Source organism: Mastacembelus armatus, unplaced genomic scaffold (genome assembly GCF_900324485.2).
Source record: "Mastacembelus armatus unplaced genomic scaffold, fMasArm1.2, whole genome shotgun sequence".
Classification (NCBI taxonomy): Eukaryota; Metazoa; Chordata; class Actinopteri; order Synbranchiformes; family Mastacembelidae; genus Mastacembelus; species Mastacembelus armatus.
In genome coordinates this window covers 83,686-205,581 of record NW_022872941.1, presented here as the reverse complement: position 1 = coordinate 205,581, position 121,896 = coordinate 83,686, and the positions used below count along the sequence as shown (strand labels likewise).

General features: G+C 41.8%; 3 protein-coding genes across 12 annotated transcripts; 2 read left to right on the top strand and 1 right to left on the bottom strand.

Moving 5' to 3' along the window:
• The first annotated feature begins 1,106 nt into the window (after positions 1 to 1,106).
• man1b1b (mannosidase, alpha, class 1B, member 1b) lies at positions 1,107 to 33,447 on the top strand. 6 transcript variants are annotated; one of them, XM_026311765.1, is made up of 15 exons: positions 1,115 to 1,396; positions 1,986 to 2,050; positions 2,172 to 2,284; positions 17,852 to 17,960; positions 18,490 to 18,596; positions 18,891 to 19,024; positions 19,109 to 19,218; positions 19,835 to 20,014; positions 20,493 to 20,641; positions 22,155 to 22,343; positions 23,115 to 23,305; positions 24,746 to 24,866; positions 25,205 to 25,399; positions 26,144 to 26,275; positions 30,058 to 33,447. In XM_026311765.1, exons 3-15 carry the CDS (start codon positions 2,186 to 2,188, stop codon positions 30,262 to 30,264), a joined length of 1,923 nt encoding a protein of 640 aa, XP_026167550.1. In that variant the 5' UTR covers positions 1,115 to 1,396; positions 1,986 to 2,050; positions 2,172 to 2,185; the 3' UTR covers positions 30,265 to 33,447. The 6 variants fall into 6 exon arrangements, with proteins under 6 accessions (XP_026167540.1, XP_026167550.1, XP_026167573.1 ...); XM_026311773.1 differs by lacking the exon at positions 1,986 to 2,050 and having other exon boundaries at positions 1,132 to 1,198; positions 1,319 to 1,396; XM_026311755.1 differs by lacking the exon at positions 1,986 to 2,050 and having other exon boundaries at positions 1,107 to 1,198.
• Positions 33,448 to 33,677: 230 nt separating this feature from the next.
• Positions 33,678 to 45,714, bottom strand: dpp7 (dipeptidyl-peptidase 7). 3 transcript variants are annotated; one of them, XM_026311840.2, is made up of 13 exons: positions 45,532 to 45,714; positions 45,191 to 45,317; positions 44,972 to 45,111; positions 43,423 to 43,586; positions 42,418 to 42,553; positions 42,185 to 42,266; positions 41,805 to 41,971; positions 40,995 to 41,055; positions 38,167 to 38,285; positions 35,903 to 36,059; positions 34,608 to 34,690; positions 34,455 to 34,525; positions 33,678 to 34,359 (listed from the first exon to the last, which is right to left on the bottom strand). In XM_026311840.2, exons 1-13 carry the CDS (start codon positions 45,616 to 45,618, stop codon positions 34,248 to 34,250), a joined length of 1,506 nt encoding a protein of 501 aa, XP_026167625.1. In that variant the 5' UTR covers positions 45,619 to 45,714; the 3' UTR covers positions 33,678 to 34,247. The 3 variants fall into 3 exon arrangements, with proteins under 3 accessions (XP_026167625.1, XP_026167631.1, XP_026167639.1); XM_026311846.2 differs by having other exon boundaries at positions 34,608 to 34,672; XM_026311854.2 differs by lacking the exons at positions 34,455 to 34,525; positions 34,608 to 34,690.
• A 34-nt stretch (positions 45,715 to 45,748) lies between these two features.
• Positions 45,749 to 84,819, top strand: noxa1 (NADPH oxidase activator 1). 3 transcript variants are annotated; one of them, XM_026311817.2, is made up of 19 exons: positions 45,749 to 45,995; positions 46,688 to 46,743; positions 47,172 to 47,214; positions 47,420 to 47,496; positions 48,459 to 48,633; positions 50,145 to 50,227; positions 50,616 to 50,724; positions 57,580 to 57,714; positions 63,352 to 63,459; positions 65,690 to 65,749; positions 65,823 to 65,860; positions 66,023 to 66,161; positions 66,311 to 66,379; positions 66,760 to 66,820; positions 68,754 to 68,851; positions 71,692 to 71,852; positions 72,126 to 72,234; positions 82,812 to 82,935; positions 83,097 to 84,819. In XM_026311817.2, exons 5-19 carry the CDS (start codon positions 48,460 to 48,462, stop codon positions 83,201 to 83,203), a joined length of 1,575 nt encoding a protein of 524 aa, XP_026167602.1. In that variant the 5' UTR covers positions 45,749 to 45,995; positions 46,688 to 46,743; positions 47,172 to 47,214; positions 47,420 to 47,496; position 48,459; the 3' UTR covers positions 83,204 to 84,819. The 3 variants fall into 3 exon arrangements, with proteins under 3 accessions (XP_026167602.1, XP_026167594.1, XP_026167612.1); XM_026311809.2 differs by lacking the exon at positions 47,172 to 47,214; XM_026311827.1 differs by lacking the exons at positions 45,749 to 45,995; positions 46,688 to 46,743; positions 47,172 to 47,214 and adding an exon at positions 46,830 to 46,894.
• Positions 84,820 to 121,896: the final 37,077 nt, after the last annotated feature.

Genomic DNA, 121,896 nt, shown 5'->3' with positions numbered 1-121,896 from the left:
TGTGAGAAGACTGTTAGAAAAAGAACGAACTCCACAGGGATGGACATTGACCACATGGAGTGTGTCCTGGAAGAGTATCTCCCACCTGGTCAGGATTCAGCCCCTCCACGCAAGGCAGGAGGGAAGACTGTGAGAAAAAGAATGAACTTTGTTCTTGTTCTCGCCAGGACATTTCTTACTCCACGAGAAACTCAACTGCCAAATTTCTGAGAGGTCCCTCCCACTGCAGCTTACGTCGTCGTGCTAAGCATTGTGGGAATCTGACAGAAACTAAGAAAGAAATAAGATATCGGATATCGCCATGTTTTACGTCAGACGCTCTTCTCCGTACACAAAGTATCCTCTATCCACAAATTATTTGCCATTTGTGTGTCTTCATATGCCTCACAAGATGTGTTATAAAGTTTTACATACTTCCTCACTGCCTCTGGCAGCTGTTCCTCAAAACTATCCACTGCTATGACAACCGGCAGCAGAAAAAGCGGGAAGACAACACTTCCACTTTCCGCATTAACCACACCGACTTCAAATTTCTGACCAATCACACAATAGCTGTCAGACAATTCAATTCAATTCAATTCAGTTTTATTTGTATAGCGCCAAATCACAATACAATCATCTCAAGGTACTTTATCTCTGCTTGTATTTAAATTCATTGTATCATTTTAATTTGTATCTCACTGTATCTTTGCGATGCCACTTTAAAGGTGCTATATAAAATAACGTTTATTATTATTATTACATGCTATGAAACAAAATTTGATTGCAGCAGTCACAGGTAAACTGACTTGTTACAGTGAACACAGGTTGCATTTTGGGGCCTAATCATACATATGATCAAATACCCTAACCTCAAGCTTAAAAATATTAATTATGGTAAAATTATACGGTTATGAGTTACTGAACATGTTCATGATATTGCTTAGTTTTGATGTAGTCTATATTGTATGTTAAAACATGTACTTTTCAGTTGTAAAATTAAGCATACATGTAATAAGTATATTTAAATATATAAATCCCGAGTGTTTTGAATTTACCTCTTTTTGGAACAATATCTTCAAGCGACCCATGTCTATACTAGTGCTGAGATTTACAGTATTTCGAGAAGTCACTGAAGGCACCATGGATGCAACTGAATCATGTTTGTTATCAGAGAGCAGCATCGCATTTAACGCTACAAGTGAATGACGTTTAACTAGTAGGTTTCTCTTTTCTAGATTAAAATGAGCACTATCTGTAACATACATCTGGTTAATAGTATCTGTGGAGTGCTTTAAACATGATGAGATCCCCGACGTTATTTTTTGTTAACGTTTAGCTAACCGCTAGCTAACACCCTGAGTGCTGTTACTCTTCTGGTGGCCAACTATACTGGTTGCACATCAGACTTTCTAAGGTAACGTTAATGTCAGTTACAGGTTTTAATTTTCCTCTGTGCCCTTTCAGTCCATACATTAGCGACACATTTTTCAAAGAATGTGTAGCTTGTGTACCTGTACCTTGAATTTATTTTGCGATTATTCATCGGTCATATCGGTTGCTTTAGGCCTCAAACCATGCCGCGGTCCACAGTGAGGTTGTGAATACGCCAGAACATGACTTCGAACCTGTGAGGGACAGGCGACGTAGCCGCAAACGTTACACCGCAGCCTCATAGCAGTTCACCCTCGGTGTGAAAAGTAAAATAGTGTTATTCTTACGTTTCATTGGCTTGAAAGTAGGCTTATTCTGTTGATTGAATCTGCTTGTTGATTAAGCTTGGCGTTGTATGGTGACATTTACAGATGTCTGGTTAAATGCTTAATACTTAGCTACATAGTTAACGTTAGCTGTACTGTTACGTTACTGTTACGTTTCAGTAGAGACACGAGCTTTCGCAACATATTAACGTTGCCAGTATTAAGTGTGTGAGTTTAACCTGGCTTACAGCAATTGAAGTTGTTACCATGTCAGGTGAACCTCTGCTTTTAATGTGTCACAGTTAGTTTGTAACTTGGCTAACGTTAATCATACCACAACTACACCTATCTCTGCCTGCCAGGCCCATATGGTAAGCTAGTTGCATTTTGTTCGCCTGTAGCTGGTGTTAATACCAGTTAATACCTATGTATGCCATTTCCATACACCTGTCCTCTCGCTCAAAGTGCACTTCGATGTGTCTCTTTCTCCAGGACGGGGTTCCAAAATGCACCCACAATCACAACAGGACTATGTATCTATAAGCTTTGCTGGACAAGGATGTTACAATAACAATAAGAAGTGGAGGAGGCAGTCCTGGTGGAGGGTAAGTGGGTCGTGTGGGTCAATTGCTCATAAAGGCTGTTCTCTTCTCACAGTTTCATGCTGCTATGGTTGTTCACCCTTTTACCACCTGACATCATTTCTTGTGTCCTACTTTTTCTAGTGCTGGGTCAGGCTAGCGCTTTCCACTACATCTATGGAGAGTTATTGTGGATCTGATTAATGATAATGATTTGCTTCTTTTCTGTGCTGTAATGTAAAGATGGGTGTTTTAACCCTTTGTGGTCTAAGGGTGTTTTGGGGCTCTGGACAGTCAGGAATGTGGCTGAGAGGGAATTACTTACTGCAATGCAATGTAGATGCAAAGGTTCGTCATCTGAGTCGCGCTTTTCCTTTGAGGTAGTGATGGGACGCTCGAGCCCGTCTGCTCGATACAGTATCGATCTTTTGAACCGGAAGTGTCGCTGAGCAGTGTTTCGATCCCTACTTCAACATGCCCAAAATCACGTGACCGCTGCGAGCGACGCCTCGTTACGTCACATGACGTGTCGAGCTGCTTTGCGGGAATTTTGAAGGAGCTGAGCTTTTCAATATGCTTTTCAATAGGCTTTAAAAGGTCTGAGTCACTGCTCAAACCGTGGGTTTTTTGAGAGGAGGAGATTAGGAACTTCCGGCGCTGGTGCGAGCCGGCTGCTGGTTGCAACAGCTCCTGCGTCTTATCACTCTTTCTAACTTTTTTTATCTTGTCGTTTTTGCATATTTTTTTCTATATATTTATTACATAGCTAAGTTCTACACAAATCTGGCATTTTCCGAACAATTATGCTGCTTGGATCCAAGATTTCAGCCATGATGTGTGTTGGACCCTGTGTGCCCTTTGTTTACACCAGGGAACAGCTGATCGCGCTGCGGAGCGCTGTAGTTAGGGCTGGGCGATACAGCAAAAAAAATAATCACGATATAATGATTCATATCATTCGGTATCGATAATTATTATTTTATTTAAATTTTTTTATATTTAACAATCATTTATAAATGAAGTAGAAAAAAATGTTTGAATTTAACCACTTTATTTTAATTTACCAACATTTCTAAGGCACATAGTTTTAATAGTCAAAAACAAAAAAATGTAAACAAAAATATCTTGTCTCTTATATCTTATAATAAAATAAAAATAAGTGTTAGAGACTTAATAAATAAAATGTTACAAAGTGTGTGCAATGGTAAAGTGTAAACACTGAACAATCAAAGCAAACGTTGAGGTAGATCAACATCTGTAAAATGTCAATAATAACGATACACAGTAAACCTCAAACTCTGTAAACAAAACAAATTATGATAATCAAATCTGAGCTTTCAAGCAGAGGAACCAACCATCATTATTCACATATACATTGCAACATTACAAATTGTGAGCAAGAAAGACAAGTTGGTTCACTCTCTCTGGTTTTAATGCTGCCCGATTACATGTGACTACATTACCCCCTATGCTAAAAATTCTTTCTGAGGGGGTGCTGGTGGCTGGGATGCACAGGTATTTTTTTGCAAGCTTGCTCACTCTTGGGAAGTTGCGCTCATGTAGCCTCCACCACTCCAGTGGTTCAGACTCACTGTCAGCGTCAGGGGACATCAGGTAGCTTTCCAGCTCACTCTGTACCCTTTGTCTTTCAGTGAGAGGTAAGGCATCTGCGCTAGCGTTTTGACTCTTAAAGAAACTCCCTAAAGACTTCCTTTGCTTCTTCATACTCAGTGGTGGAGGTGGTTGTGGTTCAGCAGCAGCTCCTCCCTCTGCACCAGTTGCTTCTGTTTCACCCAGAGCCTCTTCCTGGTGTAGGCCTTGGTCATCATCCATAATTTCAGCCAGTGCCCGTGTTTTAATGGCTTCTACCTTGTCTGGCTTGATGTATTGAGCTTTGAATCTTGGATCTACTAATGTTGCCATGTCAAGTAGGTGATCAGTGACCTGGTCTGCATATTTTTCATCAAGGTATGCCATGATTTTGGTTTTAAAGTCTTTTGTGAGTTGAGTGTCCCGTTCACTAGCACACAGTAGTTTTGTTCTCAGCAGCTGGAGAACAGGCTTCACATATGACACAGTCACATATGACTCCCCAGAAAGAGAATCTGTGAACTCCAGTAAGGGACTTAGTGCTTCATGCACAGATTCTAAGACATCAGTGTCCTGCCAGGTAGGAACCAAGTGTCGGGTGCTTCTGTCCGAAGCCAGGACTTCAGCAATAGCCTTCTGTTGTTCCAGCACTCTTGCAACCATTTTCTGGCGTGAGCCCCACCTGGTGGGTGACTCTGTGACAAGCTGATGTTTGGGGAGATTGAATTTTTCCTGAGCTGCTGCCAGATCTCTCTTTTTCTTCCATGAATAAGAAAATGCTGCAACCACTCTCTTACACATACCAACAGCCCTTTCAACTCTTTTGAAAATAGAAACTGAAAGAAAAAGAAAAAGAAAAGAAAGATGTCAAGTATAAGCAACTTAAATATATACACAAAATACAAACAAAATTTTGGGAGGAAAATAAATATGAAAGAGTAAAACTGTAAAACACAAAAATAATAAAATTACAGTTTAATTATTAAAACCCTGCAAGGAGTGCAAGAATAATTGTCTATGTTTTAACTGTGTATTTCTAGTTAATTTTATATTCATATTAGTGTTCCTACAAACACATCCAAAGAAACTATATGTGGATGATGCAACTATTAACAACTCTACTCACCGATAGCTGAGTGTAAGCGGTGGCCAAAACACTGCAACCGAGTCCAGTTGTTGAGTGAAGCGGCTCTCACTAAATTCGCCCCTCTGTCAGTCGTGATGCAAACTTGGTTGCTTTCAGACCCCATGAGAGCAGCGCATCAGCTAGGTTTTGCGCAATAAATTCACCCGTGTGGTCTTCGGGAAAATATGCGGTTTCCAAGCATTTACTCTTTAGATTCCAGTTATCGTCAATGAAATGTACACTTAAGCTAATGTACGGGTCACACGTGCGGCTTGTCCAGATGTCTGCGGTCGTTGCAAAATATGAGACGGTGGACAGCTGCTTTTCTACACTCCAAATAAAGTGTTGGAATTTTAGTCTGTGTAAAATACTTGCGGCCCGGGACAACATAGCGGGGATCAACCACATTAAGAAGTCTTTTGAAGCCTGACTTTTCTACCACGCTAAGTGGTAGCATTTCTTTGGCAATGTAGTATGCGATCGCTTGGGTTATATCATTGTATCGCTTGGAGGATTTTTCATAAGGCATTGTTGCCGAGTACCTCTCTATCGTTGACTGCTTCTGGGCTGTTTTTTGATCCGAGGTGGAGGGACGACATGCTTCAAATTCCAAAGGATGGAAGTGGTTGAGATGATGAAATAAACTACTTGTGTTTCCATACTTGGCCGGGACGGTTTTTTTGCAAAGCTTACACACAACATTGTTCTGGTGTTGGTCGGAAGAAAAGAAACCAAAAAACTGCCACACAGGCGAGCTGATACGTCCTTTTTTATTCACAATCTCCTCACTGCTGCTAGGCACGGCACTCATTTTCGCGTGTTGTTCTGCCCTGAGGGGGCAACCCAAACCGAGAGCAACGCAGCGTGGCTGCTTAAGCTTATTGGCTGTTTGCTTGTCACTCATAGCACGCTCATTCATGGGAACATCTGATAGGCTGTTGAGATTCAGCCAAGGAGCGCGCTCAGCCAGCCGCATTTTAGTAAAATTATAGCGCTTCATACCGAACTTTTTTTTTATCGTTATCGACAATGGTGTACCGTCAATAAATACTGATACCGTTTTATCGCCCAGCACTAGCTGTAGTGTTCCCCCAGGACAGGCATGTGATCCCGGCGGAGGTGCTTAAGGATAAGGATTTCTTTGGATAACTTTTATCTGCGCGCGGACAGGACAGGGGACAGTGGGAAGAGGAAAGGAGGAGGTCTGGCTGTGTTTGTTAATGTCAGATGGTGCAAACCAGGACACTGTACAGTGAGGGAGCAATTGTGCAGCAGAGACATTGAACTGTTAGCAGTTAGCATGCGGCCATACTACCTGCCACGGGAGTTTACGCACGTCATTGTGATAGTGCGTGTACGTGCTTCCCTCTGCTAACGCAGACACAGCCTGTGACACGCTGCTCTCCATCACTAGCAGGCTCCAGACACAGCACCCACAGGCCCTCTTCCTCATCTCTGGAGACTTCAACCACACGTCTCCCACATCTGCTCTGCCTACATACACCCAGTATGTCACCTGCCCCACCAGAGACAATAAAATACTGGGCTTGTTCTATGCCAGCACCAAGGAGGCATATTCTTCATCCTCTCTCCCTCCCCTGGGGAGAGCTGACCACAACATTGTCTATCTTCATCCTGTGTATAAACCTGTTGTGCACAGGCAGCCTGTGGTGCCACGTGTGGTGAAGAGGTGGACTACTGAGAGCGAGGAGGCTCTGAGGGACTGCTTTAACACCACTGTATGGACAGAGCTCTACGACCCACATGGGGAGGATGTCAACGCCATTACAGACTGCATCACGGACTACATAAACTTTTGCTTCGAAAACACTGTACCCTCCCGGACTGTACGATGTTTTTCAAACAGCAAGCCATGGATTACCCCTGATATAGAAGCTCTACTGAAGGAGAAGAAGAGAGCTTTCAGATCAGGGAGCAAGGAGGAGCTGAGGACTGTACAGAAGGAGCTGAGGAGGAAGATCAGAGAGGGGAAGGCCAGCTACAGGAGAAAGATGGAGGAGCAGCTGCAGCAGCAGAACACCATTGGAGTGTGGCGGAACCTAAAGACCATCTCAGTTTTCAAAGCACCCCATGCCCAGGCTGAAGGGGATCTGCAATGGGTTAACGATCTAAATCTGCATTTCCTTAGGTTTGATCAATCACCCTCTCCTCCCCCCACGCAGCTGCAGGCCTTCTCCCCGGCACCTGGACAATGCCCCACTCCCTCAGCCTTTCACACCTCAGGCCCACCCCATCACCCCACCACTTCAAAGCTCCATGGACTCACCCACCCCTCCAGCACACTACCCCCCACCCTTCCTTGTCCCTCACACCATCCTAGGTGAGAAGTGAATGGAGGAGAATCAAGGCTAGGAAGGCAGCTGGACCAGATGGCATCAGCTCCAGGCTCCTTAAGTCCTGCACAGACAAACTGTGTGGAGTTATGGAGCATGTCTTCAACCTGAGCCTCAAGCTGAGGGTGGTACCACAGCTCTGGAAGACTTCCTGTGTGGTACCAGTGCCCAAGACACCGCACACTAAAGACCTCAACAGCTTCAGGCCGGTGGCTCTCACGTCCCATCTGATGAAGACACTGGAGAGACTGGTCCTGTTCCACCTCCGCTCCGTGGTGAGCTCAGTGATGGACCCGCTGCAGTTCACCTACCGACCCGGCATCGGAGTGGAGGACGCCATCATCTTCCTGCTTCACCGTAGTCTGGCACACCTGGAGAAGCCTGGCAGTGCTGTGAGAATTCTGTTCTTTGACTTCTCCAGCGCATTCAATACAGCCGGTGCTTTTAAGGGAGAAACTGGAGAAGGCTGGCATGGACTTTGACCTGGCGGAGTGGATCCTGGACTACCTCACAAACCGACCGCAGTTTGTGAGAGCCCGGGACAGTGTGTCTGACATCCTGACCTGCAGTGTGGGGGCCCCCCAGGGGACCGTCCTGGCCCCCTTCCTCTTCACCCTCTTCACTGCAGACTTCAGACACAACACAGACAGCTGTGTTCTCTGACGACTCCTCACGGACGACGATGACGTGGAGTACAGAAGACTGACGCAGGACTTTGTGGACTGGTGTCAGCGGAACCACCTCCTCATCAACGCGGGGAAGACCAAGGAGATGGTGGTGGATTTCCGCAGATGTTGGTCTACTCTCCCCTCATCAGTGAACATCCAGGGAATAGACATTGAGAGAGTGGACTTTTATAAGTACCTGGGTGTTCATCTGAACAACAAACTGGACAGGACTCATAACACAGATGCACTGTACAGGAAGGGCCAGAGCCGACTCTGCCTCCTGAGGAAACTGCGGTCTTATGGGGTGAAGGGGGCACTCCTGAGGACCTTCTATGACTGTGTGGTGGCATCAGCCATCCTGTATGGTGTGGTCTGCTGGAGCAGCAGCATCACAGAGAGGGAAAGGAAGAAGCTGGACAAGGTCATCAAGAAGTCCAGCTCTGTCCTAGGCAGTCCTCCGGACTCTTTGAGGGAGATGGGGGACAGACGGGTCCTGGCTAAACTGACATCTATGCCGGACCATGAGTCTCACCCCCTGCAGGACGTCCTGTCTGCCCTGGAGAGCAGCTTCAGTGATAGACTGATTCACCCTCGCTGTGTGAAGGAGAGATTCCGCAGGTCTTTCCTTTCTGCTGCTGTCAGACTCTACAATGATCACTGCTGTACATTTGTCATCCATCTACTGTAATCATGTACAATAGTGTAGTATAATGTAAATCACATCAGTGCAATATACTGTAGTCACTTTACCTGGTATTTATTTATATATCCAGTGATGTCCATATACTGTACATACCCATAGACACATATTGTATATACTTATAGTCTTTGTAGCGTCATAGTTCTATTCCACTCAGTACTTTTTTAATATTTTTAATTTCCTATTTATCTCAAATCTTGCTACTTCTGGCTCACATGTCAGCTACATCAGTGCCATGCGAGTGGGTCTTCTCCAAAGCTGGAGAGGTAGTGATCCACAAAAGGAGCAGATTAAATTAGATCATTAAATTAGATTAAAACTGTAGAAATTATTTTTCTAAATAAAAATCTTTGAATCCACACAAATGCCAAAGTCACTGAAATACCCCATTTATAACATAAAAAACGAAGTTGCATAAGCACCAGCATCAAAATACTATCAATACAATTTTACTATTACACATATTTGCCTCATCAAGGCTGCCTGTTGTACAAACATCTTTAAATATTGCATTATGCAAAGACAAAAACAATGACACACTGTTACGACCGGCCTAGGGGTTACCGGTGCGTTTCCTTCCGAAAACTCTACCGCTCTCAACAAAAACCCTCACGACTACTAACTCTTAAAGAAAAGATATTTATTTACAAATAACAACACAGAAACTGAAACAACGGCGTAACCGGAAACTACTAACAAAAACGCTATAATAGCCCTACGTTCTCTAATAAAGAAAATCAACAAAAGAAAAGAAAATCACAGGGTTCCTTTCCCTGGACTCCTACCCAAAACAAGCAGGGGAAAAATGAAAACAAAAACACCTAGACGTCTTCTGACCAGTTAACAAAGAAATAAACAGTGCACGCTATGTACAGGGTGTGAGTTATCAAACATCCTTGTCCAAAATAAACTCTACAAACTTTTCTTCACGAAATAATTTACAAACAACTTCCAAATGTTTTCTCCCAACGACGGTCACGACTCTAGCTGGCTTGGGCGCGGTAGAGATCAGAGAAGAGCTCTCTCTTCCGGGACTCGGTCGCAGCTTCTTATCGTCATCCCGGAAGGTTGAACCAATCAGCAGCGTCAGGTCCGCTAGACCCGACCAATCACGAACTCCACTGGTCCACGCCCCTTTCCTTTCACACTCACATACGCACCTACACAGGCTGGGGAGGAGAGAACTAACAACCACACATACCACAAATTCACACATAATGACCCCTAGGGTCATAACACACACCTTTGACAAAATAACTTTTATTAAAGCCTCAGACAAAGATAGAATGTGAGATCCATCAAAGCCAGCCAGCAGATGTCACTCTTCTGACTGTATCAAATGCTTCGAAGCAGTGTGTTGTTTTCAGGGCAGTTGTCTCAAAGTGGTTCAGTGCTTCATAAAGCTTCGATTTTCCCATCCCATAAAGCTTCCCATCACTACTCTGAGGACAAAGTAAACTCTTCGTCGCTGTCTGGAACCATATGAAGCGCTTCTACCCCCGTGTACTGTGCCATCATCCAAACGTGCAGATGAAACTATGATGAAACTTGACGTTTTGTCATTTCTCGGGGGTGTGTACATAATTACCTGGCTCACCTCAGATTATTTCCATATGAACAGTGAGCTCAGTGACAGTGACAGCTCAGTCACATTAGCTATAATGAGGTGAGACAGGAGAAACCGTACCGCTCCTTACTTTCATATGGATTAAATAAAAAGTGATTTGTTTTCGACTTGTTTTATTTACGTGTCTCTGAAGAGAAGTGACAGAGACAGAGAAGACAGAGAGCGCGCCCTGTCTGCTTTCTTTATTTTACAAAAGCACAGCGATTTGTTGTTATGAGTGTATACAAACAAAACTAGACCCTTTACAGATTCAAATGATACATTGCTCTTACCTTGGGCCTTTGCTATTTTCTCTGTATCTCCTGCCTCTTGGCTCCATTCTTAGAAAGCATAAAATTGACACATAGGCAAGGATGCCTACTCCATACAAACTCTGGTTGTTTGCCTAGAAGAAGTAAAAGCCTGGATGGCGGTTAACTTTTTAAATTTTAATGAAAATAAGACGGAGGTAATAATTTTTGGTCCGGGTGGCACCAGTGGGTCTTTTCCTTTGGACTTGGGCCCTCTGGCACAATTTGGAAAGCCTGTTGTCACAAATCTGGGTTTTAGGTTAGATAACGATCTTAGACTGGACAGTCAGATCGGTGCAGTGGTAAAATCCAGTTTCTTTCAGCTGAGACGTTTAGCGAAGATAAAAAACATTCTATCAAAAGAGCTCTTCACAACTTTAATTCATGCTTTCATTACAACTCGGCTGGACTATTGTAACTCTCTATATGTTGGTGTTAGTCAGTCCACATTGTCTCGTCTACAGCTGGTGCAAAATGCTGCCGCACGCCTTTTAACTGGTACACGAAAGAAAGAGCACATTATCCCTGTGTTATCCTCACTGCACTGGCTGCCTGTTCATTTTAGAGTTTATTTTAAGATTCTTTTATTTGTTTTTAAGCCTTTAAATGGACTTGCCCCTCCCTACCTCTCTGAGCTACTACACTTGCACTCTCCTTCCCGGCCGCTCAGATCGGCTGGGCAGCTGCTTCTGGAGGTGCCGAGGACACAGCGGAAGCTCAGGGGGGATAGGGCTTTTTCCGTTGCAGCTCCTAAACTCTGGAATTCGTTGCCATTTCACATCAGACAGGCCTCTTCACTGCCCATTTTTAAATCTGCTCTCAAGACCCACCTATTCTCCTTGGCTTTTGATCCAGCATGAGTTGTTGTTTATATTCATGTTTAGTTGTGGCTATATGTTTTAATTTATTCAATTATTTATTAACTATTTTAATTATTATTAATATTGATTAATTATTATTAATATTAATTATTTTTAGTATTTCAATTCTTGTTATTGTATTTTATTCTAGTTGGATTTTTCTTATGTTCAGCACTTTGGTCAGTGGTTGCTGTATGTAAAGTGCTTTATAAATAAAGTTGACTTGACTTGACTTACCTGTACGATCAAAAGTAATTTACAGTATCTCACAGAAGTGAGTACACCCCTCACATTTTTGTTTATCATATCTTTTCATGTGACAACACTGAAAAAATGACTTTACTACAATGTAAAGTGGTGAGTGCACAGCTTGTATAACAGTGTAAATTTGCTGTCCCCTCAAAATATCTCAACACACAACCATTAACCCTCTGGGGTCGACGCACGCGCCGGCGCGTTTTGACGCATCTTTTTCTGATAAGGCCGAAACAAACTTAAATTACTCCGTCAATTCTGATCGTACAGATAAAAGAAGTATATCATTCAAATCTGTAAAGGGTCTAGTTTTAGTGGTATACCATCATAATAACAACAAAACGTTGTGCTTTTTTTAAATAAAGAAAGCCGACAGGGTGCGCTCTCTGACTTTTCTGTCTCTGCCATTTCTCTTCACAGACGCGTAAATAAAACAACCAGAATCTCAGCGAATACTTGGCTCATAAAAATAAGAATTATATGGCTAGAAAGCTTGAAATGTTTTCTTTTGAGTGAAACAATTCAAGTCAAAAACAAATCATCACTTTTGATTTAATCCGTATGAATGTAAGGAGAAGTCCGTTTTTTCCTGTCTCACCTCATTACAGGTAATGCGGTCCCGCCTTGTACACTGTCCACTGTTCTCATGTAAATAATCTCAGGTGAACCAGGTAAATATGTGCACGCCCCCGAGAAATGACACAAAATATCAAACTTCATCATAGAATTTACTCACTTTCTCGGCCCGTTTGGATGATGGCGCGTTACGCACGTGAAGCGGCGCTCCTTACATTCCACACAGAGACAAATACTTTAGCTTGTCCTCAGAGTAAAAACACTGATTTTAACTCAAATGAGGATCGTTTGGCTCCTCATTGTGTTGTATTGTACTGCACTAATCCGTCCCATCTACATTGACTGAAAGGCTCATTATGCGCGCCTTTGTCTGGACGTTCAGTGCGTCTTTTGTGTTCTCAGTAAATCACATGACTATTCATCCTCAGACACACCCTCTTGCATATGACCTTTCTGGACAAAAAGTGTCTTAGAAAATTTAAATCAGTGTATTGTTTTCTGTGAATGTGTGAACAAGATGACATTCACAGCACTCTGAAGTAAACACTTTAGCCTACAACATGCTGGTCTCCAAAGTCTTGTGAACCAAAGTTCTGTTTGTGTTTTATGGTCTTATTTCAGTGAGTAAAAAATTGTAGTTTTTCACTAGCCATGCATAACCACTTTTTTCTCAAAAACACAATAATGTATAAACTTGAAGCTCACATATTATTGTAGCCAATTTTGTGCTGATTACAGTGTTATTAGACTTTAGACATTAATATGTTTAAAAAACACTGAAAAAAGCACAAATGTCAGGACATGTCAGAATTTGTCCAGGCCCCAAAAACCCCCTCAGACCCCAGAGGGTTAACGTCTAAACTGCTGGCAACAAAAGTGAGTACACCCCTAAGTGAAAATGTCCAAATTGGGCCCAATTAGCCATTTTCCCTCCCCTGTGTCATGTGATTCGTTAGTGTTACAAGGTCTCAGGTGTGAATGGGGGAGCAGGTGTGTTAAATTTGGTGTTATTGCTCTCAGTCTCTCATACTGATCACTGGAAGATCAACATGGCACCTCATGACAAAGAACTCTCAGAGGATCTGAAAAAAAGAATGGTTTCTCTACATAAAGATGGCCTAGGCTATAAGAAGATTGCCAAGACCCAGAAAGTGAGCTGCAGCACGGTGGCCAAGACCATACAGTGGTTTAACAGGACAGGTTCCACTCAGAACAGGCCTCGCCATTGTTACGCCCCAGCCTAGGGGTTGCCGGAGCGTAACACGATTGTGGAGTTTTCCTCCAAACCTCTTCCACTCTCAACAAACACGAACTAGACGAACTACATTTAACAAGAATATTTATTCTGTTGAAAACACAGAATACAAAACAGAATGTTCAAAACAAACAAAACGCTAATTTAGCCCTACTCAAATAAAAACGCTCCGTCAGCCCTACGATATCAAACAAACGAAAATCAATAACAGAAACGCTGCAATAGCCCTACGATCTCAATCAAAAGAAATAACACAAAATCACAGGTCGCTAGCCTGGAAACTCCTAAAACAAACAGGAGAAAACAAAACACAAACGTAACCTAAATATCTAAGTATTCCTAATCTAAATAACGAAAATCCTATCGATACTAAACTTACAAAACCGAAACAAAAATCTAATCACTAACTAATTCACTCAAAATCGAAATCTTTAACAAATAGCTGGGGATGGCAAAGGTGGGAGAATAGCTCTCTCGAACAGCAGTCCTTGGGCTTCTTATAGTCCTTCCGGGAAGTGTTGGACCAATCCCGGAAGTCCAATCCACGGGCGTCCTACGTCCACGCCCACTCCGTCCTCCGTCACACCCACACACATACACACACACGTAAAGGGGGAGGGCCAATAACACACAACCACCCACACATAATGACCCCTAGGGTCATAACACCATGGTCGATCAAAGAAGTTGAGTGCATATGCTCAGCATCATATCCAGAGGTTGTCTTTGGGAAATAGACATATGAGCGCTGCCAGCATTGCTGCAGAGGTTCAAGGGGTGGGGGAGCAGCCTGTCAGTACTCAGACCATACGTCGCACACACTGCATCAAATTGGTCTGCATGGCTGTCGTCCCAGAAGGAAGCCTCTTCTAAACATTATGCACAAGAAAACCCGCAAGCAGTTTGCTGAAGACAAGCAGACTAAGGACATGGATTACTGGAACCATGTCCTGTGGTCTGATGAGACCAAGATAAACTTATTGGGTTCCGATGGTGTCAAGCGTGTCTGGCGGCAACCAGGTGAGGAGTACAAAGAAAAGTGTGTCTTGCCTACAGCATGGTGGTGGGAGTGTCATGGCCTGGGGCTGCATGAGTGCTGCTGGCACTGGGGAGCTACAGTTCATTGAGGGAACCATGAATGCCAACATGTACTGTGACATACTGAAGCAGAGTATGATCCCCTCCCTTTGGAGGCTGGGCCACAGGGCAGTATTCCAGCATGAAAAACGACCCCAAACATACCTCTAAGATGACCACTGCCTTGCTAAAGAAGTTAAGGGTAAAGGTGATGGGCTGGTCAAGCATGTCTCCAGACCTAAACCCTATTGAGCATCTGTGGGGCATCCTCAAACGGAAGGTGGAGGAGTGCAAGGTCTCTAACATCCACCAGCTCTGTGATGTCATCATGGAGGACTGGAAGAGGATTCCAGTGGCAACCTGTGAAGCTCTGCTGAACTCCATGCCCAAGAGGGTTATGGCAGTGCTGGAAAATAATGGTGGTCACACAAAATATTGACACTTTGGGCCCAATTTGTACATTTTCACTTAGGAGTGTACTCACTTTTGTTGCCAGCGATTTAGACATTAATGGCTGTGTGTTGAGGGGACAGTAAATCTATACTGTTATACAAGCTGTACACTCACTACTTTACATTGTAGCAAAGTGTCATTTCTTCATTGTTGTCACATTAGATATAATAAATTATTTACAAAGATGTGAGGGGTGTACTCACTTCTGTGAGATACTGTAAGTTTGTTTCGGTGTTATCAGGAGAAGATGCCACAAAACACGCCGGCGGGTTCATCAACCCCTGAGGGTTAGCCATGATGAAATATGTAGAATTTACTCCAATAATTTGTACATCAGCTCTCCAAGTATCATAAAGGACTTCATTCCAAGTTCAAGTTTCTGTTACTTTATCTTTTCATTAAAGCAACCCTATGTAACTTTTGCTCATGGTTTCCCCCATCTGGTTGAGAAGCGCAATTGTCTCTTACCAGTTTCGTAAATACTGTCGTCTGTTTGGGCTTGTGTCCGATCACTCTATTTCTTTTCTTAGACTTCTCTGACAAAACCCTTTCTGGTTTCTTGGCGGGCTTTGCCATGGCGTTGGTTTTGAATATACCATATTAGATATTTTCGTCTTATAGCTGGCTGTTATCTATAACTCAGGCTGTGAGTAAAACGTGACGTATGCCATAAAGCAGGTCGCACTCTTGTGCTGGCAGCAGATGGCGGGGCAACTTCCGTGTTCAGGTAGGCCCCGATCACGAAAGTTGCATAGTGCTGTTGCAACCCACTCAAGCTGCAGTGGCGGTAGAATTGAAAGTGAAAATGGCTCGACTGCATTTAACCCACCCAAAGTGCGCACACTCAGCAGTGAACACATAGTGGGGTGGCCAGTGAGCAGTTGGGGGTTCGGTGCCTAAGGTATGAACCCTCTGGGGTCTATGAATGCGCCGGCGAGTTTTGACGCATATTCTACTGATAACGCCGAAACAAACTTAAATTACTCCATCAATTCTGATCGTACAGATAAAAGCAATATATCATTCAAATCTGTAAAGGGTCTACTTTTAGATGTATACCATCATAATAACAACAAAACGCTGTGCTTTTATTAAATAAAGAAAGCCGACAGGGTGCGCTGTCTGTCTTTTCTGTCTCTGTCATTTCTCTTCACAGACATGTAAATAAAACAACCAGAATCTCAGCGAATACTTGCCACATAAAAATAAGAAACATATGACTAGAAAGCTTGAAATGTTTTCTTTTGAGTGAAACAATTCAAGTCAAAAACAAATCATCACTTTTTATTTAATCTGTATGAACGTAAGGAGAAGTCCGTTTTTTCCTGTCTCACCTCATTACAGGTAATGCGCCTTGTACTCTGTTCACTGTTTACGTGTAAATAATCTCAGGTGAACCAGGTAAATATGTGCATGCTCCCGAGAAATGACATAAAACGCCAAACTTCATCATAGAATTTACTCACTTTTTCTGCGCGTTTGGATGATGGCGCATTACGCAGGTGAAGAAGCGCTTCTTATATTCTACACAGAGACAAATAGTTTAGTTTGTCCTCAGAGTAAAAACACTGATTTTAACTCAAATGACGAACGTTCGGCTCCGCATTGTTTTGTATTGTGCTGCACTACTCCCTTCTCAGCTACATTGACTGAAAGGCTCATTATGTGCGTCTTTGTCTGGTCGTTCAGTGCGTCTTTTGTCTTCTCAGGTAAATCACGACTTCATTCTCAGACACACCTTCTTGCATATGGCCTTTCTGGACAAAAAGTGTCTTAGAAAATTTACCTCAGTGTGTTGTTTACTGTGAATGAGTGAAAAAGACAACAACATGCAGGTCTCCAAAGTCTTGTGGATCAATGTTCTGTATTTGTTTTATGGTCTTATTTCAATGACTAAAACATTGTAGTTTTTGAGAGAACAGTGCTTATGCATGCTTAGTGAAGAACACAATCATGTATAGACTTGCTGCTCACGTATTATTGTAGCCCATTTTGTGCTTATTACAATGTTATCAGACTTTAGCCATTAATATGTTTAAAAGACACTGAAAAAAGCACAAATGTCAGGGCATGTCATAATTTGTCCAGGGTCCCAAAACCCATTTAGACCCCAGAGGGTTAAAGGTGGAGAAAGCACTGGCTATTAACCCACCCCACCGACGATTCCTGCCGGTCCTGGGACTCAGACCCGCAACTTTCGGGTTACAAATCCGACCCCCTATCCATTAGGCCACGACTGCCCCAATTCATTTGGTTAAGATTTGTTCTACTGAAATCATTTTAGAGACGTTATTTTAAGGTAGAAAACTACATAGTGTTGCTTTAAATATATAGGTGAAATGAGATCCCACATATTTGAGATATTTTCCCAAATTAGTTGGGGTGGGGAGCTGCAAATAACAAAATTATCTCTTGTCCATAGTATTTAATCATTACAGGCTTCAGTGAGCTAAGGTCTGTTATTAGATAGGTAGTCAGTTATGCACATTACTTAAACACAAGTTATGGCAATTATTTTATAGAGCACATTTAAAAACATAACACTGATCTTCATTGCTTTATAGAGAAAGTAAATTACTGGGTTATTTGATTGCTCATTATAATAAATGAGCATGGCAGCACTATACTTCTGTTCAGAATTTTGCAGCAGATCTAGTTCACAGTGAATAAGTTCACATTTTGTTGCAGAAAAAGCAATTCTACATGACTTAAGTAGAGTTTGCAACATTCTCTATCTCCCACTCTTCTGCGTTCCTGCAGAAATGGAAACAGTTATCCAGGCTGCAGCGGAGCCTCATCCTCTTCATCAGCGTCCTCCTTTTTATCTGTGGAATTGCTTCCTATCCTACTGTTACAGAACAACTCAGAGGTAAGGCTCTTTAAACATCACCTATTATATCCATACAGACTGAGTCACTGGCATGTCAAAATGCTTCCAGCCTGAAATATAATCTAAAAGCTGTAGGAAGCTTTGTCTGACACAAAAGTGATAGTTCACCGTTCAATGTGCAGCAATAAAATGCAAATCTGGATGACGGGAGAGAAACCTTATCTGTGACTGCAGCACAAAACTCACCATCTGACGCAGCATCTGGATTAGCCAGAGATTGCTACTGTTGACAGATGAAGTTTTCTTTGGCCACAATTACTAAAGGTATTTAGATGAAAAAAGAGCAAATTTGATGAAAAGAACATCTTGCGATCTGTTAAGCATGGGGTTGGAAATATTCTATTTGGAAGTTGTGTGGCAGCTAGTGGTACTGGAAAGACCACATAAATAGTAAAGGAAAGAATGGATTCAAAAAACTTTATTCCAACTATTCATCAGTTTGTGTGAACTGTATTTGTGACTTTTAGTAAAACTATCAAACTAAATCTGTTTATCTTGGTGTGTTGAGGCCTTACAGATGGAGGACCAGACACAGGCAGTAACAGTGTCCTGAAACCCATAATCCCCCATGTGCTACCTCAGGGCCAACCACCATTGCCAGAACAACCCTCTCAGGTTTCTGCATCTCTGCTTCTGTTCAGTTGTGCCCCCTTCAAAAATGTGTTGTTTTTTTTGTTAACATATTTGGTTGTTTGAGCAATGGTTACTCTCTTTAAATGAAAAACACTGTAATTTGCTGTAAAGTGCTGTTTCTATGGTTTTCTCATGCCATGTGATAATGTCATGTCGTATTTTATAATGTAACATGTACATTTGCCTATATTACAAATTCTGAATCAGATTTTCTTTAACAGTTTGCTCACATGAAGTAAAGACTTGAATTAAAATTGTTTATGCTATATTTGCCAGAGAAAATTATCTAATAAGAGAGGACCGCCTGTCCTACAGAATCGTCTTCAGAAGAAAGGAAACACTTCAGATGTCACAGTTGAGGACAAGGTAGCTGACGTTAAAAAAGAAGGAGAAGAGAGAGTGGTCATCAGGTGAGAATTGGAGTGTGGGCACGACTAAAGCTATTTTCTTTTTTTTATTATTCATTCATTTTTGAATCCTCTGATAAATTCCAGCTGGCGTGGTGCAGTGATCGACACTGACCAGGCCACAGAAAGCACCAAGGATGGTGAAAGTAAGGAGCATTTACCTACACATCAAGAAACCACATTTTCAAAAGAGTCAGGTACCTACCGCTTTATTGTTGCCACTGTTTGTATTATTTATGAAATAGTATTTTGAATTGAATGAAATAAAACAAATGCATCTCCTTAAGAGGCTTGACTAGTGTTTCAATCTGACTTCCCAAAATGAAGCATTTCTGTCCTCTGTAAGGCTGGCTATACACTAGAGGATTTTATGTCCGATTACATGCCTGATTTGCCCCCTCCAGTGATTGTGAGGGCATGGCCCAGTTTGAGGCTTGTTGCAACTGAGTCTTTGTCTAAACAATGCTCAAGTGTGTAGTCAGCATGATTATTTTACTACTCCTGATCAGGTCAGAGCCTGGTCAGGGAAGTTCCAATGGAATAGCAAATGTGTGGTCACATTTATTTATGCGAGTATCTGTGAAATATCGTGTCTGTGGAATTGCCAACGTGAAATCGTTAATAAAAACAGCAGGTGTGTGGTCTCTTGGTTTTTTTGAGTCCTCTAGTGTGTGCATTTAGAGGATTATAATATTAAAAATCGGTTGTAACTGTTAATATGTCTGTGGTCCTAAGCAGTTATTTCTTTTTGAATCACTCTGTGCACTTGGAGGTGATTGTACACAGACCTCATGTGTGTATTGTTTTTTACAGAAGCTAGCTGGCTGGAGGAGGTGCGAGAAGCTTTTAGACATGCATGGAAGGGTTATAAAGATTTTGCCTGGGGCCATGATGAGCTCAGGCCCATGTCGAAGTCCTACAGCGAGTGGTTTGGCCTTGGTTTGACGCTTATTGATGCCTTGGATACAATGTGGATCATGGAGCTTAAAGAAGGTAGGTTGGATTTTGTGCTTCCAACTTCTACATTTTTGCCTCTTAAGTAGATCCTTAGTGTAAAAAAAAAAAAAAGTATTGTCACATAAATCACCTAATACTACACTAAAAGTAAGTTCTTCAAATACTGAGCTCTCATCTCCTGCATGCTTGAAAGATTGTTCTGAGCAGTTGGGAATTTAAATTGTATCAGTATGTTGTGGATGTTTCAATCGCTGATAGTTTCTCCACAGAGAGATGAACACGTCCTCCGATGTCAAACTATTACTTCCTCATAGCATCAAAGTTCAGTCAATTAAGTCAGTTATGGCTGAAGTGAGGATTGTGATGGCAACAACAAGATATACAATATAATACAATATTTCATCATTTTGAGTTTTCATTTATTTTAAGCTTACATTTATGTAGTAATTTCATGTTATATTTGTTCATGTATTCAGGGTCATTTTGTACTGATTCTTAAAATATTGTGTTGCAGAATTTAAAGAAGCAAAGGCATGGGTGGCTGCAGAACTCACATTCAACAAGAACGTAGATGTCAACCTGTTTGAGAGCACCATCCGTATCCTGGGAGGTCTGCTGAGTACCTACCATCTGACTGGAGATACGCTGTTCCTAGACAAAGCTGTGAGTCCACACACATGCACTCATTTCGAAACCTTTATGCCCAGATCTGAATGAAATGTTGCAAGCATATGTTAAGTGCGTTGAAGTATGTAGGCAGCAGCACCTCATCCATGTACTGCAGCTGCTGATAATTGTGCGTTCAAACCTGTTAAAATACTTGTCTTTGTCTTGAGCATCCCTGTCATGTAAGACTCTTTACCAGCTGTAGATATTACATAGTATTCCAAATACAAACAAACAAATTTTCAAAGGGCTGATGCCTTAACGTTAGTGAGTAATAAGTCCTTTAGAATTTACATACATATAAACATGTAAACTTAACATGTAAGCCCCTGAAGTGTTTCCAACTGTTTCAGGTGCTCTTCATTGCCCAGATATATTCCTTTTCTTTCCGTTTTGTACAAATCCATTTATCAAAGTGATTTAAGCAACCTGATAGTTTTCTATTAACATTCAGAGTTTAAAAATGCAAATACAACATTAACACAAGTTGTTGGCTTCATATGACCTTCGTATTCATAGAAAAAAGTCAGAAAGCATCTTCAAAAAAAATGCAAATTTTACATCACACTTGTGATATTTATTCCTATAAACCGAGATATTGATTGAGATATGTTCTGTCCTACATCCAACAATCCGCTGTTTCTGACTTTGCTGAAGAAGATAGGAGTGTTGGAAAATAATAAAGGATACCTTTATGGAAACAACTTGAATGAGAGTCACCTTGAATGATGCAGGAGGGAGGCCTCAAGCCAATTAAAAATGTCAGATTTACAGTTTTTGTGTGTCTGAGTTTAAGGGAGAAAAAGTCAGAGTTCTGTGAATTAAGTCAGAACTCAGAAAATGTTTCTTAGCGACTCCTATCCTTTTCCATATATTTACAGTCAGATTATTAGGATATATGCCTAAAAAAAGAACATCTTCACATTTGATAAGATTGTAGAGCATAGTGCTTATTTTGGGCATTTTTGCTTGAAGAATTATTTAATGGTTACAATTGAGTGAAATGATTGCAGATTAATTTCATGTTCTGTTAATTTTCTGATTGAATAATCATACAGTACAGTCTAACGCAGGGGTCTTCAACTCCTTACCTCGAGGTCCACTGTCCTGCTGGTTTTCCAACTATCCCTGCCCTTACAGTTTCTCATTGGCTGAACACACCTGATCCAGGTAATCAGCAGTGGGTAGGGCAGGGATAGTTGGAAAACAAGCAGGACAGGGGACCTCGAGGACTGGAGTTGGAGACCCCTGGCCTTAAATTTGCACCTGAAACTGGCTATAAGCAATAAATCAAAGGCTTCAACTGTCACTAACAGAAGAACAAAACTATACAGGCCCTTGCTGAAAACAGCAACATAACTCAGAGTGGCAGACACGAAATGCTTGACACAACCCATGATACTTAAAATCTGCAATCAGTCTAAAATTTAGTCATGGTAAACCTGTTTTGTGATTTTTATTGCTTTTCAGCTAGAAATATCTGCATTTAATCTGCATTGTTCCTGTACAGAAAGACATTGGCTTTAGGCTAATGCCAGCTTTCAAGACACCATCCAAGATCCCCTACTCTGATGTGAACATTGGGAAAGGTACCGCCCACCCCCCCCGCTGGACCTCAGACAGCACTGTGGCTGAGGTTACAAGCATTCAATTGGAGTTCAGAGAGCTCAGCCGCCTCACCCAGGAACCACAGTATGAGGTGACCAACTGACAGAGAAAAAACCTGATCAATAAGTTTAAAGATTGGCACTTTCATTCAGGTTTTCATCCATGCTGACATAGCATAACGTGGGATTTCTATGTAGTCGTGATAGATACCACTCCCCATCAGCCTGTGCTATTTTCTTTCTAGTATGTAGAATAAAATTAGCATTTCCCGAAGATTGTTAATATTTAACTTACTGAGCCCATTGCTTCAGTCCTGAAAAAAAGCTGAAAACATAACTGAGGCTGATAAATTATTGCTGAAGGTGGCAATGTTTCTGCTACTGTGGTTATAGACATTAATGATCTGGAGAACTCTGTGTGTAGACTGGCTGTGTTTCTTTAGTTAGATCTTGTATACATTGATTCAAGCCCAAGAAATCTTTTTAGCAATGTCTAAGCAGTAGGGGCAGCACAGTCCGAACTGAGGAAAGGATAAAGGATGCAATGGCCTGAGGCTGGCTGACGGTTCACAGTCTAAATACTATCAGTTCACTTTTTGATTTTGAATTAATTAATACTATGCTTAATCAAAAACATTTTTCATTTAGGCATTACTGTTTTGTTGTGGTTTAAAAAATGTATTGAATAATTTGTTCCTTTAAAATTTTGTATATAGTAGAGAGATGATTTGTATTGGTGTGGTGGTAAGGGTTTGACATTTAGAATATGTTATTTTACAATTTTGGATTTTTTTTATTGCCAAGTTAGTTTGAATCGTTAAATGGATGTCGTCAGTCATTGACCCCTGTATTTGGTTTTCCAGGCTGTGGTGACTGACGTTATGAAACAGATCCATAAGCTGGAGGGCAAGCTTGATGGTCTTGTGCCAATGTTCATCAATACAAACAACGGACAGTTCACGCACCAGGGCATCTACACACTGGGAGCCAGAGCCGACAGTTACTATGAATACCTGCTGAAGCAGTGGATCCAAGGAGGCAAAAAGGAGAACCAGTGAGTGAAGCGAGTAGATGCCCAGTATTTTACATTGACGTGAATGATTTTAATATTTTGAAAAGACCATACCGCTGTTTTCTGTCCAGCAAATACTGTCTACCTACAACTTTTAAATTAAATAAAATTTAAATCAGTAGCTACCAATCTTGGTCGGGATAGTCAATGCCTCAAAAGGAGTGTTTCCTTTTTCCATTCCATTTTCCATTTCATTTTCTGCCACTTATCCGAGGCCGGGTCAGTGGTCTAAGCAGGGATGCCCAGACTTCCCTCTCCCTAGACACTTCCTCCAACTCTTCTGGGGTGGTACCAAGGCGTTCCCAGACCAGCCGAGACACATAGTCCCTCCAGCGTGTCCTGGGTCTTCCCCGGGGCCTCCTCCCGGTGAGGCATGCCCGGAACACCTCCCCAGGGAGGCGTCCTGGGGGCATCCGGAACAGATAACCGAGCCACCTCAGCTGGTTCCTCTCGATGTGGAGGAGCAGCGGCTCGACACCGAGCTCCTCCCGGGTGACCAAGCTCCTCACCCTATCTCTGAGGGTGAGATAGGGTGTTTCCTTTTGATCCATGTTATTTTTTGTTGCTTTGTTATATGCTATCAATTTTAGAGCCAATGTTTTTGGAGTGTTGGTCCCACAACATTTGTCAAGTATTTTTTATTTTATTTATTTTTCTTACAAGTGTAGTTATAACCTTATGTTCCTTCACACATGGGATAATGAGCCTAATTAATTCCATGGAGTGAGCTGTACTGATTTTAGCTTGAAAAGTAGACACACACTGAGTTCATGTATCAGCCAGGATAGACAGAGGAAAATTTTCCATTAATAACAAAATGCAGGAACTAGTGAAAAATTGCTAACTACAGTTTTATAGAGCCTATGCTGACATCTTCAAAATGCTTATTTTATTCAATACCAGTCCAAAGCACCAGAGGTTTGCTTTATTGTACCCTGTATCGAAAAACAGAGCCAACCAATCCACATTTGAGAAACAGGAACTGCCAGATGATTGGCATATTTCTTATAATAGGTAATTTTATGTCAGTGGAATAAACGACTATTACAGCACTGAGTATTCTTCCTACAAATATTGATTTCAAATGGGCCAGTGCTGGCTTTATAGTCTATTACTACAAATCAATCAGCGTCATGTGTAGAGATTAAGTATTCAGACTATTCAGTCAAAACTGACAGCATTTAGTTACAGTACTGTGGCTGTCAGTAGGACTGATAAAAGATTAATATACTGGAACAACAATGCCCTGCAGACACTCAGCATTGTCATGTGATGGATGTAGTTTTTCTCAGTGTGTTTAATAAATTGATACACAGAATGCAGTTTCTGACGTTATTCTGTGTGCGTGTGTGTGTGTGTGTGTGTGTGTGTGTGTGTGTGTGTGCGTGCGTGTGTGTGTGCGCGCACGCTTGCTTGCTCTAGGCTCTTGGAGGACTATCTGCAGGCAATAGAGGGTGTAAAGAAGAACCTGTTGCAGAAGTCTTCCCCAAATGGCCTTACCTTTGTTGGAGAAGTCTCACATGGACAATTCAGTCCTAAAATGGTCAGTAATATTCAAAATCTGCATAAAATTACAGTAGGGTGCATTTCAATGCTTCTTAAAAACTGACTTTAAAAACTGCCTACACTAGTGGACACTTCACATTTGAGACATTAAGGCAAAAACACTTCTGAAAACATCTTTACATTTTGGACTCTGAGCTGAGTGTTTATAATGTGGTTAAATTATGATTGCTGGTATTAATTTTGTCATTCATCTAAGAGATGAAGCTGACTGATTGATTAGAAAGCTACACATATGAACTAAAGGAGTCATCATTCATTTAGAAATTAATTATTGAGGTTAGTTTCAGGCATTAACACAGCTGTCTGTTAACTCAGGACCATCTAGTGTGCTTCCTACCAGGCACTCTGGCCCTTGGTGCTCACAATGGTCTGCCTGCTGATCACATGGATCTGGCGAAAGAGCTGATGGAGACCTGCTACCAGATGTATGTCCAGATGGAGACGGGCCTCAGTCCAGAGATTGTCCACTTCAACATGTATCAGGGAAGCACCCGAGACATCGATGTAAAGGTAGGAACAGACTGTGTTACAAGAATGGATACACAGACTGTCCAATCCAAAGTATGCAGCAGTAGTTAAAATATAGTATATCACCAAATCACAATACAATCATCATCTCAAGGCACTTTACAAAAAACAAAAAATCAACTAGTCCCTTATGACCAAGCACAAGGCGACAGTGGAGAGGAAAAACTCTCTTTAACGGAAGAAAAAACCTCCAGCAGAACCAGGCTCAGTTTGGGCGGCCATCTGCCTCGACCGGTTGGGGTGAGTGGATAGAGGGGAGAGAAAAGAACAGCAACAATAAACAACAAATAGACACTGTGGGTTGGTGGGGCCAGTAACTGCATATCAGCAATATACAGCTCCAGGACCAGGGACACCTGCAGAAGGTACAGAGAGAGAGGGAGAGAGCACAAAAAAAGTGAGTGTCAGAAAGCGTTAACATTTGAGTGCACTATATAGTTCATTATGTAGTGTTCCACTATATTAGGGTTAGGGAGTAGGGTGGACATTTGAACACAGCCCAGGTAAGAACATTGCCTGTATGCCTCAGAAAAGTAAATGTGACTCATATCTGATTGTGTACATACTTATTTGAGGATGTCAGAGAAAAGGCTCTGTAGCAATGGTAGGAAAACAACAGAAATGTCACAAACAATCCTAGAAAGGTTTAGGAAGAGATTATGAATTTAGCAGATATTTAAAGATGTGGCTTATATCTTACTATTTGTATCTTCTTCTCTGTGATAGCTTGCAGACAGGCACAACCTTCTCAGACCAGAGACTGTGGAGAGTCTCTTCTATCTGTATAGGTTCACCAAGGACCACAAGTATCGGAACTGGGGTTGGGAGATTCTCCAAAACTTTAACAAGTACACCAAGGTCAGTAAAATGTTCTCTGTCTCCATCAACGATGAGTGTTGAAGGTGAGCTTCTGTAGGATCATATTAACCCTCTGGGATCTAAGGGTGTTTTGGGGCCCTGGACAAGTTTTGACATGCCCTGACATTTGTGCTTTTTTCAATTTCTTTTAAACATATTAATGGCTAAAGTCTGATAACATTGTAATTAGCACAGACTGGGCTACAATAACATGTGAGCAGCATGTTTATACATGAATGTGTTTTTGGGGAAACAGTGTTTAGCATGGTTAGGGAAAAACTTAAAAAATTTTTAGTCACTGAAATAAGACCATAAAACACATACAGAACATTGGTTCACAAGACTTTTGAGAACTGGATCTTGTAGCCTAAAGTTGTTTGCTTCAAAATGATGTCAATGAAGTCATCTTGTTTGCTCATTCACAGTAAACAACAATACACTGATTTAAATTTTCTAAGACACTTTTTGTTTAGAAAAGACATATGCAGCAATAATCATTTCATTTACCTGAGAAGACAAAGACCTACATAATGAGCTGCATGATGAGCCTTTCAGTCAGGAATGTGGCTGAGAGGGAATTACTGCAATGCAATAGAGATGCAAACGTTTGTCATCTGAGTCGCGTTTTTCCCAACGTAAACAGACAAAGTAAACTCTTCGTCGATGTCTGGAACCACCCAAAATGTTTCTTCACCTGCGTAGCGTGCCATCATCCAAATGCGTGGAAAAAGGGAGTAAATTCTATGGTGAAGCTTGATGTTTTTTGCCTTTTCTCGGGGGCGTGCACAGAACTACCTGGCTCACCTCAGATTATTTCCGTATGATCAGTGCGAGGCAGGATCATATTAGCTATAATGAGGGGAGACAGGAGAAACTGTGCCGCTCTTTACTTTCATACGGATCACATATTTGTTTTCGACTTGATTTGTTTCATTTAAAAAAAGCTTTCTATGTATATATTTCTCGTTTTTGAGGCAAGTATTCGTTGAGATTCAGGTTGTTTTATTTATATGTCTGTGAAGAGAGATGACAGAGTAGACAGAGAACGCACCTTGTCTGCTTTCTTTATTTTACAAAAGCACTGCGTTTTGTTATTATGAGTGTATACAAATAAAACTAGACCCTTTACAGATTCAAATGATACATTGCTCTTACCTGTATGATCAAAACTGACGGAGTAATTTAAGTTCGTTTTGGTGTTATCAGGAGAAGATGCCACAAAATGCGCAGGTGCATTCGTTAAATGCTGGTCTGCTTATGCACAGCTGTCGGGGGTGTCTCACATGAAAAAGGTTCGGTACCATGTCATTAATTCATTTGACATAGCCACAGTTAGCATACATGAGCAGGAGTGATGATGTGGAATGTTAAACAGGAAATATTTGGTGTGATAGTCTCTCTTTATACATTAAAATGTCAGGCGCCAGTATGAATACTGTAACAGTATTAACATTCTTTTTGTTTCTGTAGACAGTGACTCCTCACTGTGCTGCAGTGAAAAGATACTAACAGTTTTCTTCACAAGTTTCTGCTGCAAAAACAGTAACTATCTTCAGTTCATATGTTGTTTCTGTGCTCAATAAAATGTTTGGACATCCACAAATTTTCCATTTCAAAGCAAGGTGTGTATTCGAGCGTATATGACGCTCAGTGCAGCCAAGATGGAGGTGTGTGTTTCCAGTAAGTGAAACAGGAGAGGGAATCCCAGTTTAACAGGTTTAATCGAAAGGATGTTTGTACAGTATTGTTCAAAATAATAGCTGTACAATGTGACTAACCAGAATAATCCAGGTTTTTAGTATATTTTTTATTGCTACATGGCAAACAAGTTACCAGTAGGTGCAGTTGATTCTGCTACTTCACAAGCATGTGGTCTATAATAAACAGAAGAAATACAAAGAAAACAGTTGTAAATATATCAGTAAACACAATATTCAGTTATTAAATAATATATATTAGCATAAATGATTTAACTGTGTGCTGATTTTAAATAATTAAGTAAACAATGAAATGCAGATTGCACGATCAGAGTATATGCTCAATTAAATTCAATTCAGTTTTATTTGTATAGTGCCAAATCACAATACAAATCATCTCAAGGCACAAAAAACAAAAAATCAACAAGTCCCTTATGACCAAGCACAAGGCAACAGTGGAGAGGAAATGAGCAGCTCAGTGCACAGATGGTCCTCGGGCAGTCTAGGCCTATAGCAGCATAACTAAGGGATGGTTGCCTGAAGGTTGCCTCAGGGTTGCCTGAAGCCAGCTTTGTCAAAGAGGAAGGTTTTAAGTCTAATCTTAAAAGTACAGAGAGTGTCTGCCTCCTGAACCCAGACTGGGAGCTGGTTCCACAGGAGAGGAGCTTGATAGCTAAAGGCTCTACCTCCCATTCTGCTTTTGGAAACTCTGGGAACCACAAGTAGAGTCTTACCTGTTTTATGATCATAAGTTATTTTTCTATAAATAAAGCTTAAAAAATAAATGGCCCAGGGTTTAATAGGTTAAAGAATAAGAAAAAAATGTGCTGCCAGGTTTTTCCACTTATGTGCATGTCATGCCTGCCACAGACTGTTCAGTGTAGTTTGACTTCAAAGTACTGAAAGGGGTCCACCCAGGGGCGTCATACAAGGTAGAGCTGCTACTGCCTGGAAGTCTACAAGCTCCTAATGTTATGTTAGTGTTTTAAACCTGACATGTTGACTTACAAAGTCATTCAATCAACACAAATGGGAAGAAGCAAAATGATATAACCTTAAATGCTCATTGATTGAAGGGCTTTAGAGGACTACATTCTGTTTTCCTTAAACTAACGTCACGTTGCACTGAAAGCCCAACTCTCACCGCTACGGCACTGATTGTGACATGTTTATACTTAATTCCCTACAACTTCGATATTTAATTAAGTAACTTGGCACATAATTTAAATTAGTTGTGATGTATAGCCTTTATTTGGCCGCTGGGTGGTGATCCCGCAGGTGCTGTATCAAATTTGATGGTTTGGCAACTTGTTTACAGCAGGTTTTGCAAACAGGTGATCAGTCATCTTCAGTGATGCCCTGGTCATTCTTGGTGTACCCAAAATGCTCCGACCCTGCTGATTACAGGCATTTCTTTGGTGGAAATAAAGCTTCGATGTTTGGTTTCTCTGCCATAGTTAACCTAGTGTATGTAGCCTCCATGTCCAGTGACATGGCTGACGTCTTTTCGGTCCAAACAGTGGCCTCTGGAGTGATTTACAAAATCCCCCACCTCAGCTTAGTCCTGTCAAATTAAAATTTACAATGATAAATGTGTAGATTTGCTGGGATGCATGTGTCCACGGGTGTGTGCAATGGTTTGTGTGGCTGAATATGTTTGTTTGTGTCCCAGTACATGTGGAAATGTGCAGCTGTGTTTACAACTGCTGCTCCGGTTACCGTGGAGATGTATAGTGTTTCAGTGTCTATCTCTTAGATGCACATTAACCTGAAAAATTCCCCCACATCGGCTTCCCGGCTCCGAATCCTGCTGTCGTTTGAAGGGCTCCCTGTGAAGCGGACCGCGGGAGGCTCAAGGCGGCGGTTCGCTGGGGAAGGTGGTTCGCTCGAGGCGAGGGCCGCTCATCGCCGCTTGCGGCTATATTTATTCATGTTTTTTGTGGCTCATGGCAGGTCCACTCCAGTGTGTCATAATTTAAGCAGCCAACCACATACTTAAATGATACTTCTTCTAAAACTATCATAGTAGTATATGTTGAATGGAATGTGTAAATGTGGATAAATGCCTTTTGCATTTCCTCTCAGGTTTCCTCTGGTGGCTACACCTCCATCAATAATGTGCGTGACCCAGACTACCCGAGCCCCCGAGACAAGATGGAGAGCTTCTTCCTAGGAGAGACACTGAAATATCTATACCTGCTCTTCTCAGATAACTCCAACCTCATCAGCCTAGACAAGTATGTCTTCAATACTGAAGCTCATCCTCTGCCTATATGGCTTTCCACTGTGTGATTTACACACACACACACACACACACACACACACACACACACACCTATATACATTGGAATTCAAACTGCAGCCTGCAACTGCACATATAAACTCAACAAACATCTCAGGGTTGGTCTAACACCAAGGTGATTACTTTTGATTACTTTTTCTCTCAGTGACTGAACATTGTCAAAATAACAAACCTGAGCACAGTTGAGTCAGTTGGTTGTGATGCCCTAAAAGCCAGGAAAAAATTATGAGAATCTGGTTCATTTTGTGGCTTTATCTTTCGTATTTGGTCATTACTGTTGAATGGACTTGTGGTAGTGACAGAGTTTATACTGGAACAACATGATTGTAACATGAAGTGAAACTGTCCCATTAGGGTAAGGGATGTTCAGTTTCTAACAAATATGTGCCAGATGAAGTTCCTCTGAAACGTTATAGTCTTTTACCCCTGCACTGTATTTGGGTATCTTCAGACAGTGGAGAAGTTTCATTTAATCCATTCTCATACAAACTAGTACCAGTTGGTTGCCTTTGTAGCAAAATGTTTCCTGACAGCAATCACCAGCTGACTGAACAGAAACCATCCACTGTATGCTGCATCTACAACCTGAGTGAACTCCTGACAGGTTAACACATGGGTGTTATCCTTGATGTTATCCTTGTTATCCTCTTATCCTTGGATAAGAGGAAAATGTTCATTCCTCGTTGCGCTGGAAATAGACAATGAGCATTTGGCCAGAACAGTTCTCAGATACTGAATGCTTCCAGGGCATGAGTGTGGCCCCAGTCCATGTGTTTATTTCATGCTGCATTGACATCATATGAGAAATGGTGGTTTATAGCATGAATATCTCCTTTTAGTTAATTCAGGTCAGAGGACAAAGATTAATATCTGAATAATGACCATGCAGTGAAAGAGTCTGCAGCTACAAAGGCAGATATTCATTATAGTAATGATGGGAGATCTGGTCATGTTTATCAATGCATAAGCAGCATTCAGTACTCAGTAAAGAGTACTTCAGCTTTCAGTACTCTGTAAAAGTACAGAAACATTGTTACCTATAGGCTATAAGGCTATGTTACCTTTGGTTCCTGAAAAAGGCCGATACTCCTATGAAAAGAACAGTACAGTAATGTTATATCTAATTATAATTTACCAAGCCTTTAATATATATTAATTTGGACCTAATTTATAAAGTGGTATCTAGTGGTATCTTTCTGGTAGGATGAGGTCATTGTGGATAATGTTTTTGTGAATTTTCATCAGTGTAATGAAGTACCTGGACTTGGCATTAGCCACAGTCAGTCTCTAAATTCCCATGTGGTTATTTTATCTCCATGTGATATATATGCTGCTGTGTCTCAGGGGATAAAAAGGGCTAGTAGTTTGATCCTCTGCTCTAGAGTGTGTAGAAAAGTACACATCACCCAGATCTTACGCAATATAGAATCTTTGTCGGGCTATATGGCTTGATAATCACAAATACAAAATGAATGCCCTGCTGTTGTTCTAAGCGTTCCATTGATTATTCCTCTATGACATGAATGCAGCATCAGTCAGTTGAACTTGGTGTCATTCCAGTTGTTGGCAGGCAGAAGATTTACTTCCTGTATGAACTGTGAAGCTTTTGTTTCATTAGGAGAGTAATGGATTCTTAGCATAAATGCATTGAATGTGTTGGTGTGTTTTGTTGCAGATTTTTTTGTGATAAGCAGCTGGTTTTTACACTTCAGTTCATCTTGTTTATGTTATACTGTTTGGCAAGGATGTTGTATTTTTTAAGTTCTTTTAAGTTAAAAATGAATTGTGAGATTTTAAATATAAATTACGCATAATATATTAGTTGGTAGTATATATTTAAAGTTGTAATTGCATCTGTCTTAATTAATAAAGCTCTTTTTATTTAGTTTTGGGAGTACTAGCAACTTAAGGGCAGTTTAGGGTCATTCCTTTAATTGAAGTTGTTTACAAAGCTCTACTTGTAATTTTAAGAATTTTATGGATTTTGTAGATCCTGTGCATCTTTCCTCTGAGTCTCATGTGTGCCTTTAATGTTGCATTCAGACTACATGAGAAGACTATTAATGTCCATTTCTGTCCATTCAAGTGATTTTTATATGTGCATATGTTGCTGATTAACTACTGTATATGGTCATTGCGATAAAAGCAGATATAACTATTTTAAAGCAAAACACTGATAAGGATTGTTATTTTTCTACCATTCCCTGAAAGTAATCAGTGGATTTACATAATGCTAACCTCCATGTGTGTTTGTACATGTGTTTTAGTCTTTCCTACAAGGGCTCCATGATGCATTTCAGCATAATTTCTGAGCCAAAGATATGCTGAAAATTTAATCAATCCTGTTGTTAAGTTAGAGGTCTTACAATGAAAAGCCATTTTTCATGTTCAGGAAAACAGAAAAAAACAAAATAATTATTTTCAGTGCCACTGATACAAGTGTCACTGGTGTTAACTTTGAACACTGATAGTGATATTTTTAGGCTAAAGTGAGTGATGAGAGCTGCAGACTGCACACTACAGACACTTACTGCTGTGATAATACAAGAACTTAGATTTCATCACTGACACCCAGATTTGCCAAGTCTTCATGTTCACAATCAACAGACATCAAGTTATTTTACAGTGCTGTCACTAGAATCCACAATAAAGTGGAATTAGACCATCATATGAAGTATAAGAGATGACCAAGTTTAATGTAGGTTTTACAGATTTAACGGTGATGTATTTGTACAGTTAAAAGTCATAGAACTGGTATATTTGGAGGTGTGAGGTCCCAGTAATCATTCCTTTACAGACCTATTAAGGCTTTATGAGCACTGGGATATTCTTTTCAGAAGTTTGCTATTCTGTGAGCATAAACTGCCATTTGGTTATTGAATTGATATTGCCTATTTGACTGTCATAGAGAAAGTTGGCAGTGTATTACATACACCAAGCAAAGTTGAATCAATCTGAGGTAGTCCTGCAGTAATTCATGAAAGTTATATTGTTTTGTGTGTGTGAAGATCATTCTGGAGGCTCCTGTTTGCGCTGCTGTTGAGTTGTACTGTGTTACACAGAGGTGTGTAATGCAGCTGGGAGCTAACAGAAATGGGGCTTTAGCTAACTGTACCTGATAAACTGTCACTTACATGTACAGTGTGTAGTGTATAATATCACAGAGAAACATGTTGTATTTGCAAAAACTGTTGCAATAACAATGACAGTGTAGACCGACATATTCATGTTAGACGTAGCCACTACTGGTACCAGTTTAAACTGTGTCCCATTACAATCCACTGTAACAGAATACAAGCTATGTTTTCTGTCAGGAAACAGAACACTGACTTAAAAGCCATCATTTTGGTCCTTTGTGGAGTATGTTCAGCTGTACTGAGGTTTTGATGTACCAGACTCTATGGGACACTTAATGTTTTTTTAATATTAGTAATTGGGATCCTTACATTTTTCAAAGACTGTGTTGTCTGTTGCCTTTATTTCAAAATCTCTCAAACATACAAAATGTATTGCTGGTGTATAACCAACACTGAATCTGCTTTAATTTAGCATAAAATGTAAAAATTAAAGATTTTTAAGACAAAAATCATTGACTTCTGTTTGTCTGAGCTATTGATTTGACATTGTCTTGTGTTTGTACCCACCGATCAGTCAGTCAAGAAAATGAAGTGGCAACAACCTGAAACTGAAATCTCACTGACTGTGTACAGTTTGGTAACAACTCCTGATGTGCATTACATTGTGAGACAGTACTGGACAGAGTCGACACACTACTAAATCGAGCCAAAGCCAAGCAAATCATTATGCAAGTGGATATTAAGGTTAACTTGCAGAAAGCAGGGGAGTCACTAACTTAAGTACTTTCCGTACAACAAAAAGGCTCAATGTAGTTTTGAAGTGAACATGAGTTATACATGTCTTGGAAATGACAGGAAATAAATGTTTTTACATAAATCAAGTCTGAAGTTGCACTTTAATGGAACTGCTTCAGTCTGTTCCTCTCCATCTTCACCCACTTTGCGATGATGTGTGCTTCTGTCTTCCTGGCAGTGATTACTGACTCTGGATCAGCCTCATTAGATTCCCTGTATAAAACAACAAAGAAGTGTTGTTAGGTTTTGCTTTATAAGTTCGAAAGATGACTATCCAACAGCTTGAAGCCAATAACAGCCTGCTGCACCTCAGATCCAGGTGATGGGCTCCTCCAAGGATGTTGATAGCCATCAGTGATGAGCTCAATGATTGGCGCACCTAAACAGCAGAATGCTGATAAACCCAGACTCAAAACAGTGACTTCACAATTCACTGAAGTGTACAGAGTTTAATCTCTTACCCCTCCATTTGCCCATGGATCCAGATCTCCATTAGAGAAAATAATGTTGCTGGCTGAGGAGAGGGCTGCACACCAGAAGACAGCTCATTAGAAATGAGAAAAAAAAAACTATGTACATACATATTAAACTTAGATTTACAGTGGACACAGAGACACTCCCTCTTTGCAATAAGTTCATAATCCTTCACAGAGCACACAGTAATAGTTCGATACATTTTTTGACTTTAACAATTAAAAACGCATTATATTATTTGTGTAGCACTTGAACTAAAAGTCTCTATCCAGGCCTGTAGATGCTGTCATTTTGTGTCCCATGTGTGATAAATGCCAGGAGACCAGTACAACGCACCACCTAATACTGTTTAATGGTTAATAACGGTTGTCAGAAGTAAGTGTATTCCACAATTCATATCAGACCATATTTTAAGACTTTAAAGCTTCACTCTGTTTTATGACCAACAGTAACAAATAGTTGTTAGCTATAAGTGAACCTTTCGATGCCTTAACGCACTCCAAATTAAAACACTTAGATGACACATGATCAAATTTAGAAAACAAGTTCTCTAATTTGACAAGCAAAAAAGAAAACCAAATAGAGAAATATGCTATAAAGAGATTGATAATGTAGAATGATATTCATATGTGACTTTGTGTATACTTAACAGATGTAGTTAATATTTGGTTGACAATTGTTTTATGAATAATTTTGAGAAATAAACAGAAACCACTTAAAATGTGCTGTGTCCAGTACGCCAACAATGTACTCTCAACTGACTGGAAATGCCGTAGGGTTGATCCTACTGATTTGTTTATGTGAAAATGAACTAATTCAATAAACCATCTCAGCTTTGCTCAGTCATGTGAAATATTTGCACTTCATTAACCAAGTGTGTACTAGAGATGAGCCCCTCATGTTTCCAGTGTTAAAAGGCTTTTAGTACTGTGGCACTTAGCAGAAATACATCTGATGTATTTCTTTTGAAATTAATTCAATTCAATTCAATTCAATTTTATTTGTATAGCGCCAAATCACAATACAAATCATCTCAAGGCACTTTACAAAAACTAAAACTAAAAACCCAACAATTCCCTTATGAACAAGCACTTGGCGACAGTGGAGAGGAAAAACTCCCTTTAACGGAAGAAAAAACCTCCAGCAGAACCGGCTCAGTTTGGGCGGCCATCTGCCTCGACCGGTTGGGGTGAGTGGATAGAGGAGAGAGAAAAGAACAGCAACAGACCTCTAGACCTCTAGATGCCACAGTCTGGTTTGTGCATTATTATAAAGTGCTCACCATCACCCCAGAACTGAATTTTGAGCCAGCCTGGTCGTGGAACCACGGCCCAGCGTTTGTAGCAGTACTGCTTACGGTCACTCTCAGTGAAGGGCATGGGAGGAAACATGTCTGTCACACCATTGCTCTCGAAGCACAGATTGATCTCTGTGCATGCCTGCAGCAAGAATAGAAGCAGAAGAAGTGTTAGAATCAATTGTTAAAATAAAGCTTTATTACAGTCTCTTTCATTTCAAATGTTTCTGCTGTTATCTCATTCAGTCATTCATTCAAGTATGAACAAAATCAAATCAAAATGTAACTATCCACTGGTCTGAAAGTTGTAGGTTTCCTGTTAAGGAGTTATGACGGGGGTCTCCCCAGTTTGGCTGTGATGTGTATAAAAGGTACTGTATGCAGCACATGTCACTAAAGGTTTTTGTGCTTGTATTTGTATGACTAAATCTACATTAGTACTGTTACCAACAGACTCAGGTGGGTGCAAAAACTTACTACCAGCTTTCAGTGCACTCACAGCAACACACTTTACCTCAGTTCCTAACAACTCCTGAGTTAACTGATAGGATCCTATACAGCAATTCCAATCTGACTACATACAGTGGGTACGGAAAGTATTCAGACCCCTTTAAATTTTTCACTCTTTGCGTCATTGCTGCCATTTGCCAAAATCAAAAAAGTTCATTTTATTTCTCATTAATGTACACTCAGCACCCCATCTTGACAGAAAAAAACAGAAATGTAGAAATTTTTGCAAATTTATTAAAAAAGAAAAACTGAAATATCACATGGTCATAAGTATTCAGACCCTGTGCTCAGTATTGAGTAGAAGCACCCTTTTGAGCTAGTACAGCCATGAGTCTTCTTGGGAATGATGCAACAAGTTTTTCACACCTGGATTTGGGGATCCTCTGCCATTCTTCCTTGTAGATCCTCTCCAGTTCTGTCAGGTTGGATGGTGAACGTTGGTGGACAGCCATTTTCAGGTCTCTCCAGAGATGCTCAAATGGGTTTAGGTCAGGGCTCTGGCTGGGCCAGTCAAGAACGGTCACAGAGTTGTTCTGAAGCCACTCCTTTGTTATTTTAGCTGTGTGCTTAGGGTCATTGTCCTGTTGAAAGGTGAACCTTCGGCCCAATCTGAGGTCCTGAGCACTCTGGAAGAGGTTTTCTTCCAGGATATCTCTGTACTTGGCCGCATTCATCTTTCCTTCAGTTGCAACCAGTCGTCCTGTCCCTGCAGCTGAAAAACACCCCCACAACATGATGCTCCCACCACCATGTTTCACTGTAGGGATTGTATTGGGCAGGTGATGAGCAGTGCCTGGTTTTCTCCACACATACCGCTTAGAATTAATGCCAAAAAGTTCAATCTTGGTCTCATCAGACCAAAGAATCTTATTTCTCATAGTCTGGGAGTCCTTCATGTGTTTTTTGGCAAACTCTATGCGGGCTTTCATGTGTCTTGCACTGAGGAGAGGCTTGCGTCGGGCCACTCTGCCATAAAGCCCCGACTGGTGGAGGGCTGCAGTGATAGTTGACTTTGTGGAACTTTCTCCCATCTCCCTACTGCATCTCTGGAGCTCAGCCACAGTGATCTTTGGGTTCTTCTTTACCTCTCTCACCAAGGCTCTTCTCCCACGATTGCTCAGTTTGGCTGGACGGCCAGGTCTAGGAAGAGTTCTGGTCGTCCCAAACTTTTTCCATTTGAGGATTATGGAGGCCACTGTGCTCTTAGGAACCTTGAGTGCTGCAGAAATTCTTTTGTAACCTTGGCCAGATCTGTGCCTTGCCACAATTCTGTCTCTGAGCTCCTTGGGCAGTTCTTTCGACCTCATGATTCTCATTTGCTCTGACATGCACTGTGAGCTGTAAGGTCTTATATAGACAGGTGTGTTCCTTTCCTAATCAAGTGCAATCAGTTTAATTAAACACAGCTGGACTCCAATGAAGAAGCAGAACCATCTCAAAGAGGATCAGAAGAAATGGACAGCATGTGAGTTAAATATGAGTGTCACTGCAAAGGGTCTGAATACTTATGACCATGTGATATTTCAGTTTTTCTTTTTTAATAAATTTGCAAAAATTTCTACATTTCTGGTTTTTTCTGTCAAGATGGGGTGCTGAGTGTACATTAATGAGAAATAAAATGAACTTTTGTGATTTTGGCAAATGGCTGCAATGACACAAAGAGTGAAAAATTTAAAGGGGTCTGAATACTTTCCGTACCCACTGTACATGCATTAGGTATCAGTGAATGCTGAGAATACCTGGTAGTCCCAAGCCAGGCTGTCAAATCCCAGTCCACACCCAGTGGGATCAGCACACTCCAAATACAGACTGTACAGGTCAAAACAGGTCAGCTCCCCTGTAGCATTGTATACAATCCCTGCAGAATGCAATAATCAAAAGTTAATACAATGTGTGGTTATAGGAGTGTTATACTGTATTTCAGGCTTATTTTCCACCATAATTTGCAAATAAATTCTTTAAAAATCAGACAATGTGATTTTCTGGATTTTTTTTCTCATTTTGTCTCTCATAGTTGAGGTATACCTATGATGAAAATTACAGGCCTCTCTCATCTTTTTAAGTGGGAGAACTTGCACAATTCTTAATACTTCTTTTCTACTTATTTATTTTTTGTGTTTTGATGTCTTGTATATACTGGTTAAAAAATGAAGAGAACACTTAAATCACATGTTGGAATACATGATGAATAAATTCTTCAGTTTGGAACTCTTTAGGATGAAATGACATAACAGTCAATAGAAACCAAAATAATCATAATCTAATCCTAGAGGGCTGTATTCACAATAATAATGACAATCAAAGTGAAAAATCTAAATCACAGGCTCATCTCAACTATGAGAATTTCTTCACAGTAAACTCATAAAGTGACTCAGAAGTGTGTATGCCCCCTCTTTTTCATGGCTGTATGCACTCCCAACAATATGTGGGTATGATCCTGATGAGTCAGCAGATGATTTCCTGGGGCGTCTTCCTCCCAGACCTGAATCAGGGCATTAGTGAGCCCCTTAATGGTCTGTGGTGGTACTGGTTGGTATCAGATGCATCAGGGTCAGAGGAACATGAGGACCAGTCAGTGACATCAATGCCTTCATTATTCAGGACCTGCCTACACACTCTGGCCACATGAGGCCGAGCAGCGTCCTGCACCAGGACGAACCCAGGTCCCACTGACCCACTACCAAACTGATGGAGTCTGTTTCTGACAGTCTGGTCAGAATCATGAACACCAATAGCCTGATGGAGGTCCAGCTCTCCTTGCATAACAGCTGGTCTCCTGGTATCTCCTCCATGCTCCTAAAACTGCTGGAAGATACAGCAAACCTTCTTGTAACTGCACATATGGATGTGCCATTAGAGTAATTGGACTACCAGTGCAACCTGATAAGGGTGCAGGTACTGTCTCATATTACCAGTAGTGACAAAGACACTAGCAAAACACAAAACCTGAGAAGAATCAGTGACGAGAAGAACATCACATGTAAAACCATTCCCATCCCTTATAAGGGGTTGTCTTGCTTTTGTCTCTCTATTGCACCTGTTGTCACTTTCAGTTGCACCAAAACAGGTGAAACTGATTCACAATCACTTGTGCTTCCTAAATGCAGACTGATATCGCTGAAGTATAAATCACTTGGTGTTATACTGTGATGATTAAGTGTTCCCTTCATTTTTGAGTGGTTTATATTGATTTATGACAAAGCACATAGAGACAGAGCCACAAATTCCTTGCAAGTCCAACATACTTGGCAATAAACTCTTTTTTCACCTTGTCATTATGGGTTATTTGGTATAGACTGATCAATTTCAAATTAAACCTACAACACAGTGTGCATGCTGTGTAGCGGTCTGAATACCTTCTGAAGCAACAGTCTGACTATGAGTTTGCTAATGTCAATAGAAGACATCTTTTTCGATAGTGATTGGCAAATGCTATTGGCTGTATGCTCCAAGAACATCAGAATATACACCAATCTGCCATAACATTATGATCACTGACAGATAAAGTGAATAACACTGATTATCTTTCACTGTGGCACCTCCCAGCATGTTGGGTATATTAAGCAGCATGTGAACATTAAGTCCTCAAAGTTGATGCATTGGAAGCAGGAAAAACTGGAAAGTGTAAGGATGTGAGTGGCTCTGACAGGGGCAAAAGTGTGGTGGCTAGATAACTGGGTCAGAGCATCTTCCAAAACTGCAGCTCTTGTTGGGTGTTCCTGGTCTGCAGCGGTTAGTGTCGACCAAAAGTTGTCTAAGGAAGGACCAACAGTGAACAGACAACAGGGTCATGGATATCCAAGGCTCACTGATGATGAGGTTAACCTACTGTTGATTAAACTTTCAAATTTCATTTATACTTTTTTTTTTTTTTTTTTTAAATTCCATTTTATTTGAACCTTTGTTGTAATAAAAATAAAAACAATGCACACTGGTCTCTATCTCGGGTTCCCCCCACAAGAACTGAAGGAAAAGGAAGTCTGGGCATCCCTGTTTAGGCTACTGCCCCTGCGACCCGGCCCTGAATAAGCAGAAGAAGACGGCTGGATGGATAAAGAGAAACATTCAGTGGCTGTAGTGGCGATATCACAACTAGAGTGGGGAGAATGTTGAATTTATCCTCATGATTGCGGTTTCCACTGCTTTTGATGTTTTTCACTAAATGGTAGATGAATGTGGGATCTTCCTAACAGTATAACTATGAAAGCAAACATTCACAGAAGATGCACAGTGAGCTGCAAAGTGACACAAGTGCTAACCTACTGCTTCATTGACTCCTGTGTATACTGTGTTAGGCAGGTGGTCATAATGTTATAGCTGATCGGTGTACATCTGTATGTAAGCTTGGAAACATGAAGCTGGCCACAGCCCTCTAGTGTAAATACTGCCTTAAAATACTGTAATCATCGCAAGGGCTTACTTACAACCCCTACATTCTTTCAGCAATATCTATAAAAGATTCCAGTTTAATGACAGTTGTCATTTTGTGCTAATGATAATTTTATAGGAGCTATTTCCTCAGATGATGCACACAAAATTCTATGCTGCTTTGGAAGAGGTCTATTACCTGCAGTGTTCCTGAGATTAGCAAGCAGGTCGTATCCACTCAGCATGGTTTCACAGGCCACCTGGAAAGCAAATTCATGTTATCCACCACTGCATGCTTCAAGCTCTGGTCACTCTGGTCATATCTTCTCTTCTATCCTCATTTTTGCTTATTGTTTCCCTTTTATTGACTATAATAAAATACCAGACTATCCCACAACCTACCTGTGTTATAAATTGATATATACTTCTAAAATCTTAGAGCTCATTTCCCCACACTGCATAACAACACCAATTGGGGACAGTAATCATTAGTCAATCAGTACTGGAGTTCTTAATAATTAAGAACTTAAAAAAATCTAATAGTAATTGTTTCACTTAAACACATACAGTAACTTAAGCCTTTAATAAGGATACATGAATGTATTAAAGGACTCTTTATACATTCAAATTGCACAGGACATATATATATATATATAATAAATAATAATAATAAATTCTTGTTTTTTGACAAAAGACAAATGTAGTGAGTAGGACATTTTACACATTTAAACTCTATAAACAAGTTCAGTAATGATTTGTCAAAAAGTTTTACTGACATTTTTTTGTTACTTATTGCTAGAGTATATACTATGTTACAGCCGAGTGGTTTAGCAGCTGGATTCATTTTTATTTGTGCAGCCATATTGAAGAAGCTATTGCTTCAAAGTTTTGTTTACATATTTCTCTACTTGAAAAGATTTTGTTGTGTTTTCAGAATAGTTTGAGTACATGTGATGCATTTTAGACTTATAATAATAATAAAAATAATAATCCTTCAGACCACTTGTACCTTGACAGGGTTGGCGGGCATGTTACCCATGAATTGAGTGCTGTAGGGGTAATCCAGCATGGCCATCAGTGTGAAGGCATTCCTCAGCAGGCCATTCAGCTGGTGGATGTCTTGAGCAGAAGTTGGACGCTTACACAGAGCAAACTCTGACTGGATGCGACTATAATCTGGTAGTAACAAAAAGAGTAGGTTTGAATTCCCTCACAGCTCCATGATCATGTTAAGTCCTATGGCTCTACTTATAAATGAAAAATCTCTGTTGTTTATAGGCTGTACTGCTGCCTTAACAATGCAATATAATCTAACAGTTCTTGTGTCAGTTCTCTACATACAACTAAGACTATCTTCTCATCACAAAGAACATTATCATACAGAATTACCTTGGCGTTTAGCTAATTCTTTCAGCTGACTGAATGCTCCTCTCACAGCTTCTGAGCAGGCAGGCCTAACACTCTGAAAATCCTTTCAAACACAAATAAAAATGATCAACCTGCATGTTTCTGTAAGTTTACACATTATTATTTATAGTGTGACAGTATGAGATTGAAAAAAAAAATCCTTGGATAATCTCAGCACATGTTAGAACCCTTCTTAGGTGCATGCAGGGACTTACAGCTGTGACATCTTGGAAAAACTGCCTAGAGTCTCCCAGCCCTGCAGTTGATAGTATGGGGGCACTGGCAGCCAGAGCTCCAGTCACGATGTTAGGATACTTGAGTCTCATATAGACTGACAGCATTCCACCGTAACTGCAGTGAAGAGAGGAACTGCACTAACTACCAGACTACCATCAGATTACTGAAAGCAAAGGGGAATGTGTCACAGAGGTAAGAGTGAAAGCATAAGTATTAAAAGGACTTCTGAAACCCCACACTCTTTGTTATGTCTGGTTTGTTAGAGTTGGCGTCTGATTTACCACCACACACCAACCTGGATGTGTCTGAAGGATAGGATCAAAATTTTCTGAACAACTATATTTTCATGTTTAACTTGAAGAAGTTCTTTTGTAAAAGTGTGGCCCATTGAATAAAGGTGTGTATACTGTGCACAGACATGATTTGCTGATTACACAGTTGATATGATAATTTATGTCATATCTAAGATTTTAACATCTTTAAAATATATAAACAAGCCATTTAACTGGAAAAAGAATCATAGACATTTTCTCACATTTTGAAACTAACTACTGACAAAATAACGGACTGAGAAAATAATGAGCGGATTCATCCCAGTACACCAACTGCCAGATTATTAGGAATAGTGATATAAAACATTTTCAATTTTTTGGAAGAGTCAATACATAACATCTATTCAGAAGCTAAAATATGGTAGTTAATACCAGGTGCATGCATTTATGCATCTTTTCCATAAAACTGATTTGTGCAGCATGGCTTAAACAGAAGAAAGCAGCAGGGTCAAAGTTGTCCACTAAACTTAACTCTAGTATATTTATCACTTTTGATGAGATTAGTTTTTCAAGGGCACATAAAAAGAATAACATATAATCAAGTTTCAAGTAAAGAACCAGCTGAAATAAAAAATAAAAATAAAAAAAAACAGAAATACTACAGCAAGTCACAGACGTGGACGACACAAAAGCACTGTGAACAGATCTTACCTGCCACCGAAAACGATGACAGGACAATCTGCAGCTCCCAGCTGCCCTTTCAGCTCAGTGATCATGACACTGTAGTCGGCGAGGGCCTGCTCCACTGTCAGCAGGCTGACCTGAGGGATTCTGAAGGAGTCTTTGCCAAACGGCAGCGATCTGCCATAGTACCTCTGTGAAGTGAATCAAAATCTTCCACTGTCAGCAGTCTTACAGTACAATTGTGAGCAGAATAAAACTTTTTGACTTTTGGCTGCCTAAGTGAAAAACAAATGCTGCATAAATATTTACTAAAACACCATATATGATCTTTTCATTACTGTCACATTCTCTCCAAATATTATTTTCTCAGCTGGGAGAATATGATTACATTTCATGACATTGTGCTGGTATATAAGATTCTTCATGGTCTGGCTCCACCTCCTTTGCTAGAATACATCCATCTGAAAGTCAATGTCAGTACTCGAGCCCAAAGTTGTGGTGATGTGTCATTGTGCAAATGTGATGTTTCTCCTCTATGTTATCTGTGCACATTTGCATGAGTGCTTGATTAATCATGTTTAATGTTTTGTGTTTTTTTTTTACATCTTTTCTATGTATGTTTGAATTTTTGTGAAATGTTTATGTCAATTTAACACCAACCTGCCGTGGGACAGCAGATGAAAATTAGCTTGTATGGCTAAATCTGGCATATTTACATGACTTATAGTGTTCATGTTTATTAATATGTATTGTCCCAGTTTAAATAAATAAATCATAAATCATATTGATTAATCCACCAGTAAAAGTATTCCCCAATAAAAGCACTGGCTCCTCCCATTTTAGTAACAAAAACAAAATCCTTTAACCATGTATATCCACACAAGAATTTGGACTCAAATCTACAATCACCAGTCGCCTTAGGGAGTAACTTCAATTCTTAACTCTGTACTTCTGGATTGTTTTAAAAAAAATATGTCTACAGAAGGGACCAACAGACTTAGAGCTGAGTATCACATTCTTGGTTTTTGGTCTGTTGGCAGTAAGAACAATCCAAAATAATGGCAGCCTAAATCCTGAAGTAAGGCTGTGTATCATGAGCACTGACAGATTGAGAATTAAACTCATCTCGTCTTTTTACCTCTTTTTAAAATTTAACAAAGTAAATCCAACTTCAACATTCAAAATATGGCAAAATTTGATTTGAATTAGGAACAAGTAAAGATGATTCCAAACTTCACTGATTTCAGCTTTCAGGTCTTCCACTCCTCAGTGCTGCAGATTTCTATTTTGTTTGTAATAGGTACACCTCCCATGTATTTAATGATGAAAAGACCTTTTTCCCTATGTGTATTATGACTATGAACAAAAAAAAACTTGGTTGGGAGATTCCATGAAAATCACTGAAATTATCACTGTATTTCTCTGACATCAGATGACTACGTTTTGTAGGGGTAAACTAAATGGATGTTAAGTGGAAAAATCACTTTAATACACTCTTTCACATGATTGGCTAATTCTACTCAGCCATGACAGTTTACTTTTAGACGGAAATGGTAGAAATGTCTGCATTTCTTACATGTTCAGCAAATATGACCAGTGCACCCTGCTCAGCAGCCAGCTCTGTGATGAATCCAGAGTTGAGGGCAAAGGCCCAGATGTTTCCCTCATTACCTGTGTAAAAGAAAATAGGACCAGAGCCTTTCTTCCAGTACTTATCTAAAAGAGAGAGAAACACAAATCGTAATGAGTCGTGCTCACATACTTTGTCATACCACTAAGAGGAAATTGGTGTTACCTGTGATCAGATAACGCTGACTGAATGTCCTGTTCCCAATACCGTTAAAGTTGAAATGATCTAGAGTCTGGTTGAAATACTTCTCTTGGAACTGGGGCTCTGTCTTGAATCCATTATGTTCAATTGACTGTAAAATTAAATACAACCAAACTATATCAAAAAATAGAAACTTAATATGGCATGGTAATTTGAACACCCTACAGTACATACAATGACAGAACGTATCACTATAGTCAGGCTATCTTCTACCTTTTTACCCCAACCTTCAGACCTTCAGTTTACCTATCACTATGCAGAACGTAACAGAAATGAAATTTTAGAAACACCGAATACAACCTTACCTGAAAATAACCGTATGGCAAACGGCAGAGCCCCTCAGTCAACAGCAGAGTTAGTGTTAGCGCGAACAAAGCTCCCGTCTTACTCATATTGCTGAGAAATTCAGAATAACGAATTCTCTTTATTAGTCTCCACCATGCCTGCGATAATCGCCTGTGTCACATGACTTATGTCATGTTCTCTGTTGTGTTTAGGTGCACCTCGTAACATCTACAATTTTTAGTAGGCAGTTTAAAACAGTAAAAGAGAAAAGAGAATCTAATCAAAAAGCAGAACCAATGTTTAGCTTCTTTTGTAAGAGTAACATTTGTATCAGTGCATTGTGGCAACAGCTAAAGATGAAAACCAAAAAAATATTAGGTTCTGGAAATGTAACTTTTATATAGATGCAGTAAGCAAACGGCTTCAGCAAGTGGAGGAATATATTGAAGCGGCCATCGGGGGCGCCTGGCGCAAAGGACTATTGGTAGGGGGAAATTGTTCATTTTTTGTGTTTTGCATGTTATTAGTGCTATTATTGTCAGCGTTCTAATTATTAGTTATGTAGTGAAGTGACAGAATGTTGATTTAGGGTTAAGTTAGTAGTTCCAGTGTGTATTTGTATATGTGCTATGTAATTAGTTCAGTAGCACCGTAAGGGAGGGGGACTGCTGTGGTAGAGGCCACCACGGGTTGTTCAATTCAATTCAGTTCAATTCAATTTTATTTGTATAGCGTCAAATCACAATACAAATCATCTCAAGACACTTTCCTGAAACTAAAAACGCAACAAATTCCCTATGAGCAAGCACTTGGTGACAGTGGAGAGGAAAAACTCCCTTTAATGGAAGGAAAAACTTCCAGCAGAACCGGGCTCAGTTTGGCCGGCCATCTGCCTCGGGTTATGTATTAAGTAGAAGAGACTATGGGTCTAGGTTTTGTAATAAAAATAAGTGACTGCAGGAATGTCTGCTGAGCTGGTAAAAAATAGATTGTTTTGTCAGACATTATTTTCATCTGACATAGCATAGCAATGGAAGAACAAGATCTAAATTTATTTTGAATAGGTAATCGTGCTGTGCTGCACTTTGTGAAATTTCTGTGATGGGCAGGGTGGCAGTGATACAAATGTTACTCTCACAAAATAATCTAAACATTAATTCTGCTTTTTGTTCACAGTGGCTGGAGTACTGCACCTCAGCAGCTGAACACAACCTGTACAACAGGTTGGCCCAGTAGGTTAAGTTTTGAAAATAACAAATCGTTGTCTAAACATTTAGACCATTTCTATATCTATCCACCAGTACTATCTCAGAACTGAGGAGCAGTGATTTCTGGAAAGCAGAGCCATTTTCTCCTGACTTCCTTCTCTGACACATTTCTTAAGTGAGGTCAAAGTTCACTATGAATAGATTGCATTCAGTACTAATCAGCAATTCTATGATGTAAACTCCAGACAGTAACTACAGTTTTGCTACAATGTATGACTCAGTATAATTTGGACTGCTATTACTACACCAATAATAGAGGATTTTACTGTCATAAAGTTTGTGCTCTTGATGCTTTATTTTTGCTTACAGTCATGGGGGGTTACCACAAAGGATAACAGAAATTTTAGAAAATGTAGGTGATAGTTTGCTTTTCTGTTATTACACTTTCGCAGATATAGTGGGAATAATTGCAATAAATTCCTAGATCAGTACAAGGTAAGTTTGACTTAATTCAGTTATTGAATTTAATTAAATGTTACAGTTGTCATCCTTACGTGCCACAATGACAAGTGAATTCCAGAGCCTGTATGTGTCTGTGGATTCTATCTGGGGAATGTGGATGGAGGACTTCCTTGTAGCAGTAGGGTGGAGATGCTGGAGGAGGCCTTTTTCACTCACTCGCACTTCCCTGTTGGCACAGTGTGAACGGCAGCAGACGCTGAGTCCGGAGCAGAACACTGAATGAACTCTCACCAGCCTCCCATTCAGGAACAAAAGGTAAGCAGCCTGAATGTACATGTAGAACATTTATTAACTTTCACTTATAAATGACTCAGTGTGTATGAACTGAATAACATGCGTGAAATGTGCTAGGTAATGTACAAGGAAGTATTCCAGTAAAAATTGTGCAGAGTGTTTCAGATTAACATCAATGCAATTTCTCTGTTGGTTGCTCCTTTTAAAAAATTTTTAGTGCCTTTCCCATCCATCCAAATCTTTTTCTACTCTCTCTTCTATCTTTGTCAAAGTATGTAATTTAAATTTACACTTATTTTCTTTTGGTAGGTCTGGCCATTTCATGTTGTATTTCTACACCACAAAGTTTTAGAAGGAAATGTTTAGTTTTTACTTTGTATACACTGTTGCATTTAGCAGACAGCTGTAATTACTGTAAATACAATGTTTTATCAAAAAATCACCTTATTCAATTTTACAGTATGTGAACCTTAACTTAGACCAGCTGTAAAATCTTGCCTACATGGTAATAGATCAGTAATGATAACCTTTCATATTTTCAACTACAATGAAATAGCACAGGAGACTATTTTAAATAATGAGTACTACCACTACTTACTTTTGATATTTAATTTTAATGTAGAAACTTCACTAGCCTTAGCTAATACATTCATCAAGATCACTGGCCCTTGTGCTATCACTCGTGAGCCCTGTGTCTGATTACAGTTTTCCAGAATCTACACTGACACCACTTCACAGACCTCTGGCGTTCTCTTCAATTTAATTCAATTCAATTTAACTTGATGAATAGCTTTTTAAGTTTGCACTTAAGCATAAAACTGAAAGAGTTTTACTTTTATGTCCGAAATAGCACTGTTAGAAATTTAGAAATACACAGCCTGATGTGAAAATCATTTGCACTCTCCAAGATTTTTGGTACATAGCTAAACAAAAATCAAACATACTGTGTTGTATAGTTATTTTAGCCTTAATTTTGTTTTCAGAATGCTGTACACTGAGTTACTGCAGCTGTGGGATGAATCAGTGCAGGCTGTGGATACCCAGGACTGGCAAGGAGCCCTGGCTAAACTTGAGCAGATAAGGGAGCCTACAACTCGTACTCTGTTCAACGCTGCCTCAGCTCATCTGGCTCTGGGACAGCTGGAGCAGGCCCTGAAGGTCTCTGTGTTGTGTGTGTTGAAGGATTATGGGTTGAACCTGAAAATCCAATACTGTGAAAGGACGTCATTCAAACTACCTCAGACACCACAATTACAACTTTCAGTACAATTGATGAAGCTTAAAAGCATCTTATAAGAATTTTTGAATTATAACTAAAGGCTTAATAAATGATTAATAAATCTTTTACTGCTTTATACAGATACAGTAGTTATGACGAGATATAAGTAATTTATGAAAAGAACTCCAGCATACTGGGCCTGTGGGTCTGTGTGGAGTTCACTTGATCACTGCATAGGGTTTCTCTTGGTATTCCAGCTTCCTTCCATTGTCTAAAGACATGCGTTTTGGGGTAAGGCACATACACACACACATTTTTTAATCTACTAGTGGATGAAAACATTTTCAGGGGTGATGAGTTCCTCTGTTTGTGGTGTCATAAAGGTTGATAAAATCAGTGCGTTAACAGAAATGGATAAAGTTTTAAAATCATTTGTGTGAAAGAACATTTAAAATTTATCTGCATTAGGTTTTGTTAAATGTGCTGCATTATCTAGAGACTGGAGTGTGTAAGTTGTTTTCTGATTAATGCCAGCTGAAAGGCTACTTTCTGAGGAGATTGTGTGTGTGGATTTGGTATCCTAAAAACTCCAAACTGAATGGACTGTAACAATATTCTTCAGAAGGTTAAGGGAAGATTGCATAGCTTTATATAATGAAATTCAAAAGTTAGACATCACAGAAAGCCGGGAACTGAGAAGCAGAAACCAGGTTTGTCATAAGTGGAAGAATTTTTGCCTTTAATGTTTTGTATGTATGTATACACTGTGGGAAGGGACTTGTACATTATATGGGCAGATCTGGTACTTTAGCCTACATAATAGCCAAATACAATGCTATATCATTAAACTCTCAGCTGAGACTAGACAGTCATAGATGCACAAAACAACTTTTGCCTGTAGTTTTGCAAATTATAGCAATCAAAATAATTCAGCCCATTCATATTTGATATGTGCAATAGAAACTTTACTATTGCTAACTTATAAAACAAAAGTGAACAAATGTTTTTAAAAGAGATAAAGTACATACTATTATTAGTCTATTACCATTAATTTATCATGTCCTTATCACAGGTAATTATGGCTAAGTCTGTAGTCTTTGCACCATCATTGTTTTTTACCCCAACCTATACCAGACCTGTTCAGCTTTATCCAGATCTAGATTTTCTTGGCTCCAATACCTTACATAGATTTAAGGACCTGATATCTGTGATAAATCATTAGTGCAGTTATTGGATAGAGTATCTTACTACTGGAATGTCAGAGCTCAACCAGCAAGACCTGCCTTTTAAGAAAATTACTGGACATGTCTCAGATACATTTCATAATGCATCAATGTAGATATCACCATTGCTGAATACCGACACTGTAATGGAAGGGAATGCAAAATGGAAGTATATTGTCATACTTCAGTGTCCAGCCTAAACTTATATTTTCCCCTGTGATGGCTAGGCTTTAGATCTCACCATTGCCAAGGATGAACGTCTTGCTGTTGGCTTCTTTCAGAGAGCAGCAGTGATGATGCAGGTTGACAGGTATGAAGCAGCACGCCATCCAAAATACTGACTTACTGTCTACACTACATTGAAGAGTGACAATGTAACATTTTAAACTACAATGACATAACTATGTTCGAGTATGTCACAGATAAAGGTGATGTTTTTAAAAGTGAAGGGAAAATCAGTGCACGGTCATTCTGTAATTGCCAGTTATGCCTGCAGAGGCTGGTGAAAGATCCAGTTTGTGACATAATTCCTTTGGACACTGAACTGAACTGAACAGTCAGGCTTATGATCACACCTACAGGCTAGAAGTTAAAGAAAAGTCAGTGTAGTCTGATGGAAAACAGGAGGGTTCTTTGATATAGACCTGTATTTAACTACAGTACATGGTTCTTGGCTTTCTACATAACTCTCTTTCCAGGTTGGAGGAAGCTTTGTCAGACTGTATCTGGGCCCAAAAGCATATGAGAGGAAACACAGTCATTGACTACAGACAGCTGGGCCTGCGATTCAAACTCTACAGCTGGCAGGTCTGACATTCAGCTTCAGCACACACACTCTACACTACACGCCTGCAATCACACAGGGAAGTGCACATTACAGGGGAAAAAAGAAAATCCAATCCCATGAAGTCTGTCAGTACTGAGGAATGAACACAGAGAGAAGTATGCTTGTCATCAACTCCATTGTAGAGTTCAAATGTCAAACACACCTGTGAGCTAACAAAGTTTCTTTGTTAGATGCTGAAGAAGAGGTTACAGATTACACATATTGGAGCTTCCCACAGACAATACACCTGTGCTAAACTGTGGTGAAGGTACCATGCTGAAAGGCTGGTTGGGGTGAGTGGATAGAGCAGAGAGAAAAGAACAGCAACAATAAACAACAAATAGACACTGCAGGTTGGTGGGACCAGTAACTGCACATCAGCGATATACAGCTCCAGGACCAGGGACACCTGCAGTAGTGTGAAGATTCCACACAAGCATGCATTAATGATGGCAATGATTCTGATAATGATGCATGCATAATGCATCATCAATTCCTTGTGACTAGTGATGTTTATAGACATTCCTCTTATTTTATCTACTGATACCATCAAAGTTCTTAGAAATAGGCAATTGCAAACTGTTACTTCCTGAAAAAAAATCTTCAGTAGGCATAAATAAAATGTGCAACCAATAAAGACAACTTTTATAAGTGTATGAAGACTGATGCAAATACTGAATGTGGTGCACTTGTATAAAATGTCAATGGAAAGTTGGGTGGATGTAAATGACCAGAAGCAAACAAATCCTGGGTGCCACTGTTATGTGTTGGGTGCTGTGCTGGAGAGAAGAAGGAGAGGTAGGACCCAAATGCAGGACAACAAGGCTTTTATTTCCCGGGACAATCTCCGGGCTCAGGATAAACACAAATATAACCGGATGAAACGCTTAACTGGAGAATCTCCGAACGAAACGGAAACCAACACAACTCATCATTCGGTAACATTGATTAATGCTTCAGCAAAGAACAAAGGAGCACAGGAAGTATTTATAGGAGGCAGAACAACAGGTGAGAGTGATTACAGTGATTAACAGATAAAGCTGCCGGGGATCAGTGCAGGGGAAAGAGGAAGTCTTTTCAAAGTAAAAGGTTCCGGCAGGAAGTCCCAAAGGGGACTCATGACAGTAACCCCCTTCAAGGGTCGGCTCCCAGACAACCACAGTCCAGACCAAGATCGAGGAGAAACGTGCCAAAGGGCGGGTGGGAGGAAAGACAGTCCACAGTCCGGGGGTCTGCTCCCATACTGGCCCGCACGCAGGTACGGACCTAGAGGACCACCTTCAGGGTAGTTGGGCGAGGGAGATCACTCTGAAGGTCGACCTCTTCGGCGATTGAAGATCCGGGGCAAGTCTAGATGATGACCTCTGAGGCGGATGAAGGTCCGGAGCCGTTCGGGAGGACGACCTCTGAGGTCTGAGGGCCTCTCAGGCTGGAGTGGATCCTGAACCGTCTTGAAGACACTAGCCAAGGCACTGGAGGCGCTGGCCAACGAGACGGAACTGCAGGTGCTGGCCGAGGATGCAGCACTAGAGACGCTGGGGCGAAGAGGCTACTGGAGGCGCTGGCCGACGAGACGGCACTGGAAGCGCTGGCCGAGGAAGCGGCACTGGAGGCGCTGACCGACGAAGTGGTACTGGAGGCGCTGGCCAAGGAGGCGACACTGGATGTGCTGGCCGAGGAGATGGCACTGGAGGCACTGGCCGAGGAGGCGGCACTGGAGACCCTGGCTCGAGCTGCTGCGGCGCTGGAGGGAGAGACTCTGGTGGCTGTGGCACCGGAGGGCGAGACTCTGGCAACTGCGGCTCTGGAAGCTCGGGCTGCTGCTGCAGCTCTGGAAACTCCAGAGGCCCGGGCTGCGCTGACTCTGGAGACTCCAGCTCGGGCTGCGGCGGCTCTGGAGGCTGAGACTCGGGCTGCGGCGGCTCTGGAGGCTGAGAATCGGGCTGCGGTGGATCTGGAGGCGGAGACTCGTGCTGCGGCGGCTCTGGAGGCTGAGACTTGGGCTGCGGCGGCTCTAGAGAGTGAGACTCGGGCTGCGGCGGCTCTGGAGACTCGAAATGGGTGCCTTCGCCGCGATGCAGAGGGACTGGAACACGGGAAACTGAGGTGAACAGCTGGCTGAAGATTCAGGTGAGGGGCCTGCTAGAAACTCAGGTGAAGAGCTGGTCTGAGACTCAGGTGAGGGACCAGCTGGGAAATTGGGTGCCAGGCTGGCTGGAGACTGAGGTGATGAGTTGGCCATAAATTGAGGCGAAGAGCTAGTCGGGGACTCAGGGTAGCAGCCTACCTGAAACTCCTAGGAGGGGCTAGCTGGAGACTGAGGAAAAGAGCTAGCCAGAGACTCAGGAGAGCGGCCTGATGGAGACTCAGGCGAAAGGCTGGCCGGAGACGGGAAGAAAACGTCAGTCGAAACGTTGTCGCCAATGCGCTGAGGGGCTGAGACTGGGATTTGTCTCTTTGTCGAAGCTGTCGGTCCAGAGGTCCTGTCTGCTGTGGTGCTGGGTACTCGACTTCTGCGGCGAGAAGGCAGTTCTGGATTCCAGCGGCGGGGAGGCAGCCCTGGACTTCAGCGGCGAGGAGGCAGTAGGCTCAGTTGGGGTAGAAAGAGAGTGTGAGGCAACCCAGAGTGAGAGAGATGGGACTCAGGAGGCTGAGAGAGTAAAGGCTCAGGCTGAGGAGGGTGACACAGATCAGGCTGAGGGCAGTGAGGCGACTCAGGCAGGGGGAAAATAAGGGACTCAGGCTGTAAGAGTGAAGACTCAGGTTGAGCAAGTGAGGCCTCAGGATGGGGGAGAGAAACCCCAGACTGAGGGAGGAAAAACCCAGACTGAGGGAGAGGAGCCTCAGACTGAGGAAGTGAAAACTCAGGCTGAGGTGGAAGGGCCTCTGACTGAGGACGAAAAGGCTCAGAGTGAGGAAAACACTCCTCAGGCTGAGGAAGTAATAGCTCAGGCTGAGGAGGAGATACCTCAGGCTGAGGGAATGAAACCTTGAGCTGAGGGAGAAAAGCCTCAGGCTGAGGGGAAAAGAGCTCAGACTGAGGGGGAAAAGTCTCCGACAGAGGGGGAGAGGACTCAGACTGAGGGGAAGGAACCTCAGGCTGAGGATGTATGTACTCATTCTGGGGGGAAGGGAGCCCAAGCTCAGGGAGTGAGACCTCAGACTGAGGGGAAGAAACCTCAGGTTGAGGAAAAGAGTACTAAGGTTGGGGGGAAGGAGACCCAGACTGAGGTAGAGAGCACTCCATCTGGGAGAAAAGAAGCCCAGGCTGAGGGAGAGAGACCTAAGACTGAGGAGAAAAAACCTCAGGCTGAGGAGGAAGGCACTCAGGCTGGGACAGAGAGGTGGTAAGCTCAGGCTGGGAGAGGAAACACTCAGGCCCCCCAGCTGGAGATGGAACTGACCCCGTACTGCGTCGGCATCGTCGTCAGGTAGCGGGCGTGCTGCCAGCTGGGATGGGAGCGAGGTCCCATGGAGCCCAGGGCTGCGCCTTCATCTCCTGCCAGATGGTGCGCACCTCCAATGGTGTCAGCGACTGTGGAGCTGGGGATGGTTGTGGAGGAACCTGGAACAGGGCGAGAGAGCTGCACAATTCCCAGGCTTCGTCAATGGGAGCCCACTGATCCGGGCACTCCTCCAGGACCGATCTGATGGTGGCCACGTGGGACAGCATCTGGTCAGCCCCGTTCCTAGTAACGAAGCTGGGCGGGTAAGTGAAGCTCCGGGTCAGTGCTGAGCAGAATTAAAAAATCTCCCGGTAGAACTGAGCATTCAGAATGACGCACGACAGGGTTTGTAAGAACCCCAAGATTAGCCAGTCCTCTTTCTTTGTGTCCGCTAGGTCCATAGCAGGCTGAAGCATTCTGTTATGTGTTGGGTGCTGTGCTGGAGAGAAGAAGGAGAGGTAGGACCCAAATGCAGGACAACAAGGCTTTAATTTCCCGGGACAATCTCCGGATAAACACAAATATAACTGGACGAAACAGTTAACTGGAGAATGTCCGAACGAAACGGAAACCAACACAACTCATCATTCACTAACATTGATTAATGCTTCAGCAAAGAACAAAGGAGCACAGGAAGTATTTATAGGAGGCAGAACAACAGGTGATTGAAAACAGGTGAGAGTGATTACAGCGATTAACAGATAAATCTGCCGGGGATCAGTGCAGGGGGAAAAGGAAGTCTTTTCAAAGTAAAAGGTTCCGGCAGGAAGTCTCAAAGGGTACTCATGACAGCCACAAACTGAGACAAACACATGTCCACAGGAGCTGTTTCTATTTGAGCAGAAGTTCTTCTAAGACCTTTTTATTCCATTTCATGATTAGAAAGCTAAAGCAAAGTGCCAGAGTGCAAGAAAATAAAACAACAAACTGATATGCTTACCATTATTGTCTCAGCCCAGTGTCCAATTTCATGAAACCTGATTATTCAATATGTGCAAACACCCCCAAACAATACAAATAGCTGAGACACATTTCCCTAAACTACATAAGAGACACGTTTTCCCTTTTTCTTAAGTACTTAGTGTCCATCAGTGATCAAAGCTGCAGTCACAGTAAGCCATAAGAACACCATTTTAAACGGGAAACAGAGCAGGAGCTACAAGCCTGCTTTGAATGCACTGACTGGAGTGTTTTTGAAGCTGCTGCCACAAACCTGGACGAACTTACAGACTCTGTTACATCAGTTTCTGTGAGGATATGTGCATTCCCACCCGGAACTTCTTAACATACAACAACGACAAACCGTGGTTCTCTGGAAAACTCAGACAGCTTCGTCAAGCCAAAGGAGATGCCTACAGAAGTGGTGATCGTGTCTTGTATAATCAGGCCAGGAACACACTGAACAAGGAGATCAGAGCACCTAAGAGGAGCTACTCCAAAAAGCTGGAAAACCAGTTGACAGCTAATGACTCTGCTTCAGTGTGGAGAGGCCTGAGGACAATAACCAACTACAGGACTTCATCCCCCTCCTCAATAGGCAATTAAACTCTGGTGAACGATCTGAATGAGTTCTATGGCAGATTTGAATCACCCCCCCACCCACTCTGATTGTCTCCCAGAGCGACCTTTAACACCTTTAACCATTAACCCCCTCTCCCCCGCTCCTATACGTCAGACCAGTGTGGACGATGTGTGTCAACTCTTCAGGAAGCAGAAGAGAAGGAAAGCACCAGGACCAGATGGGGTTTCACCAACATGCCTCAGCACCTGTGCTGACCAGCTGGCTCCCATCTTCTCTCTGATCTTCAACAGACCACTGGAGCTGTGTGAAGTCCCTGCATGCTTCAAACACTCCACCATCATTCCCATCCCCAAGAAGCCAAAAATCACAGGACTCAATGACTACAGACCGTTGGCTCTGACATCTGTGGTCCTGCAGTCCTTTGAAAGACTGGTGTTGGCCCACCTGAAGAACATCACTGGACCCTTCCTGGACCCCCTGGAGTTTGCCTACCGATCCAATCAGTCCGTGGATGATGCAGTCAATATGGGGCTGCACTACATCCTGCAACGTCTGGACAAACCAGGGACTTATGTGAGGATTATGTTTGTGGACTTCAGCTCGGCGTTCAACACCATCATCCCATCACTCCTCCAGAATAAACTCTCCCAGCTCTCCGTTCTTGACTCTACCTGTCAGTAGATTACAAGCTTCCTGACAGATAGGCAACAGCTAGTGAGGATGGGGAAATTTACTTCTGGCTCCCGCATCACCAGCACCGGCGCCCCCCAGGGGTGTGTTCTCTCCCCACTGCTCTTCTCCCTCTACACAAACGACTGCACCTCCCGTGACTCCTCGGTGAAACTCCTGAAGTTTGCAGATGACACCACTGTCATTGGTCTCATCCAGGACGGTGAAGAGTCTGCATACAGACAGGAGGTGGAGCAGCAGGCTTGCTGGTGCAGTCACAACAACCTGGAGCTAAATACACTCAAAACAGTGGAGATGGTTGTGGACTTGGTTGTGGACTTCAGGAGAAATGCCCCCACCCATCCCCCTCTCACCATCATGAACAGCACTGTAGCATCAGTGGAGTCATTCAGGTTCCTGGGCACCACCATCTCTCAGGACCTGAAGTGGAGCTTGCACATCGACTCCAACGTGAAAAAGGCCCAGCAGAGGTTGTACTTCCTGTGCCAGCTGAAGAAGTTCAACCTTCCACAGACACTGCTGACCCAGTTCTATTCAGCGGCCATCGAGTCCGTCCTGTGCTCCTCCATCACTGTCTGGTTTAGCTCCACCTCTAAATCAGACATATGAAGACTTCAGAGGACAGTTCGGACCTCTGAGAAGATCATCGGTGTTCCCCTACCCACCCTCTAAGACCTGTTCATCTCCAGAGTGAGAAAAAGAGCTCAGAAAATCACTCTGGATGCCACCCACCCAAGCCACCACCTCTTCCAGCTCTTACCCTCTGGCCGGCGCTTCAAAGCTCCAAACATCAAGACAGCCCGGCACAAAGGAAGCTTCTTCCCTCAGGCCATCCAACTCTTAAACTCGTAGTTCTCCACCATTCCCTTCTACCACCTGCACTATGACACTGGCACCTTTTTGCTCTTTGCACACCAATTAGTTCCCCTTACATTCTGTCTTCAGGTTGTCTGTGCATATTTCTTTGAGTTTTTTTGTAGCATTTGTTTCTGTACCATTTATGTTTACTGTTTGATCCGTTGTAGCATTTGTATTTATGTCTGTTTGCACTGGAGTACCCCCCTGTACCTAAACAAATTCCTTGTGTGTGTGTGCACACACTTGGCAATAAAGCTCATTCTGATTCTGATTCTGATTTTAGAGATTACAGAATTGTATGCTTGTCACATGCCCCTTAGGTGTTATACAATGCTGCAGTGGTGTACTGTCGGATGGGCCAGTGGGAGCAGGCCCGAGAGGTCCTGCTGTCAGCCTCTCAGGAGGGAGGAGCCAGTCGAGGGGGAAACATAGAGGTGGCTTTGGATTGCATCCTGGTAAGTGTTGCATCTTTCACAAGGGCAATATGAAACAGAATTTGATGGCAAATTTCCAAACTGCCTTTGCATCATTTATATTGTATATCTTTTTTGTTTGCATTTCTGTCATTGCCATATCTGATGCCGAAAGAAGGACAGAAAGATGAGTCACAGAGCTGACACACAGAGACAAATACTCACAATACCGACAATTTAGAGACACCAATACATCAATTAGCCTATCCTCAATCTTATTCATTCAATTCAATTTTATTTGTATAGCACCAAATCACAATACAATCATCTCAAGGCACTTTACAAAAAACAAAGAGAGAAGGGGGGGGGGTTAGGGTATGGAAGCTCAGTGCACCAATGGTCCTCGGGCAGTCTAGATGGTCCTCGGGCAGTCTAGATGGTCCTCGGACCCTAAAACCAATAGAATTGGTTTTAGGGTTAGTTACACTGTGAAACGTAACAAGTTTGATTGAGGCCTCATGTGATTCACAGAAGCTTGCTATGTCAAACTTTATTGAATAAATGGCGAAATCAACCGTAAAACAAACCGGATTACAGCTTTTCATGAGGAGGACGATGGTTTTATGGATTTACTGTATAATAATACATCTTTTGGACTAAAACATGGATGCACTTTGTTCTATGGATTCTAACGAACAAAACAATATGCGACACTCCATTTGAGTACACGTATGAAGTAACACGAAGAAACTGCAGTCGCTGTGAATATTCATTCCTAAATTGCTTTATACCATTTGAATCGTGAGACTTTAAGCTTTTATTAGGTATAAAATTTTTTAGACTGTATTCAAACTTGTGTGACGATCTTTGGTGAAATATCTGGACATACAACTTTCGGAGCGGATCTGATAAAGCTTGTATTATGAAAACTGGTCACTTTTAAACAGATTCAATTAGTCTGTTTTAAATGCCGTGGCAGACAGAGACGTACATGTACTATTTATAATCAACCAGACAGAGAATCAACTACTTAGTGTACACATATACTGTATATAGTGAAAAAAAACTCAAGATCCAAACAAAAGATCCAAGTTGCATCAATTTCATCACAATTTGTAATGTGACTCAGAAGTGTGTATGGCACCTGCTTGCCTGTATGCACTCCCAACAACATCTGGGCACGATCCTGATGAGTTAGCAGATAGTGTCCTGGGATATCCTCCTAGATCTCCATCACAGAACTCCTGGAAAGCCTGGGTTGGTGGCATTGGATACACCAAAACATAAAGTCTCATAGGTGCTCACTTGGATTTAGTTCAGAGGAACATGAGGGCCAGTCAGTGGCATTAATGCCTTCATCATCAAGGACCGGCCTACACACTCTGGCCACATGAGGCTGAGCAGTGTCCTACACCAGTGTAAGGTCTGACAGTTGGATTTCATCCTTGTACCTCACAGCAGTGTATTGTTGGCTATGACATGGAGGTCTGTGCTCCCCTCCAAGGACATGTTAAGGCCATTACTGACCCTCCACCAAACCAGTCATGCTCCATGAAGTTATAGGCAGCATATTGTTCACCATGGCATCTCCAGATGTTTTCACTTCTGTCACATGTGCTCAGTGTAAACCTGATCTCATCTGTTAAAAGAAAAGGGCACCAGTGGCAGACCTGCCAATTCTGGTGTTGTCTGGTGAAGGTCAATCAATCAAGCTTCACAGTGATGGGCTGTGAGTACAGGTCGTACTAGAGGACATTGGGCCCTCATGCCACCATCATGGAGTTTCTGATAGATTGGTCAGAATCCTGATGGAGGTCCAGCTTTCCTGATGCAACAGCTGATCTCCTAGTATCTCCTCTATGCTCCTAAAACTGTGCTGGAAGATACAGCAAAGCATCTTGTAACTGCACGTATGAATGTGCCATTGGAGTAACTGGACTACCAGTGCAACCTGATTAGGCTGCAGGTACTGCCTCATGCTACCAGTAGTGACAAAGACAGTAGAAAAACACAAAAGGGAAGGAGAAAACATCATATATAAAACCATTCCCTTTTTGGGTGTTGTCTTGCTTTTGTCTCTCCCTGATGTTTAAATCACTTGGTGTTATACAGTGATGATTTTACACACATATACAGTGGGTACGGAAAGTATTCAGACCCCTTTAAATTTTTCACTCTTTGTGTCATTGCAGCCATTTGCCAAAATCAAAAAAGTTCATTTTATTTCTCATTAATGTACACTCAGCACCCCATCTTGACAGAAAAAAACAGAAATGTAGAAATTTTTGCAAATTTATTAACCCTCTGGGGTCTGAGGGGGTTTTTGGGGCCTGGACAAATTTTGACATGTCCTGACATTTGTGCTTTTTTCAGTGTCTTTTAAACATATTAATGTCTAAAGTCTGATAACACTGTAATCAGCACAAAATTGGCTACAATAATATGTGAGCAGCAAGTTTATACATTATTGTGTTTTTTAGAAAAAAGTGTTTATGCATGGTTAGTGAAAAACTACAATTTTTTACTCACTGAAATAAGACCATAAAACATAAACAGAACATTGGTTCACAAGACTTTGGAGACCAGCATGTTGTAGGCTAAAGGGTTTACTTCAGAGTGCTGTGAATGTCATCTTGCTCACACATTCACATTCACAATGATTTAAATTTTCTAAGACACTTTTGTCCAGAAAGGCCATATGCAAGAGGGTGTGTCTGAGGATGAATAGTCATGTGATTTACCTGAGAACACAAAAGACGCACTGAACGACCAGACAAAGACGCGCATAATGAGCCTTTCAGTCAATGTAGATGGGACGGATTAGTGCAGCACAATACAAAACAATGAGGAGCCAAACGATCCTCATTTGAGTTAAAATCAGTGTTTTTACTCTGAGGACAAGCTAAAGTATTTGTCTCTGTGTGGAATATAAGGAGCGCCGCTTCACGTGCGTAACACGCCATCATCCAAACGCGCCGAAAAAGTGATTAAATTCTATGATGAAGTTTGATATTTTGTCATTTCTCGGGGGTGTGCACATATTTACCTGGTTCACCTGAGATTATTTACATGTGAACAGTGGACAGTGTACAAGGCGGGACCGCATTACCTGTAATGAGGTGAGACAGGAAAAAACGGACTTCTCCTTACGTTCATACGGATTAAATAAAAAGTGATGATTTGTTTTTGACTTGAATTGTTTCACTCAAAAGAAAACATTTCAAGCTTTCTAGCCATATAATTCTTATTTTTATGAGGCAAGTATTCGCTGAGATTCTGGTTGTTTTATTTACGCGTCTGTGAAGAGAAATGGCAGAGACAGAAAAGGCCGAGAGCGCACCCTGTCGGCTTTTTTTATTTAAAAAAAGCACGTTTTGTTTTTATTATGATGGTATACCACTAAAACTAGACCCTTTACAGATTTGAATGATATACTTCTTTTATCTGTACGATCAGAATTGACGGAGTAATTTAAGTTTGTTTCGGCCTTATCAGAAAAAGATGCATTAAAACGCGCCGGCGCGTGCGTCGACCCCAGAGGGTTAAAGCAGAAAGTGACATGATTCAAATGGTATAAAGCAATTTAGGATTAAATTATCACAGCGACAGCAGTTTCTTAATGTTTAACAAGAGTACAAATGCTAGAAAAAATGCTACTTCTTACCTTTGCTGATGTGTACAGATCCACACAGGTATTGAAACAGCAAGTGTTGCATATCATTTAGAATTCAGGGACCATAGTGCATGCATGTGTAACCGGTTGCATTAGAAGCCTCCCTGTGCCTGGATTGCCAGTTTCTGCCCCGCCATCTTGAGTTTCCTCCCGGGCTTTGGTCACCACGTACGGCCAGTTGGTATAGTGGTTCCCGATGTATTTGGGGAAATTCTGGGTTGTGTTGTGTTGTGTTATGGACAAAATGGTGACACAGGGCTCTTGGTTGACTTTTCATTTATTCCCGGTACCTGGTACCCAAAACAAAACAACATTAAACCACCTCCAGTCAACACTCCACCTGCACCAGCTTCTCTCCCACTGATCAGAAAAGGGCGCAATGAGCATGCTCACATATAACACAGAACATGAACTCAATTACAATTTGACATACCTGGTACCCAAAAAAACAACATGAAACCACCTTCAGTGAACACTCCGCCCGCACCAGCTCCTACACAAAATGTACGAGGAAGAGTTAGCTTGAGCTTGATGAAGCTCTTTAGCTAGCGACACTTTGCCAGTAAAAAGTTACCTTACAAACCTTTATGCATCAACACACCCATATTATGGTTAGCCACAGACAGAGTGATAAGAAATTAAATAACCACAGACAAATAGCCGATAATAACATTGAACCATTTTGATTTGAACCATTAACTGAACAGAGGAAACCGGCACCCAGTAGAGAAATAGAAAGAGGTGCCCTCTGTATTTACAGAGGGAATACCACAGGAGAAGAAAGAGCATTTGCCGCGAACTCAAGTGCGAGCCCTAGAGGCTTGGAGGTATTACTAGCCAGGTATGCTACATTTGAGGTTAAATACAGATTTTGTGTAATTATAACACTGAGTGACTTATAACCCGGTTACACGTTTTAGTCCAAAAGATGTATTATCCTTGAGTAAAAGCCATAAAACCATCGTCCTTCACTTTTCAGTCCTCAAAAAAGTTTTTAATCCTGTTTGTTTTACGGTGGATTTTGCCATTTTTTCACTACAAACAGACAGTGGATCTACATTCATTAGGCTTCTGTGAATTACACGAGCAGCCCTCAATCAAACTTATTTGTTGTTTTACAGCGTAAGTCAGTACGAAAACCAATGGGAGTCACGACTCAGAACAAAACCCACCCAGAGGGAGAGAACAACTTCTAATGACAGTAAAATCAGCCAGTCGCATTGTTTGTCAATGATGACTGACAAATGTTGTAGCCAATGAAAAACCCTTTCGAATGAGGCATACTGTATGGGGGGCAAAGGGGAGTGGGGATGGCTCGCAGCCTTAATGTCCTGTCTCCCTGACAATGCTGGGCACGCAGCAGGCGCAGCTATGGGAGGAAGGGGTGTCATATTTCATACTTTACAGTTTGAAATAATAAACTGTTTCCTTTCCTTTTTTGATACCAAGGTCATCAATACAACCCTTAAACTATAAAGACAACAGCTAGTTTAATTTGGGTATTCCTTGTGCACAAAAAAGGAGGAGCAGGTTTTAAACTTTCATTGCAGTCTCACTTTTTTAAATGAAGTATTATTGATTTTTTCAGCAGACGTTGCCATTTTTGATTTGTCAGATGCTTCTTTAGGGGTACCATCATTTTTGTACAGGCCAGTTTCATTAGTTTGTTTTTTTTTAATGCTTCTGTTGAACCACAGTTCAAAAGCAATGTCTGATTTTCATTATTTAAATTTCAGTAAATTTCTTTTTATTATTATTATTATATTATTATTATTATTTTCAGTTCAGTTTCAGTTATTTCAATGACCATTGTGACATTTTTCCTTCTTTAATGGAAGGCTACCACGTGACATTTTGTCCACGTGTGTACATTGCTCATATCAATATCAAAATAACTTAACGCACACACTTACATGCACACTGCATATATGTGTATTATAGTTCACACACACAAACACTATATTCATTAATGTTAAATTAAAAGAGCACTTTAACTTTTCAAATAGCAGGAAGAGGTCCTTGCTCCTCTCTTTGTACCTGAAGGTACGGTGTTTCGTCCCAGGAAACAGGATCTGGAGCAGCTGCAGCAAAGAGACTTCCTGGGCAAAGCAAAGGTAAAGTACTGTCCGTATTGTGAGATACTATAAGAAGCTTGAATTACTCCACATCGCTCTTGCCACTTTTATAAAACTAATGAAGAGAACCATTAAAATTGTGCAGAATTCAATTTGCCACTTAAAGAAACTATAAATATTCAATTCAATTCAATTCAATTTTATTTGTATAGCGCCAAATCACAATACAAATCATCTCAAGGCACTTTACAAAAACTAAAACTAAAAACCCAACAATTCCCTTATGAGCAAGCACTTGGCGACAGTGGAGAGGAAAAAACTCCCTTTAACGGAAGAAAAAAACCTCCAGCAGAACCGGGCTCAGTTTGGGCGGCCATCTACCTCGACCGGTTGGGGTGAGTGGATAGAGCAGAGAGAAAAGAACAGCAACAATAAACAACAAATAGACACTGCAAGTTGGTGGGGCCAGTAACTGCACATCAGCGATAAACAGCTCCAGGACCAGGGACACCTGCAGAAGGTACAGAGAGAGAGAGAGAGAGAGAGAGGGAGGGAGAGAGCACAAACTAGGGGAGAGAGAGAGCACAAGGTTAGTAACATTCAATGGTGGAATAGCCTTAAAAGTACAGAGAGTGTCTGCCTCCTGAACCCAGGCTGAGAGCTGGTTCCACAGGAGAGGAGCTTGATAGCTAAAGGCTCTGCCTCCCATTCTGCTTTTGAGAACTCTGGGAACCACAAGTAGGCCTGCACTCTGAGAGCGAAGTGGTCTATTGGGATAATATGGTACTATGAGGTCTTTAAGGTATGAAGGAGCTTGATTATGAAGGGATTTGTATGTGAGAAGAAGGATTTTAAATTCTATTCTATATTTTACAGGGAGCCAATGAAGAGAAGCCAATATAGGAGAAATATGATCTCTCTTGCTAGTTCCTGTCAGGACTCTGGCTGCGGCATTCTGGATTAATTGGAGGCTTTTTATTAAGATATTAGGACATCCAGATAGTAATGAGTTACAGTAATCTAGCCTTGAGGAAACAAACGCATGGACTAGTTTTTCTGCATCATTTTGAGACAGGATGTTCCTAATTTTGGAAATGTTGCGCAGGTGAAAGAATGCAGTTCTAGAAATTTGTTTTATGTGTGAGTTAAAGGACATGTCCTGGTCAAAAATAACTCCAAGGTTTTTTACAGTAGTGCTGGAGGCCAGGGCTATGCCATCTAGAGTAGCAATAATTTTAGAAAAGTTATTTCTGAGATTTTTAGGCCCAAATATAATGACTTCTGTTTTCTCCGAGTTTAAAAGTAAAAAGTTACTGGTCATAAATAAATAGGATTGGAACCACTTTAACGCTGTTCCTCTGATACCAATCACATGCTCCAATCTCTGTAATAAGATGTTGTGGTCAATGGTGTCGAATGCTGCACTAAGGTCTAGGAGGACAAGTATCGAAACAAGTCCATTATCTGAGGCTAAGAGAAGATCGTTGGTAACTTTCAACAGTGCTGTTTCTGTACTATGATGTGCTCTAAATCCTGATTGGAAATCTTCAAATAGTTCATTCCTGTGTAAGTGGTCTGATAGCTGCTTAGCAACAGCTTTTTCTAGGATTTTAGAAATAAATGGCAGGTTGGATATTGGTCTATAATTAGCCAAGACTCCTGGATCAAGACTAGGCTTTTTGAGTAAGGGTTTGATTACTGCAGTCTTAAAGGCCTGTGGTACGTAGCCTGATACTAGAGATAAATTTACCAAGTCCAATAAAGATGAGTTCATTAATGGCAGGGTGCCTTTAAGCAGTCTAGTCGGGATGGGGTCCAAGAGACACGTTGATGATTTCGATGAAGCAACTACTGATGTAAATTCAGAGAGATCTATAGGAGAGAAGCAGTCTAAACATAACTGAGGTCCTACAGATGATTCAAGAGCTACTGTAGTAAAAGATTCATTTATTGCAGGTATAGGAAGCATCTGCTGAATTTTATCTCTAATAGTTGTGATTTTATTTGTAAAGAAACTCATAAATTCATCACTGCTGAGAGCTAAGGGAACACTGGGCTCAACGGAGCTGTGACTTTTTGTCAGCCTGGCTACAGTGCTGAAAAGAAACCTGGGATTGTTCTTATTTTCCTCTATTAGTGATGAATAGTATGCAGTTTTGGCTTTACGGAGAGCTTTTTTATATGTTAGTAGACTGTTTTTCCAGGCTAGAAAAATTTCCTCTAAGTTTAAATATCATATTTAAAATATCACGTTATGCTGCACTTGCAGGTGATTTGCTCCGTCATTCCCAATGATGACTTTGGAGGCTTTGAACCGCTGAGGCTGCAGGTAAGACACAGTTTTAAGTATTATATGTTAATATATTATAAAGTTTGTTAACTGTCACTCTCTTCATCTACAGAAGCCTGGGTTCTATGAGCCCAAGGTGGATGGGGCTCAGTAAGTATTATCACCAATCACACACACACACACACACACACACACGCACACACGCACACACGCACACACGCACACACACACACACACACACATTATAATAACACCATGGATGTTGAAATATGAAAATATGACTGCCATAATTGTCTTTTCACTACCTGTCAGGGATTCTCGATACATGCGTGTGCAGACTCCTTATATGGCTCGGGGTCCAGGACAAGTGACTGTGCCAGGAGGGGCCATGGTGTTTTTATTCAGGGAGGAGGACAGGGATGGCATGGCAACTGTCATATATGATGGACAGGTGAGGAGAGAGAGGAGCTAGATCTTTAGTGAACCAAATCAAAACAAGGCAAAATTTCTCTGTTTTATGCCTATACCATAAGAATAACAAAGATGTTTTATTTAAGTGTCAGTGCCTTGATATTTATGTGTCTGAGTTTTGTTTTTCAGAGAGGACTTTTGCCAGTGTCCATTCTTCAACCTGCAGATATCAAGACATTCAAAGGCAAAAAGGAAAATGTAATTTATTTGTCCATGGAATAACACATTATAACCATATTTCAAGCTGGCCCTAAGATGAAACACAGACTAGACTTCAATTTAGAGCTTCAATGGCAGCACTTCACAGATTGCTCAAAATTAGATTCATGCTGTGCTGTGCTTCTCCCTCTAGACCAGGCAACAAAGTGTTAGGTCAGAGAAAAGGGATGCAAATCGTTTTCAAAAAACACTGCTACAGTTAAAGTCCTTAAGCCAGAACAGTTACAAGATTACTAGGCTCCTTAAATGAAAGATACACTGTAAGTGTCCCGCTTGGAGAAAAGTTCAATGTTTTTTTTTCTCTTTTGGAAATAAACATAAAATTACAGTTTTACTGACTTTACTGTCATTTTCCACAGAGAGTTCCCAGTGGGATCCCGCTCCCACCTGGACTGAAGCCACCAACCCGTCCTCCACAGGGTAAAAACTGATCAACAGCTTCTGGGTCCTTCTACTCTACCTTATCTAAAATCCTCGTTCCTCAGTAGAGTAAAGCCTCTCCACCTTCTTTCCTCTAATATGCTCCAGCAAGTACTTCTCCATTCAAAAAATTTCTGATGTGTACCATGTAGTACTGTGGCTCCATCTTTACTAGGTGCTTGTGATATTGGCATTCATGTATTTTGAGATTACAGTTGCAAATGTGCTTCAAAATGAAAAGTTTTTTAAAGTAGACTGCTGATACCTTATGTGCTTTTTGATAATATAATTATTAATATGCTATAGTATGACATACAACCAAGGCTCCCCAGGCAGCATTAGGGGACACAGAGCAGACTGACTGACTACATGATCTTGCGTGGACAGATCTATTGTCAGACTTTCCTGATGAAACTTTGACAGTCACTACATGTTGATGTATCTTTATTACAGGAACCTGTTATCATGGACCGAGCAGTTAGACAGAATTCAAGAGATAATTTTCAAAAGAAATGGGTTTTAAAATGAATTAAATACAAAGGAATACTCAACATCAAACAAATGGGCCCTAAAAGAGGTCAACACAAGATAAGTGAACTTAGTGGAAACCACAAACTGAACTACAACAAAGGTTCCAACTACTAACAAAGACAAAACTGACCTCCCTAAATGACACACAGGGGACCACATATATACTGGCTGGCCAGACCAATAAGGGACACACCTAGGGGTAGACAGAAAACAATAACTAAAGCAACTACAATAAACATTAAGTCAGTTTGCTGCAACTCAAAACTTAATTACATTTTAAAGATACTACATTAACATAGCAGATAAACTTTCAAATGAACTATAACAAATGAACAAAAGCATCTCCCCCAAATCACCCCGCCCCATTAAGTGGTATTGGTATAGTCCAGGCCTAGTTGGAGGTATTTAAGCCTGTTGTGGGCATCAGCCCAATCTTTTACCTGGATGGCTAACAACCGTAGTCCAGCAGACCGGGAACTCAAAACATAAGGAGACATTCTATTTATAAGTTAGACAAAACAAACTTTAACATTGACAATACAAAATTAATCAAATGTGCATGCTTCAGTTGATCAATTATGAATGCTAAAATTCAAAATGAATATTGAAATAAAATTGTTTTTACTCAAATGAAAAGGGAGGGGGGCTCTTCAGTGCTATTCAGCCCAGATCCAGCACACCTACCAGACCTTGTTGACAATGACGACACTGCCAGAAAAAGCCATCCTCACCCCCAGCTAGCCTGCCAGAGTCCCCAGACCCTTCTGCCAGAGCCTCTTGCCTCCCTGCCCAAGCCTTTGGCCTCCGGCCTCCCTGTCCCTGAATACTGTTATAACCATTACTTGGACTTCCCGGCCTGAGGACTCTTATTTTGCATTTAGTTCCTGTCCGTCCGTCTCGTGGTCCTCAGTAGCTTTATGTTAATCATTCCTAATCAGTTTCACCTGTCCCTGCTCTACCCTTTCTTTCTCTCCTTTTGTGTCTATATATACCAGCCCTGTACATTTGTTCTTTGTTGGCTCATCCTGAATGTTTTGCCTGAGACTTGTTTGACAGTTTGTTAGCCTGTGTGCCTGCCTGTCCCTGTCCGTCGTGTTTCCCGTGTCTCCCGTTCTTCCCCCCATGCACATGCAGTTAAGTTTTTCCTTCAGTTATCTTTAGTTTCAATAAAGCTTTTAGTTTTGCAGTCTTGGGTCCTGTTTACCTTTCATGTGAACCACACAACAAAAACTGAATGTAAGCTACATTATATGTTATTTTTAATGTCGGCTTAAGCAAAAAATACAACTCTTAAGTGATACCTTAAAACTGCTTAAATTCTTTAGCAGACACAAAGAACACAGCATCTACTCATTCATCCTTGTATTTCTCATCCTGTACCTGTGCCCTGTTTTTCCTGCAGTGCCTTTTATCTCAGACACTCCACCTCCATCCTACACTACTGCCACCCACACACAGCTACCAGCCTCAGAACCTCCCAGGTACACAGCCAGCGAGCAGGTAATATCCCCCTCTAAAAAGCCACATTCATGTTTGCAAAGCTGAAAGGTGGAATTGCATTGCAGTTCTTTTACCTTGCACATCCAGTGCATGACACAATACTCTCCTTTGCTATGTACCTGATCTAAATTTAGTAGGAATTTGTGGACTTTAGAAGAAACTGCTTTGTAAGCTTGAGCATGGCAGAGGAAATGTTGATGTGTCCTAGTGATGGGCAAGTGAAGCCTCATGAAGCACTGAGGCTTTCCTGACAATTGTGCCGAAAAAGATTCAAAGCTTCGAGACTTCAGTGACGGTGACATCTGGTGGACAACTGAAGCCATAGCAACCTCTAAAGAGCATGAATGAAGCACTGGCACTGTTTCAATCCCATGACAGCAACAAAAGTTCAGACCTCTTGGGATCAAAATGATCCCAAACTTTAGAACGTCGCTTATTGGTGGGACTCGCCGTGAAACTTGCCAAAATACTCTCTCTCACTCTCCAAATCCTGAAGCAGAATGATGCATCTTATATAGCTGGTATGGCACCAAACCACTCAAATCTGTCAAACCTGTCAAGCTGTCATTGGCTCAGAATGCATTGAAACGCCATGAGCCAATGACACACACTGAAAGACTATGAGCCAATGAAAAGCTTTGAAACACTTTGGAGCGATGAAGCGCGAAGCGAAACAGCGATCATCAGTCACGTGACACTGGTGTTTTGATACAAGCTCCGACACAGTGTTTCGAATCACTCCGCTTCAGGAAGAGTGACACAAGCTCCGAAGCCTCGGTATCATTTGCCCATCTCTAATGTGTCCTGATTAAGTCACTATGATGCTCAGAGGATGCTAAGGTAGTCTGCATTTGGATATCCATATTCTTTTGTGTCTCTGCATGCCATAGTCACCTGAAAAGATTGTCAAATAACTAATGAACTTCCTTCCACATTTGCCATGAAATAACAGTTTCTCTCTGTCAAGGTTATTTAGGAAGTCTTCACTTCAAACTGATTAGTAATAATGCTTTTTCATACATAATGTGCTGCTCTTGACACCTCTTTTCTGCATGATGTACAACATACAGGGAATTAGTCTTAGTGACATTAATGTAGAGGCTTGATGAAGTTTCATAGTACTGTTGTCACAGTCCCACTCTGCTTCCTGTTCTGTCTCATATTTTGTAGCGTTTTCTGTCCATGATGTTTTCTTTAATTTAGTTTTTGACCTTGCCTTGTAATCAGCCTGATTGTTTTCACCTGTCTTTTGTTAGTGTCATAGTGTTTCTGCATTTAAGCCTCAGTCTTCCTGTCTTTCATTGTTGGTTTGTCTTGTTATTTGGTTGTGTTCTATTTTTTTTCTCCTGGACTCGCACTGTACTTTGATGGAATTTTAGATTTCTGGATTTTCCCTGTTAGATGACATTAAAGCCTGGATGGCTCTGAATTTTTAACATTTTAATAACTCGAAAACTGTGTTGGCGTTTGGTCCCAGTACTATTAGAGGGGTCGCACCCTCTAGACCTGGGACTTCTGGCACAATATGCCAAACCTGAAATCTTAAACCTAGGCTTTAAAATGGACATTGATCTTCAGCTTGATAGCCAGATCCGATCAGTGGTCAAGTCCAGTTTCCTCCACCTGAGGCAGCTGGCCAAAGTTAAGTACTTTCTCACACCGCAGCACTTTGAAACAGTAATCTACGCCTTCATCACCACACGGCTTGATTACTGTAATGCACTTTACTTTGATGTTATTGTCTTCCATTTCTCAAGCGCAGCTCTTACAAAACGCTGCTGCATGTCTTTTAACTGGCACACGGAAATATATTTCCCCAGTTTTATCCTCGCTTCACTGGCTGCCTGTGCACTTCAGGGTTCATTTTAAACTTTTTAAATTTGCTTTTAAATGTCTGAATGGTGTTGTCCTGCCCTACCTCTCTGAGCTCTATGTGCATACACTCCAGCTGCTACTGAGTATACCAAAAACCTAAGCTGATACATAAGCTCAGACGGGACTGAGCTTTTGCAGTGGCAGCACCCAAACTGTGGAATGAGCTGCCCTTCCACATTAGACAAGCCTCCTCAGTACCTATTTTTTAAATCTCTTCTTAAAACTTACCTGTTTTTGAATTATGTTTTTAACTTGTACAGGACTTTGGTCAACTTCAATGGTTTTCAACAGTGCTAAACAAATAAAGTTGAGGTTTTCACAGTTTACTCCTGGTTTACTGATACATGTTGACAGGATTTCACATTAGGAACTATTATTACGTCTACTAATTAGTACTATTTGAACAGTATCAGAACTGTAGGAACAGTAGAAATGCTAGCACATGTGTTATGCTAACTGGTGGTGTCGGTGGTGAAGGAAAGAAGTGTGAGGACCCAAATGCTGGACACAGCAGGCTTTATTCCCCTGGACCGTCCAGGGCTCAAAAACACAAAATATCCTCCGCTACTCGGCGGACAGGCAGACAGGACAGGAACACTCTTCACACTTAGCATTGGTAATAGTAATCGTAATGTTCCAGCGGGGAACAAAGGAACACAGGGGATATATATACACAGAACTGAAGAACTAATTAGACGCAGGTGAACATAATCTTACTAATGACCAAACGAAACATAAAGCTACCTAGAACTAATACAAACAGAACCGGAACACAGGAAACTGACCAAAATAAAAGATAAACAGGAAACAAGGCTCGGGCCTAACAACATGCACTACTAATAATAGAACTATCACTATTATTGCTACATAACAGCTATGTTAAAAGTAATTAACTTGGCTAGATTATTTTTAAATAAAATGTTAAAGATCTTCCACAAACAATTTATGTTTCTACTGGTTCTTAGAATACTGGCTCACCTCAGGGAGCAAAGGAAGGCTCTGTGGTGGTGAAGGTCCACTACACATACACAGTGGCTGTCTCTGTCCCTGCAGACTTGCAATACCACGAACTGAAGGAACGAATTGCACAGAAGCTTGGGCAGTCTGCAGCTCAGTTGCGTCTCAGGTAATGTCTGTCAGCTTCAATTTCAACATGTGTTGCTTCATTTTTTAAAAAAACACTTTACATAATCCAATCCATCACATTAATCCAATACCAGCAGAAGAGGATTGGCACAGAATTATCATGGAATAAAAAAAATTATAGTATAATGTCATCTTTGATGCTTGTAATCTGTTATTTATTTTTGATCCTCTGTATGCTCAGGTTTTCCCAAGTGATGCACTCAATTTCTCATCGATTGCCCAGCTAACACAGTCCCTCTTTATCTATTATTAGATATAAGAAGCATGGCTCCCAGGTGCTGTTGCCTCTCTGTGATCAGGACGAGCCAGGCCACACTGTGCAAGAGGTGGCCGAAGCCGGTAGAGCCACCCTGTGGTGCCAGGTGAGGATTGAACCTCAGTCATACACACACACACACATCAACTGACATCAGTTGGGAGGTGCATTAGAACAATTATGGCATAAGACATTTTAATAGTTTTTTTTTCTTGTGGAATCATTTTCTCCGATCACTTTTCCTAACTTCTTGAGCAATTTAATGTGTCCTGGATTTACTGCATATCCCTTTACTCTGGCCTTGACTCTAAAACAATTAACAGAACAGTTTATAGCTTGTAGATGACAGAAAATATATATATATTCGGGATTAAGATTTATTTTCACAAACACTGTTAATAAAATGGCTTATAAGCTAGTTTGTTTGCACAGTTTTATTGTATTAACAACTAGTTCCATGAGACCTCCCTGGCTGAGAACAGAAAAGAGATGACACATACACAACTTACTGTCTTACCTCAGAGACTCTAAACACTGATAGCTGTTCTTAGTGTTTGGAGCTCTTTTCTGGAGTAAGACCTACCTAAGAAACATATCTCTGTGGTGGACCCGTTGTGCCCCCAGGCTGAGTAAACCTGGTTCCCTGTTGCCAGGAGTGGGTTTGCGGGACTAGTTAGAAGACCTGGGACGTCGGGAAGTTGGCTCCTGGGAGGAGGCCATGTTTTGTCTCCTCTGGTGCCCCTACTCCCTCTTCCTTTCCCTTTCAGCTCAACACAAATATGTAGGGCCTTGGCAGATGGAGAGAAGGGGTTTGATGGGTGGGGCTGCCTTAGGGCAGTTCTGCCCTCTGCCTGCCCTCTTGAATGCCTGTCCCACAATTTTAAATGCATATGAGACATGGAGGGCAAGAAGAGAAGTGTACCAGATCTCCACTGTCAGGCAGCTGTAGGAGACCTGTGCCACAGCTGCCTCCTCATTTTAATTGCACCATAGGTCATCATGCACCTCACACTCACCTCTCCACACACAATATAGAACACTCTACATGGCATTTCATGCACCCAACCCAACACAAGCACAAATCCCTGAGCTGTTAGGTGGGGTGGGGTTCCCATCTTCTACCCCTGCTCTGGCGTTGGGGCTTGGCTGCCTGGGGAAAGTGGTGGTCCCGCCCTGGGGTGTTGGCCCTGGTTTGGTAGCCGGTCCTCCCTGGACTCAGGGGACCATCTTTTCAAAAAAGCTGTTTTTTTTTTTTTTTTCTGGTTATTGGAGACTTTCGAGGTTGACATAAAAGCATGTATCGTTCTTACTCTTCTCAATGTGCCGTGGGTCCCTCCCCTGTCCCAAAGCACTCCCAGACAGCCCAGTCCTCCTGCAGCAGACAGTCCCTCCCAGCTGCAGTCGACCTTGAATATAGTTATTATAGTCATTATTGTTATTATTACTATATTATTAAAAACACTGTATTGCACTGTTATCACTGACAATAGTAATGTCTCACATATTGTTTACATAGCATAAGCATTGATAATGTTTGTATTGTGTGTGTGTGTGTGTGTGTGTATATATACATACACACACACATACATATATGTATGTATATATATATACACACATATATATATATATATATACAGTGGGTACGGAAAGTATTCACACCCCTTTAAATTTTTCATTCTTTGTGTCATTGCAGCCATTTGCCAAAATCAAAAAAGTTCATTTTATTTCTCATTAATGTGCACTCAGCACCCCATCTTGACAGAAAAAAACAGAAATGTAGAAATTTTTGCAAATTTATTAAAAAAGAAAAACTGAAATATCACATGGTCATAAGTATTCAGACCCTGTGCTCAGGATTGAGTAGAAGCACCCTTTTGAGCTAGTACAGCCATGAGTCTTCTTGGGAATGATGCAACAAGTTTTTCACACCTGGATTTGGGGATCCTCTGCCATTTTTCCTTGCAGATCGTCTCCAGTTCTGTCAGGTTGGATGGTGAACGTTGGTGGACAGCCATTTTCAGGTCTCTCCAGAGATGCTCAATTGGGTTTAGGTCAGGGCTCTGGCTGGGCCAGTCAAGAACGGTCACAGAGTTGTTCCGAAACCACTCCTTTGTTATTTTAGCTGTGTGCTTAGGGTCATTGTCCTGTTGAAAGGTGAACCTTCGGCCCAGTCTGAGGTCCTGAGCACTCTGGAAGAGGTTTTCTTCCAGGATATCTCTGTACTTGGCCGCATTCATCTTTCCTTCAATTGCAACCAGTTGTCCTGTCCCTGCAGCTGAAAAACACCTCCACAACATGATGCTCCCACCACCATGTTTCACTGTAGGGATTGTATTGGGCAGGTCATGAGCAGTGCCTGGTTTTCTCCACACATACCGCTTAGAATTAACGCCAAAATATTCAATCTTGGTCTCATCAGACCAGAGAATCTTATTTCTCATAGTCTGGCAGTCCTTCATGTGTTTTTTGGCAAACTCTATGCGGGCTTTCATGTCTTGCACTGAGGCGAGGCTTCCATCGGGCCACTCTGCCATAAAGCCCCGACTGGTGGAGGGCTGCAGTGATAGTTGACTTTGTGGAACTTTCTCCCATCTCCCTACTGCATCTCTGGAGCTCAGCCACAGTGATCTTTGGGTTCTTCTTTACCTCTCTCACCAAGGCTCTTCTCCCACGATTGCTCAGTTTGGCTGGACGGCCAGGTCTAGGAAGAGTTCTGGTCGTTCCAAACTTTTTCCATTTGAGGATTATGGAGGCCACTGTGCTCTTAGGAACCTTGAGTGATGCAGAAATTCTTTTGTAACCTTGGCCAGATCTGTGCCTTGCCACAATTCTGTCTCTGAGCTCCTTGGGCAGTTCCTTCAACCTCATGATTCTCATTTGCTCTGACATGCACTGTGAGCTGTAAGGTCTTATATAGACAGGTGTGTTCCTTTCCTAATCGAGTCCAATCAGTTTAATTAAACACAGCTGGACTCCAATGAAGGAGCAGAACCATCTCAAGGAGGATCAGAAGAAATGGACAGCATGTGAGTTAAATATGAGTGTCACTGCAAAGGGTCTGAATACTTATGACCATGTGATATTTCAGTTTTTCTTTTTTAATAAACTTGCAAAAATTTCTACATATCTGTTTTTTTCTGTCAAGATGGGGTGCTGAGTGTACATTAATGAGAAATAAAATGAACTTTTTTGATTTTGGCAAATGGCAGCAATGACACAAAGAGTGAAAAATTTAAAGGGGTCTGAATATTTTCCGTACCCACTGTATGTATTTATATATATATATATGTATATGTGTATGTATGTATGTATATATATATATATATATATATATTAAAAAAAACTTCCCTTCTCACCCCTATGGGTGGTGTGTCTTCTGGACTGAGATCTCTGAAGTTGTTCCTGGGATCTGTTGGAGCCACTCTCCCAGTTTGGGGGTCACGGCCCCGAGGGTGCCGATTACCACGGGGACCACTGTTGCCTTCACCTTCCACATCTTTTCTAGCTTTTCTTTAAGCCCTTGGTATTTCTCCAGCTTCTCATGTTCCTTCTTTCTGATGTTGCTGTCACTTGGGATTGCTACATCTACCACTACGGCTTTCTTCTGCTGTTTGTCCACCACTACTGTGTCCGGTTGGTTAGCCATCACCTGTTTGTCGGTCTGTATCTGGAAGTCCCACAGGATCTTAGCTCGGTCATTCTCCCTCACCTTTGGAGGTGTGTCCCATTTTGACCTTGGGACCTCCAGCCCATACTCGGCACAGATGTTCCTGTACACTATGCCGGCCACTTGGTTATGGCGTTCCATGTACGCTCTGCCTGCTAGCATCTTACAACCTGCTGTTATGTGCTGGATTGTCTCAGGGGCATCTTTGCACAGCCTGCACCTGGGGTCCTGCCTGGTGTGGTAGACCCCGGCCTCTATCGATCTTGTGCTCAGGGCCTGTTCTTGTGCTGCTACGATTAGTGCCTCTGTGCTGTCTTTCAGTCCAGCTTTTTCCAGCCACCGGTAGGACTTTTTGATATCAGCCACTTCTTGTATCTGTCGGTGGTACATGCCGTGCAGGGGTTTGTCCTGCCATGATGGTTCTCGCTCTTCTTCCTCTGCATCTGGCTTCTGTTGCCTGAGATATTCAAGTATTCCATCGCTTGGGGCCATCTTCCTGATGTACTCATGGATCTTGGCTGTTTCATCTTGGATGGTGGCTCTGATGCTCACCAGTCCCCGGCCTCCTTCCTTCCTCTTAGTGTACAGTCTCAGGATGCTGGATTTGGGGTGAAGTCCTCCATGCATTGTGAAGAGCTTCCTTGTCTTGACATCGGTGGTCTCTGTCTCCTCTTTTGGCCAGCTTATTATGCCAGCAGGGTATCTGATGACCAGCAGGGCGTAGGTGTTGATGGCTTGGACCTTGTTCTTCCCATTTAGCTGACTTCTTAGGAGTTGCCTTACTCTCTGTAGGTATTTGGCTGTGGCTGCTTTCCTTGCAGCTTCTTCTTGGTTCCCATTTGCCTGCGTGATTCCAAGGTACTTGTAGCTTTAATCAACATCCGCTATGCTGCCTTCTGGCAGTTCAATTCCTTCAGTCCTGACAACCTTCCCTCTTTATCATCCGACCACACTTATCCAGTCTGAATGGCATTCTAGTGTCGTTGCTGTATATCCTGGTGGTGTGCATCAGTGAGTCGATGTCTCGCTCACTCCTGGCGTAGAGCTTGATATCATCCATGTATGGGAGGTGACTGGTTGCTCCATTTCGCAGTCGGTATCTGAAGCCAGTCTTAGTGATGCTGGCTGAGGGGGTTCAGGCCTATGCAGAACAGCAGTGCGAACAGAGCATCTTCTTGGTAGATGCTGCACTTGATGGAGACTTGTGCAATTGGCTTAAGTTTGGCCAATAGGGTTGTTTTCTGCAGTCCCATTGAGTTCCTTATGAAGGTTCTTAGAGTCCTATTGATGTCGTACAGCTCCAAACATTCTAGGATCCATGTGTAAGGCACTGAGTCATAGGCTTTCTTGATGTCAATCCAGGTGGTGCACAGATTGGCTTGTCTGGTCTTAGCCTCGAGCGACTGCTTTATCTACCAGTAGTTGATGTTTTGATGATGTCCAGTTCTTCATGCTTGAGACCCTTTCTTGGATATCTGCCGTTGTGATAGTTACCGTGTCCTGTTCAGGGAGGTTACTAATGTCTGCTCTCAGCTGTACCAGCCACTGGGCATTGGTGTTATGTATTGTTCAGTCTCCAGCCTTGGTGGGTCTGCTCTCATGTTACAACTCTGCCACTGAGAGTACACTTTGGATAGTTCGGTGGAGAACACCCTGTTTATTCTCCTTGCTTCTATTTGTCTTCAGGCATGTGTCCAGGGCGCGTGGCTTGGCAGCCTCCAGGGCCTCTGGTACGGACAACTTGTTGTACTTGTTACCAAACTCTTTCTTCATCCCACGCTCTCTGCAGGTCTGATAGTTGGCTAACTTTTCTCCATGTTGCCCTTATTTTTGTCTCCACCCTCCTTCTCCATGCAGGATACTGCTCCTTAGTGGTGTTTGTCTTGTGACCAAGCATCTCAAGGGTCACTGTTGCCATGGTGTATATCAGCCTGTTGGTCTCAGTGATGGTCACAGTAGGGATTGTTCGTAATGCTGCATTCACATCTTCAAGTAGACTTTCAGAGGGTACTTCACTTAGTCTTGGTAACCGAATGCAGAGGTTCCAGGTGTCCAGCTTACTCATGATCTTCAATCTCAGGTCAGCTGCTCTTGTTTTGAGTGTGTGGGGGCTTGGTATTGGGGTTTGGTACCCAGTCCCGGGTGGGGATGGTATTGTTTCCCCCCTGACCTTGCGTCCTGGCTCCCCCTTGCCTTAGCATTTGTGTTGTATCTCTTCAATCTCTAGTTGTGATAGCAGTTGCTGTTTGTGGATGTTGGAACACTGAGCTACTAGTTGTTTCGGTGCTAGTATAGATGGTTGGTTTCGAAGAAACGTGCTCAGTTTGGGCGGCCATCTGCCTCGACCGGTTGGGGTGAGTGGATAGAGCAGAGAGAAAAGAACAGCAACAATAAACAACAAATAGACACTGCAGGTTGGTGGGGCCAGTAACTGCACATCAGCGATATACAGCTCCAGGACCAGGGACACCTGCAGAAGATACAGATAGAGAGAACAGAGAGAGAGGGAGAGAGCACAAACTAGGGGAGAGAGAGAGCACAAGGTTAGTGACATTCAATGCTGGAATATACATGTGAGGTGGGAGGAGAGGAAGAGAGGGGAAGGGGAGGGGAAGGGGAGGGGAATGGGAGGGTAAGGGAAGGGAGGGTAGGGGAGCTCAGTGCACCGATGGTCCTCGGGCAGTCTAGGCCTATAGCAGCATAACTAAGGGATTGTTCAGTGTTGCCTGAAGCCAGCCCTAACTAGTTTTTCTGCATCATTTTGAGACAGGATGTTCCTAATTTTGGAAATGTTGCGCAGGTGGAAGAATGCAGTTCTAGAGATTTGTTTTATGTGTGATTTAAAGGACATGTCTTGGTCAAAAATAACTCCAAGGTTTTTTACAGTAGTGCTAGAGGCCAGGGTTATGCCATCTAGAGTAGCTATAATTTTAGAAAAGTTATTTCTGAGATTTTTAGGCCCAAATATAATGACTTCTGTTTTCTCTGAGTTTAAAAGTAAAAAGTTACTGGTCATCCAGGCCTTTATGTCAGTGGTATGTGGTTAACTGGTTTGTGTTAACAGGTCTAATAGATAGATACAACTGAGTGTCATCTGCATAGCTGTGGTAATTAATAGAGTGCTTCCTAATGACATAGCTTAAAGGTAGCATGTACAGGGTGAACAGAATCGGTCCTAGCACAGAGCCTTGTGGAACTCCATAACTAACTTGTGTTCGTGTGGAAGGTTCATCATGGACATGAACAAACTGGAATCTGTCCGATAAATAGGATTGGAACCATTTTAACGCGGTTCCTCTGATACCAATCACATGCACCAGTCTCTGTAATAAGATGTTGTGGTCAATGGTGTCGAATGCAGCACTAAGGTCTAGGAGGACAAGTATAGAAACAAGTCCATTATCTGACGCTAAGAGAAGATCGTTGGTAACTTTTAATAGTGTTGTTTCTGTACTATGATGTGCTCTAAATCCTGATTTGAAAATCTTCAAATAGTTCATTCCTGTGTAAGTGGTCTGATAGCTGCTTAGCAACAGCTTTTTCTAGGATTTTAGAAATAAATGGCAGGTTGGATATTGGTCTATAATTAGCCAAGACTCCTGGATCAAGACTAGGCTTTTTGAGTAAGGGTTTGATTACTGCAGTCTTAAAGGCCTGTGGTATGTAGCCTGATACTAGAGATAAATTTACCAAGTCTAATAAAGATGAGTTAATTAATGGCAGGGTGTCTTTAAGCAGTCTAGTTGGGATGGGGTCTAAGAGACACGTTGATGATTTCGATGAAGCAACTACTGATGTAAATTCAGAGAGATCTATGGGAGAGAAGCAGTCTAAACATAACTGAGGTCTTACAGTTGTTTCAGCTGAGACTGTACATACATTCCTCTGTACAAATATGTTTATAGTACTCACATCTGTATATATGTTCATAGCACATCCATCTGTATATTATGTTCATAGTACTTCCATCTTTATATTATGTTCATATCACTGCCTTACGTACATACTGTAGATACTGCATTTGCTATTTGCACCTCTGGTTAGATGTTATTGCAAATGATGCAATTCTGTTGCATCCAGATCCTAAATACTGTATGCGAAGCAGCTGGACAGGACAGGATTAAAAATACCTTAGACACAGGAAGCACTAATAGCTAGCTTGCCAGACAGTGGTGCTATGTCATTCTGCCATGTTGCTTATGTGTATATCATCATAGTGATTCTCAATAACCAGTGAAGTCTGATGCTCATCAAGCAATACATGATAAATTTATGACTTATTTCCTTTTTATTTGGCGAGATATCTAAGTTCATCATAGCGCCATTTTGTCTTATTACAACATATCAAGAAATTCCTCAAAATTTAACTTCTGTAACATGTTGACATCACATATACCAAATTTGAAAGAAATCTGATGAATATGTAAGAGAAGTATGTCAAATTCCATTGTGTGTTAAAACACGCAAAATCCAAAATACTTCCTGTTGGGTGTGGCTATAGCAATGTACAAAAAATGTTTGTTCTCAGCAGTTCCACAGACCTACCAAGACTGGTGTGTAGCTGAATCTATATGCCAACCACAAGACCATCATATCAAAATGAATAGTCAAGACAGGTTAAAAGGCCATTCTTTCCGTTACCCGGCGGTGGTGTTATGTCAGTCTGCTATGGCTCAGTCGTATGCATCTCTCCCTTTCATACATATCATATAAAAGACCCTACCTAACCCTATCCTAAGAGTGTAAATGGCCAAAGTAAGAGTTGTAGTCTATAGAGGAGTTCACTGTTGATGTGTGATGAGAGTTTGGTGTTACTACAACAAACAATATGGGAATTTGAAATATAATGTTGCATCAGCAATATTAAAATCCTTTAAAAAATTATGATACTTGACAACTTTTTCACCTTCCATAATGGCAAATTATGCACTATTATCATATGATCTAATGTGTTTGCATTTCTTATCATGCTTGATAACAATTTGGATACAAAATAAGTCAGGATGTTTGAATATCATTTGGCATCATGGCGGGGAAATGCATCTGAAATAATTTGTATCCCCCTGTAACTTTAGCTGTGGGGGAGGAAAGTTGTCTAAAATCACCAGTGTTGTGAAGCATGATCAGAAATGTATACAGAATAACAGTCAGGATGTTTGAGTAACATTTGGTATCATGGAGGAGGGATACAGTTTATGTCAGGTGGGAAATTGCATCTGAAGTAATGCGTGTATCCCCCTCTAACGTCATACTATTCGACAATATGACCGTTGTGATCATTCAGAGTAATTCATAACAGTATCCAAAACTAGGCCTCCATAAAAGACACATTAGAAAACATCGTGGAAAAAAACTACATTCGATACAATGATTAAAGAATCCAAGTGTTACTGGTTTCTCATTAGCTTAGCTAAAATTCAAGCCTAACAACGCAGACCCACCTTCACTCTGAATGTACGCGCGCACCGGGGGCAGGGGATATAATTTCGGTCGAGGATAACTAATTTGGCATGACATTCTTTCTACCGTCTTTTCATGTGTAACTTGCCTCCAACTCTCTCATCTGTCTGCACCGTAGAGTCGCAAAATTTAACTCTCATGCAATTAGTCTGTGCATTTCCTCATCCACTGAACCACTACCATAAAGACTACAAAAGCTGCGCTGATTAAAATTGAAGTGTCTGGGTATTACATCTTAACCTTCTGTTTTGGCTGTAGGTCCGGGGCCGTATGGGACAGCTTCTGGGTCCGGACCCAGCACGCGGTCTACCTGTTAGTGACCTCTGGTCTAGGAGATCAATAGGCAAGACAGGTTAAAATTCCATAGTAACACCATTTTGTCATATTTCAACATATCAAAAAATGCTCACAATTTGAGATCTGCAACTTTTTGACATCATGTATACCAATTTTGACACATCTCTGGTGTATGGTGTAGGAGTATGATAAATTCCATTGTATGTCAAAACACACAAAATCCCAAATACCTCACTTCCTGTGAGTGGCTATATTATAATGTATATGCAAAAAATGTTTGTACTGGGAGTTCCATTCACCTACCAATTTGGTGTGTGTAGCTGAAACTACATGCGAACCACAAGGCTCACTGACATAAGGGGGTGCCATGGAGTCCCTGGGCCACACCCCTGGCTTAGACTTTGTCCGTGACTGTTCACTGTGGTAACAGATGTCAGTGGTAAATTTTGTGAGTTTTCATCCACAGGAGCCAGTTCAAAAATGGCCCCGTTCGGCAGCAGGAGACAAATAATAATAATAATAATTATAATAATAATCCTTACAGAACAATAGGGCTTTGCAACTGCAGTGCTCGGGACTTAATAAAAATGTCTCTGTGTACAGCTGAGTGGCTTACTGGTGTTTTAATAGCTTTCAGAAAACGATGGTCTACTAATGTAATCTGCATATGTTTTTTGGAATATGAAGGTAGAACCTGTTTTTGGTTCAATAATTTGGTCATACTACTAACAGTTGACAAACTAATAGGGTAGAAGTTACAGGCAAGCAGTAAGCAGAGTCATGGTCCAGTGGAAACTGATGAGTAAAATCATGGCTATAGAGTACAGCAGAGTTGTAATCACTACAGACAGTGTGGTAAAGGGTAGCTGCAGAGAGCTGGCATTTACACAGGCTTGGGAGATTGTGTAGAATGAGGAGCAGGGCAAATTTCTTCTCTAGGGAACAATAAAGTCATATCTTGTCTTTTTTAGTATAGTATAAAATATTTATGCTTTGTTCCTTTTAATTAATGACTAAATACTTTATAAGTCAAGGGAGGGCAAAAGAAATAGTGCAAGGTCAAAAAAATATATATGTTAATAATGATGGGGTGGACTATGCCTTTAAAAAAGAGTTCAAAATACAGTTCAGTATCCCTATAACTTTTATACAGTCCATTGGAAATGGGCAGTGTCACTTTGCTTTCACCAAACACAAACAAATTTCACCTGGTAAATGCTAATAAAAATGTGCACTCATTGCTCTATATTGTTCTTCAGAGAGAAGACTCCTTGGCCAACCGTGCCATCTTATACCAGATGGTGGCGCTATATGAATACACTGCTCAGGGCCCAGAGGACCTAGAGTTCAGTGAAGGAGACACCATTGACATCCTGGGTGAAGGTAAGGGCCTGCAGGTCAATCTCACACTAAATTGCTGTTCAGTTGAATCACAGTAATAAATTTTGTTTTTGCACATTCATCTGTTAAGGTTCTCACACTGCTTCATCCTCTGTTCAGAGTCTCACTGTGTCTTAATAGTTTTCTCTCACATTTTCTCCTAGTTAATGAGGAGTGGCTGGAGGGACACTGTGCAGGAAATATTGGCATCTTCCCCAGTTGCTTTGCTTACAGGGAGAACACCAACATCACCCAGAGTCATGGGCTATAAAAGCACGTTTTACTGTGCAGTCTTCTCTAACCTACGTATTAATTTGTGAATAGTGGCTGTCTATGGCCTCTGAGCTGCCAAGCAACACACTTAAAGGGGTGTAGAGTCCATTCAGTCCTGAATTTATCAAGCTTTAAACATATTTCTCTCATATGGTATCACTGTATATTTATATTAAACCCAATGTAGTTTTCCTGTAGTTTCACTGGGGCATATCTATTCTATTTCTGTTGTATCCTATAATATTCAAATGAAGCAAAATGAAGCATTATTTTGACCTTATTAAGGTTTATGATATTTTTATCTAACATTGGCATTAACATTGCTTTTTTTTGTTAGTTGTCTACAGGCTTATCTTTTTCTGGCAATTATATTGTATTGAGGTTGCTATTACCAGAGGGACTAATGTTATAAAGAACTTAGAAACTGTTTATTGAATAGCAGGGTGTCCTTACAGATGACAAAGATCTCTGTAGTTTTATGTGTAAAAAATCTAATCTAATATAGCTTTCCAGGCACACTGAAGATAAGATTTTCAAGAATAAAGACCTTCATAAAGAAGAGAAGTTGGATTTATGCAATGATCACCTTTCTGATGCCTCATCATTACTTGCCACATCATCACAAGCGGCTCTGTTAATTTTGGCCCACATTATTCCTTTCTACAGTTTTATTAGTGGAAATGTTCCATTGTAAGTTCAAGTGTAATTCATATATTCCACCACTTGGTGGTAGTAAACAACTGTTGACACTCATTTGTTTTATACATTGTGTAAGCGATCACTGTTCTTGTCACTATCTTTTCTTTTTCGTGCGCTTACAGAGTGTGGAAGGGAAAAATACGAGAGATGGAGCTGTAGAAAAAGTAAATAAGTGAAAACCTTATAAAAAAAAATATAAGTTTGGATGAAAAAATATACATTTGTACAAATAACTCATTCAAACCATGTGTTTTTGTCTCTCCTTATTAACATGCTTGTGATTGTTTGTAAATAGTGTGTGTAAAAGTTCCCTGGCTGATACATTATAATCAATGTAGCGTGGTAGTAGTACACATACCAAAGTGAACCTTCTCCTTTACATCAATATTTGAAAAAGTCATATTCAAACTGTGGCACTGTTAATGAAGAGGAATGTGAATGTGCTTGTGAACATACAAAGGCAGTGAAGGTGCTTGTGCAACAAGAACAGTATTTGTTCAACAGTGTTGGGGTTTAAGCAATTCCTCTTTTTCAAAATGAGTTCTCCAGCTTTGTGGAGATTCCACGGGCTTAATATCTGTCAAAACATTGCGCCAAAATTTGAACCACTTCCTGAACCACTACGTGCAGCGAGGCTTCAAGGAGTTTACTCACAGTAAACAATACAAGCCTTGATACACGCTTCACTAAAAAATTCCTGGATTTCTCGTCACACACTTCGAAGCATCGGCACAGTACGTCCCATCACTACCCTTGAGTTGTATGCACCTATTTTGTGTTATATTAGCATACACAATGTGGGAATGCAGACACACTTTGTGTTAGAATAAGGGCATTGTAAATTGCTAACTGTGTTATGAGAGTTGTCATTTTGCAGATAGATTTATGTAAAGGGTGCAACCAGGCATATCACAGTCAAGGATGTTCTCTGTTTTTCTGTGCAAATCACCAAGACATGTAAAGATATGGATGTGAACTCTGTATGAACTTTGAAGTTAACCTATGTTTCAACTTTCCCCTGTTGTGTAAAGTGAGACGGTGCCTGGAACCCATGTAACCACATCACATATAAATTAAAGTGTTCTGGGCGAGTTCGGGGCTGCAGCCGGGGATAGCACCAAGTGTGCATCTCCTAAAAGTCACGAGCTCAACCTAGAACAAAGAAAAGAAAGTCTCTGTGTAGATGTTTGATTAGAACCAACATTTATTGGTGTTTCCGCCCGGTTTCCAATACAGCATCAACGGTGAAGAGGAGGACGAGGACGCTGGAAAACTGTGCACAGTCGGTCCCATAGGGGATCGAGGAAAATCCACCCTCGTGAATTCGGCGGGAGGTCGGTGTCTACTCGCCTGAAAAGATCCTCTTCACTTCTGCTGCTTGACGGAAGCCGGACAAGAGACGTATCTGCAGAAATAGGTGAGCTGCGTTGACTTCTATGTCTGGGACATAGCAGTGTCAGGGACACTAGAAAGCAGCTGTAAGTTCGTCAGGGACGAAACCTATGTCAGGGACATAGCAGTGTCAGGGACACTTGAAAAGTAAAAGCGCTATTCGTCAGGGACGAAAAGAAAGTATCAGGGATACTGAAACACGTGTGAGTGAATGAGAGCGTGTGAGTGAATGAGAACGTGTGATTGATGGTAGTTGACGGACTATTGTCGGCTGAATAGAGCAGCGTCACTACCTATTTAAACTGTGTATTTTGTTGGGCACAAGTAAAAATTGAAAAGTTGAGTGTGGTGGACGGCTGTATCCGCAGGTAATTAGTACCTGTAGAAGCTTGATACAGTGGACGATCCCCGCGCTGTTGTGACTGATCGTTTGCTTGTGCCAAAGTTGCAACTATGGGAAAGGGAAACAGTAAACCCCAATTAATGGGGGATCCTAAATTTATGAACACTTATTCTCCTGGATCAGCGAGATATTTAGGAGAATGGAAGAAAAAGTATGAGTTTCCTGGAAAATTGGAAACCTGCGCATGCGATAAATTGGTAACTCAGTTAAAAGCAGAAATGGCCATAGTAGAACCTAGGAAAATTGATAAATTTAAACTGCAGCTCATTGAGGCAGTAAAATGGCAAGAGCAAGCTGAGAAGAGAAGGCAGAAGAGAAGAGATAAAAAGTCCCTCATAGCAGCCCTCTAAGAGGACCCAGCTGATTTTGTAGGGCGCCCACAAGCTTAATTCAACAAGAAGAAGCAGCGGCTGCTGCAGCTGCTGCGGCTGCCGCACCTGTGACGGGGGCAGCGAGGACAGCCGCGATCCCGCCTCCTACGGCTGGACCTGCCCTAACCAGTCCTAGCCACACTAGATCAGGAAATCTGTATGGTCCTTTAGTTGATGAGGTCCAGGGACTGGCAGAGGCTATGTCAAAATTAAGTCCGTTTAGGGACCTCCAGGGCGATGGGTCAAGGATGGGGCCCCGTCCTGATCCGCCGCCCTGGCCACCATTGACTGACCCAGCCAGCATCTTTCCAGCCATAGAGGTGCCTAACCCTCATTTTGGAGTAGGGAATGATAACAGGCCCCTTCTCCTGGTAAGGAGACCGTGGTCTTGTAAGGAGCTAGAGGATGCAGTAAAAGGGCTAGGGGACCCCCTCGCTAATGTTCGTTAATGGCTTGAAAATCTGCAACAACTTAGACAAACTTACAATTTGGACGGGCAGGAGATTGACTCAGCGTGCAGGAAAGCTTTAGGACACAGATATGGAGGAGTGAGGGGAGGATATACAGGGCAGACTCCAGGGGGGGAAGTTTTGGCCCCCGGAGACCCAGTCTTAGACAACCAAGTTGCATTACTGACAGAGTAAAAAATGCATTTGTTAAACCTCCTGATTACCAAGCTATTGCCCAATGTAAACAAAAAGAAGGTGAGGATGTGCAGGACTATAGAGGACGGCTAGAGGAAGTGTTTAAAGCAAACAGTGGTTTGGATCCCTCTGACACTGTCGCTTCCCCCTATCAGCAACAACTGAAGCAGGCCCTGCTGAGTGGGTTTCTTCCGTCCATCACCCACCACATCCGAAAGCTAAATATTAATACACCCACAGATGGAGTGACTCAAATAATGAATTATGCACAGCATGCCCAAGACTTACAGAAACATAAATCAGAACAACAATCAAAAGCTGCAGTGTTTGCACTACTGGATGTCATGGGTGACAGGGGGAGAGGAGGTCCTTCACAGTACAACAGGAGAGGATTCAGAGGAAGAGGCAGAGGTAGAGGGAGCTCAGGAAGAGGCTTTGGAAATAGGAAATGGAAGGATGATGTATGCTATAATTGCGGTAGACCAGGACACTTTGCCCGTGATTGTGATGAGCAGAACCAGAGCTCAGGGAGAGATGAAGGCAGACGATCAGAAGAGTATAGGAGACCAGGACCCTTTAACCCCCAAGCATGACTAGGCCCTACTGTAGATGAAATGCTGGACCTTGAAGAAATTGTAGACACTTATTATAGTGCAGAAGGGAATAAGGTAATGCCCATTAGAATGCTAAAAATTAATGGAGTGAAAATAAAGTTTTTGTGTGACACAGGAGCAGACAGAACAGTCTTGAGGGATAAAGTTCCTGGCGTGACAAGAGGTGATAAAAATATTTTTGTAAAATCAGCAAATGGACAGGTCACCCCTTGCAGTTTCTCCCAAAGTTTTATGATTGAGGATGAGGCATCTGGCTTTCAGGAAAAGGTAATGGCAGTTTTGTGTCCTAACTGTCCTGTGAATTTATTGGGCAGAGATCTGTTGAGTAAGTTAAAAATATCCCTAGTGCCTACTACTAACGGGATGGCAGCCATAGGCCCGGGGGAGGAGATCCCCTCTTATGTAGTGCTGAAACAAGGGGCACCACATTACTGGTGGTCCCTAGATCTGCCCATGCCTGACCCTGGACGCACAGGAGAGCAGCTCCTGCGCCTGCTGCCTGATCCTCAACCACCACACTTAGAAAGCCTCTCCCCAGAGCAGATGCATGTCACCCTCTATTATAAACACACCCCAGGTCCAGATTTTGACTATGTACGGAAGTTTGAGAAGTTAGGGCCACAGAGAATAACACTTAAGACCCTTTATACTGATAGGAAAGGAAAGGCAGTCTGCTCTGTTAGTCTTCCTCCAGAAGCTAAGCGCCTCTTGATGGGATGGTCACCTAATCCTCACTTGTCAGTGTCTAAGACGAATGGCATGCACTGGGAGGAGTTAAAGCAGTTTTTGAATAAAGCTGAGAGTATTTGTGATTGGCATGAAGAAGAAGGAGGCTGGTTTAGTAATAGTGTGGGAAGCTGTTTTTACAAAAACTTAAATTGGGTTGTGACGGCCACTCCCCGTGCTCACATGGGGGAGGATGACCGAGAATGAGTGTTACTTCTGGAGGAGTTAGATCCGTGTTTGGCTGAGGTGCCTGACAGTTTCTGGTCTCGAAGCAAAACTGATGTAGGCCTAATGACTACAGCTCCAGAAGTTATTATTAAGGCCAAATCTGATTATAGACCTAGGATAAAGCAGTATCCCCTTAAACCAGATGCGCTTCAGGGAATCAGGCCTGTAGTACAAGAGATGCTTGATGCAGGGATCCTGGTGAGAGCACCAGAGGCTCAGTGTAACACCCCTATATTTCCAGTGAAAAAGGCTGATGGGAGGAGTTGGAGGATGATCCAAGACTTAAGGGAAGTAAATAAAGCAGTTGAAAGTAGGGCCCCGTGTGTCCCAGATCCTCACACTTTGTTGAACCATATAAAACCTGAGATGAAGTGGTTCACGGTTGTGGATCTCAGTAATGCTTTTTTCTCTATCCCAGTACATCCAGACTCACAGGGATGGTTTGGGTTCACCTTTGAGGGAAAGAAACTCACCTACACCAGGTTGCCACAGGGTTATGTTGATAGCCCTACTATATTTGTATCAGAATTGGAAAATTGCTTATCTACATTCCATGTGCCCTCACATAGCCAAATTTTGACCTATGTGGACGATATTTTAATTACATCAGACACTCAGCAGCACAACAAAGACACGGCGATAGCACTGTTCAAACATTTAGAAAGAACGGGTAACAAAGCATCTCCAAAAAAGCTACAGTGGGCTACTTCTGAAGTTGTATTCCTGGGTCATAAATTAACACCAGAAGGCAGAGCCCTGACTGAATCCAGGAAAGCAGCGGCGCAGGGACAGTTTGGAAAATGTAACCTGTACCTCATGGAAGACGTGAAACAGCCTATAGATCATGAAGTACTTTCAGACATGCAGAAAAGAGCTCCACCGGCTGAACAGCAACTCTGGCTCAAAGAAGGAGCCATAATTGAGCAAGACCTTTTTAAAATTAAAGACAAACTTTGTCTGCCTAGAAGTCTCTATCATACGGCAGCTATTTTGACGCATGGGCCTTGCCATGTGTCAACAGGAGGGATGGTATATGCAGTGGAAAAGTATTTTCATGCACCAGGTTTCAATAACTACTCAAAAGATTTTTGTAAATCCTGTTTGACTTGCTGTAAGCATAACCCACAGGGAAATCTCAGACCAAAGAGAGGGAGATTCCCCAATCCGGACTATCCATTCCAAGTTATTCACATGGATTTCATAGAGTTGTCACAATGTCAGACATACAAGTATTGTGTTGTTTTGATAGATGCATACTCTAAGTGGGTTGAGATTGTGCCCAGCAAAAGTGCTGATGCACTAACAGTGGCCAAAGCGCTGTGTAAAAGTATAATCCCGGATCATGGAATCCCACAGCGAGTCTACAGTGATAATGGTCCACATTTTGTAAATGAAGTAGTTACGCAGATGTCTAAACATCTGGGTTTTGAGTTGAAGAACCACTGTTCATACCTTCCCCAAAGTGCAGGCCTGGTAGAAAGAACTAATGGCACTATAAAGATGAGACTGAGGAAAACTATGGAGCAAACGGGAAGGACATGGGTGGAATGTCTCCCCCTGGTGAAAATGTATATGAGGGTCACGCCAACAGACAGAGGCCTGACCCCATTTGAAATCCTTTATGGAAGACCTTTTACACTTCCCATTTGTGAAAATGTGTGTGAAAAACCTCAAGGAGAAACTACTCTAGCTGAATGGATGAGCAAGATGTTGCAAACCAGAGAAGTCATGAGTGCAAATAATCTGCCAAGAGATGTTTTGTCTCCACAGGTGCAGAGAGTCAAACCTGGTGACCAAGTCTTGATAAAGGTCATCAAGAGGAAGACCTGGTCCACTCCCAAGTGGGAGGGGCCCTATACAGTGATCCTGACCACTCCCACTGCAGTGAAGATTCAGGAGAGACCTACGTGGATTCATCAGAGCCACTGCAAGATACTACAGCCACTAGGAGCCGAGTAAGGTGGAAGTCGGCCGGTATCAAAACCCTTGGCTGCTGAAGAGACCATCTGATCCTTACTCCCAGCTATGGCTCTCCATCGGCTGATTCTGTGTCTAGGGACACTAAGTATTGTCTGTTATGTAAGCACAGAGGTGACTGTAAATACCACTTGCTCCCTGGTCGAACGCCTAATACAGCGAGCGTTGGGCCCGGTGGAGCAACAGGTGGATCAGCTGTACCCTCTCCTCACAGCCTTGGACCACTCTGATGAAGATGATAATGAACAGTTTGTGTAAATACTGACTATGTGTAACTGATTGTGCTCTGATAGAGGACCAGAGGTGGTCGCCCAGGAGCCTGGGGGCCGGTTGGGAATTTTTCCTTTACAGAAGGTTTTCGCCCAACCCCTCACAGAGCCTTGCTTCTCCAAATCTTGTTTAGTCATAATGACGAGTTTCCAGAAAATCCCAAAAGGAAGATGGAAAACTCTGATACTATGGTGAAAATGACAAACAGGAGGGAAATGTTAGAATAAGGGCATTGTAAATTGCTAACTGTGTTATGAGAGTTGTCATTTTGCAGATAGATTTATGTAAAGGGTGCAACCAGGCATATCACAGTCAAGGATGTTCTCTGTTTTTCTGTGCAAATCACCAAGACATGTAAAGATATGGATGTGAACTCTGTATGAACTTTGAAGTTAACCTATGTTTCAACTTTCCCCTGTTGTGTAAAGTGAGACGGTGCCTGGAACCCATGTAACCACATCACATATAAATTAAAGTGTTCTGGGCGAGTTCGGGGCTGCAGCCGGGGATAGCACCAAGTGTGCATCTCCTAAAAGTCACGAGCTCAACCTAGAACAAAGAAAAGAAAGTCTCTGTGTAGATGTTTGATTAGAACCAACACTTTGTGTGACTAGTATCGGAGCATAGTGTGTAAAGGGTAATCCTATAGGCTTAGACACGTCACAGAGTCACTTCTCTTTACTATAGGGGAGACATAATTCAATTCAATTCAATTCAATTTTATTTGTATAGCACCAAATCGCAAACAAATCATCTCAAGGCACTTTACAAAAACTAAAACTAAAAACCCAACAATTCCCTTATGAGCAAGCACTTGGCGACAGTGGAGAGGAAAAACTCCCTTTAACGGAAGAAAAAACCTCCAGCAGAACCGGGCTCACTTTGGGCGGCCATCTGCCTCGACCGGTTGGGGTGAGTGGATAGAGCAGAGAGACAAGAACAGCAACAATAAACAACAAATAGACACTGCAGGTTGGTGGGACCAGTAACTGCACATCAGCGATATACAGCCCCAGGACCAGGGACACCTGCAGAAGGTACAGAGAGAACAGAGAGAGAGGGAGAGAGCACAAACTAGGGGAGAGAGAGAGCACAAGGTTAGTAACATTCAATGGTGGAATATACATGAGGTGGGAGGAGAGAAGAGAGGGGAGGGGAAGGGAAAGGGGGGGGGGGGGGGGGGGGGTTAGGGTAGGGAAGCTCAGTGCACCAATGGTCCTCGGGCAGTCTAGGCCTATAGCAGCATAACTAAGGGATGGTTCAGGGTTGCCTGAAGCCAGTCCTAACTATATGCTTTGTCAAAGAGGAAGGTTTTAAGTCTAGCCTTAAAAGTATAGAGAGTGTCTGCCTCCTGAACCCAGGCTGGGAGCAGGTCCCACTATACAGACTTTTTGCATCCAGCTCTCCGCTACAGACATGGCGACATTGGAGCATTGTGAGGTTTCTAGGTATCACAGGAGAGAAAAAACAGACCACCATTTGGCTGCCAGCATGCTTGCCACTCTGCCGGACTCACTCTGGGCGCAGTCGCCCACGGATGTGGGGTTGACAGATTGTGCGCCTTTCAGGTACTGGAAGGGCCCCCTTTGTGGGTCCGCCAGTACCCCCATAAACAGCAGGCAGCAGAGGGGATCCGGGACACCATTGAAGGCCTCTTACAGGCAGGCGTCTTGGAACCCTTCTATTCCAATTGAAATACTCCCATTCTCCCGGTTGAGAAGAAAGGTACTGGTAAATATCGTATGGCTCATGACTTGAGAGCAATAAATGATATGCTGCTCACGCCTACAGTGATCTTTGCCTTCACATATCAGGGAGCCCAGTTTCGGTATACCAGACTACCTCAGGGCTTTTCTCTCTCACCCGGCATATTTAATCAGGTACTGAAGCAGGCGCTCTCCACTTGTCAATTGCGGGACCAGACCACCCTTAATCAGTATGTAGACGACCTCTTGCTGGCAGCGCCATCTGCAACTGCCTGCATCCAGGCCACTAAGATAGTCTTGAAGGTCCTGGCTGAGAGGGGTTTTAAGGTTAGTAAACAGAAACTCCAAACTTGCAGAAGACAAGACAAGATCCACCATACTGCACCACCCCAAGCCCCTGCTGGTAAAGGACATGCTCTCCTTCCTTGGCCTTACAGGGTACAGCCGCTCTTACGTCCCGGATTACACCAACCTCACGAGCCCCCTCCGATGGATGGTGAAAGACCAAGGTCTGAGGAACCTCTCTGCCCGCCTTGTTTGGACAACTGAGCCAGAGCAAAACTTCATCCGCCTTAAACAAGAACTGGCTACAGCAGCTGATTTGGCCATTCCGGACTATTCACTCCCATTCTTGTTGGATGTTTCTGTCACGGACGCCGTGGCCAATGGCGTCCTGTTCCAGAAAAAAGGGGGAGACAGGAGAATTCTGATGTATACCAGTGTAATGCTGGATATAATGGAAAAGAGAAACCATGCCTGTACACAACACATCAGACAACGGGACTCACTTTAAAAATCAGGACCTACTGAAGGTAGAGGCAATGCTGGGATTGAAGCATGGGATTGGTACAGTCTACCACCCCCAGTCACAGGGAAAGGTATAAAGAATGAATAGGACAGTGAAAACCAAATTGGCTAAAATCTGGACAGGACCCCATTAGGTCACAGAGAGAACATCACATGTAGTGAGGCTGCAGGGAAAAGGCGACACCTCATATCACTAGTCACAGTGTGTTCCAGGGGACCCACCATCCAGATCACTGACCCAGGTACAGAAGGACCTGCAAGAACATACCTCTGAGACAGAGAAGGACCCTCCTCACGAAGGGGCAGAATAATCCCCGAGGTTTGGGTCTGGGTACTGAGGTAGTCTACCCTCAGTGCAAAAATAAGAGGAACAGCGGCCGACACGGGTCTAAAGGGAGGGGGTGAAAGCAGCGCCCCTCTCCAACAAGAGGTGTGCCAAGCCTCCAGCCGACGAATCAGAATGCAGAGGGAGGCAACGTCGAGGGATTGTTGGTTGTGATTTTGAGTGGTAGTTTTAGCTGTTGATTTATTTTGTTTATTGTGTATGCTTAGCCATTGTTAGATAGTTTAGTTAACAACTGGGGAGTTAAAACGGAGATGTTTGGATTTTGGTTCAATTTCTGAATTTGTAGGGATACTGGTCACATGCGGGTGTTGCTGCATTCCCTGTATGTGGTCCCTGGTGCTCCGCCTAATTGCATCCACCATAGAGAAACAGGACCGAAAGGTCCTCATGCCCTTATTGGCTACGGTTTCCGATGACGTACACGGTGATGATACCATAGTAAGGCCTATCGATATGTGATCTCCTAGGGGAGATCAAAAGGGGGATATCAAATTTGTGATACTTACACATTAGGAGTGGGCTCTTAGGAGAGCCCAAAAGGGGGAATTGTGGGAATGCAGACACACTTTGTGTGACTAGTATTGGAGCATAGTGTGTAAAGGGTAATCCTATAGGCTTAGACACGTGACAGAGTCACTTCTCTTTACTATAGGGGAGACATAAGGGAATAACAACCTCCATATATGGTAATAGACTAAATTCCTTTAGGTGGAAAAGGACTGGTATGGTAGGGCGGTGGCTAACAGATATATACATTGTATAGTTTCCACCTATAGTTCAGATCTCTCTGTCTGAGGGTTGATCTCCAGAGCGCTCTGTATAGTTTAAATAAAACCTGTAATCAGCTGAACCACTCCAGCTGCCTCTGTATACTTCCTCATCAACGGACCTGGGTAAATAACGTGTGTATTTAACAACAATCTGTACCAGAAACACGATTTGTACTGTGCACGTACAAAAGGTGTCTACTTCCTGTCTGAAATATGTTGAAACAATTTACGGCAGTTTCAAAGATTATGACTGCTGTTGTTTTACACCTGCTACCCAATCCGCTCTCTATAACGCAGGTTAATCTTTTCTATGCATTTTTTTGGTTTATTATACCTATTTTTTTTTTTTTTTTAATGCAAAGGGGGCACAAACTAGTGTCTTCATGTGCCAGTCCCAAGTCCGGGTAAATGCAGAGAGTTCTGTCAGGAAGGGCATCCGACCTAAAATTTAAGCCAGATTAAACATGCGAATCACAAATGACGTCCATACCGGATCGGTTGCGGCCCGGGTTAACATGACCACCACTGGTGCTGTTGACCTACAGGGTGCCAGTGGAAATTGGACTACTGTTGGTCGAAGAAGGAAGAAGAAGAAGTACTTTATTAATCCCCAAGGGGAAATTCAGTTGTTACAGCAGTTATTAAATTTGAAATTATTTAAATTATATTGATTAATAGTAATTCATAAAGTAATTCATAAAGTAATAAAGTAATTAACTATTTATTTGGGGGGTTTGTGTGTGTGTGTGTGTGTGTGTGTGTATGTGTGTGTGCGTACATGTATGTGTGTGTGTGTGTGTGTGTGTGTGTGTGTGTGTGCGCGCGCATGTGTGCATTATTGTTTATATTGAGGAATTATAGAGTCTTATGGCCGTGGACACAAAAGACTTCCTGAATCTTTCAGTCTTGGCTTCAGGTGGAATTAGTCTGTGGCACAATGAACTTCCCATTCGCCACAGTTCCTCATGAAGTGGGTGGGCAGGATTGTCCAATATGGAGTTTATTTTGTCCACCATCCTCCTCTCTGCCACAGCCTCCAGACTGCCCAGTTCCAGTCCAACAACAGATTTTGCCTTCCTGATTAACTTATTTAGTCTGTTGGCCTCACCAGCCTTGATGCCACCTCCCCAGCACACAACTGCAAAGAACAGTGCACTCGCTACTACAGACTGATAGAACATCTTCAGTAGCTTGTTGCACACACCAAAAGAACAGAGTCTCCTGAGGAAGAACAGTCTGCTATGTCCTTTCTTGAAGAGTGCATCTGTATTGTTTGACCAGTCCAGTTTGTTGTTAATATGGACTCCAAGGTATTTGTAGGAGTCCACAATCTCTACTTCGTCTCCAAGGATGGAGACAGGGACTGGGGTCTTCCTGTTCCTCCTAAAGTCCACCACCAGTTCTCTGGTTTTCTTGATGTTGAGCTTTAGACAGTTGTTGTTACACCAATCAACAAAGCTTTTTATCAAGTGTCTGTATTCCTCCTCGTTATTATTGTTGATGCATCCAATGATTGAAGAGTCATCAGAGAACTTTTCGAGGTGACAGGTTCCTGAGTTGTAGCGGAAGTCTGAGGTGTAGAGTGTAAACAGGAATGGTGCTAGTACAGTTCCTTGAGGTGCACTGGTGCTGCTCATCACCACATCAGATATGCAGCCATCTAAGCGAACAAACTGTGGCCACCCAGTGAGGTAGTCTTTGATCCACTCCACCATATCTGCGGGAACTTCCATATCCTGCATCTTTGCACTTAGCAGGTGGGGCTGAATAGTGTTGAAAGCACTTGAAAAGTCAAAAAACATGACTCTCACAGTGTTGCCCTGCCTCTCCAGATGGGAGTATGCTCTGTGCATTAAGAAGATGATGGCATCTTCCACTCCGATGTGTTTTTGATATGCAAACTGCAGGGGGTCCAGAAATTCAGACACTTGGGACCTAGCGCTACTGGTCTCAAGTCACTAAGGGTACTGGGACGGGTTCTTTTTGGTAATGGGACAATACAGGAAGTTTTCCATAACTTAGGCACCTTTTTGAGCCTCAGAGAGAGGTTGAAGAGTTTCTGAAAAGCCTCTGCAAGCTGTCCAGCACACACCTTAAGTACTTAAGTAAGGACTGATCTCATCTGGTCCTTTTGCTTTGTTGGCCTTTAGTTTAGCTAGTTCCTTCCTCACCTGTTCTGTGGCAAAGGCTGGGCCTGTGTATTGTGTTGATGAGGAGTCAGATGATGAGGGCAGGGGAGGAGTTATTGGAGGTGAGGTATACTTCAATGTTGTATGGCTGCTGATAGAGGAGATGGCATCAGTGGGCAATGGGGAGGCAGCATTGGCAGAGATGTTGGGTGGGGGGATGTGAAGAGACCCCAAGGCATCAGCTAAGGTGGTGTAGGGAGGAGGGATGGTGTGTGAGGACAATGGATCAGAGTAAGAAGCAGAGGTGGTGTCAAATCTATTAAAGAACAGGTTAAGTTCATTAGCAAACTTTGAATCTCCTTCCACAGCAGTGTGTGACTTCTTATAACCAGTCATTATTTTCATCCCATTCCACACCTCTTTGATATTATTCTGTCTCAACTTGTGCTCGACTCTGTCTCTATAGAGCTGCTTTGTCTCCCTCAGCTTCCTCTTGAGTTCCTTCTGTGCGGCTCAGAATTCCTCCTTGTCTCTTGCCATGAATGCCCTCTTCTTCTTATTGAGGAGACCTTTAACCCTCTTGGGTCGATGCACGTGCCGGCGCGTTTTGACGCATCTTTTTCTGATAACGCCGAAACAAACTTAAATTACTCCGTCAATTCTGATCGTACAGATAAAAGAAGTATATCATTCAAATCTGTAAAGGGTCTAGTTTTAGTGGTATACCATCATAATAAAAACAAAACGTTGTGCTTTTTTTAAATAAAGAAAGCCGACAGGGTGCGCTCTCGGCCTTTTCTGTCTCTGCCATTTCTCTTCACAGACGCGTAAATAAAACAACCACAATGAATACTTGGCTCATAAAAATAAGAATTATATGGGTAGAAAGCTTGAAATGTTTTCTTTTGAGTGAAACAATTCAAGTCAAAAACAAATCATCACTTTTGATTTAATCCGTATGAACGTAAGGAGAAGTACGTTTTCTCCTGTCTCACCTCATTACAGGTAATGCAGTCCCGCCTTGTACACTGTCCACTGTTCTCATGTAAATAATCTCAGGTGAACCAGGTAAATATGTGCACACCCCCGAGAAATGACAAAATATCAAACTTCATCATAGAATTTACTCACTTTTTCGGCGCGTTTGGATGATGGCGCGGCACGGACGTGAAGAAGCGCTTCTTGTATTCCACACAGAGACAAATAGTTTAGCTTGTCCTCAGAGTAAAAACACTGATTTTAACTCAAATGAGGATTGTTTGGCTCCTCATTGTGTTGTATTGTTCTGCACTAATCCGTCCCATCTACATTGACTGAAAGGCTCATTATGCGCGTCTTTGTCTGGTCGTTCAGTGCGTCTTTTGTGTTCTCAGGTAAATCACATGACTATTCATCCTCAGACACACCCACTTGCATATGGCCTTTCTGGACAAAAAGTGTCTTAGAAAATTTAGATCAGTGTATTGTTTACTGTGAATGTGTGAACAAGATGACATTCACAGCACTCTGAAGTAAACACTTTAGCCTACAACATGCAGGTCTCCAAAGTCTTGTGAACCAATGTTCTGTTTGTGTTTTATGGTCTTATTTCAGTGAGTAAAAAATTGTAGTTTTTCACTAACCATGCATAAACACTTTTTTCTCAAAAACACAATGTATAAACTTGCTGCTCACATATTATTGTAGCCAATTTTGTGCTGATTACAGTGTTATCAGACTTTAGACATTAATATGTTTAAAAAACACTGAAAAAAGTACAAATGTCAGGACATGTCAAAATTTATCCAGGGCCCCAAAAACCCCCTCAGACCCCAGAGGGTTAATGTCCTTATTTATCCATGGCTTATTATTGGGGAAACAATGAACGTTTTTGGATGGAACAATATTGTCCTCACAGAAGTGGATGTAATCTGTGATGCAGTGAGAGATGCCTTCGATGTCCTCACCATGAGCGTCCATGAAAAGGTCCCAGTTTGTAACCCTGAAGCACTCCTGCAGGGCCTCCTCAGCATCCTTTGACCAAACTTTCACATATCTCTTGGTAGCAGACTGCTGTTTTACTACTGTCTTGTATGTTGGTACTAAATATATTAAGTTGTGGTCTGATCCACCAAGTGGGGGTAGGGCTGAAGAGCTGTATGCCTCCTTCACATTGGCATAAAGGAGACCAAGAATCTTATTTTCTCGTGTTGCACAGTCCACATACTGTTTGAAGTTCGTCAGAGTTCCCGAAGTACTGACATGGTTAAAATCCCCATTAATTAGTATAAGGGCACTGGGGTGTTTTGTTTGGAGACCAGCGACAACTGTGTGGATGATGTCACATGCACTCTGTGCTGCAGCTGATGGAGGAATGTAAACAGTCACAACAATGACGTGTGAAAACTCACGGGGCAGGTAGTATGGCCTCAGTCCAACCACCAACAGCTCAATGTCTGGAGTACAGATACAGTCTTTCACTGTTACATGTCCAGGGTTGCACCATTTAGAGTTAACAAAAACTCTGAGACCACCTCCTCTTTTCTTGCCGCTCTGTTTGCCTCTGTCCGCTCGCACTAGTGAGAACCCAGGCAGTTCAAGCGAGCTGTCCGGTATATTTTTATTCAGCCAGGTCTCGGTGAGGCAAAGCAAGCTACACTCTCTGTACTCTCGCTGGCTGCTAGCTAAAGCTGTAAGTTCATCCACTTTGTTGCAGAGTGCCCTCACATTCCCCATAATAATTTTTGGGAGAAATGATTATGAGTTTCTTTACAAACAGTGCTGTTTCTGTACTATGATGTGCTCTAAATCCTGATTGGAAATCTTCAAATAGTTCATTCCTGTGTAAGTGGTCTGATAGCTGCTTAGCAACAGCTTTTTCTAGGATTTTAGAAATAAATGGCAGGTTGGATATTGGTCTATAATTAGCCAAGACTCCTGGATCAAGACTAGGCTTTTTGAGTAAAGGTTTGATTACTGCAGTCTTAAAGGCCTGTGGTACGTAGCCTGATACTAGAGATAAATTTACCAAGTCCAATAAAGATGAGTTCATTAATGGCAGGGTGTCTTTAAGCAGTCTAGTCGGGATGGGGTCCAAGAGACACGTTGATGATTTCGATGAAGCAACTACTGATGTAAATTCAGAGAGATCTATAGGAGAGAAGCAGTCTAAACATAACTGAGGTCCTACAGATGATTCAAGAGCTACTGTAGTAAAAGATTCATTTATTGCAGGTATAGGAAGCATCTGCTGAATTTTATCTCTAATAGTTGTGATTTTATTTGTAAAGAAACTCATAAATTCATCACTGCTGAGAGCTAAGGGAACACTGGGCTCAACGGAGCTGTGACTTTTTGTCAGCCTGGCTACAGTGCTGAAAAGAAACCTGGGATTGTTCTTATTTTCCTCTATTAGTGATGAATAGTATGCAGTTCTGGCTTTACGGAGAGCTTTTTTATATGTTAGTAGACTGTTTTTCCAGGCTAGAAAAATTTCCTCTAAGTTTGTGGAACGCCACTTCCTTTCCAGCCTTCGTGATGCCTGCTTTAAGGTACGAACATGTAAATTATACCATGGGACTAGTCTTCTCTGAATCACTAACTTCTTTTTCAGAAGAATATGGCCTTTCTGGACAAAAAGTGTCTTCGAAAATTTAAATCAGTGTATGGTTTGCTGTGAATAAGTGAAAAAGATGACTTTCACATCATTGTGAAGTAAACACTTTAGCCTACAACTCCAAAGTCCTGTGAACCAATGTTCTGTTTGTGTTTCATGGTCTTATTTCAGTGACTTAAAAATTGTAGGTTTTCACTAACCATGCATTAACACTGTTTTTTTAATAATACAATCATGTATAAACTTGCTGCTCACATATTATTGTAGCCCAGTTTGTGCTAATTATAGTATTATCAGACTTTAGTCATTAATATGTTTAAAAGTAATTGAAAAAAGCACAAATGTCAGGGCATGTCAAAATTTATCCAGGGCCCCAAAACCCCCTTAGACCCCAGAGGGTTAAACCTGTTAACACAAACCAGTTAACCAGACTTCAAGCATGTCTAACCGACATAAAGGCCTGGATGACCAGTAACTTCCTACTTTTAAATTCAGTGAAAACAGAAATTATTGTACATGGGCCTAAAAACCTCAGAAATAAGTTTTCCAGCACTACTGTAGAAAAACCTTGGAGTTATTTTTGACCAGGACATGTCCTTTAACTCACAGATAAGACAAATCTCTAGAACTGTCTTCTTTCACCTGCACAACATTGCCAAAATTAGGAACATCCTGCTTCAAAATGATGCAGAAAAACTAGTCCAGGCATTTGTTACCTTAAGGCTATATTACTGTAACTCATTACTATCTGGATGTCCCAGTATCTCCATAAAAAGCCTCCAGTTAATTCAGAATGCTGCAGCCAGAGTCCTGACAGGAACTAGCAAGAGAGATCACATTTCTCCTATATTAGCTTCTCTTCATTGGCTCCCTGTAAAATATCAAATAGAATTTAAAATACTTCTTCTCACATACAAATCCCTTCGTGATCAAGCTCCTTCATACCGTAAAGACCTCATAGTACCCCTATATTATCACAATAGACCACTTCGCTCTCAGAGTGCAGGTCTACTTGTGGTTCCCAGAGTTTCCAAAAGTAGAATGGGAGGCAGAGCCTTTAGCCATGAAGCTCCTCTCCTGTGGAACCAGCTCCCAGTCTGGGTTCAGGAGGCAGACACTCTGTACTTTTAAGGCTAGACTTAAAACCTTCCTCTTTGACAAAGCGTATAGTTAGGGCTGGCTTCAGGTAACCCTGAACCATCCCTTAGTTTTGCTGCTATAGGCCTAGACTGCTCGAGGACCATCGGTGCACTGAGCTCCCCTACCCTAACCCTAACATTCCCTTCCCTTCCCCTCGCTTCCTCTCCTCCCCCCTCACATGTATATTCCACCATTGAATGTCACTAACCTTGTACTCTCTCTCTCCCCTAGTTTGTGCTCTCTCCCTCTCTCTCTGTTCTCTCTCTCTCTGTACCTTCTGCAGGTGTCCCCACTGATGTGCAGTTAATGGCCCACCAACCTGCAGTGTCTATTTGTTGTTTATTGTTGCTGTTCTTTTCTCGCTCCTCTATCCACTCACCCCAACCGGTCGAGGTAGATGGCCGCCCAAACTGAGCTCGGTTCTGCTGGAAGTATTTTCTTCCGTTAAAGGGAGGTTTTCCTCTCCACTGTCGCCAAGTGCTTGCTCATAACGGATTTGTTGGGTTTTTAGTTTTTGTAAAGTGCCTTGAGATAATTTGTATTGTGATTTGGCGCTATAGAAATAAATTGAGTTAAATTGAATTGACATATGATCAACTAATAAAAAAGAAATAGAAAGAACAGCAAGCAACCCCAACAACTAGGCATGAGCTGATTATCAGTTTCAAGGTATACAGCGGTTTGTAAAAGTCACGGTTTCAAAACCACTAACATTTTTTCGTTATTTTGTTCCTGCGGTATGAGCAGTTTTTTACGTGGAGACAAAGATGGAAAGAGTGGCTGCTAGAGGAAGATACGTCAAATATGATATCCCATCTACGAGAGCACCACCAATCAATCTTCACTAAATTTGAGTTAAAGCTGTCTTGAAATGAACATTTGCAACCATCTAAGAGAGTTAGTGTGTTTAACAAATACTATATGGCATGCTACGGAAGCAGAAAAAATAGCTGATTAACTAGCTAACATAAACTGTTTGCCTCCCTCCTTTAAATGTAGCTGAATTCACATATATACTTTTAACTCTTCTGTCACTGTGTACATGTGTCCAAAATCAAGACATTTAAAAAACAAACAAACTGTTCTGCTCTGGTGTCTTTGCCGCTGTTTGAGTGTTGGGAGAGAGACCGTGTGCGTGTGTGTGTGCGTGTGTCTGTGACCACTCTCTCTCTCCTTATGCATATTAATGCATCATAACTTGGACTGAAAAATAAATATGTAGAAAGTGAGCATGTCTCCAAAAACCTTGTAAAGCTGCTGAGAATATTTTATTTATTTTTTTACAGCAATTATTATGTTCTGGTCATTGAACTTCAGGTTTAGGCTAACATAAGTGACTACATTTTTTCATTTAGGAGGATTTTTTTTTGTTTTAGAGAAAATTATTAATTTATGTTCAGATTATTGTTGAACTGCAGGTTTACATTCACTTACTGTTCCAAAATGTTCCATATGTTTCTGAAAAATAAGATATATTGTGTTCAATGAAAAAAAAGTTTTTTTTTTTCCCCAGACGTTTAAAAACAACATTTTAGAGCCGTAATCGAAATACTATGATACTGTGAAACCGTGATATTTTTGCTTAAGGTTATCATACCATCAGAATCTCATATCGCCTACCCACAACATCCTTCGTTATACAGTTGAGTAATCGTGTAAAATGATTGTGACTTCAATAGTGACCAAAATAATCGTGATAAGAATTTTTCCCATAATCGAGCAACCCTACATAAAATTGAATTTAAAAGTTTTCCAACATTTTCAAAACATGTAAAGTGTCATGAACTAGGGCGTGGTCAGGAGCACACTTCACCCACACAAACACAGGAGTGAGGAAAAGGGTCTTTATTTAACTAAAACAGGGCTGAACAAGAAATAAACACGCAAAACAGGAGTAGGACGAGGCAAGGAAACTCATAAGTGAAAAACATGGGCAGGGACACGAGGAGAACAAGGCACATGGGACTATGTAAAAAACAGGAACGTAGGACAAGAGCATGAACACTGAGGGGAACAAGGCATAAGGGTCTGGGTCACACACACCTGGGAAGACACACCAGACCAGACAGGGGACATGAACATGAAATACAAATAGGGAATCAAGGCATGAAGGGGTCTGGGTCACACGCAACTAAGGAGACGCACCAGACCACACAGGGAAACATGAGCATGGGGACAGGGAGTCAGGACAAGGAAACACATGGGCATGAAACAAGAAACATAAATATGGGACAAGGACACATGAACACAAGATGTGGGAAAAAAAAAAAAATCAGAAAACAAAGACAAATAACTCAACTCAAACCTGGGAGTACAGAAGGCAGTCCATGAACAAAATCCAAAAAGGGAAGGGAAGTGAAACAGGTTTGAGACATGAGGGGTCCTAAGCATGGATCATCAAGGTGTACAGAACAGGGTTAGACAACAGACAACCTGGCAAGGAACAAAGGAACAAACTGACGTATAAAAAGGCATGGGGTGAAAAACGAGGTGCAGGTGGAAACAATGAACTAATTGGGTCAAAGTAAAGAGACAGACAAAAAACCAAAACAAGATCCTGCCATGATCCTTTCCAAAATAAAACAGGAAGTGCATGGTGCGGATCATGACATAAAGTGTTGCATAATGACACATCAAGATGAGTAACAGTAGAAGAAGGGCAGGACTAGTAAATATATTTTGTGTATACATTGTGTATACATATGGCTTTTCATCAAATCCCTGGCTATTTTCATTAGATCTTTGCTCCCTTTGATAATTCTAAAAACTACAAAATCATATGCCACTTCATTAGACTAAAGTACTACCCATTAAATGTTATACTTTACCAGTACAACATGCACTAGTGCACCTTTCACATCCTCCCAACTGTGTGTCTTGATGGTAGACTAAAGATAGCAGTCCCAGCCTCTGTGCATTAGTTGGATAGGGGGGCCTTGAGACTTCACAGCTAAATGCAAACACATCTCAGCTACTGTTTGCCATTTGTTCATGTTTGGAATTAGAGCTAAACTCAAAATGCATCAGTGAGGCTGATGGGAATGCCATCAGTTTTTATATAAATATAAAAGCCACAGATACAGAATGTCTCTATGTCATCTCACAACTAAGCTGTGAGGTAAAGATGGCATACATATATAATAAAGACTCAAATTCCAAAGTAGTTAAAATATTTTGTTTAAAAGATTCATTTATTTTTTAATTGCTTGCCTTGTGTTTTAGTTTTAGAGTCACTAACAGATACTAACATACAAGCAAAAAATAATATAAGAAATGAACACAAATTGATCCAGACACTGAACTGGGGAAACTGAGACATATGAAGTGGACAAAAGAAGCTGTTTTTTCATATACTTTTACTCAAAAGTGAGAGAAAGATTAAAGTGGCCTTGGGTCTGATTATGGTGCGGTGTTGAGTGGTCGTGTGCTAGAGCCCTCTGTAAACTTCTGTCCACGAGCCACCTGAACGACCTCAATTGATAAACATAATATACATTATATAATATAGATTCTAGTATTGGTACAGTAGTAGGAAGATGTTCAACTGAGTGAAGAACGACCTGACTAGGAATGGGTGTATTGATAGTCTGGTATCGGTACTTTGATACCCGTCAGAAATTCAGGATATGTCACCATCAAACACTAGAATTTGTCTGGAGGGGAGTGAGGGCTGTTTATGCTGTAACATCAGTAAATCAGCAGTACCATTTTGTTTCTGGATCAAAGTCAATAGTTCTTTACTGTGGTTGCTCAAGTCAGTCTCAGAGCTGACACTTCTTGGAGGGTCTGGTGTGCTCAGGTCCTGTGCTGGAGCTGGATCAGAGTTACCTGGTGGTTCAATCAGTAATTACTGAAGGGGTGTTTTAAGTATAGCTCCTAATTCTTTGTATTTGACTGGAGATTCAGTTTTCTCTGTAGAGACATTACGATTTTTCACGTAAGAATCCACATATTTTCATGCCATCCTGTCCCATAGGTTGAGTTTCAGAGCTGTCATAAAAACGATCTAAAAGCTTTAATTTTGGCATCAGATGCAGCTATGTCTGTTTCTAATTCCATTCTCTCCAGTTTGGCTTGCAACATATTTTTTTTCCATTTCCACATCCTGTTTATTTTTCAGTGCAGACATTTGTGCTTATAATTCAGCTTTCTCGGTGGCTATCTTTAGACAAACTGAAGATACTGATGTTTGAACATATCGATTGTTGGTTCAAGAAGCATAATGTGGTTGTTTATATTGAACTGTTAACCACGGAGGGGCCTCAGCACTGTATGTTAGGCATGCTGGTCCACTCCAGAATGTTCACATGGGAGGAGCAGCTAAGCACCATAATTGAGCACTTTGCTGGGCTAATTGGGATATATTTAGTGGAGGTGGAAGGATGTATTTCTTCATTGAAGGTACATCTTGTTACATTTCCAGTGTTCAGGTATGTTAAGAGTTCTGCGTGTTGTTACGGTTCCTTTTTTTTTTGTCTGTCTCTCACTCTCTCTCTCAACTGTCTGCCCCGGCATGCAAATTAGTTTCACCCATTTTCTATTAGTTCTGTCCCAAAGGCATGAATACCTTTGTTCCTCGGCCGGAGGATTAATGTTTGCTCTTCTGTAACGCCGAGTGGCGGAGAATTTTACCTGTCCTGTCGCTGAGTCGTGAATCTATACCTGTCCTGTCACCGAGTGGTGAGTCTATGCCGGTCTGTTGCACATTGGTGAGTCTATACCTGCCCTGTTGCAGAGTGGTGAGTCCATACCTGTCCTGTTGCCGAGTGGCGAGTCTATGCCGGTCCTGTCACCGAGTGGCAAGTGTAGTTTGTCCTACCGCCGAGTGGCAAGGCAAGGCAAGGCAAGTTTATTTATATAGCACAATTCATACACAGAGTAATTCAAAGTGCTTTACAGAAATAAAAGACAAGTTAAAAATACATAAGCAAGAATTAAAAGTGAAATTAATATTAAAGGAAACTGAGTGCAGATAAATCACTTTGGATAAAACACTGTCAGTTGTCATATGTTATATGCCACACTAAAAAGAAAGGTTTTTAGCTTGGACTTAAACATTGCCAGAGATGAGGCTTGTCTAACATCATCAGGAAGACTATTCCAGGTTTAAGCTGCATAGAACTGAAACGCCGCTTATCCCTGTTTTGTCCTGACTGTGGGCACGAGCAGAAGGCCTGTCCCTGATGTTCTCAGAGTTTGAGATGGTTCATATGGCAACAACATGTCAGAGATGTAATGTGGTGCTGAGCCATGAAGAGACTTATACACAAGCAGTGCTGTTTTAAAGTCTATTCTCTGATGGACAGGAAGCCCGTGCAGAGATCTGAGAACAGGAGTAATGTGGTTGTACTTCCTGGTTTTAGTCAGGACCCGAGAGGCAGCGTTCTGAATGTACTGTAGCTGCCTTACAGCTCGTTTTGAGAGCCCTGTGAACAGGCCGTTACAGTAATCTAACCTGCTACAGATAAATGCATGGATGAGTCTTTCCAAGTCTGATTTAGACATGATCCCTTTGATTCTGGCAATGTTTTTGAGATGATAAAATGCTGACAATGTTACCGATTTAATTTGGCTGTTAAAATTCAAGTCTGAGTCCATGATTACCCCTAGATTTCTAACTTGATTTTTAAATTTTTGAGAAAGAGACTCGAGGTGACTGCTGACACTTTCTTTGTTTCTGTGGCCCAAAGATGATTATTTCAGTCTTGTCACTGTTTATTTGGAGAGAGTTGTTTTGCATCCACAGAGTGATCTGTTCAATACAGCGGAATCGGAATATTCACCAGCTGTGAGTAAAATGTAAATCTGAGTCATCATAACTATGCAGATTGGTAGGACACATTATTGCTGCGTATTAACTGGCCTAAAGGAAACATGTAAAGATTGAACAAAAGGGGTCCCAAGATGGACCCCTGGGGGACCCAACATGTCAGCACCATTTGGTCTGAGACACAGTTACCAACTTCAATGAAATACTTCCTGTCTTCAAGATAGGACTTAAACCATTTAAGGGCAGTACCAGAGATGCCTATCCAGTCCTCTAACCTTTGTAACAGGATCACATGGTCCACTGTGTCAAAAGCAGCACTTAGATCCAGCAGTACTAAGACAGAGACTCTGCCAGCGTCAGTGTTCAGACGAATGTCATTTGTCACCTTGATGAGTGCAGTTTCAGTGCTGTGATAGGGCCTAAAACCTGACTGAATCAAAAGCAGTTGTTTAGCATGAGAAAGTTGTTGTTGGTAAACAACTTTTTCAAGGATTTTGCCTAAAAACAGCAGGTTTGATATGGGCCAGTAGTTGTTCAGTACCATAACATCAAGACTACTCTTCTTCAGGAGAGGCTTGATCACGGAAATTTTCAAAGCCCTTGGAAATGTTCCAGACTGTAATGAGTTATTAACTAATTGAGTGAGTTGTGGAAACAAACTGCTTAGTACTGATTTCAGAAATCTAGTGGGTAAAACATCAAGGCAACAGGTGGATGAACTCAGATTGGAGATGATCTCTTCAACTGTTACGTCATTTACAGGTGTAAAGTGTGTCAGTTCTACCAAGTGTCTCCTGGATGGCTGCAGAGTTGGTATCTGCCTTGTGCAATTTATTGTTTGTTTAATACGCTGAATCTTGTCATTAAAAAATAATGCAAATTCATTACATTTGGATGTTGAAATTAGTTCCAGTGGCAATGGAGATGGAGGGTTTGTTAATCTACTCACTGTAGCAAACAGGACACGTGAGTTGTTACTACTGTTGTTGATATTTCAGAAAAATACGTTTCTCTCTTTCTGCATAGAGTTTCATTGAACACACACAACATCTGCTTATAAATATCACAATGAACCTGGAGCTTTGATTTACGCCATTTTCGTTCGGCCTTCCGGCACTCCCTTTTCTGTGCCCTGACCAAGTCATCATTTCTCCACGGTGGCTTTTGCCTATTCCTGATTAATTTATCTTTAACAGGAGCAATAACATCACATGACATTTAGAACACTTGAAGTATATGAAGCCAACAAATCTTCAACATGAGAGAAAGTGGTACTTTCAAACCTAATCATCTCCATAAACAGTGTCCTGGTGTTATCATTTATGTGTCCTTTCTGAACAAGTGTAGGTCCAGTTGCATCTTTGGGAATTATGGACAAATCAAAAAAGACACAAAAATGATCAGACAAAGCAACATCAATCACAGTGACATTAGAAATGTTAACACCCTTAGTAATGACAAGGTCCAGAGTGTGACCTCTGGTATGGGTCAGCTCACTAACGTGCTGACTAAGGCCATAGGTTTCAAGGACGGCAGAAAGTTCTTTGGCATATCTGTCACAGGCCTTATCCATGTGAACATTGAAATCACCTGTAATAACCAAACAGTCAAACTCTGTGAGGACAACTGAAATCATCTCAGTAAAATCATCAATAAAATTTTGACAGCATTGGGGAGGTTTGTAAATAATAATAAAAAGTACAGTGGGAGATAATTTTTGCTCCATTTTAAAAGATACATACTCAAATGATAAGAACTCCCCAAATAACAGCCTGTGGGGAACCACATTATCCCTAACAAAGGCACAGACGCCACCACCCTTTTTGTTTTCTCGTGTTTCTGATAGAAATGTAAAATTCGGTGGGTGGATTCAATAAGAACCGCATTTGCTGTCCTGCTATCTAACCATGTTTCTGTTAAAAACATAAAATCAAGATTGTAAGAGGAGATAAAATTATTGATTAAAAATGATTTGTTACATAAAGATCTGACATTGAGCACCTTAGTTTGAGTAGGACCTGAAACTATCTGTCTGCAGGGGGTTTTGACTGGAACTATAGCACTAGGGGAGAGTGTTCTCTCCCTGGGCCTCAGGTCGATAAGTGGGTTATTATGGCTATAAGTCCTGGAACAGCAGAGGCCCTCGGTGTCCTGGGGGGGGGGGGCCGTGGTGGTCGAGCTGGTGGCGTTTTAGTTGATTGAGGGACAGAGGTCATGCTCCTGGGTGGCAAAGGGGGTGGTGTTTGCTGGAGGGATGAATTCACTGCCGTTGATGATAATACCCGTGACCTTGCCAGGTTAGGGGTATGATGCACCATTTTAATTCCTGATTTCACCAAGGTTTCCAAATGATTTGGAAATCCCATTGGTGAAGCCAGAGATGGGATGGTTAATCATGAGTCTGCAGAGGATGTGGATGCAGCTGGGGGGGCCCAGGGCAGTGGAGGGGGCACCATTGAAGGTGCTGTTGAGGGGGATCCTTGGCTGATGAGGGGTCCATTGCTGGTGTGGTGTGGGTGTTTACTTCACTCCTCTCTTCTCTCAGAGGAGCCTTTGGCTGTTCACACGACCGTCCAGACCCAGTCTGGTGCCTTACAGAGTGGAGGAGGTTATCCGTTAGCTGTCTCACTCCACTCCTGCTCAGATATGGGCCCTTTCCCTTGAACAGGTTGTCGCGTTGCCAAAACAGGTTGAAGTTATCAATGAAGTGTACTCCTCTTATCTCACAGGCCTTGGACAGCCATGTGTTCAATGCAAGCAGCAGACTGAATTTATTAATCCTCCTGTCGATGTTTGGGAGAGGTCCACTGACAAATGACTGGATTTTCAGTTTGTCAAGTTCCTCTAATAATTTAGAGAAGTCCTGTTTTAAAACCTCTGATTCTCCCTTTCTGATTCTCCCTTTCTGGTGTCCACTGCACCTACATGCAGGATCATCTGGGGCAGAGTTTTTGTGTTTGTGCCTGAGCCTGGTAGATCCAGGCATAAAAAAGACTCATCTCCCCTTGCAACACAAAGGCCAAGATAGTTTCCTTCAGGAGTCTTATTTAAATGCTGAAGAAATAGTTAGGCTGAGGAGAAGGTGGCCAGGTCAACTGTTTTCAGCATCTCTCAGCTCACAATCATGAGGGGCTGTTACTCTGTTACAAAAATCTATGCCATTCCACCTCATTGATGTAACTGAGGACAATAATAGCAGATACCTTATCATTCAGTGTAAACGCTGTTAGGCTGAACTTGATAAATGTACACAAACAACAAACATACAAACTTTTAACTATAGTGTCTTTGCCTGGACACTATATCAGCGGGGGGATTTTAATTGTACTCTTCAGCCGACGAAATTAGATTGATCTACTGGGATAGATACCTTACACTCCCAGAGAAGGAAAGAACTACTTCAATGAATGAGGAATCTCAACTTGGTAGATATGGTGGAATATGCACCCTACTCATCTCATGTTCTCCTGTTATTTCAGCACTCATCGCATCTTTTCCAGGATCGATTATTTTTTGGTTTCAGCTGAACTAGCACTCAGCATTGCTCAGTGCTGGTATTATTGTATAGTCATTCCAGACCATGCTTTGGTTTCATTTTTCCACAAATCTCCTAACTTTATATCTTCTCCTAATCAGCACCTTCAGGTAACTTGGCTTAGGGATCCAGAGTTTGATCTGGAAAAACTCAAAAAAATCAATTATAGAAGTGGAAAATTGAACTTTTTCACACCCATGTGCTAAATTGATAGCAGAATTTCATAAGCTCAGAGCTAAATACAATTTGTTAACTAGAAACAAAGCGACAAGATTAATGAATGAATACCAATTATACTATGAATAAGGGGCGAGAGCTGGTAAACTATTAGCCTGGTGTATCAAACAGATGGAGGGATGACAGCAGATCCTGGAGAAATAAATAAATCTTTTATAAATTTTTATCAAAGGCTTTACTGCTCTGAATATCCAGACTCAGCCTACCATATGCAATCAACATTTCTGGATTCTCAAGAGTTTGTCTCTTTGGAAGAGGAAAATATAGATTTATTACAGTTCAATCTTGGGGCCCAGGATCTCTTTGAGGCAATATCCTGTTTGAAGGGAGCCCCCAGACCAGACGGCATCGCCATAGAGATTAGATTAGATTAATTTATTTCAAAGGGGACAGTGCAATTTCCTAAAACATATGATCACACATGATCCAGAATTACCCAAAAGGCTGTTTTTCATCTGTAGCCCCCTGGCTTTGATTTAAAAAAAAAGAAAAGAAAAGAAAAAAGGAATACAAACAAGGCAAGGCCAAACAAGGCCACAGACACAAAACAAAACAGTTAGTACTGACTTGAGACATAAACAAAACATTGACTCCACAACTACATAAGAGTGACAGAAATGCAAGCATTTAGGAGCAATAAAAAACAAAATATACACATAAGCTCATATAAAAAGACACATAGTATACAATAACATACAACACGTGTAAATGTTTAGTGCTGACACATATACAGTATGTGTTAATAATCCATTTTTTAGTTGTAGTGCCAAAGGCCATATAAGTTGTTAACAGACCCTGAGCTTGGTGGCTCCACACCTGCTAACAGGGCTAGGCTGACTTTTGTTCAGAGGTGCAGAGCCGCGCTTTCAAATCAGTGATCTTCGCCTTCAAAGCTACCAGAACCTTAAACTTTACATTACATTACACATTACATTACAAGTATCATTATCACTAAAGGAGGCAGAGGAATAACTAAACATGTGGCACACCGAGCAGGAGAGAGAGAGAAAACGTCTCCTCAGCATAGTCAGGATTGGGTGTTTTCCTCCATGTCCAATGTTCAGGAAGGCCAACAGTTTCTCTCTAGTGTACACTACTCTACTTGAGCAAGTACACATTGTAAGAAAAAAAACATACAAAAAATCTACAAAAAACAAAGGAGCTACATGGACTTTCTGCCATTCAGATCAGCACATTTAAAAAAAAAAAAAAAACAAAAAAAACTGGTAGGGAGGCAGCTGCCCTCCACTGTGTCAGCACATGGCATAGATGTAAATAAAGATGGAATCGTTTTCTTAAATTTATTAACAACATTAAGTAGATAGATAGTAGATAAACATCTACTGTAGTGGAATTTTCTTCCAAATGCTGCATGATCCATTATCTTAAATTCAAAAGTTATTAAAGAATGATCTGACAAAAGAGGATTTTGGGGATTAAGTGTTCAATATTGATGCCATATTGTTAAGAAAATGTTTTATTCTGTTCAATTGTTTACATAAAGTATATTCTTACACTTATCTTACTATGGGTATTTGTTTCTTAATTCTGAGATGTGTGAGAGAGAACTTTGCCCATCTGTGGGCTGGAGGACAACAACAGGACAGTTGACCATATTTTCACCCCAATTAAGTGCCTATTCTTAAACATGGATGACCACAGTTCTGTCTCTTATCTTAATTTGGAAGATGGTTGACCGCTCTTTAACGCATTCTGGGTTTTATCTCAAGATGCCCTCACCTCAGGAAGAGTGTTCTCCTTTGTATGAAATTCTGCTCATAGTAAGCTATAAAATGTCTAGCCTGGCTGTGTCTATTCAGTGACTGTGCTTTGTGACAGTTACTCCTTGTACAAGTAAAATTGACTTAAACTTTGAAGTTCGTCCTCTATTCTGTTAACAAAAGTATATTTTGTTAAGAATTTCCCTAACAAATTTGGGGGCTTGACCAGGATCGCAATACCTCCTCTTCCTTCCAGGTTTTGACCCATAAACTGTACCGGAGACCAGAGACGGTGCTGTTTAAGGTAAGAACATTTTAAAGTTGTCTGAGTATGGAATCAGAAGGTCAGGGACCTAAAATAAAACCGTGTGTGAAACTGAGTAGGCATCTCAGAGTCAGGGACTCGAACAAAAGTGTGAAAAGGGGACCTAGAGAAAAACACCCCGGTGCCGCATCAAAAGTGTTTTTGAGCATAAGGCCAAGTGTGTAGGTACTGAGGAAAAATTAAAAGATAAAAGAAATAAGATTGGAAATAAGAATACTACATTGGAAGGACAAGTCACAGATGACACTATATTAATGCAACATAAGCATCCTAAAAATATAGAAAAACTAGAAAAAAAGTATGGATTTTCAGGAAGGTTGAATTGTGAGGATTGCACAAGTTTGATGAGGGATATAGAAAATAAGATGAAAGGCAACCAGAAAGGTTGGAGGAAAGAAAGCTAATGTGCAGCACATGAGTGGCTGAGGGAAGCAGAAACTAGGAGTAAGGGAAGAGAGAAGGAGAGAGAAAGAAAGGAACAAAATCAGACAAGAGAAGCAGAAAAAGAATTAAATATCTCTCCACAAACAATGTACCTGGGACGAACTAGTGAAGATATAGATGTTATTCCTATTTGTCGCAGATTTATCCGAAAGCATCAAATTGGCTGGCAAATGTGTCCTTTAACTGATACTAAAAACTATGCAATTCATGCAGCCACTGTTCTTCAACAAAATTCTAAAATACAAAAGAAAAGCAGAAACAACTGAAGTATTTTATGCCGATTATGATGAAGTACTGTTTTCAGAGTAGCAGACCCTCAACTGGGTTCTGTGGACAAGGGCGTGGTCGTGGTGGAGGAAGACCTAGCAGACAGCAACCGCTTCAGCGTGTCTGTGGAAAAACAGGCCAGAATGCGTCCACAGCATAAGTACACTCTGAACAACAGGAGGGTGCAACAGCGTGACTGACAGATGAAACAGGTTGGATGCAAAACACACACTGAAAAAGCAGGGAGACATGCAAGAACTACAGGTTGATAAACCAGACATTCTGAGCTTGTATAGTGTTGCTGAAATTATGCTTTATGAAGAAAAACCTAGAGTAACATTGCCAGTGGAAGGCTTGAAAATAAAATTCCTTTGTGATACAGGAGTTTGTAAATCAGAAGTCCACCAGAGAAATTTAAGGTGGTGACTCAAGAACATATCCTGGTATGTGCAGCGAATGCGGATTTGCATGTTTATTCCCTAACAGTTCCATTTGAGGTACATGATCAAGAAACAGGGCTCTCAACTCAACACCAGTTTGTGCTGTCTGACAGATGTCCAGTAAACCAGCTAGGGAGAGATTTATTAGCTGCTAAGGGAATGAAAGCTGTCAGATTTGACAGTGATATTTTTGTAATGGAGGGTATTCAACATCTAAATCACTATTATACCTTAGATTTAATTACTCAAACTCAATTACATCAGGGTTAAAAAACATTAGTACAATGCAATCATCTATTTTTGGAAGTGGAAATGAATAAGGTTTCGTTACACTGTTGATCTTACGGAAATCAGAACAGAAAGGTGATGTATTGTCTGATTTTGGAACCAACAAACAACGTGAAGCCCACCTACAAGAGGTGGGTTCAGCAATGACATTTTCCAACATGTATTTCACTTCCGCCTCCAAAAACGTTTGTTTTTCTGCACTAACACAATAAAACCTCTATTTTATCGGTTTGGTGTCACCAACATCAATGTCGTGCTCAATTAAGTGAGTACATCCTGGAGTATCAGAAAAACATGGAAAATTCTGATCATCTCAGTGCGGCATGAGTGACAGAGATGTGCCAACAAAAGTAGTATATATTTGGTTTAGCTTGTGGGCACAGACAGGGGGGGTCATTATAACCCTCTTTTATGACAGTCATAAAGCAATAAAACCATAAAATCGACGTCACGCTCTCCTCCCACCGGGCGGCGCTATTTTCCTATTGGTCATGATGTTGTTTGTGGGATGTGTCTGTTATACTGTATAAATGTTGTTGTATGTGCCTCATTCAGTATGATTTTATCTAAGGACGACTTCAAGCAACCATGGGCCACATCGGTATCTCTAGCGACATCGTTATCAGGGGCGGAAGCGGCGGTGGTCGCGTTGGCGGAAACAATGGCGGCGGGCATGCGTCGTGCGACCTAGGTACGTGTAGTGCTGCTGTTCTCCATGCCTTCTACACGTAAGCGGTGTAGAAGGCACGTGTCTAGCGGTGCTGCAGGTCCCTGCGAGTGGCTGTATGAGGGTGCAACAGGGTACGTTTACAAGTTTAAATATAGTGAGGGGAGGGTAATGTTGTACGTGGAGAATGTGTGCAGAGGTGAGCAGTGGGGTCAGGGTGGGACACGTAGCATGGGTGTAGAGGATTGGTCGATATTTCGCGATGAGACATGCACTGATCTCAACCAGCGCGGTGATGAAAACGATGCTTATGTCATACAGTGGGCCAGTCCTGACAGTCTACAGGTATTCAGGGTATTCGCCAATCGTTTTGATGCGTATGCTACAGATTTTATTCTGATAAGAGCGTGTGATGACAGAGAGCAAATCGTAGCGCGGCCTAACCATACATTCCGGAGATGAAGAGCAGTCAGTGATCTTTGTGGAGACGATGGAACAGGCCGTGGAACACCTGCTGTGCAGAGCGCTTGCTCAATGTTGGATCGACCGGGAGAAATGGTGCCAAGCCTGCGCAGTCGACTGTTTGTCCCAGGAAAATCACGAGTGTCTTTGGGGGTTCCCTGCAGACTTCATGGCACGTCGTTTTGACTTCATTATGGAGAAACTGTGGACAGCCCGATTCATTCCGGCTCTCTCAGCATACCTGCGCAAGAACGGCATGGTTGTTGAAAATCCGAGGATTGCAGGAGCTGCCGAAGTTATTCTGCAAAACCTGTAGAGTTCCAAAAAACGCATCAATGCCGTTGAGATCTGGGGCTTCAAGAATTTTGCGGAAATTGAAAATCTGCCGGTCCTCATGGACACCTGGGCAGCAGGGCTACTGTGAAAACAGTATTGTTCCATGCATCCATTAAGGGTCTAGTTAAGCTTTTTCATTGTTATCTGTTTTTGACGTTTTCATTAAATACTTTTGTATTTGTTAAGGTTTTGTTGTTTTTTCATTAAATATTTCTGTATTTGTGAAGCTTTCCATCATTATCTGTTTTCATTAAACGTCTCTGTAGTCATTAAATATTTGTGAAGCTCTCCATCATTATCTGTTTTGATGTTTTTTCCTTAAACGTTTCTGTATTCATTCATTAAACATCATGGCATGTATGCTTTATCGTATTACACTGTCTGGGAACCATGCTGATGATTTTGTGAATAAAAAAAAAAAGTTTTGAAAAGAAACTAGTCATTATTTTCCAGCATGGAGGGGGCCATGCACAGAATTTATCATGATCCATCCCACCCCGGCGGTCTATCTGGTATTAACAAGCTGCGCAATGCAGTTAGAGCAGCCACAGGGATTAATCCTGCATTATCTGATGTCAAAAAATATTTATGGTCAGAAGACGCTTACATGCACCCACCAGGAAAAATTTCCCCAGGGGACGAGTGTTGGTGGGAGGGATCGACCACCAACACCAGTGTGATCTTGTGGACATGAGCGAATACGCTGCAGAGAATGATAAAGTGCACTATCTATTCACTATTCTATTCAAGTGCCTTGAGATGATTTGTATTGTGATTTGGCGCTATACAAATAAAATTGAATTGAATTGAACTTAGGCTTCAGACTGACTATGGTACAGAGTTTCATAACCGTCACTTTAAACAGTTGTTGAAAAAGCACAACATTGTGCTTTTCTCTACATATAACGAAACTAAAGCCAGCGTCGTGGAGAGGTTTAACACAACGTTTAAAGGGCGGATATGGCTCTATTTAACAGATGTTAATTCGCGAAGATATATTGATAAAATAGACGATCTGGTGAGGTCATATAACTCAGCATATCACAGGTCAATTAAAAGATATCCAGTATCGGTGACCAGAGAAAATTAGAAGGAGGTGATCAAGGCGCTGTACGAGACTGAGGATGAAAACCCCTCGCCACTATTCAAAGGGGCATTTTATCACCAAGAGCTCCAGCCTGTGATTGTAGATCTAGACAAGCCATATAAGATAGAGGAAATAAGAGCCAGGCGCGGTGGGAGGTTATTGGTGAAATGGCTGGGATGGCCTGAAAAATTTAACACATGGGTGGATACAAAAGATATTCAGACCATCTGAGAGAGATGACTTGGGCAGCTGGACGACATATATGAAGTGGAGCTTTCAGAGATCCAGTACCCCGCAACATGGCTCAGCTTCCCCAAAGATGATGCATCCATATTGATAAGAGCCCCTAAGATGGGGAAGGAAAACACGCTGACCATCCCTGTAGGACACTACGTCAGTGGCGACAGAATAACACAGGAATTCAACACAGCGTGCGTGCTAGACACAAACACTATGTTTATAAAAATGCGCTACAATCAGATTTCACACAGTCCAAATATCTGGTGCTGAAGGACTGGTACTGAAATTTAAAGGCCGGCTTGCTAGGATACTGGGGTTTGAACCAGATGAAGCCGCCCTTACTATTCCTTCCAGGGCGAAAATATTTACAGCACCACACCCTGCGGATATTCATGCAGGGTTGTATAATATTTATGTGTATACGGACATCATCGAACATCAGCTGGTGGGGGACACGTGTGCACCATTACTCAGATGCATTAATATAACAGCAGAGAAATGAGGGAAGATACAGTGCACCGATGGTCCTCGGGCAGTCTAGGCCTATAGCAGCATAACTAACTAAGGGATGGTTCAGGGTTGCCTGAAGCCAGCCCTAACTATATGCTTTGTCAAAGAGGAAGGTTTTAAGTCTAGCCTTAAAAGTACAGAGAGTGTCTGCCTCCTGAACCCAGGCTGGGAGCTGGTTCCACAGGAGAGGAGCTTGATAACTAAAGGCTCTGGCTCCCAGTCTGCTTTTGGAAACTCTGGGAACCACAAGTAGACCTGCACTCTGAGAGCGAAGTGCTCTATTGGGATAATATGGTACTATGAGGTCTTTAAGGTATGAAGGAGCTTGACTATGAAGGAATTTGTATGTGAGAAGAAGGATTTTAAATTCTATTCTGTATTTTACAGGGAGCCAATGAAGAGAAGCCAATATAGGAGAAATATGATCTCTCTTGCTAGTTCCTGTCAGGACTCTGGCTGCGGCATTCTGGATTAATTGGAGGCTTTTTATGGAGATATTGGGACGTGCAGATAGTAATGAGTTACAGTAATCTAGCCTTGAGGTAACAAATGCATGGACTAGTTTTTCTGCATCATTTTGAGATAGGATGTTCCTAATTTTGGAAATGTTGCGCAGGTGGAAGAATGCAGTTCTAGAGATTTGTTTTATGTGTGATTTAAAGGACATGTCTTGGTCAAAAATAACTCCAAGGTTTTTTACAGTAGTGCTAGAGGCCAGGGTTATGTCATCTAGAGTAGCTATAATTTTAGAAAAGTTATTTCTGAGATTTTTAGGCCCAAATATAATGACTTCTGTTTTCTCTGAGTTTAAAAGTAAAAAGTTACTGGTCATCCAGGCCTTTATGTCAGTTAGACAGGCTTGAAGTCTGGTTAACTGGTTTATGTTAACAGGTTTAATAGATAGATACGGCTGAGTGTCATCTGCATAGCAGTGGTAATTAATAGAGTGCTTCCTAATGACATATCCTAAAGAAAGCATGTACAGGGTGAACAGAACTGGTCCTAGCACAGAGCCTTGTGGAACTCCATAACTAACTTTTGTTCGTGTGGAAGGTTCATCATGGACATGAACAAACTGGAATCTGTCCGATAAATAGGATTGGAACCATTTTAATGCTGTTCCTCTGATACCAGTCACATGCTCCTGTCTCTGTAATAAGATGTTGTGGTCAATGGTGTCGAATGCTGCATTAAGGTCTAGGAGGACAAGTATTGAAACAAGTCCATTATCTGAGGCTAAGAGAAGATCGTTGGTAACTTTCAACAGTGCTGTTTCTGTACTATGATGTGCTCTAAATCCTGATTGAAAATCTTCAAATAGTTCATTCCTGTGTAAGTGGTCTGATAGCTGCTTAGCAACAGCTTTTTCTAGGATTTTAGAAATAAATGGTAGGTTGGATATTGGTCTATAATTAGCCAAGACTCCTGGATCAAGACTAGGCTTTTTGAGTAAAGGTTTGATTACTGCAGTCTTAAACGCCTGTGGTACGTAGCCTGATACTAGAGATAAATTTACCAAGTCTAATAAAGATGAGTTCATTAATGGCAGGGTGCCTTTAAGCAGTCTAGTCGGGATGGGGTCTAAGAGACACGTTGATGATTTCGATGAAGCAACTACTGATGTAAATTCAGAGAGATCTATGGGAGAGAAGCAGTCTAAACATAACTGAGGTCCTACAGATGATTCAAGAGCTACTGTAGTAGAATATTCATTTATTGCAGGTATAGGAAGCATCTGCTGAATTTTATCTCTAATAGTTGTGATTTTATTTGTAAAGAAACTCATAAATTCATCACTGCTGAGAGCTAAGGGAACACTGGGCTCAACAGAGCTGTGACTTTTTGTCAGCCTGGCTACAGTGCTGAAAAGAAACCTGGGATTGTTTTTATTTTCCTCTATTAGTGATGAATAGTATGCAGTTCTGGCTTTACGGAGAGCTTTTTTATATGTTAGTAGACTGTTTTTCCAGGCTAGAAAAATTTCCTCTAAGTTTGTGGAACGCCACTTCCTTTCCAGCCTTCATGATGTCTGCTATAGGGTACGAATATGTAGCCAGACCAAAAAGGTGCGTAAAACACCAAGCAGCTCTGTCAGACGGAGCAGAAAGTCTCCAGCTGTCAAGCGGCGCAGATCAAGATCTCACAGCAGAAGTGCGACTAAAGACATATTTTAACGATGTCGCTCATTCACAGTCAGTCCACTGAATGTGTAAAGAAAGAAGCGCGGCTCCGCACCTTCGAACAAAAGCCAGCTAGCCTAGCCCCGTTATCTGGTGTGGAGCCACCGAGCTCAGGGTCTGTTAGCGGTCCAAAGGGCAGCTCCGGAGCAGCCCGGAGAATTAGCCTGGGTGACGGTCCGAAGGAAACATACTCCTAAGCAGAAGCCCACGGCTCATCACCTGCCTGTTCATGTGTCTAATAGATTTTCCCCGCTCAGCGACACACCCGCTGAGAAACCGACTCTGATAATTGGCGATTCCATAGTCAGGAACGTGAAGCTAGAGACACCAGCGACCATAGTCAAATGTATTCCTGGGGCCAGAGCGGGCGACATCGAGTCAAATCTGAAGCTGCTGGCTAAGGCTAATCGTAAATATGGGAAAATTGTTATTCACGTCGGCAGCAATGACACCCGATTACGCCAATCGGAGGTCACTAAAATTAATGTTGAGTCGGTGTGTAACTTTGCTAAATTAATGTCGTACTCCGTAGTTTTCTCTGGACCCCTCCCCAATCTGACCAGGGATGACATGTTTAGCCGCATGTCGTCGTTCCGTCGCTTGCTGTCTAGGTGGTGTCCAGCAAACGATGTGGGCTTCATAGACAATTGGGCCACTTTCTGGGGAAAACCCGGTCTGATAGCGAAAGATGGCATCCATCCCACTTTGAATGGTGCAGCTCTCATCTCTAGGAATTTGGCCGAGTTTCTTAGCCGACCTAAAGCCTGACAATCCAGGGTGGGGACCGGGATGCAGAGACTCAGTCTAAAACGCTTCTCTGCAGTTTCCTTAGAGCCGCCGCCCCCCTCTAACCACATAGAGACTGTGTCTGCCCCTCGAACATATAAATCAAATAAATCAGAAGTTAACAGAAGAGGAGTTATTCATAAAAACTTAATAAAAATTAAGACCACTCCTCTTATTGAACAGAAAAACAGAACTGTCAAATGTGGATTATTAAATATTAGGTCCCTTTCTTCTAAATCTCTGTTAGTAAATGATTTGATAACTGATCACCAAATTGACCTACTTTATCTTACTGAAACCTGGTTACAGCAGGATGAATATGTCAGTCTGAATGAATCAACCCCCCTCAGTCATAAAAATTATCATGTTCCTCGAAGCACAGGTCGAGGTGGAGGAGTAGCTGCAATCTTCCACTCAAACTTATTATTAAACTTTCATCCTCAGAACAGTTATAACTCATTTGAGAGCCTCACTCTTAGTCTCTCACATACAAACTGGAAAACACAAAAACCAGTTCTACTTGTCATTTTGTACCGTCCACCTGTTCCTTACTCAGAGTTTTTAACTGAATTCCCTGACTTCCTGTCTGATTTAGTGCTTAGATCAGATAAAGTCATTATAGTGGGAGATTTTAACATTCATGTAGATGTTGAAAATAACAGCCTCAGCATTGCATTTAATTCTATATTAGATTCAATTGGTTTCATTCAAAACGTTAATAAACCCACCCACTGTTTTAATCACACCCTTGATCTTGTTCTGACCTATGGCATCGAAATTGAACATCTAATAATTTTTCCCCCAAATCCTGTTTTGTCAGATCATTCTTTAATAACTTTCGAATTTAAAATGATGGATCATGCAGCGTCTGGAAGAAAATTCCACTACAGCAGATGTTAATCCGACAACGCTGTTAATAAATTTAAGAAAATGATTCCATCTTTATTTGCATCTATGCCAAGTATAAACATAGTGGAGGGCAGTTGCCTTAATCCTACTCCCTACCAAATTGATCATGTTGTTGACAGCGCTGTAACCTCACTGCGTGAAACGCTTGATTCTGTAGCCCCTCTGAAAAAGAAGTTAGTGATTCAGAGAAGACTAGCCCCATGGTATAATTTACATGTTCGTACCTTAAAGCAGGCATCACGAAGGCTGGAAAGGAAGTGGCGTTCCACAAACTTAGAGGTAATTTTTCTAGCCTGGAAAAACAGTCTACTAACATATAAAAAAGCTCTCCGTAAAGCCAGAACTGCATACTATTCATCACTAATAGAGGAAAATAAGAACAATCCCAGGTTTCTTTTCAGCACTGTAGCCAGGCTGACAAAAAGTCACAGCTCCGTTGAGCCCAGTGTTCCCTTAGCTCTCAGCAGTGATGAATTTATGAGTTTCTTTACAAATAAAATCACAACTATTAGAGATAAAATTCAGCAGATGCTTCCTATACCTGCAATAAATGAATCTTTTACTACAGTAGCTCTTGAATCATCTGTAGGACCTCAGTTATGTTTAGACTGCTTCTCTCCTATAGATCTCTCTGAATTTACATCAGTAGTTGCTTCATCGAAATCATCAA

Coding starts and splice junctions, on each gene's coding strand:
- man1b1b (XM_026311755.1), top strand. CDS start 2,186: ATGCACCCACAATCACAACAGGACTATGTATCTATAAGCTTTGCTGGA. Junction 17,961..18,489: donor TGTTACAGAACAACTCAGAG/GTAAGGCTCTTT, acceptor TGGTGTGTTGAG/GCCTTACAGATGGAGGACCA. Junction 20,015..20,492: donor GATCATGGAGCTTAAAGAAG/GTAGGTTGGATT, acceptor ATTGTGTTGCAG/AATTTAAAGAAGCAAAGGCA.
- dpp7 (XM_026311840.2), bottom strand. CDS start 45,618: ATGAGTAAGACGGGAGCTTTGTTCGCGCTAACACTAACTCTGCTGTTG. Junction 41,972..42,184: donor AGAATTAGCTAAACGCCAAG/GTAATTCTGTAT, acceptor TGTTACTACCAG/ATTATAGTCGCATCCAGTCA. Junction 36,060..38,166: donor GCCTGGCTTGGGACTACCAG/GTATTCTCAGCA, acceptor TTCTTGCTGCAG/GCATGCACAGAGATCAATCT.
- noxa1 (XM_026311809.2), top strand. CDS start 48,460: ATGCTGTACACTGAGTTACTGCAGCTGTGGGATGAATCAGTGCAGGCT. Junction 66,821..68,753: donor ACCAACCCGTCCTCCACAGG/GTAAAAACTGAT, acceptor TTTTTCCTGCAG/TGCCTTTTATCTCAGACACT. Junction 68,852..71,691: donor GGTACACAGCCAGCGAGCAG/GTAATATCCCCC, acceptor ACTGGTTCTTAG/AATACTGGCTCACCTCAGGG.